The sequence below is a fragment of the Anarhichas minor genome, unplaced genomic scaffold, assembly GCF_050575085.1.
Source record: "Anarhichas minor isolate MPS153535 unplaced genomic scaffold, ASM5057508v1 ptg000027l, whole genome shotgun sequence".
NCBI classification, from domain to species: Eukaryota; Metazoa; Chordata; class Actinopteri; order Perciformes; family Anarhichadidae; genus Anarhichas; species Anarhichas minor.
This window is the reverse complement of record NW_027466473.1, coordinates 21,139,724-21,282,244: the sequence shown is the minus strand read 5'-3', so window position 1 is coordinate 21,282,244 and position 142,521 is coordinate 21,139,724. Positions and strand designations below refer to the sequence as shown.

General features: G+C 41.6%; 12 protein-coding genes across 19 annotated transcripts in view; 7 read left to right on the top strand and 5 right to left on the bottom strand.

Moving 5' to 3' along the window:
- The window catches only part of jade2 (jade family PHD finger 2), a 162,024-nt gene extending 141,550 nt beyond the window's left edge, over positions 1–20,474 (top strand). For all 4 annotated transcript variants that reach the window (XM_076101398.1, XM_076101400.1, XM_076101402.1 and 1 more), the window contains 2 exons: positions 6,174–6,319; positions 9,426–20,474. In XM_076101398.1, the coding sequence (XP_075957513.1) occupies positions 6,174–6,319; positions 9,426–10,235 (956 nt within the window). In that variant the 3' untranslated portion in view covers positions 10,236–20,474. The remainder of the gene's footprint in view (positions 1–6,173; positions 6,320–9,425) is intronic.
- Positions 20,475–30,309: 9,835 nt separating this feature from the next.
- Positions 30,310–38,298, bottom strand: sar1b (secretion associated, Ras related GTPase 1B). The gene is made up of 7 exons (XM_076101654.1): positions 38,124–38,298; positions 35,738–35,813; positions 33,837–33,956; positions 33,508–33,573; positions 33,143–33,246; positions 32,509–32,640; positions 30,310–32,014 (listed from the first exon to the last, which is right to left on the bottom strand). The coding sequence occupies exons 2-7, from the start codon at positions 35,793–35,795 to the stop codon at positions 31,898–31,900; spliced, it is 597 nt and encodes a 198-aa protein (XP_075957769.1). The 5' UTR covers positions 35,796–35,813; positions 38,124–38,298; the 3' UTR covers positions 30,310–31,897.
- Positions 38,299–38,922: 624 nt separating this feature from the next.
- sec24a (SEC24 homolog A, COPII coat complex component) lies at positions 38,923–54,937 on the top strand. 4 transcript variants are annotated; one of them, XM_076101664.1, is made up of 24 exons: positions 38,923–39,120; positions 41,614–42,216; positions 43,781–43,945; positions 44,571–44,648; positions 45,179–45,241; positions 45,369–45,520; positions 45,994–46,181; positions 46,360–46,462; positions 46,654–46,780; positions 47,309–47,418; positions 47,663–47,775; positions 47,859–47,977; positions 48,246–48,301; positions 48,514–48,720; positions 49,005–49,128; positions 49,525–49,683; positions 50,069–50,242; positions 50,332–50,442; positions 51,410–51,585; positions 51,732–51,869; positions 52,124–52,228; positions 52,636–52,728; positions 52,835–52,938; positions 53,761–54,937. In XM_076101664.1, the coding sequence occupies exons 2-24, from the start codon at positions 41,667–41,669 to the stop codon at positions 53,873–53,875; spliced, it is 3,330 nt and encodes a 1,109-aa protein (XP_075957779.1). In that variant the 5' UTR covers positions 38,923–39,120; positions 41,614–41,666; the 3' UTR covers positions 53,876–54,937. The 4 variants fall into 4 exon arrangements, with proteins under 4 accessions (XP_075957779.1, XP_075957777.1, XP_075957776.1 ...); XM_076101662.1 differs by having other exon boundaries at positions 38,923–39,277; positions 46,657–46,780; XM_076101661.1 differs by having other exon boundaries at positions 38,923–39,277.
- A 7,099-nt stretch (positions 54,938–62,036) lies between these two features.
- Positions 62,037–66,242, top strand: camlg (calcium modulating ligand). Its single transcript, XM_076102709.1, has 4 exons — positions 62,037–62,327; positions 63,132–63,595; positions 63,682–63,747; positions 64,416–66,242. Exons 1-4 carry the CDS (start codon positions 62,192–62,194, stop codon positions 64,632–64,634), a joined length of 885 nt encoding a protein of 294 aa, XP_075958824.1. The 5' UTR covers positions 62,037–62,191; the 3' UTR covers positions 64,635–66,242.
- An 860-nt stretch (positions 66,243–67,102) lies between these two features.
- ddx46 (DEAD (Asp-Glu-Ala-Asp) box polypeptide 46) lies at positions 67,103–77,384 on the top strand. Its single transcript, XM_076102708.1, has 23 exons — positions 67,103–67,262; positions 67,505–67,663; positions 67,960–68,082; positions 68,187–68,274; positions 68,366–68,534; positions 68,781–69,064; positions 69,194–69,304; positions 69,487–69,652; positions 70,332–70,452; positions 70,605–70,780; positions 71,179–71,300; positions 72,180–72,258; positions 73,348–73,430; positions 73,568–73,732; positions 73,861–74,023; positions 74,565–74,758; positions 74,858–74,995; positions 75,139–75,288; positions 75,548–75,775; positions 75,916–76,134; positions 76,337–76,481; positions 76,663–76,736; positions 76,888–77,384. Exons 1-23 carry the CDS (start codon positions 67,246–67,248, stop codon positions 76,933–76,935), a joined length of 3,222 nt encoding a protein of 1,073 aa, XP_075958823.1. The 5' UTR covers positions 67,103–67,245; the 3' UTR covers positions 76,936–77,384.
- A 1,534-nt stretch (positions 77,385–78,918) lies between these two features.
- Positions 78,919–81,432, top strand: cunh5orf24 (chromosome unknown C5orf24 homolog). Of its 2 annotated transcripts, none has more exons than XM_076102590.1 (2): positions 78,919–79,147; positions 80,764–81,432. In XM_076102590.1, the coding sequence occupies exon 2, from the start codon at positions 80,767–80,769 to the stop codon at positions 81,376–81,378; it is 612 nt and encodes a 203-aa protein (XP_075958705.1). In that variant the 5' UTR covers positions 78,919–79,147; positions 80,764–80,766; the 3' UTR covers positions 81,379–81,432. The 2 variants fall into 2 exon arrangements, with proteins under 2 accessions (XP_075958705.1, XP_075958703.1); XM_076102588.1 differs by having other exon boundaries at positions 80,761–81,432.
- A 3,722-nt stretch (positions 81,433–85,154) lies between these two features.
- Positions 85,155–87,283, bottom strand: LOC142959836 (tripartite motif-containing protein 16-like). The gene has a single exon (XM_076101325.1). It carries the CDS (start codon positions 87,175–87,177, stop codon positions 85,501–85,503), a length of 1,677 nt encoding a protein of 558 aa, XP_075957440.1. The 5' UTR covers positions 87,178–87,283; the 3' UTR covers positions 85,155–85,500.
- A 1,094-nt stretch (positions 87,284–88,377) lies between these two features.
- LOC142959835 (tripartite motif-containing protein 16-like) lies at positions 88,378–90,786 on the bottom strand. The gene has a single exon (XM_076101324.1). It carries the CDS (start codon positions 90,682–90,684, stop codon positions 89,008–89,010), a length of 1,677 nt encoding a protein of 558 aa, XP_075957439.1. The 5' UTR covers positions 90,685–90,786; the 3' UTR covers positions 88,378–89,007.
- A 2,015-nt stretch (positions 90,787–92,801) lies between these two features.
- LOC142959837 (E3 ubiquitin/ISG15 ligase TRIM25-like) lies at positions 92,802–94,096 on the bottom strand. Its single transcript, XM_076101326.1, has one exon. It carries the CDS (start codon positions 94,004–94,006, stop codon positions 92,954–92,956), a length of 1,053 nt encoding a protein of 350 aa, XP_075957441.1. The 5' UTR covers positions 94,007–94,096; the 3' UTR covers positions 92,802–92,953.
- Positions 94,097–95,173: 1,077 nt separating this feature from the next.
- Positions 95,174–98,987, top strand: txndc15 (thioredoxin domain containing 15). Its single transcript, XM_076102264.1, has 6 exons — positions 95,174–95,370; positions 96,174–96,493; positions 96,914–97,060; positions 97,552–97,715; positions 97,967–98,097; positions 98,620–98,987. Exons 1-6 carry the CDS (start codon positions 95,274–95,276, stop codon positions 98,814–98,816), a joined length of 1,056 nt encoding a protein of 351 aa, XP_075958379.1. The 5' UTR covers positions 95,174–95,273; the 3' UTR covers positions 98,817–98,987.
- A 506-nt stretch (positions 98,988–99,493) lies between these two features.
- On the top strand, positions 99,494–116,598 carry LOC142960429 (pterin-4-alpha-carbinolamine dehydratase 2). The gene is made up of 4 exons (XM_076102265.1): positions 99,494–99,657; positions 100,650–100,781; positions 114,708–114,788; positions 116,370–116,598. Exons 1-4 carry the CDS (start codon positions 99,535–99,537, stop codon positions 116,463–116,465), a joined length of 432 nt encoding a protein of 143 aa, XP_075958380.1. The 5' UTR covers positions 99,494–99,534; the 3' UTR covers positions 116,466–116,598.
- An 11,876-nt stretch (positions 116,599–128,474) lies between these two features.
- On the bottom strand, positions 128,475–139,632 carry pitx1 (paired-like homeodomain 1). Its single transcript, XM_076102179.1, is given in 6 exon segments — positions 128,475–129,074; positions 132,082–132,284; positions 133,429–133,578; positions 138,456–138,510; positions 139,569–139,607; positions 139,609–139,632. Coding segments are annotated over 6 exon segments (1,020 nt in total). The 3' UTR covers positions 128,475–128,525.
- Positions 139,633–142,521: the final 2,889 nt, after the last annotated feature.

The following is a 142,521-nucleotide window of genomic DNA, read 5'->3' as shown; positions in this document are numbered from 1 at the left end:
TTTAGTGGAAAACTTCCACAAATAATTAACTGGCGAACAACCTTTTTTAAAGTAGCCATTGTGTAAATCAAATGTAAATAATTCAAGGATTCATTGATTATTTATTGTCTTTATGCGACACAGGGCTTTCACAACAGAATGCAGTTGTAGCCTCGCCTGGGTGCAGACCTTTGAATCTGTCCGATTCAACGGGTTCGAGTGGACTGATTAGTCTGGCATTGTGACATGAAAGAATAGATTAAAAATAATCGACAAATAAGCGCAGCGGGGGGACTAACGATTGGCCAATCAGCACCAGAGGCGGGACTAACACCATTGTCAGGCTGTTGTCAGCTGTGCACCCAAACTGAGGAGTAACAATAACAACAACAAAGACCGCTACAGACGACACTGACGCTGCTATCGGGGCTGTTTTAAATCGATAAAAAGAAAATGTGTTATTAACGCCTGTCGTTCTGCTACTAGATGGTTGAGACTTTTTTCCAATCCCTGCGCTTCCTTCTCTGATGATGATGAGTGTCTCTCTGTCACATGCCATACACACTCCAGCAACAAACACCAAAAGACAACAAATTAAGACAAAAATGTAGCGAGGTTCATGGGAGTTACGTCCGCTGCATCTACGAGCGCCGCCCGTTGCCATTCGGAAAGGACAACCCAACTGAGATTAGGTTTTTGGATTAGATTGAACTTCATTGTCATTGTACAGAATACAAGTATTGAAACAATGCAGTTAAGCTTTTAAAGAGGAGTGCAAAATGTACTACAGTGCAGAGTAATGTGCATATGTATATTGGTAATAAATACAATAAACACTGAGGGGTAGATATGATTCAGTTAAAGTAGATCCCTGACCGCGAGCCAAATTCGGCCGCAATGGTGAGTCAACATTTACGAAATACACTTTAAAATGACAGTCTGAATTTCCTCTTACACGGTTCAGTGAGATTTGATGCATTTGTAGAGATATTTTGCATCAAAGGTAGTAATCTGCCAATTTGTTGGAACTCCCCTTCTTCAACTTGTCTGCCTGATGTTGACAGTAAAAGCTAAAGTGCCTTGAGTTCTTACCAACGGTAACAAATGTAAAAAGTGCCCCTCACTCAAAGCACGGAAAGTCTTGGCTGCAGAGCGTCCAGGTTGTTGTTGTTGTTGTTATTGTTGTTGTTCAGGAAATAGGTAACTTCGTGTGCAGCATGTTGGATTTGTCTCTGTATTATTGTTGAATTTGGGTGCAGTATAGCATCTCGTCTGCGTTCTTTCGTTCTGAATCAAACACAACGGGTTCAAAAATACAAAAGGTTGCATCGCAATAGCTTTTTAACTTGGTAGTATTAGGGTGGATTTTGAAGAAAAAATGTAACATTTCATTCAGTTGGCAGAAGATAATGAGTCCAAATTACTGAGAATAGTGGTAGATCATTTTGACAAATGATGGTGGGAGACAGGTAGAATAAAGGAAAACGTCCCTTTTGTGGTAGAGAGCAGCTCTAACAGGTTCATTTCTGTTGATTCATGCTGAGATTTGTATTCTGGTTGATCATTATTGTGTCAGACTGTGATTCTGCCCCTTTATTCAGGTATTTAGTTCACTCTTTTTCTGCCTGCTGCACTGCTTATCTCCCCTTCATCGCTCTGATGGGTCTTCAGATCGCTCTGTTACTCCTCATCCACCTTTACTCTGCTTCAGTTTCTCTGTTTCTATCTCCGTCTTTCTGGTTGAGTTTCCAGGCAGACGGTTGGCACCCGAGAACAATCATCAGACTGTAGTCAGACCTAGCAGCACTCTCTCTCTCTCTCTCTCTCTCTCTCTCTCTCTCTCTCTCTCTCTCTCTCTCTCTCTCTCTCTCTCTCTCTCTCTCTCATGCACAGGCCTGGTCTTGGCTCTGTCCTGCTGCTAGTGCATTCCTTACCCTGCACTGCTTTAGTAGCGCTGGCTAGCGAATCATTGCTACAACATCAGCTGTTCTGTAAAGCCACCCTGGGGCTTTTTGTAGCCGTGTCCCCAAACTGTTATTGTCCCGCAACAAAGCCTTGAACAAGGGCTTTATGTGGCTGTAATGGACCTAGACCCTTTGATACATAGCATTAGCTTACTCGAGCCCATTGATTCAACATGTTAGCTGTAGCTGAGTAAGGAGGAGGAGGAGAAGGAGGAGTCAGTGTCGCATGTTTAATTTAAAAGATACAGTAGGCTTCCTCCGGAAATACATTTATTTGGGTATGTACTCCAAAATAAAACTAACAAAGCAAAGATTAATAACATCAATGACATCTCATAATCTCCTAAAAGTGTAAACCAGAACTACTGGATTTTTAACATCATTAAATATGATGACAAACATGCAAAGCTTCATTCAAAGACCTCAATCAAAGCTTCGAATATAAAAAAGAAAAAAATCCCAATCCTTAACATGAACTGATGTTTTGGATCGAAGAGCAAAGTTGTGGTGAGCAGGCATGTGGACAACAGGGATGCGGGTTGTCAGATCCATCCAGATTGACGTGAAAGAGGCGGAAACGTCTCCGAATGCACAACAGGAAGCAGAATCTACAAATGATATTTATTACTTCTCGGTCTGATACTAAGTTAAAATCAGCTTGATGTAAGTGCAGCCTGTTGGCGTGCTAATGCTAGCTCAAAGTGCACCGAGCTGCTAGCATGGCTCTAGACTCTTGGCCTTGTGTCTATATTTTCCCAGTTGTAAAGCGTAGTAAAAACACAAGGTATGTGAGAATTTAAGCATATCTTATAAGACTAAAGAGTGCCATGTTTTAGGTTTCCCTCCCACCTTCACTCTCTCTGAACTCTTGCTACTCTTTCCTCTCCTCCATCATCCCCTTCCTGTCTACCTCACACTTCTTCACTGGCTCTTTTTTCTCCCCCTCTGTCACCTATTCCCTCCCTCGGAGATCTCTCGACTCCTGCAGAGACATGCTGCGTCATGGAAACGACCTGCTCGGTGTGTGTGTGTGTGTGTGTGTGTGTGTGTGTGTGTGTGTGTGTGTGGTATAGCTGGTGTTAAAGCCACTCTAACAGCACCTCCTGCCGTCCTGCTGGCAGATCATTATAGGCTCTGAAGATTTAGAGGGAGGCTGGAAAGATGGAGAAAAAGGAGAGAGAGGCTCAGACCAGAAAAATCTGCATGCACTTGTCTTTATTTTTTTTCATAATGTTCTCGTCAACTTTATCGGCATCTCTGCTTATATTTGTATGGTCCTATGGGTTTCTAGGAGACAGTTATTCCCCAAAGTGGTTGAGACAGACTCCCCGGTTAATGGTTGTTGTTCTGGAGTGTATTATCAGGAAAAGATCATTTTGATTTCTCCTCAGCACACAGTTCTGTTTGTGATCTGGTCTGAAGTTGTTAAAAGCTGATTTTCTTGGACACAAATAGAGGAAATAGCTCAGATTGCTCTCTGTGTACACGCTTGATTTAAGGAGTAGGGTTGGGCCGGTGTAATATATTTTAAACTGGTTTGATATGAAGCCAAACACCGGACCGTACCTGCACTTAACACCCGAGTGGATCATAATGAGTTTGAGAGAGACCGTGAATGCACCTCTGAGCTGGTTTACTAACAGCAAATAACCACTAAATAATAATAAGAAGAAGAAGAAGAAGAAGCAGAAAGTGAAGCAGCTGCACAATCAGCGGGACAACTAACACTTTGTGTTTTTATTTTACAAATTGCCTCATCTGTTTTTTGGCTCAACTCTTGTCGGCTCCAAATCCAAAATGTTGCCATATTGGTGCATTTTTACTTTTCTTTGAGACTAACTGCGACCTGTCAACCTCTTGTCATATTGCTTGTTACTAATGCAATATGCAATACAGGTTGGATTTTTTTAAATGCCCAACGCTCTTGGGTTATAAGACACCAAAGATACAGCTGCAGTGGTCAAATATTTCATTACATTTTCGTCCAATTACAAAATGTCAGGTTATTTCGTGCTCTAAAACAAAATACTCTGCGTTCTCTCCCAGGCTTGGCAAATAAAATCTGCTTTTCATCGTCGTCCAGCCAAAAGAAATCACATAAATGGATTTGCAAATTTAGCGCCGTGAAGCAATCAGCACATTTTGTTGGCTACTCGTTGAGTTGCCAGAACTTGTCATAATGAAAAATGGCGATTTAGCCGGTTTGTATAAAATTAAACCAGTTTAAGCTCGTTCACCAGAGAGAGCCGGCAAAACCAGAAATCCACCCAAGTCTAGTACGGAGCTTTGACAAGGTGTTATGGGTGATAGCTATTCATAAAAATAAGAGAGACTGCTGTTTTTAAAGTCCAAAACTGTTTACATGTGTGTGGAAGTCTCGCTGGTATCATCCAATTTTCTGTGAACCTCTTTGTAAGAAACTAAAAGCACAGATTCTTATCAAATCAGGGTCTCATGTGCATCTCACTGGGGTTCACACTAGAACACTTTTTGAGTGTTTTGTCATCTGTAGAAGAACAAAACGTGATAAACTCTTCTCAGTCAGTGTGTCTGTTACAAAGTTACAGTTGGTTTATTCCACTTCAGACTTGGGTCCAAATTTGTAAAAAATATCCATTTAATCTCTTTTTTTATCCGCAATGTGCAAAAACATTCAGGTGGCAATTTAGCTAAATGTCAAACTTGTAATCTATCCTACAAAATGTTATAACTTTTTTTAATTAATTTGACAGGGTTTCAGAAAAACCTCCAAAATGTGCATTTGAAACTGGATTCTGATTAATTTAAATGCCATCAACCCACCCCTCGCCCCAGCTCTGTTAGAGGGTCTGAAGATGTGAGGAATGAAAGCCAACATGTGGGCACCCACATCTGTTGGAGCAGGAGAGAAGAAGTTCACGAGCTATAATGGATCCCAACCCCCTTCCTCTGTTCTCCTTAAGCCTCGCGGTCGACACCGCATTGTGTGAATGTACGAGTTTGTGTGAAGACAGACAGACACGCAGTGCTTTGGCAGCATCTTCACAGCCCACAATGATAGAAGAGGAGCCATGGAAATCTCCTAATTATACACACAACAGTGTTGGGAAGGAGACAGGAAACAGGATTTCTTCTGAGAAATGGGTTTATATGTTCATTATTGATGAAGCAACAGAAACGTCTTGTTTGGATTTGGAGTTTATCGCTGCATACTGTAAATGTCACTGTGTCAAGTTGTTGTGTTTGTCTTCCTGACAGACAATCGGCTCTCTGTTCCTATTTAGAATTGTGATGAGGCCAAAGCTGGAATAACACTAGAGGTTCTTTGTGAGAGATTAACGTCAATTTGAAGATGTTACATTGCAGTTTTGATTATATTAATTTTGAGATGTTGGTATGATTAATATAATCTAACCAGAATATCACAGTTTACTTCAAATGTTGTGTTACGCCAACTCAACTTCCTTCATGGCACATCTAGAATACGCTGAGATATCTTTTTAGTTGATTCCTTTGACAGAGGTCTGTAGAAATGGAGGAGAGAGAGGGAGAGGGAGAGAGAGAGAGAGAGAGAGAGGGAGGGGGTATGACATACAACAAATATCCAAACGGCTGGAATCAAACCCGGGACATTTTGGTTTAATGACATGCGCTGTAACCACTTGGCTACCGAGGTTCTGCGATCACATAGAACTTTGTTTGCATCGCGCCGTCCTTACTGTCTGTGAGATCAGACGTGTCGTCTTTAATCCGTGCTTTGAATGTTAAACTATGGAAGAGTCATACAACTTGAGTCTTTATCTTTTGTCCATGTGTTCTTGTGGATCAAACGACTTCTTTCATTGCCAGCTAAGGAAAAGTATTCCAAGGCCGCTCTTCACTATTTGAATGGAAGTGTAACATTTAACTGTGTTTTACAGAATGGTGGAATTTAAGGTTTTGTATTGCAGTTGCTCTTTTCATGCTTTTTACTCTGGCAGCCTTCAACTCGACATTTTCTGTCTTTTTTTTTTTCTTTTTTTGAAAAATGTGCAGTACCCTTCACCTTGTCTACTTTGTCTTTCTCCCCCTCCTCTCCCTCTTTCTTCCCTTCCTCCCTACCAATTATGTCCCATCACTTTTCTCCCCCCTCCTTCGCCACCCCGGCTAACTGTCTCCCTCTCGCTCCCTCTGTCCTGATATCATCCATCTCTCCCTCCGTGCATCCTCCCTTTTCTCCCTGCTCATGTTCCTTTCCCCCCTTCCCCTCAGGTTTGTCAAAGTCTTTCCCGCTGGACAACTCTTTGTTCGACAGCTGGCTCGCCCAGACGGTTCAGATCACTGCTGACGACATGCTGAGCCAGTGGGCTCTGGGCGCCCAGCATCGGGACAAGAGCGGCAGCCTGCTCTCCGACCAGGTAGGCCTTCAGATGTAGAATTTCTCTTATTCAATACTACTAAAATAGGATAAAATAGGAAAAGGATCTGCAAGCTGAACATAATTTCAAGGCCACTACACTCATCAAACGAGGTTAAAGGAGGAGGATTACATTAGGCAGAGCTGCAGTTGGCTCTTGGCAGTGAACGGCAGCTCACATGGCAAAACTCAAAGAGTTGAAATCAGCAGCGGCGTCAAGCAGTCCATCACCTTTTGATCTCAGTCCCAGTCCACCTTACTGGTGGATAGAACTGGTGCTAGGGGCCCAATAAGGAACTGTTCCTCCTACAGACGTGATTGAGACGGACATCCAGAGTTACATAAAGTTCTTACTCGAAAGATGTGTCTTAGTCGAGGGAGAGGACTTGACTAAATGGATGTTCACAAAAGCAGAACAACTGTGTAGGCGGGTCGTCTTTTGTTTCAAACAAACTTAATAACTCATAATGCATTGTAACAGCTCATACCGCCTATTGTGTACAAAGAAGTAATACAGATATGTAGAGGTCGAGCAGCAAAAACCCCCAAACGATTCATCTGTCGATACCGCCTGAGCTGTTCTCTGAAATACAACTTGTCCACCAGGATTACTTCAGTTGTGCGTCCTGTTACTTTGGTAAATGCCACTCTTATAAACCATTGTTGGTGCATATTGAAACCGATCAGTTGAATGATTTAGTTTCCTTACTGGCTGCCTGTCTTGTAACCTGGACAAAGAGCTGAGAGTGTTGCATTATATATTCGCGAGGTTAAACTTTTGTGAGGAGAAAATAGGCTGAAGACGGGTCAGATATGCTGACAACTTGCTGTAAAATCAGTTATTCCCGCCGGACAACATCTCAAATATCTAGATAATACATATCTAAAATGTAATTTAAAGTCTGTCTTGCATTTATGGCTGGAGCTCTCCCCCAAACATCAGTTTCTACCAAAGAAATGGCATTTCTGTGAGGACATAAATATTAGTTTGACGTTTCCATTGACAGCCAGCAGAAGTCTAGTTGTTGAAATGTGCAGTTTTCCTGTGAGAGGATGAAAGAAGACGCGAGTGAGCTCTCCTGCTTTTCAATCAAGGCTCATTGATCCGGCTGACATTAAAGCTCATTGGCAAACTGTCCACAGAAGTAAGTGTTTCAATGATAATTACTGTGACACTGTGGTCTATGTCAACAGCCAGCGCAGTAGTGTTTCAGTTTTAGGTGTTTAAAGTTACTACAAGGAACTTTTAACTGGTTATGAAACAGTCTCAATTTAAAACTTAATCCTCGATATAACTTATATAAGCAAACTAATGATAATGGATGGATAAGGTCGATGGAGGTCCACCAGAAACTCAGACTCAAGCGGGGCCTCCGGCAGTGAACAATCTACCGAGGACAGACGCAGATCCGGCTCTGCTGCAGCCTTTGACCTGCAGGTGGAGCTTCAGTGGGAGGAGGAGAGCTCTGCTCCCGGCATCAGCATCTCCTCGCTGCTCTGCCGGCCCCCGCTGGGAGCCGACACCGACGCCACGCTGCTGGAGACCCAGGCCGTATCGCTGAGCCCGCTGGAGGAAAGGGAGGCAACGGGAGAACCAGAACCAGGACCGCACGGGGCAGACTGTCAGACCCTGCTGCAGTAAAATTAGAGTTTTTCTAAAGGGAGTCTGGTTCCCGGAAACACTACCGCTTTTGTCCACAGGGACCGCCTGCAGTTCTTCAGTTGCTCCCACTTGCTGCTCTAATTTAACAAGCCCTTTGAGGACAATTAGTGATCTGGGGCTGTTTAATTATTATTTCCTTGGCATAACTTGACGTAATCCATTTGCATTGTGGTTTTAAAAGCAGCATGTTTTACATGTATTTTACAGCATGTGTTTTCACTACAGTAACTCTGAAGAAAAGAAGTTAGTTTTTTAATGAAGTACGTTATTACAACTGGGGTTTATTTTTGGTGTTATTGGGGAAATAATCCATCAGAACCTTTCAGCATATTGTAATTCAGGTTCAACCTCAGTGTGTGAGGTTTAACCGTCTTTGTATCATTGCAATGTGGGTGGTATGTGTAAATGATCAATGTTCATTGGCTCCTCCTCCCCTGTTACTGATGCCCAAAGCTTGCCACACATTTACCGGCGAGGATTCACTGGATTATGCAAAATGCGTCATTTCGCTTAATGCCGGCAGTTGAGCAGAAAGCTCCGTGCAAATTTTCCAATTTCCAGCCTTTTGAATTGGATCTTTCTATAAATGGAGTTTTGAGTTGTGTGGGCTTTTGCTCACTTCACACTGTGGGTTGATCAGTTCGATGGTCAGAGCAGAGCTGCACTGTGGCTGACCTGCTGTTCTCCTCAGGAATGTGCTCTGTTTGTGTATTGATTGGCAGGGGGCTCCGACCAGAATGCATGATATAACTCCATTGTTTGGGGATGTGTTCAGGGACAAGAAACAAAACAGGAACACTGTGTTGTTTTTTTAAACAAAAGAGAACGAGATGTTAATATGAAAACCTGATATCAACAAAAAGAAAGATCTGCAAAGAAATAAACAGATTTCTGAAGTTGAAGTAATGACTTTTATCAAACAAACCGTCATTACAGCGGCCTGTTGTTGACATTAATAATAAACTCCTTTCTTTTGCAATACTGAAGAGGAAGAGATTAAACATCACAATGTAAAATGTTAGACTATGTCAGCTTTGTCACTTGATTTTTTTGCTTGACAACAAAATGTCTTGTGACATCAGTTACTCACGTCCTCCACTGTTGAGCGTTTGGAAATGTGGGTGGTGGTGGTGGTGGTGGTGGTGGGTGGGGAGTTTTTGTTCTAAAACATTACGGTCGAGTATGGGAGGTTTCCAAACCAGACACCCAAGAAACAGGCAAATAAACTGTCGTATTTGATCAACGAGCGAGAGTTCAGATTCATCATATACAGTGAGAGTAAAACGTGTATTTATTGCCCCTTGAGACATGAACTGATTCAGCAATTTTTTTTCTTTCTCTCCTGATTTACTCTCATCGGCTTTCCTTCTCATTCCTTCATCGGCTTTTACTCTCATTCCAATTCCTTTCCTCACCTCCTCTCTTCTTCTCTTCTGTCATCCAGCTCCTGCAAGGCGAGGAAAGTCTGCTGAACCTAAGGATGGAGAAGTCCATGCAGTCCGCTTGGAAAACGCCTCAGCTGGGCCGCAAACCGCGAGGGAGCAACAAGCTGCGCGCTCGCGGACACCCGCAACCCACCGCCCCCGCCTTGCCCCAGACGCCCCTGTCTGCGGCCTCCGCCGCCACCTCCGGCAGCCCCTCCGCCTCCGGCAGCCCCTCCGCCTCCGGCAGCCCCTCCACTGCAAAGCAGTGGGAAAGCGTGGTGGAGGAAAAGCCCGGCCACGTGGTCCGGAAAGGGGAAAGGTCCAGGGGCTCCTCAAAGGTATTGCACCACCACTACCTTCATCACCACCAGACAAGGAGCTCTGACCTAGACAGGGACCCGCCGCCGCAGCCGCCCATCTCCAAAATGGATTCCTGTCACATCTCGGAGGACCGCGGCCCGTGGGACAGCGTCTACGCGGGGAACGACGACACGTTCGGCTTCACTGCAAGCTCATCTCCGCGTCCGGCCTCCAGCCCCGGGGCCACGTTGCCCGACACAGGGGCGTTCATTCGCGGCAGGGTGCCGCGGCTCCGTCTGACCCGCCAGGTCAAATCCAGAGGCAGAGGCAGGGGCGTCGGTGCGCGCGTCCGGGGGCTGCAGCCCGTGGGCCTGCCGCTCACAGGAAAGGACACGTCCGAGACCGACGGGTACTTCTCCGACGGCGAGCAGAGTGATCCGGACACACGCTCTGGCGCACGCAACCTCTGCTTGCCGCAGTTGCATTCTGGGAACGAGGACCTGCTGAGAAGGAGGGCGCTGGCCTCATAAAGAACTGAGACACAGTGGTCCTAACTTGACTAACTGTTTCTCCATCTGTGCCCAATAAACAGTCCAGAAAACATGGCTGGATGGCGTCGTTCAACCAAATCCCTGTCACATTTACCCGAGGAAAATCTCTTCAGCTCTCACCTGATTTGTTTTTGGGAGAGGGGTTGGGGGGATTTGAATGTAGCGGTTTGCCTGTCGGACAGTAAAGCTTCTCCACCGGACCGTAGTTTCTTCGCTAGCTTTCCACAAGATGCGATACATTCAGCAAATAGGAAAGAAACATTACCCATAGTCTTCTTTTGTTTTGTATTTCAGATTCATTTTGTTTCTGGGCGTTGAAGTACCCATTTCTGCCAGACTTGGGAACAAACACTTCGGGGCATTATTATGATTATTATGATTATTATTCAAGCTGGTTTCAGGGTCTGCTTCGCTCTCGGTCCTCATGGCCTGAGATGCATCCAACGAGTCCCTGTTTTCTTGAATATGTTCAGTGGAAAGACAATTTCACACCAGAGCTGGTCTGAATATGTACAAAGAGCGACCTGGGATAACATGTATTCAGCCTTGAAAAGCACAACTAGCTAGTCATAAGAGCTGTAACGTAAGCACTCGTGTGTGTATAATAGATCATTCAGGGTTGGGTTCAATTCTCATCACGTCGACTCAAAATATAAACTAAAGCCCTTACTCTCAAATTTATCTTCACGGACGAAAAAGACAGATTTCAAGCTTCTCCAATTTTATTTTTTATAGCAAATAGATTGAGCCCAACCCTGGTGCTCATTCAGATTGTCACACAGAGACACAAACACACAGACATACTGACAAATCCCTTTGCTCACATCACAGCCGCTGTTGAGATATTTCATCTGACTTTCGTCAGCTGCTTTCAAATTCTTCCGAATTCTGAGTTACGTTATTTTTAATTTTTTTTTAAGCCTGAATCTTTGGAGAAAAATCATAGTAGAAACTCTGTGCCTTCTGTCGCTTTCCCTGTGCAACCTGCCTCCCCCCCCCACCAACCTTATATCAATCAACCAAACAATCAATAAGTAGATCAATCAGTCGTTTCTCAATCGGATTTGTAACAATCAAACCAAAAGGAAACCCCGTTGGATGGGTTACCGAGTGTAGCCGGCATTGGGCTCCTTGTCACCTTAACAATTGTCGAGTGCCTGAAACAAGGATGTAAATGCAGCGTTTGCCATTAATCAACGACGCATCTGCACGCAGTTAGCGAAGCAGAGCCACAAAGTACTATCAGCGCAAAGAGCTGCTTACTGTTCTGTGCCCCCCCACAACCCCCCAACCACAACCCACCCACCTAACTAGATCACTGCAGTCCAGAGCCGTCGATGAACAGGGTTTGGCCACGTTACACTGAGAACGCCGCGTCTCCTCGAGAGACACGACTTAAACAACAGATACACGTGGAGAAGATAATAGTCAAATAAACAGCCAGCTAGCAGGCTTAAGTTTTAAAATATAACTTAAACCTGCTAGCTGACTGTGTTTAATCTGTCAGTAATCAGTTCAGTGGTATGCTTCAAAAATGCTTAATTATTCAAGTTTAATGTGTAAAGATATGTCTAAATTTTGGCTTGAGCAGACTGTCCTCAACCCACAAAGGTCCATTAACTGATTTCTTTTAGCTTTCAACCCCCAACTCACAGTCTCGACCGACTCAGGTGTCGTCAGGTGAGAGTGAAGAAACAAGTTTCATGAGCATCTACATTACAAACGAAGTAGCTCGGTGCGCTAAGATGCACGACACTGATTCGTTCAGAGGACCGCTGGACGTTTGACGCGGCCAAGCTCTCGTTACGGACGGCTCTGCTGCACCTGTTCTCCTGTTAGATGAATGATGACGATGTAATAATCAGCTTCAGAGGCCTGAACGCTCTTGAGTTCTTGAATTGAGTTGTTTGTAAATTTGTTTAAGAAAAAAAGAAATACTTTTTGTTGTTTCTCTCAGAGAGTTGTATTTTGTACTTAAAGCAGTCCATGGTATTCTCAGGGGTTAAAGAAAATAACTTTAAAAAAAGAATCAAAGGTTTAAAAATGTATCGAAAAAGGGACGTAAAACAGAGATACATATATAAATAGATATATATATAGATATGTATATACATATTTTATAATGTATACAGTATATATATATATATATATATATATATATATAGTGATGTGTGTACGTCTAAAAACTTCCTTATTTGGCAAGCTCCACTGTTTTAACTCCTACACGACTACTACTAAGCATGTTCCTTCTCTCAGTATGACCATCAGCCCTGGGTTCAATAGTGTCAACCAATAATTCAACTTTATTTGAACTGGTTTCAGTTACCAGATGAGCGGGACAGGTCCGTTAATAATAGCTCTTTTTATTTTAAATTCTCATCCTCAAAAGCATCACAGGTGGGGTATTTCTTTAAGGGCTGCTTGACCCAGGCCTGATGAACAGACACTTACATAGAGGTGCAAGTCCAATCTACTTCCTCTGTTATACGGACAGCTTCTCACCTGTCTTCTGAAGTGACCACGCCAAAGAACGGATCTGTGTATCAAGGCAGCATATTTTACATCTTATCCACAGAAAGACACACGCCTCTCTCTCTCGGTTTTCAAGATGAAGAATGTTAGATAGGGATGTCAAACAGCTCGAAACACGATAAACCCCCACGAGGATTCTCCCACATTCACGTGGGGGGGGGTTCACATAGGAACAGCCTGTCGCCACAGTAATAGGCCGACGATGGTTGTTAAACGCAGACTATTAACCCCCCCTTCAGAAAAAGCCAAATGCTGCTGAACTGACCACACAATATACAGCTCTCTCTCTCTCTCTCTCTCACACACACACACACACACCAGAGCTGGTACAACAGGGTTATAATGTACAAGATGATTCGTTTTTTATGTCTACGTGGTCCTGACTGCATCAGGAAGTGACACGCCCTCTATCAGCAGGAGAGTATTATTACTTCAGGTGTAGCCATCGTGGAAGATTCACTGTCTGGAAAAACAATTAACAAAAACAACTCTTTTGAAATGGTTTTGACACGACAGGTGGAAGATTTTGGACTTCTACGTTGGCTACCGTTAGTACAACCCCCATAAACACTGACACAGCAGCAACACATACAACAACAATAACAACCGCAACAAAAGTTTGAGGACGCGGTGACGTATCGTCATTACGGCCCGCGGAGTCCTCCGACCGTGGTGGTTGTTATACCATTCACGGGTCGCTAAGACAGAAACACGTAATCTCGGTTTCAATATTTCAATGTTCAGAGTAGCTTGACTTTGTAGACAGTGGTATTAGAAAAAGGCCTCACATGTACGGCCCTTTAACATGTAGTAGCAAATGCTAAGGCTGCACAGCGCTAGCGGGGAAATAAACAAAAAGCTTTTTTTTTGGGCTGCATTTCCTCTCCAGAAGTTGTGGAGGTGGTTAGGTGAGTTACACTCGCTGTTTCAAAGATTCTCTCCTGTTGGTTAGTCAGATTTGGAGCAGCACTGTAGTCCCTTGTGAGGGATTGCAGTTTTTTTCCCTTGATACTGTGCAGCCTTGGCAAACTCAAACTGGTTATTATTCTATATTTACAGTGTGGCTTCCGTGCCATCTCCTTCCGCTTCATAGATACTGTAGACTGGACTCTTTTTGCTGGTTCTTTTTTTTATTTTTTACTATCAATATCCACTAGAATACAACTTCAAAGCATCACTGTCCTCTGTGTGGTACGCTGGTGTGGGTGTTGGCTCACAGCCCGAAATGTGCTCTGATGATCTTTAGAATTTTGCAACTCCTGTCAGGTCGGATATCCAGACTAGATTGTTCTTCTCTTCCCTGGGTTTCATCTGAAATGTCAGTCACGGCGTCAGTGTCGGCATCAGCTGAGGATCTGCAGAGGTCATGTTCTTCTGTGGGATCTCACCATTCACGGATAGATGTACAACTATACCGTTTTCTAAATGGTGAGCTGGTGCATGCGTGAGGGCAAAACAAAAAAACTCCAGGAGTTTGGCATCAATGCTTGCCCCACAGAAATGAGCCGGTGGGCTTCGTGCACATAATGGCGGGTCAGAAAACACACCCACGCACGGTGACGCACTCCACCTAGACTTCTGCTGAAAAGCTGGTTAAAGGCCAACGCCGATGGCTGCGGGCGATTGGAAGCTGGCCTGTGATTCACAGAGCTGCTGTCTTACTGTACCGACACTGTTGTAAAACTCCTTGGAAAGACATCACTGCACCAGCAGGGCTGGGTTCCTCAGAACTCCCTCAGCGGAGCAAAGATCATGTTTAGAGCTTTTCTTTTAATGATTAATATTAGTAGTAGGGAGGCAACAAAACGCTCGTAAATGCTGTTGTACAAACAGATTAATGCAACGAAACCATTCAAAAAGGGAAAAAAAATCTACTGAATGGGGGGGAAATGAATTCCAGGATTTTAAGGTGAAAAGTGATCGTTGCTCTGAGGTGGTTTTGTGGAACCAGAAGGGCACCACAATGCTTTTCATAAGTTGCTCCTTTAGCCAATAAGAAAGTGGTTTGAGGCTGTCCTCAGGTCAGTAAAGCCAGGATTTGCAAATGCTTTAGACTCCTTAAGTGATGATGAATTTAATTTGCTGCCTCGGCACATTGGGTTTGTTTGTTTTTTTGCACAAAGTGAGCATTCTGGTCTTTCTACTGAACAAGAGACTGTCACTGTTTAATCCTTTTGTGAATGCAGACTGACCCAATGAGCGCTTAGTGCTTCCTGTTCTCTGATCTAGTCTTTATTGTCCTACGCCAGCCATGCAAACCCACCCACCAACCTACCACTGGAGTGTATACACATTTACAATAATGTATAATACTGTTCAACTGCTACTACTAGACACATGTTCATTTTCCGTGTTTTGAAAAAGCCTTTGGAAGCTGTTGTTTCTCTCTCTCTCTCTCTCTTTCTCTTTTGTGACGCTTTAGCCGGCCGCCGTGGCTTTTATCAAATTTAGAAAGCTGACTCATTATCTGCTTACTCTGTTTTGTTTTTTTACTGGCGCTTTGCTCTCCTCTCCGTTGCGGCAAAGTTACGGCTTCAAGGTCTCAGCATCCTAAAAACCCAGACACACTGCACAGGTTGGAGGTTTAGTCGTACAGACTGAGCCGCCTCGGAGGCGGAAACGAGCTCGATTGTCAAGTCGAGCCTAGATTGGTGGAGTCGAAGAACCACAGAGATTTGAATCTTTTCTCACTCGTACAAACCAGATGACATTTTTAGAGCTGCAGCGATTCATTGATTAGTCGAACAACAGAAAATGAATTGGACACTATTTTTGATGATCCAATATTAGTCTTTGTCTGGCTTTTTTTTTTTTTTTTTTAAAGCAACAGTAGCAAACACTTTATGATTTTAGCTTCTCAAATGTAACTGTGCAACCAGTTTTTCAGTGAATATCTTTTGAGTGGCTGTTTGGACAGAACAAGCAATTTAATGGCAATTCAAAGGCGAACCAGATTGCTTTTTAGGTGCCCAAGGAGACATATTCAAATGCCGTGTTTTATCCAACCAACAGGCCAAAAACTTAAAGATGATCACTTTGGAATACAAAACACAGAAAAGCAGAGCATAGTATATGCTCCATCGTTGCTTGGGTAGACAACCGTAACCGATAAATCAAAGTAAAGTGTATTTTCATGTAAAGAAATAAACCAATTTTTGTTGGTGAGCTTCAGTCCAGCATCACTTAGACACAACCGGTCTTTGGCTCCACCCACTAAGGTTCAACACCAGCAGTGAGGTTACATCTGCCTCCAGAGCGGCTCCAAACCTAAAGCTCCAATCTGCACGAACTGCGCACCTTACTCCGTCTCTGCCATCCAACATCTTCCTCACTTTTCCTCCCCCCACCACCAGCAACCCCCCCCCCCCCCCCAAAAGAAAAACACACACAAAAAACACACCCGTCCTGTCGTGTTCCCTACTGCCCACAACTCCTCCTCTCTCTTCTCCTCTCCTGTCCGCTGATCAGCCTCTCAGGCCGGCACGTGGCTCTTTTTTTAATCGCTTTTGAAGCTTGAAAAGAAGAAAACAAATGAAAATGTCAAAGAAGAAAATAAAGGATGTCTGTGGCTTTAAGGACAAATAATGACAGGCACGTGTTGTGGAAGTACGTGTGAGGAGGAGAAAACGTTGCACTCTGCTTTGGCCTGGAGAAAGAGAGAGAGAGAGAAGAGAGATGGATGGAGAGAAAGAGAGGAGAGGAGGGAGACGTTTACTGAACCGGAGCCAGAGACGCAGACAGAGAGTACAACTTGTTCTTTCCCCTGCGTTCTGTTTGCAGGCTGTCCACACAGTCAAGTTAACAAGCAGCTAATATAAACAGCACCCTTTCCTTTTTCCTTGCCCTCTCGCCTCCTCTTCTCTCTCTCTCTCTCTCTCTCTCTCTCTCTCTCTCCGTTTATCTCGATGCAGCCAGGTCTCTCCATCCAAGTGTTTTCCTTTACAGACTGTAACAATCAAATCAGGAAAGCAGAACAGGAACCGGTGAAATTTCCATTACATAGCCTGACAAGCCCGGAAAACAATTCAGAATTTTACGACCATGACTTTCCATATAACCCTCTGTGGTTCAATTCAATTCAATGTGGCTTTATAGGCATGGAACAAAAATGTTGGAAGAATATAAAGTACACAATAATATTAATATGAATACAAACACAACGTTACAATTGTTATAGAATAATGATACAATGTTCTATATTTCTTTTACTGTCAACAAATCCCATGAAAAGACCCAAACCGACAATGTATTGATCTCACTAACGAGCGGGACCAAGTTTCATCCAAAGCCTTTGTCCTCTGCAGCATAGATCGCCAATGTTGAATTTGAATATTTGTTTGGATGGGTAAAATGTCAACGTTGTGAAAACGTTTATTGTCAGTTAAAAGGTAACGCTGGCTGCGATAACGTCCGTCGGCTCTGGCTAACTTGTGTTGAGTGTTGAAAAGACGGACTCACACATTGTTGGTTTTTGGTCTTTTCACTGGATTTGTTGAGTTGACAATAACAACAACATAAAACACCAGCTTTATTCTTTAAAGGGACGGGTCTTCCCAAAAAAGATACATATTCTCCTTCTCACCTGTAGTGCTATTCATCAATCTAGATTGTTTTGATGTTAGTTAGAAAGACAAATAGTTCCAACATAACGACCTCTGTTGGATTATCTTGAGTAACCAGCTCATGATTTCGGGAAAGAGACGTTGCTGTTGGGGTTTCAAAATGTTTATTTTTTGTTTTCTTTGTTGTTAGTTATTTTTTGGCGCTTTGAGCACCACAAGCCCCAGTGCCAAATGATCCGATTATATTGGAGAGAAAGCAGACAACTCTAGAAAACTCACACCCAAATAATCTAGATTAATAAGTAGCACTACGTGTGAGAGGGGAAATATGTATTTTTGATTTTGGGGTGAACTGTCCCTTTAAATGTCACAATCAGCCAGGTAAAAAGAAATGTAGTTTTAATGTAACTTATTTCTCCGTACTCACTGACCTATGGTTGTATGTGTTTCCATGGAGTTCAGACCAATAATAATCCAGTGTTCAAATCAAATCCCTTTTATGTAATTTTTGGCAATTTAACTGGAAACATGGCGAGAGTCCCTTTAATGGTTCCTCCCTCACATCTGGTTCTCCCATCAGGCTTCAGGGAGGTTCAGACCCACAAACATATCACTTATCAACGCGACCCAGACACACTGAAGATCCATTTGGCCCGAGCTCCCGGCTCCCACTGACGGTCAGAGCGATGTTCGGTAACATCAGATTTAGCTCGGAAGCGAAACACAAAGTGTAAATGTAACAAAAGGACGAATGTGATTTACGAGGAAAAGAGTAATTTCACCGGAAAAACTTTACTTCCAGGTGTAAAAGTAATCTGGATAAATCTCGTCTAGACTGAAATCAAGAAGCAGCTTTAGAGCGTTTTGTTAAGAGGCCCTGTGCGCCGTGTTTCTGTCTCACCGTCACTGTCTGTCTCTGCTTTATTTATTTCTCCTGATACCCGTTGTTTCATCTCGTTCCTCACTGTTCCTCTTCACTGCTTTTGTAATCTGTCTTCTTTTTCCTCTTTTCACACACACACACACAGAACCAATGTTTATCTTCTACCACTGAGCCAAATAAACCGCCTGATCTTTGATACATGCGGGGAAGGAAACTGATTTTGATCACATAAAGTGGGGAAAGTGCAGTGTGTGTGTGTGTGTGTGTGTGTGTGTGTGTGTGTGTGTGTGTGTGTGTGTGTGTGTGTGTGTGTGTGTGTGTGTGTGTGTGTGCGCGTGTAAGAAAGATACTCGACGTATAGTGAAAACTTTTTCAGCAGTTCTCCCGGTGAGATGACTGATCCTCCAGTCTCCCTTTGTTCTCCTCACCCTCCTCTTCTTCCTCCTCTGTTGGGAACCGGAGCGATCCGTCTCCCTGTTCGGCTACATCCACACAAAGATGGCTGAAAACACCGTGTGTGTGTGTGTGTGTGTGTGTGTATACACACTAGTGTTTTCGTAAAGAAACATCTCTTCTTCTTCGTCGTATTTTCACAATCTGGTCGCTCAGCTGGTTGAACATCTGTCCCCCTCCCCCCCACCCTGCTCTCTGTGACCCCCCATGTAAATAACATTTAAGTTTGTTTACATGCATTGAAGTGACTTTCTCCCGTGAACTGATTTCTTAAACATCACGTTTCCGTAGTCGGGGTCGGGGATTAGAGAAACCTGGTTCTTCCCAGTTACATTTCTCTCAGAGAAAGCCAATTTTAAGGTCTTGTAGACACATTGCAGCTTTTTTCTCATTAGCTTTACGTCAAGACAGAGAGAGTAGAGCGGCCGGAGGAGAAGGCGGGATCATTGCACCTGTAGCGATGCATCCTCTTGTGGTCTAGATAAGTCGGTTAACATCTGCAATGAGAGATCACAGAGAGGGTTTTCCTCATCTGCATTAATAACGCGAGGATGTTATTCATCCACTCTGGGGAACGCTGTTAGAAAGTTTTTGATTTAGACAAAGAGTCAGACTCATGTGGATGTGCTCTGAAACATTCTCTCTCTCTCTCTCGCTCTCTCTCTCGCTCTCTCTCTCGCTCTCTCTCTCTCTCTCTCTCTCTCTCTCTCTCTCTCCTCCGTATTCATCGTCACTCTCTCTTTAACTTTGTGTTGCTTTGGCATTTTCTGTCTCAGCTCCGCTTCACGTCTCCACCTTTACTTATTTTCTCCTCTTTTTTTCCTCAGTATCCCTCCTCAGTGCAGAGCAGGCAGTTTCTGACTCTCATTAATAACAAAACAACAACAACAACAAACAAAAAAACTCTGCTGACCTGCAATTGACATGTTTTCTCCCTCAGGTTTAAAACACAACTATTCAGTGGAGTTTTGTTTTGCAGCAACTCCTATAAAATCTTAATAATATCCAACATTAATGTTCGTTTAGCTGCTTCTTGTGTGAACAGTTTCTCTCCCTTTCTGAGATTGTTTTGCATCAAATTGGTCGTACTTTAGCACTATTTGAGTACAAATCAGCATCGTCCAATCAAAGCAGAGCTCCTCCTCCTCCTGTCTCATTTGTCGTCATAAAGGTGTTAAAATCTCTACTGTGGTGTCCAGTCCCCCCCCCCCCCCCCCCCCTGCATCAGTTCTTCAACACAATAATATGAATGTTGCAGGAGTTTAACCTTCTGTATTCTTTGTTTCAAAGAATGTTGTGCCATTTGTTAATAGCAAAGAGAACTATTGAACATATATGAAAAAGAAGAGCTATTTTAAATTATTTTTTGGCTTTTTTTGCTATATTTATTTTTCTTGTATTAGAATCTTCTTTGTAGGAGGGAAAAATCAAAAAATGTATTTTTCATTAGTGCGAAAAACCTATTTTCTTCCTTTTTGTACAATTTCGATGTTTTAAGCGAGACTTTGAAAAGCAATATGATGATGACGATGTTTCCTGTGACTGTATCTGCATGCTGTATGTGTTGCCTTAATGATGGCTGCATCCCACTACATCCCACCCACACCGCCCCCCCCCCCCCCCCCCCCCCCCTTCCCCTGTCTGGCCCCTCCCTCCCCCACCTCTGACCCCGCCCTCCCTCACTTCCCACCCTCATCCAATGGAGCCCCAATCCCATCTGATCCAGTCCAGACTAATCCAGTCCAGTCCAGTGCAGTCAATAAAGCAGTGCTTTCTGTGTACACGAAACTCTCTGCCTCTCTGTTCATCACACAAACAAACAAACTGAGGTCTCGCTGCTCTTTTCCATCTGATTTGCAAAGAAAGAAAAGTCCCTTAGAATGTTTATTTCACTCAAAACTTCAAATGTGAACCTCATAGTGAAGCTTCTTCTGAACGTACAAATGTAATGCCAATCCATCAAGTTGATAGTTGAACATTCCTCAGGATAAATAGTGGCGCTTGAGGAGATGTTGGGACCACTAAAGTCGGCGGGACATCTTCTGATTGTTTGTTTTGTCCGACCAACAGTCCTTAAAAAAAACCTTAAAGATATTCAATTTACTGTCGGAGAACAAAGAAAAACAGTAAATATTCTCATTTGACTTGTAGCACTGCCAAAATAAGTCAATTATGGTTGACTTTTCTTCAGATCAAATGATGTTTCAGCTCAATATTTAAATCAATATAGAGACACTGCACCTGTATGACATACTATACTATGACTTTTTTATGATTTATTTGTGATATTTTTTATAAATGTACTATAATAGGATTTTCATGAAATCATTTATTTTTAAAACATACTATACTCTGACATTTTCTGACATACTATACACTAGCATTTTTACATTACATACCTACTATAACTACTATACAGTGAAATAGTCAGATGCAGGCTGAAGAAGGGCGTCCTGTCTCAAATGTCTGTGTGGCAATATAAAAATATCAAGATGGTGTGCTGTCCTTTTCTTTCCTTTTACACTCTATATTGTGACTTTTCTTACGATATACTATATTATTATGAATATATTTTGTGTGGCAAACTTTGCTATGATATTTTTATGACATACTTAATAATTAATAATAATATTAGAATAACTGTCAGCACAGGCCCTTCAATAAATCCTGAAGTCAGCCTCTCCTCACAGAACAACTCACTGCAGCAGCCTGTAGTTTGTCAAACACGTGAAGGGCATCACGCAAAAGATTCTGTAGTCTGATGAAACATAATTCAAAATGCTTCAGCTGATGCAAAATGTCTGCTGGAACCTGGGCAGAGCTTATCACCTCTGTAACACCAGCCACACCTCGAAGCCTGATGATGCAGCTTCAGACTTGGACGGGGAGACTTTGCCAGAAGTCCATGGCAACAATACGGGGAATCCAAACACAGGCGAATCTCAAGGAGAGCAAGTTTCTGTGTGCCAAAGGCCTGAGAGTGCGGCCAACAGATTTCTCCTCCAACAGGACTCGAACAAGCTGCCAACTCAATGTCGGAGTGGCTTCACAACAAGAATGTGAAAGTCCTTCAGCTGCCCCAAAGCCCAGATTTGAATCCCAGAGAAAATCTGTGGAGTGACTCAAAGATCGAGCCGTGTCGGCAAAATCCAAACATGTCAAGCTGATGCAGATGTTTTCCAGGAGTTGAAGCAGACAAAGCGTCATCTCACACTTGAAATACTTTAAGGCTGCATTAATCATTTTTTAAAATAACAATGGATCCAATAACTGTAAAGTGAAAGGGGTCTCTTGTATCAACGGACCCACAAATAATGACCAGGTTTAGACCACAAAACCATTTAGGTTTAGGCAAAGAGCGTTGTTGATGTTAACTTGAATCACTAATGACTTCAAGTGACAAAATGTCAGCGTTTACTTTTAGTTTAACACGGGACACAAACAGCGGCCTCTGTGTTTGACCCATGTACCTCCCTTCATGGCCTATCACGTCCTAAACAAGCACTGGTATTTGCCGAGTTGGGAGTGAGACAGGGTTGAAATGACATAATAATTTGTGCTCTTGAATTAATGACTGGTGCAGACAAGTTACTAATTTGTGCTCTCAGTTTAATATATCATATAATTTGCCTCCTCCCCTCTTGTAGAGGACAGCAAACGTTCGTTGCATTCAGTCAGCCAGAGGTTTGACAAACACAAAGAGGAAGAAACGACGAAGCACTCCATAGCCCTGAAGCTACATTTTTATTAACTGGATGACATCCACAGCATCATCAAAGATTTACAGTGAGACTCAATGACTCTTTCGTGGTTCAGTATTTTTGTATTTTATTTCCCAAAAGATTTTTTGAATCACTGGATGTCTGAAGTAAGTATATTTAATTATCTGTTAGTTAATTCTGCAGCATCATAAACGACGGGGACTTTTGATACTTGAAGGCACAGTAAATGCAGACTCTGTCCTTGAGGGTTTATTTCAGGGAGAAACAAGAATTGATTATTAACTATTCGTGTGTTTTAGATTTCTTTTTTTATTGACTTGTTTCTCCTTCATAATATGACCATATCCTCCTCTATCTCACTGCTGTGTCATCCTTCTAATCTAAAACCTTCCATTTGATTCAGATATACCTCAACTCTCTCATCTATCTGATTCACACACACACACCTTGGAAACAAGCCAAACCAACGAACATATTCATAATAATGGAAATCAATTTAGCCGCACAAAGCAAAAGCACCTGGAGAGACTTCATGCACCTGGCTTTCCTCGCAAAGCTCTCATTTTCACTCTTCTCCCACGGGGCCCTTTTTGAAAATCATTTGTTTTTTGTTGTATATCAATGTTATTTTTCCAGCCAACTGTGAGGGCTTAACTGCATCTATCTGCTGTATTGTTATACTACCAAACCGTTATCCCACCTCGACATCAGGGACCTGAGAAAAAAGTAGAATTTTCTCTTGTATAAATTCAGGTTTGTGTTTCCTGTGTCTGCCATCCAGCCTCACGCCCTCACATGGTGTTTGGGAAACAGCAGGATGAAGTTTCAGAGCTGAGTGTGCCACGGGGGATTCAGGCCAACTTTTCCAAGCATCTGCAACGGTGCCTGGTGTTTTTACAAGCAGCACTTATTTAAGATGCAGTAGGCACATTTTTATGTAAAAATGCACCTGTGTTATCGCCACACACCTTGAAGTAAGGCTGCAGTACAGAATAACATTACATCTTCCACACTAGCTGTGATGCTACACGTCGTGTAGTCTCTTTAACATTTCTCCCCAAGTCAAACTAAAAAAAACAGAGGATTTCATGGCTGGATTTTTACCCAGTGAAATTGTCTCTATACCGGTTTAATAGTCCAAGACACACACATGAGCAGATAGCAGTTTCCTCCACCATGTGACAAGTTGCTGGCAAAGAAAGAAAAAAACCGACAGACGAAAAAAAAAAAAAATGCCACGGCATCCATTGAACAGCCTTTTCTGTGCTGGCAGCCAGATCATCTGACACATTGTTGAAAAATCAATAGAAAGCAGAAAACTGTTTAGATAAACAGTTGGCAGCTGACATGCACCACTGTGAAGCCGTGAAATCCACATTAGTTTCAGGACGTCCTGCAAACAACAGAGGAAGGAGGTGGGCGGCTCTGCTCGGGGGGGTTTGAACAATTCTATCTGTTACAATCTGTTATACTGTCCTACACACACACACACACACACACACACACACACACACACACACACACACACCAGCAGATCTTCATAGTCTTGGCACACGCACTTGATCTCTCCTTTTTCATTCCTTGCTCCCAGGAGATCCTTATCAACCACACTAACACATCCAGCCCACAGCGGTTTGTTTTCACATGGTAGGTGTTGAAACCATACGGTACAGCAGGCTGAAACGTCAAGAGGCCACTGGGGTTTAGTGTGTTCCTGATGAATTATAAGCCATCTAGTTCCTCTTAAAGCAACAAACATTGGACTCGGCGGAGGTCTTGACTTTAGAGAGAAGAAAGAAAACACTCCAGGCCCTGTGGACACGAAAGATAGTTTGTTTTTGATCGGGCGCTTCCCGTATGAGACCCTTTTGTAAATACTTACAAACTGACGTATGGAGTCAAAGGAGGTGGAGGTGGAGGTGGAGGGCTATGAAAGAATGGCGAGAGCAAAGACCAGCGTGTTTGCAGGTTTTAGTTCCTTAACCACAAATAGAAATACATTTATGAGTCCTATACCAATAATAATAGTTTCATTAATAACATGTTTCCTCTGTCATGGCGGTTCAAACTAAATATGTTTTAATCAAACTCCATGTGGGGAGGAGGTTGGGGTAGATGGATGCGTCAATCACTGGACTTTCAGGAGACCGGTGTCAACGTTGAGATATTTTAAATTACGTGGACGGGGAAAACCAGTCACGTTAACTTGGACCCGTGGCAGCATTTCATTTTAACGCATTCTGTGCTGTCAAGAGGTCGGAGGATGAAAAGAAAGTATTGAGGGGGGAGAAGGTATCATACATCATACAAACTGTGTTTCTGTGAACTTATTAAACATGCTGTATCTCAGTCCATGCCAGTCCTCTCCTTATGACTGTTCAAAGACTAGGACTGACTCTTCTCTTCAGTATGTCGCTTCACAAAAAGAAAAATAGCCAACAGAGCATTATTATAGAGAGGAAATATTATCCTCAGAGGAGTTTACACTGCAGGTACAGATACACAAGCATCGTCTGAAAAGTTGTTTACTACAATAATTACATATAAAAAAGACACGGGAGCAAAAAGCAAAACAGGTTTTCTTGTGTTTGTATGATTCAAACTTTATAATAAAATAAAGATGGAAAAATAAAAATGGTTATCGTTTCCTCCCACAGTCCTGGGGCAGTTAGGTGAACTGGACTGAAGACTAATGCATGCTGGGATATAGGCTCAAGCTCCCCAATAACCCTGAAGAGGTTGATGGACGGATGTGTTTGAGAGATCTACGCAGAGGAAGAAATAGCGGCGATCGAACCGGAGGACTCTCTAAATGTGTGTGACATTAAGTCATTTCATCCTCCATTATTTCTAATTCATTATTTATTGATCCACTGATTCAAATTACTGCTCTCACATAAATATCAGTGCCGTACATTTTTCCACACCGAATTCAAAACATACTTTTGTATAATTCCTGGTCTCAGTATTTAACGAGACTTTTCTTCCTGCACATAATACATGTAATTCTAGTATGTAGATAATAAATGTACTCATGCATCATGCTGTGGTTTGTGCAGGTGTTTCTTTCTATAGTGTACGACACATCAGTGAACGTGAAAGAAGAACCCAGTACATCTGCTCGCTGGTCTAGTTTCTTCTCTTTGTCCTTTGAAAGTGCACACCAGTGCTGAAGAAAGCTTTGCAGACAACGTGCAGGTTACTGTTGTGTTCAAGCAATCACGCCCTGAAGGACACTATCCGCTGTGATTATGATTCCTCACTTTCACGTTGCAGATATTGCCTCATCATAGTGGACAAAGCACAAAAGGTCCTCTCAGGTCCTCTCAGGTCCTCTCAGGTCCTCTTGCCATTTCCCCTCCTCTCAGAGAAGTAATCACCTTTTAAGAATAAAGGCAACGAGATGTTCTGCGCTGATTAAAGTACGGAAGTCTGTCATTAGACATCAGACGGTGTATTCTTACACCTGAGGAGGAGAAGGGCAGGTAAATATTATCATGAACCTCATTTGAAATCTGTTTGTTTTTTCGCTGGTAACAAATTCAACTGAATTTCATATTAAATTCACACATGTACTGTATATAAAATCGTTCTTTTCCTGCAGGCATCAACGTGCCTTCACTGCCCTTTGCAGCAAATATAATTAAAAACTGATTATGATCCCTTTTAATGTTAAAGCAAGAGTTAATAGCATGTGCAGAAATGATTCCAGACACAAAGTTCAACCAAACTGGAAACACGATGTATCAGTGGGGTTGAATTCTAAGAGTTTGTGAGAAGAAGATTATTATCATCAAGGTTAATGTTTGTGTGATTCGGCACATCGAGAAATCCCACGTGGTTAAATGTGATTAGTCTGTTTGCCTGAAGGCCGTCACAAACAAAGCAGTTGTTATCTCTGCACTGAGGGCTTTGTTCACTCATTCTACACGAGAAAAGGAAAAACGACAGCAAATCTAAAGCTTTAGATACAGATAGTGAATCATTTGGCTAAACCTGAGAGCCGGACTAGCTCTGTGTGTGATACATAAGTTCTGTTTTAAGTGTTTGAGATTTTAGGTAGACTGGCTCAGGTGACTCTGACAACATGATAATGAAGGAATTATTGAATTATTTTGATAATCAAACAATTGTTTTCAGGATGTATTATACAGAAACATGCCAAACATTTGCTGGTTCCAGCTTCTCAAATGTGACAATTTAACGCTTTTCTTTGTCGTGTTTGATAGTAAACTGAATATCTTGGGGTTTTAGACTTTTGGTCGCACAAAACAAGACACAAACATTTGCATTCTAGTTTAATCTGCCGATTATTTTTTATTAATGAAGAAAATAGTCACTTTATTAATAAAAATACATACTGAATTTCTTTTTAAAAGTCGGGAAATTTAGCTTGAAAAAATACCCAAACAATGAATGGATAAACAATGTAACAAGATGAGATGTGCAGTGATTGCTTGATCAGTCAAGTTCACTTCACAATAATTCATATTAAGTAATAATTAATTTAGAGCCGCTCATCAAGATGTTAGTTTAAAGTTGATATTGGCCCACTGGACGTGTCCTACAAGAGTCCAAGGGTCCTGCTATAATAACTTTAATCTGTACTTAAACAGTCCGTTATAAGCTAACTGAGTGAAATGACAGATGGACAGGTGGATAGATGGAGGTATGGCATGACATTAGTACCTGCTACCTTCCAAGTACAGGGTTAACGTTGGCAGGTAGAAATTAAAGGTCACCTGTCACCATGGCAGGTTTTCCTTTTCGTTTCTGAAAAGTGCATTCTACGACACTGTCTTCGCTAAACCTTCTCGCTGGAACCCCAAATGGTCCTCGCTCGTTACCCAAAGGTTTAAAAAAAACAAGTGTTGTAGAATGTAAACGTGAGTTCTGCTGAGTTGGAGTCAGAGCTCAGTCGGACCGTAGCAGGCTGCCAGTCCTCTAATGTTCATACTGCAACAGTGTGGAGGACTTGAACAGCTCAACGGCCAGGAACCGCCTGCTGTGCCGCTCGGTGGAACACCTTGGAGGTATGAGTTTTTAGCTGAAGATGTAACTACCCTTAATTTATGAATGTGGATTATCACAGTTTCTCATTTATTTTTCCTGTCCTATGTAACTTTTGCTTTGTACAACCAATGTTTTTATTTTTTAATTTGAATAATCAGTCACAGCAAAAAGGAACAGATTCAGAAGGACTTCAAAGATGGAGATGGTTGAGGAGACACTCTGCTGCCTTCCTGTACCGCCCTCTGGTGGCTTGAAGAAGAATTGCCTTTTCACCACAGAGCCACCAGCAAACACTTAAACTCCCAAATGCAAGAAAGGCAAAACCGTTTACCTATTCAACCCATTGGTGCAGACACTTTAACAGCTTACAATGTTTTGTAATACACACACAAACTAGAAGCACAAAGGACAACATTAGCCGTGCATTTATACATACAACTGCAAACAAGAAGCTACACTTTCCATGTTCCAACTGCAAAGGATTGTCCTGTGTAACGTCAACTCTTCAATCGGTATCCTAAGTGAGCAAAACGTTGTATTTGTTTACCAGAGTCATTACCTTTATACATGTTTTAAAGTAAAAAATGATTGACTTTAAGCAGCCATGTATTAGTTCCAGTAATTCAATGCCCTATGCCATGATACATGATATAATATTGTGGCAACGCTTTATTTCACAGGTTCCGAGGACATTTCTTGAAGAGAGCTATGCAAGTTGGTACTCCAGGAAGAATGTACAGTTAAATATTAGCTGCCTTCTAAATCAATAAGAAAGTATGAAATACATTTTTTTCCCATATTTCGTGTAAATAGACAAATCTGCTCCACAAAACTGCCAAACCTAGTCGCACATTGTGTCAAGATTGCTCAATTAAAAATACATGTTTTTTTGTTTTTTTTCACTTTGACGGAGAAAAAGCTACCAGGGACACATTTAGATGTTTACATTCTCATGATGCAAATTCAACCAACCTTTTGAATACTTGCAAGTATTCAAAAGGTTGGTTCAGGAGGTTCAGTAGCCACCCTGCCTTTCATACCTCAGCCCCTTCACCCTCTCTTTGATGTGTTTCAGCTGGTGGTGATGGGGGGGGGGGGGGGGGGGGGGGCTGGCAGGGAGACATTTATTTTCTCAGTGTGCATGCATAGCAGTTGTCTTGCCTTTCTGTGGGTGGTTTTCTATGTGTTTACTTGTAAACCAGCGTGTGTTCATTATATTCACGTAACTGTTAGTGTGCATGACACGCCTGCGTTTGAACATTGCATGTGTCTTCGTACGTCTGCCTGTATATTATTTGACACTAATTGAGGTCCCTGTTGGGCGTGGGCACACGGGCGTGTGTGTTTGTGAGTCTGGCAGGCAGCATTGTTCACAGTGGTGGTGAAGGACACATCTCCATGTGTACCTTTCCCCTCCGCCTGCCGCTATAAATAGCTTCCAATGTTTTGTGCAGTTTGTGTTTGCCACTTTTGCTTTCAGAGAAATGCTATTTTACCTCCTCACGTCGGAGTGAGGAGGTATATTTTGTCAAAAACGGAAGGCAAAGTCACCGGTGATGGGAAGTCACCTCCTCCGGCGGCTCATATCCTTAAATCCCTGTGAAGGAAGACAAACAGCATCAGTTTACTCGGCAGAGCCAAAGACAACCAATGCTGATATTAATTTAACTGCTATTTATTCATTTTCTTAATTTATTCATTTTGTGGATGATAACGGTTCTATACAAACCAATTCCAATTTGTTTAATGCTTTGCAATCTAATCTGAGACTCCACAAACTCCTTGCATCATGCAAAGACAGTCCCTCCCCCCCCCCCTCCCCCCCCCCCAAGCACCTCATCCAGACCAGCTCAGATCCATCTACTGAACGACCATAGTCCTCATGTCACACAGACAACACACCAAAGCCCCAATGGTACGCTCCATTCAGACAGAAGTACATGTGTGTAATGTAGTCACCCAGAGTGAAGTTTAATTGTTCAGCACTTTCCGTATCATGTGCACCACCTAGTGGTCTGATGGTATAGTGTTTGTAATAAAGCTGCCAACATTGTTTTATATAACCTCCAGTTAACCCTGCATGCTACTACGTAATCCCGCTCCACATACAAACTGTCTAATCTCTGTATTTCAACTCAGATTAAGAGAGTTAAATACATTTCACGAGTACCATGCTTGTGTACAATTTTGAGGTACTTATTTCCATTTTATGCTACGTTTTACTTCTACTCTAACACATTTTGAAGGGAAATATTTTACTTCTTCCTGCACTACATATACATTTGCCAGCTTCAGATTACATAATAATCATACAACGCATTAAGTATTACACCGAGGGTTTACAGCCTGGTTGGCTTGCGACCCCTTACAGAAGAAAGCAGCATATATTTTGGACCTTTCGTGATTTTCCCTCCGAACTTCTCAAATGGTTAGATTACTATTTGAGGCCTAAAGAGGTCAAACGCTGCAACAAAAGCCAAAGTTAATGAATAGTCCTAAACGTGAATACATATTTGTATAGCAGAGCTTCACATCATCTCTCAAATGGTCACATTTTGTGGCCCACTGGAGGGGTTCAACAAACTACCAAAATCTACATCAAATAATTAGACAGTTAAACAACGCGTATGTATTGATGCAATTATTTAAATATGTCAGATATGTATAATTACACATTAGTCACAGGGGGCATTTTTCTGCAGGAGTTTTACTTTTAATGGTTCAAGAACATTTTGCTGATAATTCTGTACTTTTACTTCTTGAATGCGGACTTCTTTTATACAGGTCTATTGGTACCTTTAAATACGCAAAAAGGAACCGAATATTTCTTCCACGGCTAATCTAACAAAAGAAAAGCGACAAAAAAAAAAAAGCATTGTGGATCGATGCCTGTTATTCATTGAAAACATTTATTACATTTTTATGATGCAAACAACAGCAAGTCCCACCCTTGTTGGGACAGCTCGTCATGAGGGAATGAAAGAGACACAAAGGGGACAGGGACAGAAAAAGTGAGTATTACGCGCAATTTCATCGTTTGTTAAAAAAAAACATGACAATCAGCTCTCCTCCCAAATTTTGGCATCTTTTTTCCCCTCCTGTTGTACTCTCTGGAATAATGATCATTAAAAATCAAAAGAACAAGGCATGCATAATAGTTTCTGGTAATGCACATAGATCAAAGGATACCAGCTACAAATACAAAATCCATGTACGGTGTTGATGTACATTTCATATATATTATATATGGTCCCTTTCTTAGAGGTGTTTCAGGCCTATCTGTTCCCACTGTGGGACTGTGCCCTCCATTATCTACACTTGGTCACTAGGTTCAACCTGTACAAAGGTCTGTGCCGGAAAATATATCTGTCAGTGGACTTCTAACATCGACGATTACTAGCTGTTACGACCATGTGTTACCTCCTCCCGTCATCTCTTACTGCATGTTATTATCACGCTATTTACCCCCAAGTTTCTTTTACTTAAATAGTTTTCTTTGCATCAACTGACCAATGTGCTATCTACACGATTTCTTCAAACTTCGCCCCGGGTTATAGCCCGTATTATCTTGAATTAAAATGATTCTCCCACCTGCTTTACTACCACCCCACGCTTCTCTTTTAAAAGGAGAGCACACAGCCTGCTTGGATCCACTCAATGCTACTGTGCCCACAAGATAGAAGTCTGGAACTAAAGTATTTTAACTTTTTAAGTAACCTAAAGAAATTAATCTAATTTCTGATACGCTAAGATAAATGCACTGGTCCATTTTAATAAATGGGTGAAACAGCCACACGACTATAGTGAGGGCTGTATACGCGGCCACACAGTTAACTTAACGAAATTATGTAAGAAAAAAAGAAAAGAGAACAAACCAAAACGTGTTGATTAAATACTACGTTGAATGAATGTCTTTACTGTTAAAAAAATGGTACTGCAATGTATACAACTATGTTGCTCTCTCTCATTGCTCAAAATTAGTTGACGAAGGGAGGGAGGGGGGGGTCATAAACCAATGGATTCATGTACAGATATAATGCATCTATCATCACACTCAACAGATGGCAGAAAGGGAGGGAGGGAGGGAGCGAGAGAGAGAGGGCAGCAAACGACAGACACGATATAGAAAAGATTCATCCGTTTGAATTTGAACACCTTTTGCTGTGGAACCAATGCTATGTTACTCTCTTAGAAAAAGACAGAGAGATGGAAACGAGAGAGAGTGTGTGTGTGAGCGCGCGCGTACAGGTATGAATTCTGTAAGTGCGGAACCAAATGTTCGACCAATAAAAGTCTATTGGGATCAAGTTGTACTGGTTTCTCTGACGGTGGAGGCAGACTTGTTTCTAACCAAACATGGGGCTGAGTATGATGGTACTGGTGGCAACGGTGGGCGTCTTGAGTGGCCGGGTTTAGCACCCCTCCCGATCGATGGTGGTGGTGGCGGCATCGGTGTGCTATGGGGTCGTGGCTGCTTTAGTCGATGTACTGGGAGAGCCAGCGGAAGCCCTCGCCGTAGCCCTGCCTCTTCAACACACTGCACATGAACACTTCCAGTGGTCTTGTGTTCAGCTCCTTCATGGCAATGGTGCCCTACGAGAAAAAAGCAGAAAAATAAAGTCACACTAAATCCACTTCTTTTAATTAGCAACATGTACGTTAAGTTATAACTATAAAAACAAAGACAACCTGTATTTGTCACTCAAACAGTGAGTTGTTATTTGCAAGATCTAGAGCTCACTCAGAGTTTAAATTAATATTTGAAATATGTAAATGTGTCGCGCTACTTTGCTCGTTTAACTTGGAAGAAAGGAATTCCTGCAAGACGATACTTAAATTTAATGTTTTCATAATTTTTTAAGCTGTCAAATGAACCTGCCAGCAATATTTTACTTCACCACGACTGCAGGGACTTGATTCTGCTTTGACACCATAAAGTGAACAACTTTTCAAAGTCAGTGTTTTAGGGTGAGAACCCATCTCTCCGTAGTCCACCGCTGGATCTTCATAAACTTCTTTTTCATGTCTTTGATAAAATGTCCACAGATAGAAGGTTTTGTCCCGACCGATTAGTGCCGTCTACTCACCTTTCCTGTCGTCTGTCCGTACAATCCAAAGAGTTCTCTCAGCTTCTCCTCGCTGATGGCCTCTGGTCTGTCGATCTTGTTGCCCAGGATCAGGATAGGCACGTTTCCGATAGTCTCATCTGTCATTAATGCCTGATAGGAAAGACTGAGTATTACTACGTGGCTTTCATATTTAAGTTGAACAATAAAAAACTACCCTCAGATTCTACTTTGTGACACATCATCGAACTGTTGTTTGAATATTTAAGACCTTCCAGAAGTGATTTTGTGAGCATTGAATTTACTTCCACTGTTCCTACACACCGGAATCTCACTTTGTACATCGCAGAGAACTGAAAGAAGTGGACTGAGCCGTGTGCCTCCTTATTCATCTGACAAAAATGCCACCAAACGGTGTTTTGTAGTTCATGAGAAGACATTTGTACCTCCTCTGTACACACCTACCTACAGTACGTCTGCTTTTAAAAGACATTGAATCCGATTGAAACAGGATGTAAAAAGGAAAAACCAGCCGCAGAGACAGTGGGGGGGGGAGAAACAGTTTGCTCTCTTTTAGTGTTTCAGACGGTGTGTTTGGCTTTAAGAACTATTATTACACACACTGCTGAGTACCCTGCAGGTACCCGGTACTCACATCAAGTTCTGTTTTTGATTCGGCCAATCTGACGAGGTCTGCACAATCCACAAGGAAGACAATACCGTTGATGGCCGGGAGGTAGTTTTTCCACACTCTGCGGGCTGTGTGAACCAACACAAAAACAAAGGTGAGTCTGAGTTCACTGACATCACAGGGATATAAATCGTATTGGACTTATGGAAGCAAGAGAACTGACAGGAGAGAATATCCTTTACCAGCTGCACAAATTGCATGCAAACTGCTAATATCTCAATCATTTCATTAAACCACCATACTGACAGTGTTCTATCGGAGCTTCACTAACACACCATGTGACCAACACAACCCGAAAACATCAGCATACACAACAAACACAAACATACCTTGTGCGTGGCCTCCCAGGTCGAAGGTGGTGAAAGTCATGCCAGCAATCGTCAGCTCCTCCGAGGCTGCAGGAAGAAAGAAATTATGTCAACAAACCTGAAAAATCAAGTGAATTTATACATGAATCTAACCAAACTCATTACACGTGGTTATAGTTACAGCTCATACCAACAGTGCTTTGTTTAAAAATAGTAAACATAATCGACTATGAATAATCTGGCTACATCTTTTTGGCATTGGTGGCTTTCAACACATAACTGAATGAGCACGTGTGTGGATATACGTGTGTGTGTGTGTGTGTGTGTGAGAGAGAGTAGCACCGACTCACTTGGATGTAAAGTTGGCACATGCTGTCCCAATCTGTCATCTTTGAGCATGTGCAGTAGCGTTGTTTTGCCAGCATTGTCCAGGCCAAGAAATACTAACTTGCCAGATTTCTTGTACAGTCCTGAAACAAAGCCAGATATGTTTTAGATGGGCTTCATTATATAACATACAAAATGTCATCACATGTGAACTCAGGTGATGAGTCAGCTGGTATTGAAGGTTTTGCACAAAGGGGACACTTGACAAAAGAGTTGTCATGTTAAGACTTGTTCTCAGGGATGCACTGGATATTCAATCCTACATAGTTTCTGTGCTCCACCTGTTGATTTTGCCGATCTCTAATCTTTATTTGACTTAAATGTAATAAAGAACATACGCCACCCTTGCTTAAGTTAAGCTATGCTCTTGCTCTCAGACAGAGGCACCGACTAACTGAATATGAAAGTGAAAATGTGCAAATAGAATCATTCCTCTACTTTCTTGTCGTTACTTTCCAAGGCTTTGTGTTTTTACCACTTGTCTGAGTCAGCGTAGGGACTCCCAGTGGCTTTGTGAAACTTCTGACTCAGTCAGGTCTACTAGACGACGTCGTCATTACTCACGGCGGCACTATGCTACCTGTCCGACCGGGAGAACAGGAACGACTGCATCACAGAAGCCGCTCGAACACAAAAACTAGTACAGAGCAATTTGGGGAGACGAGCAGCTGGTACACATAATAAGATTATCCAACAGATTTCAGATTAACACATACCATCACAAACACATTTTAAAAAGTGGTGGTGAAAAAAAAAGCCCGTCATGTTTCTGAGAGACATTTCCTTTGTGTGTCTTTTCATGGCCACATATCAGGAGGGTTTGTATTTCCATATTGTCATATTGTAATTATCAGTTATCGCCTCACCCGAAACAGGTCTTTCTCTATAATTAAACTCGCAAAACTAGTTTGCTGTATGTGTTCAGACAAAGTCATCTGTCAATTAACAAGCAAGTTTCACACTTTGGAGAAGCGAGTTGGTCCAGTAGAGATTGGCCCAGCGTGTAAGCCCGATGCTAAAGCTAATGGTGCACAGCGCAACGGTTTGGTGAGTTATGCACACGGAGAGCGGAGATGTGAAGTATTTTTTCAGATTGCAGAACACACCTGATATGACCTGAAAGTGACCGCAAACTGGTTGCTTTAATTAAAAAGAGCAGCGTCACTTGAGCTGATGAACAGTGATCACAGCACAAAGACTCGCCACTCCACTAGGGATTTAAGATTATTTTCATGATTGATTAATGTGCATTATATTGATTATTTTCTGGATTAATCATTTGCTCTGTTAAATGATTGTGAAATGTATTTAAGTGTCATGTTTTGTCAGTCCAAAATCCAAAGATATTCAGTTTAATATGATATAAAAACAGAGAAAAGCATTAAATCTCCATAATCAACAGGATGAAAACTGCATTTTTTAAAATATATTAAAACGGAGCATAATTAAATTAACCGGTCACGATACATTATAAGTAGAGACAAGTGTTATTTACACTGTTAGCTAGCTAATGTTCCCCATCATGGTATTTGTTTGTCAGATTATATGTTGAGCACAACGTAAACACACACTTGTAGAGAAACTCTGCTTCTACCACAACAGGGATGGATTTCTAGAAACAAAGCCCACCATGCACAACACTCTCAGCCCCAGTTTTCACTGAACACATCATAATTGCTTGTAGACATTAAATTAGTCTCTGCTCACACTAAATCTTGTCTCATATTAACTACTTCACAATGTTACATAGCATGTTTAACAACAGCTCAGTGGTTCACACTACGACGACACCATTTTAATACCAAAAGCAGTCAAAACCGTTTGCAGTAACCTTTTCATTGTGTGTCCGATCGCCAGTACTTACCTAACATCTGTAGTACGCTATTGACCCCGCTATAAATCCAATCTAATATGAATGCCATATCCGGAGCTCTTAAATCCTGAAACACAACAAATGGGGGAAAAAGGCAGGCATGAATGCACACAGAAGGAGAAACAAAACAGCTGGGATATGTTAACATCCACCATTATCATACAACAAGTGAGCAAATAACGAACCAAAACGGTGCGATTACGTCCTAATATACAAGTCGTCTAATCTTTGTGTCTTTTTGCATTACTTTCCCACGTACAATTCATCAGTATCTAAAGTTGTATTTGTTTTTGTACGTAGGTTGTCACTGATGTTATCCAGAGTCCCCGTGACTACCCATGAACACAATGCTTAATAAACGAGTATCAGCATTAAGAAACAAGCGTCAGCATTAAGAAACAAGCGTCAGCAATAAACTGTCGTGAAAGGAAAACTTTGTAGGGGATTTGGACAGCTGCGTTAAGACAGTATCCTTCATCCCCAGCATGGACAGAATACAGATATATATATATATAGATATAGATATATATATATATATATACATATATATCTATCTATATATATATATATCTATATACATATATATCTATATATCTATATATATATCTATCTATATATATATATCTATATATATATATATATATATATATATATCTATATATATTTCAATCCAAACAAAATGCATCTGGGATAAGACCTGCTGTAACTGAAGTCAACTGCTCCGTGACAGACTACAACAACAGCTTGTTGCTTCAGTGTAAGCAAAACTCTTGTTTTGTTCATTTGTCATTCTAGTTCACACAAGCTCTTCTTCTCTTTTGTGACGTGTTCTCACACTCACACACACACACACACACACTCCGTTCTCCAACTTAATCTCTTTTCCTCTCCTTTTCTGTGTGACAGTTACAGAGGCATGACAGCGGGGTAAGCCGGTGCCGACCTCTAGCACCCAGTTACGTAACATGCAAACAACTCCAGGGCTAAAGTATAAGGTAGCCAAAGGTGAAGACCACGCGCACACACACAGCTGAACTACACGTCAGCTGCTGCTCCTCTTCAGTCCCATATGGTCCCATGCCGGCTAGGACGCTGTGGGCTGGTGTTAAGAGACTGATGCTGCCACGTGTGGCGAGATGCAGCTGTAAAGGTGAAACAGTTTGACACAAACTGAGAACAACCGCCGCCAAATATGGCCACGTACAAGACATGCAAGTTTTAATGAAAGAGGTTGCCTGGAGGCAGCAGCCTTGACTTGTTTCAAGGGATCTGGGGTTGTTTTTTTAATGTTTTATAGTTACAAAATGATCAACAAGCACGACCAACCACATTAAAGTTAGGTAATAGAACAATTTCTGGTTGAAACATTCAGCTCTATTGAACATGCAGAGGAGGAATTTAACAATAATATGCCCCTGAACGTTTCATCAACAACACATCTGTTACGAATTAAATCTATCCGGAGAGGAATGTTTATGTCTTAATAGGAATATAAATTACTCAAAATTCCCCAAAGCTACACGTATTAACAGTTTGCAATTATTATCCACCTCAATTCTTCAATGTCTTCTTCCTTCAAACAACAGCAAATGTTTCCTCACACAATAACACACTTGAAAACACGTTACTTGTGTAAACATAAGCGACATTTTAGAAGACCATTACTTCTTCAGAAGGTATATTTTTTTAATCAATTCCTATCCAAAGTGTCTTAAGATTTCAGGCAGGTGTTCTGACACAAAGAAATATGTCACGAGACCATTTTCAATCCAGAAAACAGTGAAAGACACCAACGTTAATGTGGTTTTGGGCAGTCAAACCAGTCCAGCTATCACAATCACTGTCAACCTAGCAGCGAGGCTAGCTAACGTTACATTTATTATTATACACATGTGTATATGTATATACACACCCTAAAACACACACACAAATATGTCAGTGTTACAAGAAGTCATATCAAAGTAAGACACATACGTTGAGTTTAACTTTAGAAAGGTTGGGTGAGGCCGGCTGGCTAGCAGGAAGCCACTAGCTAACTACGTGTCATATAGCAGGCGACGTTGCATCACGGCTACGTTAGCTAACCAGTTAGCCGTTAGCTGTAACAGTAATACTTATTATTAGTACCAACACCGGGTACTTATAACAGTTGGAATGTTTCCCCTTTAAAAATATAAATAAGACTGTTGAAATACGTAAAAACAGCGGGTCAACTTTGCCCAGCTCTTCGATGTATAAGCGAGTTTAGCCAACTTGGTGTTAGCAATGCTGATGTAGCATCGTTAGCATTGCCGGGATAATTTGCTAGCAAGAGATGCCGAACGCTCACATCAAGTAATTTTAATTTAATTAATACTTATTTTATTTAAACACTTACCCGTTTCTAGGTGTAGAATAATTTACCGAGAGCGTTCAGTCTTTTATAATCATGTAAATTTGGTCTCCCGGTCCAAAAAAAAAAGAGAAATGCCAGGTCTTCCTCTCCTTTTTTCGTGTTTTGTTACTGAGCCACGACACTGCAATGGCTGTCCAGCAACTCCCCAAAAAACTCTGACCAGCCGCTTCCTGTTTGTGTTTCACAATCACATTTCCGGTAGGGAACTGAAGTAAGCCTCAGTGTTCCGTTTTTTCGCTATTATGGTACAGGTAAATAAAATAACAGTAGAAATATTAAATATCAAATGAAAATATCAAATGCACAGTAAGAATAACAGTGTAAAATATTAGATATAAAAGTGTATACAATGAAATAGAATAAAACTAAATTAACTAACTAAACAATAGTGCAAATATTTAACCAAACAACAAACAAACAACAGAGTAACGGTGTTATCGTTTTGTGATTGTACAGATTGTACAGTGTTATTGCAGTGAATTAGATTGTAAAGTAATTTATAGTAATTAAAATGATCCGTTAGGCACTCTAATGTTACTTCACCTATTGGTGGAAATTACTCTGGTAAGTGTTTGAATTATATATGACCAGATTATAGGATATTTGATTTTTTAAATGCATAAAAAAGGGCGATTGTACAAACAAGAAAACATATTTTTACCCTCTGCTGTCTCTCCTCTTGTTTCCAGTCGACTTAAAAACCAAGAGCACAGGCGGAAATGCCACGTGTCCATACTGCGCATGCCCGACGAGTTTTACGTTGATCCTGGGTGATCCCAACTTCCGGTGAAAGAGGAGAAGTGTCTCACACGATTACTCCGACTAGGCCTATCGGTACTCACCTGTTGGTAGTTGAACGGGGGTTTTAGGTGATAGCCATGGCCCTGTGATTACCAATTAGTCAGCTAATTAACTTTTTAAAGAAATAAGGAGACGTCACCATATACGCCGCTTTGAGTCACATCGTCACGAGCCACAGGTTTGAACGTTATAGCTAGTTAGCTAGCTTAAAGACGCAGCTAGCTATTAGCCAACCAAAGCACCTCTAAATTAGGTCCCGGTGTCTATTTTCAAGATGTCAACTGCGGGGTTTAACTCTCAGAATGGTACAGGGACAGGACAGTCTTATGCGAATGGTAAGTAACATTCATATAAAGTGAGGTCAAGGAAAAGTAGCTAACAAGCGCTATAAGAAGCTAACTACTAGCAGCACTTCTTGAATCTTGAGGCTATTGCTAACTGGTTGGCTAACGTAACTGCCTTGCTGTAACTTAAGGGAACGTCAATCAGCTGTCACATATAGTTACGTCTTGCCTCACTGACTAGCTATGTAGACTAACTGTACCTGACATGCTAGTGCTAGTTGTGGTTTATCAAGTTAAGAACAGGTCGACAGACTGAGTGGTCAACCGGCATCATAACTTCTAAGACAGATGTTGGGTTTTCACATCGTCTCTCTAATATGATCACACCGTCAACCTTTCACTTGTTCTTGTCCTGTCAAGCTGCTCAGTTTCTCTCTCTCTCTCTCTCTCTCTCTCTCTCTCTGTCTCTGTCTCTGTTTCTCTCTGTCTCTGTCAAAACTTTGCTGCTCAGTTAGTTTGGCTTGTTCCTGTCACAATAAAACACCCAACTTGTCTCTTTAAAGGGTTTTTCCTGTACAGTTACACTGCTAGTGAATGATCCCATCTACAGGAGTATTTGTACCCTCACTGTTGTGCAGTACAGATGTGTAACAGGCTAGATAGCTTGTGCATTTTTGTTTTTCCACGTTGTACATGTGGCAGATTGGGGATGATCCAGATTTGTTGCTGCAGAGCTTTCTCCACACTCATCCAGTTGTCTACTTCAGTTTGAGTTTACTCGCATATTTCTCTCTGGTTTTCATGTGAAGGGAGCTCTCTTCTACTGCTTGAGTTTATAATAGTGCAGGTGGTTTTTCTAATTGTTTATTACTCCCCCCCCAATTGTATTCTCTCCTTTTGAATCAGATGGGTCAATTAAGGATGCTATTCGCTATATTTTCCACAGCTGATGTGTATACAGTAATATCATAGTATGGCCATAAGCTTCACGTAGTATGCTCGTAGTTGTATTCTCTTGACTAATTCATATTTCTTGCATATTCTTATCTAAACCCACTAATGGTGCTATTTTTTTAAATTAACTTCCTTTATGTTTTATCTTTCAGTGGGTTGATTTGTGATCGACAAAGAGTTCTGATTCCACATCAGGGTTTTTCTGAAGCAACAAGAGCTGTGACTGACTGGGAATTTTAGTTCTTAAATGTTCCCGTGTCTCAGAAATGACAAAGCTTTGAGGTGGATTATGCGTCTTTAGTTATCTTTGCTCATTGAGAAGAGCTGTTTTCTAATCCCTTCTCACTCTGACACTCGCTTAGCTCTGCTTCCAGTTAAGTTGTGCAGTGCTAAGTGGATAGTATTGAATCTAATTACATAATGGCCTCGATTTAAGGTGCAAACAGCTATACACTGGTGCTGCAATTTAAGCATTTGAGACGGTTTGTGCTGTTAAGTTCTTGCATCTATTTAAAAAAGAGTGGATCCTGTTTTAACATTGGCATGACACCATGGTTCTTGGTATTGGTATTTAACATTCAGGAAGTTGAGAAACAAATACCACATTCTGGTTTTGGTATCGGCACACTATACAATCAAAGTATTCTTAATTGTGCTCAAGTCTCTGTGGTGGTTTACACTACTGTATTCTGTCGAGTAAGGTTAGAGTTTAGAGCCCCACACTCACTGCCACTGAGCAGATCATGGTAAAGAGATTAGACCCTCGGCTGTCAGTTCAATTGGTCATTTGGTGGATGTGAGTGGTTTTCACTTGGTGTGTCGTCACTACCAGTACAGTGCCATCTGTCTTACTTTTGCCTTTTTGAACTGTGTTTCAGATTAAAACCCGAAGGACTAGCTTGGATTTACGACACTTGAATCACAAACAAAAGCCCTTTTCAGACATGGAATCTGTTGCATTGCTGGCTTTGTCTGTCCGGGAAGCTAGTGGCTTGACTTTTGAGCTTTTTAAATGTGAGGATATGAAACACAAGCGTTCCATAATGGCTCTGGTCAATGGTGGAAAGAACATAATTTATGTAATCTGGCACACAAGAGGGAGTCCAACAGGCCCACAGTGGCAGCGTTGCTGGAGAACAGTTTGTAAATGAGAGGCTCATCCTCTTCACGGAGTCCGCCATGTTGCACTGCCATCTTTCTACAGTAGCCCAGAATGGACAAATCTTAACACTGGCTCTAGATAGGGGCCATTCACGTTTTCCGCGTCAGCCACTGTAGTTGTCCAACACCCTTGGCACATGGGAGAAGTTTCAGTTGGTTGCAACCTCACCCCCTAGATGCAGCCAGATCCTACGAACTGCATCTTTTTTAAGGGGTGAAGTGTTTGCTTTTTCATAGATTTTCTAACATCCCTGTATTTTTCTTTTCTCCAGGTCCGTCACAGAATCCAGTTGCCCCGCAGCAGCTGCCAGGGGTCGGCTACGGCATGACTCACCAACCGACGTACAATCCAATGCAGGCCAAAGCTCCCCCACCACCTGGCCCACCTGGACTCTACCCCTCTGGGCCATACCAACCTGTTACCCCAGTCTGTTCCTACCAGCCCGGCCCGCCGCTCACTTCCTACCCATCTCCTTCAGGCCAGTCGCTGTTGACGAGGCCTCTAATGGGAGGTCCTCTATCCCATACCCCTCCTCAGTCTGCCAGCCCCGGTCCTAGGCTGCCCCCTGCACAGGCCACACCGCCTCCTCCCGCTGTGTCTTCTACTAGCTACTACACAAACCCCCAGCAGCCACAGCCCATGGCTCCAGCATGGCAGTACAACACAGCTCCCCCACCGATGGGGCAACCCACTTCCATCAACACACATCCCCGCGGCCCAGTGGCGAGTCATGTGAACCCAGCTGCAAGCTCGACACCACCGTTATCAACAGCTTACAGCCCTGCACCACCACCACCCCATGTGTCCCATAGTGTCCCCCAGCCACCAGGCCCAGGGATGCCCCGAAGCCCTCTGCACGGATATACCCAGCCAGGTAGGAACACAACGGCTCTACTAGAGTCTGAACTGTACCATTCATACATACGCACAATACAATTTGCAAATTAGGAACTATAAGACTACACAGAGAAGTTGGGAGCAAATGAGACTCCTTGGGTCATATTAATAAAAAGATGACTCATCCTTCCAAGTATCAACAAATCAGACCAGTGAACTTTAGGCCATTCATTCCAGGATCCCTGTTTCTTAACCACTGGAATGTGTGCTTTTGTGCTTTTAAGATAGCCACCACTATCCCCCGCTAATACCCTTTCTGTAGCACTATTACTGTGTCTTGTCTCGGCGTCATTGTCTTCTTTCACTGACACGTGCAGCAGATATTCATATCAAGAATGCTGTTGTGTTGGCGCTGGACCTTGTCCTCTGTTCATACTTTGAACATGTTGGCTGCCTCTGACTCCCTCCCAGGCACAGGGACTCAATTACTCTGAAGTTGTACAAAGTTCAGGTCAGATCTTTATCGTTTCCGATGTGACTCTTACGTAGCAGCATGACGTGGCTTTTTAAGACTAATCAAAATTTTTATTTCAGTTTCTGGTACAGGTTTTATTGCTAAAATATTTGCTTTCTTCTGGGGATAATAGCCGGATGCACACAAGTGTATCTTTTGATAGATTCAGGAAGTAATTTGATTTATTTTTGTGAGACTTTAAGGGTTTCCCCCACAGAGTCTTGAGTACATTTTTATGCAAACTAGTCATTAACATTGTCTGTGGAGGAAGTGGTTTTAAGGGATGTGAGCATGAAGGTGGTTGTGTAATCCGTGGCCACAGTGCCTGGATGATTCGTTATAACATTTTGTAAATTAACCTTGAATTTTTAATAAGCGATCTTTTGTGCAGTGCTTCTGCACAGAAGCAGAGGTCTCATGATCGCCTCGGTCTCTCTTTTACCCCGCATAGCTCCCGGTCTTATGGTCATAGTGGCTTGAAAATGGCTGTTCACATTCACTCCCCCAACAAGAAGAGTCTGCATGATTTTAGTGACCTTTCCCACAGCAGCACCATCAGGGCGTATCTCCCCAGTACAATGGTGACAGTGAAAGAAAGCATCAGCCAGCTGGAGCAATTTTTTAGCTCTTTGTGGAGATGTGTACTCTGTTGACTGCTTTCTTGCTTTAAAACGTCACACATTTCACCACCAGCCCAAAAATAATCTGGAACAGTTTTGGCTCGATTGAGCTGCTGAAAGTGTCATCGGCTCCAGTATCAACAGTCACAGTATTTTGTCAGTAAAATGTCACACTGCGGATATGAAATGCAAAAAAATGAAGGTCCAGAATGTAAGTAAAGAGGATTATCATTTCAGTCGTTATCCTGCAGCTTCCTCTCAGTATGATCTCTAATCTAATTAAGTCTTTACATTCTTGATGGCCTTTGTCCCTGAAATGATAGTCTTCCCTGTAGATAAGTAATCATTTGTCATAATTGGCTCTTAACTTTTTCTTTCAGTGCTGTAAAACTGTGCATGGTGATACACCATGTCCTTAGTAAACGGTGTGTCATTTATAGATGATGGTGTATATTCCTTTCCACCAGGTACTGCACCCCCACCAATGACTCCCATGGCTCCCCACACATACCAACCAAACAGAGCTCCCTATGGCCCCCCACCTACAGGCCCACCACCAACCATGAAACCAGCACCGCCTCCCATTGGACCCCCAATGGCCAATGCCACACCTCCACCCCCCATGGCGGATGGTGAGCTCGTCTTTAAATCTGCGCATATTTGTGCTTTGTCCTCGGGTATGACGACCTACAAAGACATTAACTGTTTTATGTCTGATTTATTTCGTGTGGTCTCAAAGGTGCGAACGGCCTGGTGTGAACTCAGCAAGCCGAGACTCGCAATTAAATTTTGAAAATCGTTTGAATCAACTCTGCAGAACAAAAACAAACAAACGAGGAAATAGAGCCGATTTTTTTTCCACAGACATTTCACCACAGACACCGAGTTCATAACACTGCAAATACAAGAGCCTTCGTCGGTCGGCCATAGTCTCAATCCCCATTATGTTACCTTATTGTGACTTAACAGACATTTATGCAAATGAAAATCTTCGACGTTAGCACTTTAAGTAGAGTATTTCACAGCGTGGTCTGTTTTAAGTTGCTTAGCAAGCTTGTGGGAACATTGAAGTTCAAAGTCAAGACATCTCCCCCACAAATTAAGCAAATATAGTGAGGCGTTAATGTCGTGTTTGAGCCACAATGTTTGTGGGTCTGTGTCAAATCTGAACGCTGTCGGTGATGCTGTCTGTAACTGTGTCCTTTAATTTTTATTCTGATTACCTTCCGTTGTTTCCCTCCTTCCTCCACATGCCAGCTCAGTGTGGGGGTGCCGTTAACAGCACTCTGCCCCCCACTGAGCACGACTGCCAGGAGGGTGATATTGAATGTCCAGGTGTGGCCAAATGTTTCAGTAGCTATTAGTGTCCGTGCTCTGGTGCCCATCCTGTCCTCTCTGTGTCGTTCAATGTATCTAGGGATGCACAAATTCGTTTTTTTCTTCCTTTTAAATTGAAACTCTGCAACATCAGCTAATATGGTGCATCATTCTGTTTAGAAAGCTACGCATAAAATGAGCTTATGTAGCTGAGTGTTAGTGCGGCTTTAGCACAGCATTCTCTTAGTACCGGTGCATCCCTGGTAACATGTTTCCTATCCGTAGTCTGCTTGCCTCTAGCCGTCATCCATTCCCACCTCTTAAAAAGCATCTTAGAAGCACCAACGTTATTCATCACTTCCCATCATCGGCATCCATATTGTTGTTTTGGCTTCAGTGCTCTTTTGTGTCCGTCTTGTGTGAATATCTTACCGTAGATCATATCTTCTTATTCCATATCCATCGCCTGTGGTTAGCAACCTGGGATAGAAATAGCGGAAAGTGTCACTAGAATTATTCTCATCACATCTGTGCTTGTTTTTAAACAGGGAATGTGGCTGGCAATGGCCCACAAGCACCAAACAGCTATAATCATGTTGACAACAAAATGGGTAAGGCCATTTTCTACCACATATTATGTTCTTGTCACACGTACAGTCTAGCTTTAGAGGGTTTCATAGCTGCTGCACACAAATGGTCCTCAAACTGAACTCATTTCTGTTCCCTTCTCCTCCACAGCTGGCCCACATCAGCCGGGACCACCTGGTCGGCACCTGGGCCACTACCCCTCCCTCCCTCCAGGGTACCAGACCACCTCGGCTCCGGCCATGCACCCTGCGATCCAGGCCGCCACGCAGCCTTACACTCAAGCACCTCAGCCATACCAGCAGGTGAGTCCCAGCCGTGTGCTGACTGACTACTGTTGGAGCATTTCATCGTTTGTTTGCTCATTGCTGTCATCGATGTATACAACGTCTGAACATTAGGGAGGAGCAGTTCAATTAACAGTATCACAGATTCTTCATACAGTTTATTTGTTATGTGATATACTTGTATCGCACTTTTTAAAAATGTATGCCAGCAAATGACTTTAGGGATGCTGCAAACACGTGGTTTTGCTGATATATCGGACTGATTGTTTCTATGTTGCACAACCATGTCATCCCATAACCGTGAACAATTTGTTAATATCAAATTTTATTTCGGTTGTGCTTTAACTGCGCAATGACGAGACAGAAAATGTTGGATAAAAGACAAAATCTTTGTTCTGCTTTGGCATGGGTGGCCCTCCATGCTAACCGATTTGTCGTAGGATTTGGATAAATAGACTAACTGAATAGCTTGTTCTTCTCCCTTCTCTCAGCCACTTGGTGGCCCAGGGCCAGCCCAACTGAGCCCGTCCCTGGCAGCCATGAGCCTCCAGTCCAGCACCCCGGAGGCCCTGAGGGTGGTCAACCTGCTGCAGGAGAGGAACCTGCTGCCACCGATCCCCATCCCCGCCCCGACACCCTGCCTCCAACAGGACCTGCAGAAGATCAACTGCAACCCAGAGTAAGCCTCGGACAACTGTTGACCGCACGCGTTGATATTTATTCCCTTTCACTTCAGTTATTATCCTTTTTAAACTGATATTACTGTGATGTTATGTGTTTTTTAAAATATAATTATTTTGTGAAAAGATGCACTTCAAGTACGATGAACTCTTGTGTGTTTGTTTCTGTCTCTTCAGGGTTTTTCGTAGTACGCTGACCAGCATCCCTCAGACTCAGTCGCTGCTCAATAAAGCCAAGATGCCGCTGGGCTTGCTGCTGCACCCCTTCAAAGACCTCTCGGTAACACTTCACTTCAATATTCATTGTGCGCACACATCAGTCAGTGCATTTACATCAACGTAAATAATTATCCGTGTGCATGTGATGCTCTAAACGACTTTTAACGACCCCATGTAAAGGAAAATGAGTTTAACTTGCCCCGGAGGCACTTCTCACTCCGTTTGCTTTTTATTCTCTGGATTTCCTTGCAGCAGCTTCCTGTGGTGACATCCAGCACCATCGTCAGGTGTCGCTCATGCAGAACCTACATCAACCCATTCGTCTCTTTCCTGGACCAGAGGAGGTGGAAGTGCAACCTTTGCCACCGGGTCAATGACGGTAAGAAAAGGGTCGAGAGGTGATGCAAGAGATACGATCATCTCAAAGAGCTGAAATAATAGAGCCTACCTACAGTACAATGACGAGGCTGAATTCTCACAATTTTTAAGAAGCATTATGAAGCTACAATGTCTGTTAGCTTGGAATTTGACTTGGTGAGCTCACTTCTGCTTCTAATTTATTGTTTTTACTTTATTTAAGATGGTTTTGGAAACATATACATGCCTTTGCATCTTAGATAGAACCTGGATATTGTTTATATTCAGTTGTAGCGAGTGAAGGTTACATCTACTTTTGTTATATGATGATTTATTAGTGATTATATAAAGGTATACTTTTTTTAATTTCAGTTTGCATACATGTGCTGCTCTAATACACATTCCCACCTTTCAGACTGTTGAACATTAAATGTAAATAGCTTTAGTAATGATTCACCCCCTTTACTTTCTTTTTATGATTAAAAAGGACATCATTTAGGACAGGATTTAAGAACTATAACCTCACTAGATGTCGTGTCTCTGTGTGTAGTTCCGGAGGAGTTTATGTACAACCCAGTCAGCAGATCGTACGGAGAGCCACATAAAAGACCCGAGGTCCAGAACGCCACCATCGAGTTCATCGCTCCCTCAGAATACATGGTAGGTTTCAACGGCTTCGTTGACATTGGTCTCGTTCAGGATCTGAACATTTATCTGCAGGCTCAGTTTATTATAACTGATTACGTAATTCATCCAATTGGATTCTAATCCCTAACCAGGACACAAACTAAATCAGACAATTACTCGCTAAATAACGTGTGCAAAGGGTACCGAAATCTTGTGTGTGATTGTGATGGTGGTCTTCACTGACCTTCCCTGCATGTGTCCGTCCTGATTTACCCAGCTGAGGCCACCACAGCCTGCCGTTTACCTCTTCATTCTTGACGTATCCCACAATGCAGTGGAGACGGGCTACCTGAGTGTGTTCTGCCAGTCACTGCTGGACAACATCGATGCGTATGTATAGCATTTGATTTTCCAGTTATTAGAGATGTTGGTAAAGGCGGCACAGCATTTTTAAGTGTGCGTCTGTGTCTCAGGCTTCCTGGAGACTCTCGGACAAAGGTGGGCTTCGTCACCTTCGACAGCACCATCCACTTCTACAACCTCCAGGAGGGACTTTCTCAGCCTCAGATGCTCATCGTGTCCGACATCGAAGGTGAGACCCCACGCTCATTACTGCAGCAACGGGACACGTGATGTGTGCAAACTTACTAATAAATATATAAGCAAATGTTAGAGATATTTGAGAAAAATCATTAATCAAAGATTATTTTCAGTTTTTCTGAGCTTTTTAATCATTGATGTCCGTTTAACTGCTCCACAAATATTGTCTCCTCTTAGCTGCACTTGTCATCACTAGCATGATATCAGTGTGACTGTATTATGCATGTTTAAATAATAATAATAACTTTTGTGCTCCTCAGATATCTTTTTACCAACACCAGACAGCCTTCTAGTAAACCTCAATGAATGCAAAGAAGTAAGAAAATGTACCTTGATTACAGCTACAAAACCTCGTTTAAGCTTAGTCGTGTGTTTTTATTTATTTGTGTAGGACTTAACATTCATAACTACTGCACAGTGGCCACACACTCTGGGTTCTGACCTCCTTGTCGATGGAAGAAAAAGATGAAATATGATCAATAACGTGTGTCTCAAAAGTGAAACTCACTCCCTATGTTTGTCTTTCAGCTTGTGCAGGATCTGCTGAAGAGCCTGCCAACGTTGTTCGAGAAGACCATGGAGACTCAGTCTGCCCTGGGTTCAGCTCTGCAGGCAGCCTACAAGCTGCTGTTGCCCACCGGAGGGCGCATGTCCGTCTTTCAGACCCAGCTGCCTAACCTCGGTGTGGGGACGCTCCAGTCCAGAGAAGACCCCAACCAACGGGCGAATGCCAAGGTGAGAGTTGTGTGTCGTACATCATACAGATGGATTAAAGAGCTGTATTATGATATTTAAAAACGGGTGATATCACAGTAGAATATTCATGAAGCAGAACAACAAATGTTGACGATGCTCATTATAGTAGTAGCGTGTCAGTGTGATGTGTTGCTGGTCCCCGATTAGCAAGAGAACGGCTCAAGAGTGTTTTTTTAATTCAGAGTGGAATCTTAAAGCTTGCATTCAGAACAAATCTGTATTTCTGACTCTTCAACGATCATTTTATGTTGTTTCCCCTTCAGGACGTCCAGCACTTATCCCCAGCGACTGACTTCTACAAGAAGCTGGCTCTGGACTGCTCCGGTCAGCAGGTGGCGGTTGACCTGTTCCTGCTCAGCTCCCAGTACTGCGACCTGGCATCGCTCGGTAAGGAAGGGATTATTGGCACTTTTTATCTTTACACGTCTAGTGCTCAATACAGAATACTGCGAGCTGATATTGCTAATTCTGGATTTGCCATAAGAGTATTTTTTTATGTTGTGTGCTTATTAAACAGGGGGGAAATGCTTTTAAAACTTATGGGGCAACCCCCCCCAAGGGCAAAAAATACAGATAATCAGTCGGTATAATGGGTGAAAAACACATAAATACGTCCTCGGCAAAGGCTGGATACAGAAACAAGTTTTTCATAATAGCATTTGCAGATGACTATATATATATATATATATATATATATATATATATATATATATATATTTTTTTTTTTAATCATGTTAATAATAAGACGATCAGCATCTTCTCCCTCTTGTGTCTCTCTTCCAGGCTGCATATCCAGATACTCGGCAGGGAGCGTTTACTACTACCCCTCCTACCACCACCAGCATAACCCCGCTCAGGTGGAGTGCTTCCAGAAGGATCTCAAGAGATACTTAACCAGGAAGATCGGCTTCGAGGCCGTCATGAGGATACGCTGCACCAAAGGTCCGTTTGAAACCAGAGCTGCAGCTTGAGCTCGAGCTTTGACCTGGAGAGGCACTTTTAGCTTTTATTCATTTCTAAAATACATTTGAAAACAGAAAAGTCTCTTTCCAGAAGTCATGACCCGGTTACTCAAGTTAATCCACAGACCTTGTTGTGAGAAACGGTTCTTGTGTTTTCTTTCAACCATAGATTTTAGATTTCTGGGGTGAGCGGTCCCTTATTAAAGTCTGATTTACAGTCAACATTTTTCTTGTTGTTGTGGCTCATTTTTTGTGTTTATAGTTAATAAGAACAACTTTATTTATATAGCACATTTAAAAACGTTGACAAAGGTGTGTGCGCCATCTGTCCAGCTTGATTAATCTTTGTCTCTGTCTCTCTGCAGGTCTGTCCATCCACACGTTCCACGGGAACTTCTTTGTGCGCTCCACAGATCTGTTGTCCCTCCCCAACGTGAACCCAGACGCTGGCTTTGCGGTTCAGATGTCCATCGAGGAAAACCTGGACGACATGCAAGTCGTCTCTTTCCAGGCCGCGCTGCTTTATACGTCCAGCAAAGGTACACACACACACACACACACACACGTTGATTTTTTCAAAGCCATTGTGAGAATTCTTTGTTTAAATAACATTTGTTTTGTCTTACAGGAGAGAGGAGGATCCGTGTCCACACCTTGTGTCTCCCCGTGGTCAATTCTCTGTCGGACATCTTTGCTGGTGCTGATGTTCAGGCTATCACTGGACTGCTGGCTTGCATGGGTATGTACTAAACACCTCATGCAAGCCATGTATGTATCTAACACCTCTTTAGAAGATCCCCTCCAAACATTTAGGACATGTTCAAATTCTGAAAATTGCATCTTCCCCTTCTCCCTAATTCAAAAGTTTAGAATCTATCAATATGCCAACAATATTCTACCAATAGACACAAGATGTCTTCTACTGGAGGTTTCAAGTTTCTACATCACACTAAGTTGTACGTTGGACCTCGATTTGTTTAAAAATTTATTTTACAAAACCGTGCTCATACGTGCACATGTTTAAAATCAGATTTAATGCGAGCACAGAGAAACTTTCCTCCTTCAACAGAATATGAAAACAAATAGAGAAACGAGATGTTCTGGTCCTGTGAGTAATTTTTAAATCAAGTTTTTAATCCCCTTCACTCTTATTAACACTGACAGATGGCGACGAGTGGCGACAGCTGCGGTTCTGTAGCGACCGTTGCAAACTGAGCAGTCGGATCACTGCAAGAACAGATGAAGAAATATCAGAAATATGGCACATGTTTGTTCCTTCTTACTTTTAAAGAATCCCACTTTAGCAACTTTACAAGTTTGTACACAAAGCAGTATTCTTCTTTGTGAACTCCTCCTGACCTCCCATTAAATACATGGATTGAGACGCCACTGAAATGATGTTTCAGTCTCACCTCAATTAGGGTTGTTACCACTGCTTGTATCTGCCAAAGTCCGATTTTAAGTCCACAGAGAGATGCGGCACGAGTGTTTGGCCAATTTGGTTTGATTGGAACATGCCAAGGAATAGACAACGGCTGTATTGTGTTGATTTCTTCTATTTTATTTTTCTGGCAGTCTATGCACAGGAAGTGCTTTGCTGCATCACGCTGATTTAAAAACAATAGATGAAGTGAGAGGTGATCACAAGGGGTCACTGGCACCTCATTTGGAGACGTTTTCTAATGCCTCTCTCTCTCTCTCTCCAGCTGTGGACCGCTCGGCGACGGCCAGTATGGGCGATGCCAGAGATGCGATGACCAACGCTGCCATCGACTCGCTGACGTCGTTCCGGCAGTCTGTGTTGACCATCCAGCAGCCCGGCCTGCTGGCCCCGGCCTGCCTCAGACTCTTCCCCCTCTTCATCCTCGCGCTGCTCAAACAGGTCGGACAGACGCTACACACTTACAACTACTGACAATAAACCTGAATGTGTTTTAGACTCGGAGGAAAAGTCTTCTCTGTTTGCTTTCCTGCTCCGTCGAGCCTTTACTGATCCAGTTTCACGCGTCTGCATGTGCACCCCTGCAGAAAGCCTTCAGGACGGGCACCAGCACCAGACTAGATGACCGGTTGTTTGCCATGTGTCAGCTGAAGTACCAGCCACTGGTCTACTCCATGCTCATGATCCACCCTGCTCTGTACCGCGTCGACGATCTCACCGATGAGGTGAGGAGGATAACAATCGCGTCTCAAAGATTTCGTGTGTAAACAAGTTGTCAGTTTTGAATGGGATGTTGAGTCATGTTTCAGCTGTTAAGGACCGTTATTTAGTCCTTAACAGCCTGATGCTAGGTGTTTGTTCATATTAAGCCCACTGCTAGAAAAACAACCCCAGTCATCCCAATATTTTCCACTGTTACTTGCTGTGTCACCTTGTCACTGAGCGATCGTCTCTTATCTCCTGTTTCCTGCCTCCTCAGGGAGCTTTGAACATCAACGAGCGGACCATCCCTCAGCCCAGAGTGCTGCAGCTGTCTGTGGAGAAGCTCAGCAGGGAGGCAGCGTTCCTCATGGATGCTGGAACGGTGAGAAGCTTTAAGCCGGGTTTTTTTTTTTTAATTGGCAAACATAACAGGCTTACAGAAATACAAGGCTGATGTGTCAAACCTGGCTGAATCCTGAGGAAAGATCCAACTTTGAATGTCACTCTGTCTCATTTGATGATTCGCTACATTCTCTCTCATTACTTTTGTCAAAGATGCTTTTGGATAAAGCTTCTCTCCGGGTTTTAGTCTGTGGATAGAGTGGTAATAATAGCGTCTTGTTCAGAATGACTGTCTGTATGACGGTGCAGAGTGGAAGCTCTGTGATGAAGCCTTGGTGATACTGATGGACCGTGACATTAACTATGACATAAATCTTTCTGCAACACTGGAGAAGAGAGCATAAATAACATGCATACATTTAATAAATGTCTTTTATGTTCCCAAAGGTGATGTATCTGTGGATCGGACGGAACTGCCACCCCAACTTCCTCACACAAGTCCTGGGAGTTCCCAGCTACGCTGCCGTGCCCGACAACCTGGTAGGAGATTTCCCAACCAAGTTGTCTTGAGGACGGTCGCATCGGTAGAAACCGTACAACTACAGTTTCACTCACTGCATCCTCCTCCGCTCTCTCCTCCTCACAGTATCTGCTCCCAGAGCTGGACACCGCCGAGTCGCAGAGAACCAGAGCCTTCATCGGGTGGCTGAGGGATCAGAGGCCGTTCTTCCCCTCCCTGCATGTCATCAGGTGGGCAACATCCCGTATATAAGAGAGTAAAGAGTGCTGGGGAAATTTAAACCAGCCGACAGCTGCTGGTAGACTTTAACTTTGGCAGGTACTCCACTGTCATCTCACGCTCACCTTCTGTTCCACTGAGTGAACCCGTCGGAACCCAGATGGCTGATAAAGTCCTGATAGAATCTGAAAACTGAGCAGCTCCTTTAGGAGAGCTTCCAGCGATAGCAGCACCGCTAACGTACGATGGTTCCATTCGGTTCCATTATGATGCGTTCAGGCTGTATTCAGTATAAATGAGTATTGGGCGAATGTAATCTTGGAAATGAGAGACATTTTAATGAATATAGTTGTTTGAGGGAGATGTTTTTACAGCAAAACCAAATGGATATGAGAGAGTGAATTATGACACTAGCTCTCATCAACTAATAAAACATAATTAAAACAGCTTATTCCAAGATTGTTTTTATCAATAATAATACTATCTTTTATTCCCTGATCATTTAAATTGTGTGTTTTTATGCAAATAACCGCTATAGATGATTTTAACAAAGTGAAAGGATAACATTTAGAATTTAATATTTTACACTTGACTTCATAGCGCTTTAAATGATTTTTGGGACAGTGGTGATAGAAAATAGTCTGGAGCCTGGTGGACTAGCTGCTGTAACAAAACAAAACGACAAAATTACAAAAATTAAGGTTAGTGGGAAAATTAGAAGCTCTTCTACATTTTCATAATAAAAAACGATGCCTGAATTCCCTTCGTCTGCACTTTGAAATGAAAGAACTTAAACTGACGACTTCTCTCTCTTTGCCCTTTGACCCTCTCAGGGACGAGAGCCAGCTGAAACCGACCTTCATGCAGAACATGATCGAGGACCGGACAGAGTCGGCCCTTTCATACTACGAGTTCCTGCTCCACCTCCAACAGCAAATCTCCAAATAATCTTCAGTGGGACTGTGGAGACGAGGAAACACTGAAGGAAGGATGCTCATCTGTGTGTGTGTGTGTGTGTGCGTGTGCGTGTGTGTGTGCGTGTGCGTGTGCATGTATTTGGTGTTTGTGTGAAAGCGGTGCGAGTCAGACTCGAGGATGCCTCTTGCTCCATCTCCAGCTGTGGTCTCTCACCATCGCTCTGAAGAAAATGCTGAACCGTCGTGAACTCTTATCGTCACACAAATCAAACCGATGCGGCGGACAGTGCGAGGACGGAGAGTGAATCCAAGATGATGATGATGGGGTGATTATGTATGTCAATGATTGAATGAATCAGTGTTTATTCTCATAGAACAATGCTGTCTTACTGAGGTATCGTTCAGATACAGTCCAGGCAAACTGAAGTGTTTTTGTTCAAAAGGCACGGTCGTCTTTGAAGCGTGTGTATGCGTCAGACTAGGTTCATGGGGAAGGTTGGTATGCCTGCACTTAAAGACTGTTATAGAGCGTCCCCGGGACTATTTGTTCGGAGGACGCCTGAGCTCTAACAACACTCTTCATATCCTACCTGAAGGACGGAACGTGTGCTTATTTTTTACAAATTTCTCAGTCATTATAATTGTGTGTGTGTGTGTGTGTCAAACATCTGTAGACGGTGTTCGCTGCGTTGAATGTGTGGACTCGGCAGCGGGAAGTCGTTTGTCATTGGTCTGATCTGTCCTTCAGAAGCTCTTTGTCATCTTTATTTTCTCTCTCTGGTCATTCACAGCACCTCTGTGACGACAGCGCTGTTCTATTGGTTCATTTCAGCATTTCTGTTTCCGATGTTCTAATAATTTATGAGACTCCCGATCTGATTGAATTCTATAATTGCCTTGTATGGGAAGTCACTTTTTATTATTAAACCTCTGTTTAAATACGGACTCTATATATGAAATATTTTAATATAATAGGATATGGGAAATTCTTTAACACAGACATAATAAAGCCATTGTGATCTTTTATTCATGCTTATTGATACTTGTATATTGAAAAAGGCTGCATTAAATAAAGTTGAAGAAATGCTGGTGATTTTAGTATAATTATTAAGGTGAAATGACACTACGGAAATAAAATGTTTGGGACTTTTCAGATGTAGTTTTGAGTGTTGGTGGGTGAGCAGTGTTTATTCAGTCAAAGAGAAGACTACAAAACAGAATATGGACCAATCATAGTCAGGGTTTCTCTTGACCGAGTGTGAATTGAAGGTTTTTTTTGTTTTTTTTTATTTGGTCTGATTTCATACAATTTGTAATTTATGTATTATTTAAGCAAAAGTGTATTTAGGAACAGACATGTTTTGGCCTTCATGCACAAAATTGTCTTTAATAAAAAATAAAATAAAAATAGCCTGTTTGTACAGAGTAAATTTCAGGTGTGGACAAAATGATGTTAGTGTGCAGGTGATCAACTCTGATTTTGAATCTATTTGCGTGCGCTGAATGGAAAGATACTTTCACCTCACACATCTAATTATCTCACAGGGAATAACTGACCACGACACACCTGATCATTTTGCATTGAAAGCTATAAATACACATTTTAAATTGTATTAATTGTCTCTCTAAATTAACTAAATGTTGCTCTGGTAAAAAGCTGGGCCATCGATATTGATAATGTAGGGACTTAGTCTTTTTTTTTAGATGATTTATGGCAACTTGAACTTCTAAAGTGATTGGTGAATCACACATTAACTCTTCTGGCTAATTGAGTTTACACTGTCCAAATATTTAGAAAAAGCTGTCGAGGCATCCCCATTGAACTTAGTTTTGTATAAAATAGAATAATATAACAAAACTTTGAGATATCCCTATTCTCACTAACAGTCCCCTCAATATTCAACTGCAGGATATAATTTTATTTGGCTTATGACCTTTCTTAAAGAAATGGGTAGACGTCTGCTCACCTTGCTCTAACCATTTCTGCCTTGATCTTACAAAGGCTGGTGTTTCATACATGTCATCTGAATCAACACATGCTCACTCTTCCACATAGGAATGTTTGGTTCTTAAATGACACATGTATAACAAGTAAATACACGATGTATACAACTAGTGTAAATTAACCATAAACATCAAATATCAGATGAAATAATCAACATTAAATACATCTGTATAACCTAGATAATTAACGAAGGCACAGGTAAATATGACTAAATCTATGGTTTAAATACACTTATGCTGCCATCTAGTGGTAGAAAGGGTGAACACTTACTTTGCGTGTCCTTACAGGCTACACTGCAAACAATGCACCGGTTAATCAAAAAGTTGATTCTTGATGTGTACATGGATACATTAATATTAAACTGCATGTAGTCAACTAACTACTGCTGCTAACCCACTCCCATCGGCCCAGGTTTATTTATTTATATTCATTCATTCATTCATTCATTTTCTTCTAATGTTACTCTGGTATGTACTTGCATTGCATCACAGAATAAGAATTTCTTGCATACGGTCATTCTATTGCCTTGACTTTTATTTTGAAATATTATTACTTCCGGGTTACCCGCAAAAAACAAATTCGGACCCCGATCATTTTCAACCGCCGACAATCGCCTTTTGTACGTCAGCTGTAGCCAATCGGTTGCCTAGCAACGGTTGCTGGGCTGCGGAACTTGTTTGGCTTCAGCTGTGTTCTAATTGGCTTTCCCTGTGATGTTATGGCTTTGTGACGTCATGGCTGTGTTGTTGCGATCCAGTGGGCTTTGATCCCTTGAAGGTGGGCAGTTGCTGAAGTCTGGGTAGGCAGCAAACGTTTCTACTTCTTGTCAGTTTTAACTTCAGCTCTGATAAAACAACAAGCACCATGTCTTCAACAATGGATTTCCGATTGACAATTCAGCCACTGATTGAGTCCTTCTTTATTAGGATGACATCAAAACAGTGGGCACTGTTGAAATCCAACATCCCGCATAACACCACCAACGTTCTGATGGCAGAACTGCTTTTGGACATTATAACAACCTTGTCCAAAGCCATCGTGAACCACAATGCGGCAAAGCCTGAAGAAAAAGGCGAGACCGCTCTGTGTGACACAGTCATCCAGGTTTTTAAAACAGTTCTGGGCATCACAGGCCAAGTCCATTGTGAAAGCTCAGAACACTTATTAGACCTGATCAATGAAGAGGTTGCACTCAGTATCAATTCCATCCTCTCCAACCCTATTAGGCCTTGTGTCCTACAGCACATCACTTCCCTCGGGAGACTCGACACAATGGTTTGTCACGCCTTAAAAATGACAAAAACATTCACAGCGGAGAAGAAAAGGATCTTCCCACCTCGACCGCAAAGGGAGAAAAGAGGTTTGGCCCAAGACCTAGTGATAATCGACCTGGACTTGCCACTTGAGGAGTCTTCAAAAGAATCTTTAGACAGTGATGATTCTTTTCAGGAAACAAATCAAAGGGAGGTGGATAAGATCATTGACCCTTTCTTGGAAGAATTGTCACACTCTGATTTTGAGAGGTTGCAATTTGACAGCTCTCTGGAAATAAATGTTGATGAAGACCTTTGTCACGAACTCCAGGAATCGGAGGAGACCGATGACGAACAGAAGAGCGAGTCGGCCAAGAAAAATACATGCAGCAAACTCAAGAGCTTTATTACAAAGCGCTTTGCCAAAATGTGGCTGAATCGCATAACGGAACAACTGAAGACCAAATTCCAGCTAGATTCCACGGTTAATCACGACTCTGTTTTGCTATTCGACATAGAGAAAATCATATCCACCTGTATGATATTGGATGATGAAGATCCACAGGCTGGACAGCAGGTTTCTGTGTTTCCAATGTCCAGGAGTCTTGCAAGGGATGAACGCCTGCTGATCACACAGCAGCTGAGTAAATTCCTCTTCAAGCACATGACGGCACCCGCGTACAACCCACGACTACCTAGAGGGAGTGAGTCTGAGTCTGACAAGAACTCTAAATGGACCGTGAACTTTCCTCTAAAATATATTGTCTTGTATGATGAGCTATGGGACAAAATTTGGAACTTCCTGGGACTGTTTGAGTGGTGGCAGGACACTCAGGCTGACATGCTCGCTGAAAGGATTAGGCGAGCTTTAAAAGGCGAGTCACTGACCCCATCACCAACACCTACACCTACACCAACACCATCACCAATAATACCAACAGTAACATATGCACCAACATGGTTCCCGGACGTCGACCACCAGAACAGAGCTCCTTCAGCGATTCCTGTGCAGGAAGATAAGAGGAAAATGTTCTTTAAGGTTTTCCTGGAGAAGCTGGTTTCACGGGCATTCACGAAACTTAAGTTGAGCTTTACCTTCGAGGAACACAAGGCCATCTGTCAGCCTCTGTTTGAAAGGATATGGCCCGAAGTCGAGGGTGTCGACTTTGAGGTCACTTCAGAAACTTTCGAGGGCCTCGAGAAGACCATTTTCAAGGACCTGTGCCAGAAGATGGGCGGTACACTTATGGTGATGGTCTTTTTGAAGTTAGGGGACCCAAGACTTGAAGACTACATCGTCTCGTCTGTCAAACTTCGCTTGATAGCACCAACAAAGAAGACCTCCCACTTCTCCAAGTTATTCTCGTCTGTGGGCCGAGCCAGCGGCAACTTCCGCAGGCGCGGAGCAAGGGTCGGTCCCTTGTAGGTGAAGGTAACGTTAGGATTTTCTCCGGGTGATCCGGTTTAGTCCGCATTCATTGAATGTGAAATTCTCTGAATTTCCACATTCAATGAATGGGTTACCTTCACCCACACGGTGTCGTGTGGGTGAAGGTAGCGTGAGGATTTTATCCGGGTGATCCGGTTTAGTCCACATTCTGAATGTAACGTTAGGATTTCTCCGGGTGATCCGGTTTAGTCCACATTCACCCACACGGTGTCGTGTGGGTGAAGGTAACGTGAGGATTTTATCCGGGTGATCCGGTTTAGTCCGCATTCATTGAATGTGAAATTCTCTGAAAAAGAAAAAAATGTAATGTGCTTTTCATCTTGAGGGACCAAAGAGATGTTTCTTTCTTCCTTCAAAATTAATCCAACAAAGAGCTTTACAATAAAATCAAAAAAAAATCTGAATATCTCACTTATCATTTTTTGTAAGAGCTGTAATCATTTAAGTCGGTCTAAAGTTCTGATGACTCTGATGAACTTCACATTTCTATTAAGTACAATAAAAAGGACAAAACAAGTTAAATAAAAACCAGTGTCTTCTTTTACAACAGTGTTTTTTATTAGTGTTAGTGAAGCAGATAAGCTCATATTTGGAATGTATTGTGCATTTAATGGCTAAACCATGAAACTTTCTTCAAGTGTTCCTATCAACCATTATGTCCATACTCCAAATATCTCCAGATCTTAGAGTATCACTGCTAACAAAGCTAATTCAGTGAAAAATACATTCTTGGAAAAATGATTTACAGGTGAAACCTGCAATCAAAATGATTGATGTGTTTTCAAAAGCTTCAGGTCTCTGTCTGAATTGAAAGAAATGTGAATTATTTGCCTTAAAAAGTAGTGATATATCTTATATTAATTATGTACCAAAGTTACCAAAGAACAAGACGGATGTCTTCATAATTTTAGGCTGACGGCATCTCTAGGTTTGTTTATGTTGCATCCTCTATTTCTATGATCCCACGCTCTGCTAGTCGCATGTCAATGTGTCGTTGGGCAAGACACTTAACCCCATCCCGTAGCTGTGCCTAAGGTGTTTAAATGTTAGTTAGTCCTGATGAGCAGGTGGCATGGTAGCCCCTTCCATCAGTGTGTGAATGGGTGAATGATGACACATACTGTGTCGCGTGGGTTTCCTCCGGGTTCTCCGGTTTCATCCCACAGTCTAAATACATGCAGATTAGGTTAATATACAGCTTTAAAGTGTACACATGGGACACTGCAAAGGATCACAAAAAATTGAAATACAAAAATGATTTAAATAAAAAACCTTGAGTTTTGTCAATACTGAAAGAAAATAATTAGTTCCTATCATTAATGATACGTCATTAAACGTAAATCTAAGTGTCATTTGGTGCTGTATTTGTTCTGGAAATTACATAGATTTTCTCAATGGTTGGCTGTTGCGTCTCTTCTCTTCTGGTCGTACAGAAACAATGGTTTGTTATGGGTTATCGGTCCGTGCACATAGTACAATTAATTTGCCATTGTTCACATTGTACAATGGACATTGTCAGTTCAGGGGTATTGCTTAATCTCATTAGTCTACTTTTGCAAATGCAAATGTATTCTGCTATGTGTGAGTTCGTTGTTCGATGGCCGATGCTCCCTAAACGCGGTCACAGCTTTGTCTGTGTTATTGTTGCATTGAATGAACACGTGCAATGCAATTCCACGCACCAAGATGACAGCTTGTTCCATCATTGTGGTGGAAAATGATTTTACCCGCTGTTGAGTCTTTTTAAGCTGAAATGAAGAATATTGTCAAACAGAACTTGTGTTTTAAAATAATTTATTCTCTGCTCAGAGAAGAGGCACAGTTATACAGAGTCACTCAGAGTCTGTAGAAGTGTGCACTACAGAAGTAAAATTCATACAGAGTTATATAGAGAGTGATCAAGGGTGGGGGTCCGTGCATTGGAACATCCTGTTTCAGGCCGTGCAGGCCATGGTAGTTAAAGTATAAGAGGTGCTTTATCTGCGTAACTACAGACACAGAGATATGTACGTTTTATCCTTAATGTATAGAACATGTGAATATACAATAGGTACTTGTTTTCCATCTAACAGAAGAAGAGGATATGTGTGCAGGCAGTCAGTTGCTGCATGGATCAAGTCTCATGATGCAAGCATATGATAGACAGTTCTACTTATAAGAATATAGGATACCCATAAGAATATCAAGTTTCCGTAAAGTAACAATAATGTCAGGAAGTAAAGTGACATTTTTTTATCAACCTGACAAAATTACGTTCTTGTGGGAAGAAAAGAAAAGGCAACACTGTAACTTCTTTACATTCTATTAGAATGTAACTTCTTTACATTCTAATAGAATGTAAAGAAGCTACAGTGTATAGAATGATTCTATTGAAGTTATTCCTTTTTAAAATGTTTTAAATGAGTCACTAATCACTTTAAAATAGTGATTATAGCTGATTTAACTTACAGACATGAGATTGATCTTTTGCTGTCATTGAAAATAAAATGATTAAATAACAATGTATGTATAGGCTACTTGTATTGTTGAAAATAATGTCAGCAGGTACTGTTGGCCCTCGGGCATTTTCACATTATCAAATCTGGCCCTCTTTGAAAAAAGTTTGGACACCCCTGCATTAAACAAACAGCAAGATACATTTGAGCACGTATGTTAACACAGATGGTGAAGATCTACTGAGTTCAGAGCAAAAGTACAAGCACTTAAGCATTTACACAATATACTAAGTAGAAATTATCCATTACATTATCCAATTTGAAAAATGAAAATTGAGTCAAGGAAGTCGAGAGTCGGAAACAGAGACAGCTCGCCTTCAAAGTAAAAGTTGCGCGTTTTCAAACGTCTTTGCTCCAGCCATCAATTTAAGGAGAGCTAAATTAAATAAATAGACAAATAGCCTAAATAATGAACATCATATATAACTGTGGTAAAGTCATATTTCTGCCACTTTTCCCACAACTGAACGTGAATAAACTGCCAATGGGCGCAAACACTGAATTATTTGTAAGTAATGATTCATTATATTATCTATTTATTTATTTAAATAAAGGCTTTTTAAACTATTTGGGGGAATTCTTCAGGCTATAGTGTTGATACTTGTGATGAGTCCGACTGTAGAAAAAGTTGATTTACATTGAACTTTATAGCTGGGTCTGTTGTCACCACAATGACGTCACTAAGCTATTCAATACATGTAAAATCCCTCAAGTGCATTTACTGTTTCCAATTTGAACTATTCTACATAAAATAAAATAAATGAATAATAATAATCGTGCAAAAGGATTTTGCACGATTATTATAATCCTCACAAGTCCACGAGAACACAAGTACAGACAAATATATTTATATTTATTTATTTATATATATATTGTCAATACAGACAAGAACGCATAATGAGAAAGGCCCTTAAGACCCATCATGTTTCCTGCAAGTCAGCGTCAAGTTTTTATTTTTTATTTTTTTAGAGCTGTTGGTGACGTCATCACTGTGCGTCCTCTGTCCTCAAACAACGCTCGCACTCATTCCGTGTAATTCAGTGATCCTGATCAGGGGGTTGCGGTTTATGTTGTTGCCGTTGAATCTCTATCTTTTTCAGTGAATATACTTTGTAGTTGATTGCCAGTTTATTATATTTCAAACATGGAGTCCGCAGAGTCTGGCGTTCTGTCGGCGGCGCAGAGGAGGGCAGAGATCCGGAGGAGGAAGCTGCTCATGAACTCAGAGGACAGGATGAACAGGATCGTGGGCTTCACCAAAAACGAGTCTGAAAGCAACGGTATGACGTCATGACCGATCCCGGTTTCACACCGCATCGATGTTCAAAAAGAGTATTTTTCTTCTGCTTGAGACACGTGGTCGTGACTGTCACACGCCTCGTCTTACTGCTGTTGTTATTTTGAGCTACTTGTCAGCACATTACCATCGTGCACATTTCAGTATTCATGTTCAGAATGAACACTGGTGTAACGTAACGCAACCAATGCTCCATATTCAGGTCTATACTTTACTTGATTTTATTCTATTTTTATGCAGCTTTACATTTATACTCACTCTACTACACATCAGAGTCAAATATTTGATGCTACTTTTCTTTTTTACTCCACTACGTTTGTCTGACAGCTGCAGTTACTTTTCAGTTTACAATTTTCACCTTCCTGTCCAGTGAAAAACACGCATCTCTACGTCTGGGTAGAATATGACCACATCTGGGTAGAATATGATCACATCTGGGTAGAATAGGATCAGATCTGGGTAGAATATGATCACATCTGGGTAGAATAGGATCACATCTGGGTAGAATAGGATCAGATCTGGGTAGAATATGATCACATCTGGGTAGAATAGGATCAGATCTGGGTAGAAGATCTGGTAAGAATAAGACCACATAACAAAACAAACAATTTGGATACACCATCAGCTGACTTTTATTTTTTTTTAAATAAAAGATCAATAAAAATAAGAAAGAACAAATGGCTATAGATAACATCTGTCCATTCAAGTTCTCAATGTAACCAATCAATATTTAACAATGAATGGACTTTCAGCTCTAGTTGAATCTGCTGTTGTCCTGCACCCTCAGCCGGGGCGCTCCTGCGTCCAGCAGAACCCCACTTCCACCTCGATCTCGACCGGACGGAGCCGTGGTCGTCGTCCTCATCCTCCCAGAGACCGTCTCCCTTCCCGCCAGAGGCCTCGGGCCTCGGCAGCCGCTCCCACGGTGCCACGCCAGAGAGGAGGGGCTCACCGCTGCTGGGCTGCAGCGAGCCACCGGGAGCCTCCCTGGAAGACGACACCGGGGGGATCCGACAGAGGCCGAGAGGGGAGCGGGCGCCGGACGACCTCGGCGGCTCCCCGCGCCTAGGCCTCCAGAAGTACCTGTCCCGTTTTGATGATGCCATGAAACTGCGGGGTCAGCTGGCCAACGAGAAGCCGGCCGAGGACGGAGCGTCCGAGGCCGAGGAGTTTGATCCCTTCAGAATCTTCCGGATCATCGGCAGCGTCCTCCTCGCGGTTTTCGTCCGGGGTTTTGTCTGCAGGTTTCTTGTGAGTCTCATATCAACCCATATTCATTAATAATGCATCTGACTACCAGAAACATGATTTTCTTCTGTGTAATTCTTTCATTCCAGTCAATATTTGCTCCGTTCCTGACCCTCGAACTGGCCTACATGGGGCTGTCCAAATACTTTCCAAAGGTGAGTTTGTATTAGATATTTTATGAGCCCTCTCCCAGTGTTAGACTCACATTTAACCTGTATGCAGAGAGATTCTTATATTTTATCCATGATTTACGATGATCAATGTGAAGTTGGAGGTGTTGCTGTGGAAAACATGTGACATGCATGATTTTGATAAAAGGTAAAAGTTACTGTGAGGCACTTTTAACTGGTTATGAAACAGTCTCAATTGAATAACCCACCGGGTCGGATTCAGCGCAAAATCAGCTGAAATCATGCAGGTTCACCAGAAACTCCTTCGGCTCAGACTCCAGCAGAGACCAGCCCACCGTGGACAGACCCAGTAAAAGGGATGGGGAACCAAAACCAGGACTGCGAGTAGCAGACTGTCAGACCTGTGCTGCAGTAAAATGAGAGGTTTTCTAAAGGGACTCTGGTGCTCGGAAACACTACCAGTTTCGTCCACAGGGACCAACAAAATCTACACAAAATTAAACTTTAAGTATGGTTTTGTCGTAATTACGGTTGGCTAATGTTGCACTTTTTATCTTGGCCAGTTCACAGTTTCTCACAAGACTTGGCATTAGTTTTGACAATGTTTGGGTCCCATCTACACATGACTTAATGTTGTCGCTCTGACTTGCCATGCGTCCTCGTGTCTTTGCATTGTGCTCCTCTTCCTCCAGGTAGAGAAGAAGGCTCAGACCACCGTGCTGACAGCGGCCCTGTTGCTGTCCGGCATCCCGGCCGAGGTCATCAACCGCTCCATGGACACCTACAGGAGGATGGGCGACGTCTTCGCCGACCTCTGCGTTTACTTCTTCACCTTCATCCTCTCGCACGAGATCCTGCTGCTCGTTGGCTCGGAGACCCCCTCCCCTGATGGACTGCCAGGATCTCAGTAAAACCCCCTCCCCCCTGTCTTGTCGTCCCCCTCCCTCTGTCTGCCAACGAGTCCTTGCTGCCTTACGATCAGGGTCGTGCGTCCAGGATTCCACTAATGCTAAGCTACATGTGACCAGAGATTCTAGAGAACAACAGCATGTGTTTGCTTGTGCGAAACAATGTATAGTGGCATTTATCGTATTTTTCGGGTGTAACAAATAGAAATAAATGTCATACTCACGGAGTGAACACAAGTACAGTTCATCATCGGTCTGGCAACCGCAGATTCAATTTAACTTACGAGCGATATTTCGGAAGCATTAAAAATATTCTGATATTGATGCATATGCTAATGTAGCCAATCAAACTGGTGTTCAATGCAATGAGCTGTCTTTCAGTAACATGCATTACATCAGAGAAACACACATGCGTAAAAACAGGGACTTTGAGGAGTCACTTAACACCAGGCTGAAAGTGTTCTTCCGTCCTCTCTCTCTCTCTCTCTGATTGGACGTTGTTGCCCCTGCAAACACGCCCAGCAGTGATGTCACGATGTACCGACACATCCTTGAGTACGCTTCTACATCACTGCAGCACGGTGAGAAGTTAAACCAAGAGAGGGTGGACGATATGCCGCATGCATACAGCACACACTGAGGAGTTTTATCGCTTCAGCCGACAACATTTACCAACAACACTGATTGGACATTCACATAAAAGGGGACGTTGTTCCTTTTTAAAATCTCAAGATGATGTAACTTTTGCTAACCTGCTACAAGCAGCCGTTACAGGAGCATGGTAACAGGCGAAGATGTATATTGCAACAGTAGCACAGGTTAGATCAATAAGTCAACCGGTTGACTAAAACATTAGCCACCATAAGACTCGCTGCAAAGTCTCTGGTTGTATTAAATTGCTGTTTTACTGTTTATGAAGTCAGCTTTTCATTTGTATGAAAAATGTTATTTATTCTTTAAAATGACAGTCTTGCTTTAAAAACCAGGTTACCTAAAAGCAGATATAGAATAACATCGATGTTGCGTTAGCTTAGCAGCTAACAGGACGCAGACTCAGCTGGCGTCTGACTTTGAGCTTCGGGGCGTAACGTTCACATAACTCTGATGATGATAACCTGATGGATAACGGCAACCTTTAAAGACGCAGTAAACTTCATACGGTATATGTAATGAAAAGTGTGACTTAGCGGGAGTGTTTTGGGGTTTTCACCGGGAAGTGCTGTCGCTGCAAATAAATGCGGGGCCGTGGTTAGTTTGTTAGTTTGTGTTGAGTAATTCTGGTAATGTGTCCTGCTTTGCTTGGTTCGAGCCTCGTTCATATACATATGTCATATATATACTCTCTTCTTCTGTGGTGTTCTCTCTCCATGCTTTTGATTTCATCCAAATTAATTTATTAATGTGAATTTCTTTTTTTTCATGTAGGTGAATTGATGTGATTTATCCTGAGACTTGTCTGACCTACTTGATTGTTTTTGATAATGTTCACAGTATCTTACTTCAGTAACAAATTCAGTGTTGACATGATGTAAACAGTCTCTGATTAAAAACATACAAATATACAAATAACCGGACAATTCATACCAAATAAATACTACTACTTGTGTGACATCCTCTGTTTTGACTCTCACTTTACTTAGAGACTTGAGATGATGAAGGATTTGATTTGCTTAGTTTTGTAGCTCTTTATTTGCTTAGTATTGTTGTTGAACATGTTGTAGCATTTTGTCTGATGAAATGCAGATCGGAAAAACATCAATTTTATTATTATATACAGGATGATTTTACGTATCGAGATATATTTCATAAATTAAGGATATTTTATGGAGTGTTTCACTGTAATCAGTATTCTTTCTTTTAATTGAGGGAAGAGATGATAAAGAAAAACACTATGCAAACAATAAACATTTTGAGTTTTTCCAAATACGAATTGAGGGTCTAAGGACTTTGTGTGTCATATGTAGCGTAAACCCCCTTAAGGCAAATTTGTGATATTGGCTCATGCATGAAATTGACTTGACTTAAAAGCAATAATAAAATAAGGTAAGAATAATTATTGAGTTTGTATATTAATGCATAACATAGAACACCATGGTAATAGACCAAGCTGTCTTCAAACTTCTTACTCCTCACTATTTTCTCGTCAATGTAGCAAAAGTATTAATAATAAAACTAATATAAACACCGTATATAAGTGTAAGAAAATATTGCAGTGACCTCCAAGATCCTATGAACGTTTCACTTTTCCAAACGTTTTTTTTTTTACCCGAAATTAAAATGTCTTCAGAGTTCAGATTTTTCATCATAATATTAAAGATTTAATTTACAGGTCTGTGGTTCTAACGTGTTTCTGTTCCTCCTCTAAGTGAACATATTTCGCGACACCTATATGTCACTCAGGCTTCCGTACGAGCTCTTGTAGTTCTGACCTCCCACCACTTGGTGGCGCGCTACGCTGTTCAACCCGCACGAGTTCGTGGACTTTTAGCTGTCGCAGTTTTCTAACGTGCGGGTTCACAGACACACAAACAACCCTCCATTCGCACTAGAGTCGTTGTTATCCGTGAACTATTTCTTTTTATTTATTTACAAGAAACAGCCTTGTTGAGTAACAATGGGACGTGAGTCGAGGTATGTCTGAATTATCGAGTTAATTTAAACTCCTGTGACTGCTAAACTTAAGCTAATCCTTGTAATGTTCAATTAGCATGCTAGCTAAAAACGTACAGACGTTAGCACGTAAATAAACCAACAGTTCATCGTCGTATATCGGCGGAATATATGAATTAAAACGTGTTTTTTACGAGTGTAGTTCACCATCAGCAGTTTATCGGTTGACGTGGTTTATTTTTGTGCTGTTTTGGGTTCCTCAGACACTACAGGAAGCGGTCCGCGTCTCGGGGTCGGTCAGGCAGCCGATCAAAGAGTCGATCACCGGACAAACGATCCAAGAAAGAAGACCGGACCAGGAGGGAGCGCTCGCGGAGCAGGGACCGCCGCAGGTCCCGGTCCAGAGACAGGAAACGAGTCAGGTGGGTTGTTTTTATGTTAACTCGAGATTGTTAAAGAGAGAGACTGCAGCTGTTTAGAGCGTGGAGCTCTGTGTACCTGTCATGTTTGTGTTCAGTCCAGTTTTAAATTGTAAAGGCAAACTCTGTTGTAATAAACAACTAGCAGGGTCTGAATTAGTTTGCATTCGCTCTAAAAGAAATGTAGGCTTTGAGTCATCGTTTGACCAAGTGTGAAAATATTCTTTGAAGTGACAAGTGACCAGAATTTTTCTCCCTCTTGTGTTTTCATGTCACGTGTTTTGCCTTTTGCTGTCCAGGCGCTCCAGGAGCAGAGAGAGGAGGAGGTCCAGAAGCCGAGACAGGAGGAGGTCTGGCAGCAGGAACCGAGCACGGAGGTCCAGGTCTGGGAGCCCCAGCAAGAGCAGGAGGCCGGATGAAAAGTGAGACTTACAATCAAACATCTCAAGACACAACTGACAACTCTGGTAACCAAAATCATGCTACTGTTTTATCTTTATTCTATTGCGTGTCATCTCCCCTACAGGTCCAGGAGCAAAGAGAAGGACAACGTTGATCCTTTATCCGAAAAGAAAAAGATTAAAGAGGAGAAAGAGGATGAGAAGGTTGAGGATGTAAGTACCACATATTCAGTTCTTGCTAACCTCTTAAAAAAAGGAGTAGATGGGAGCAATGTTTCCGATCTTTCTCTCTGTGCCCGTGCAGCAAGACTTTGACCAGAACAAGCTGGAGGAGGAGATGAGGAAGAGGAAGGAGCGCGTGGAGAAGTGGAGGGAAGAGCAGAGGAAGAAGGCCATCGAAAACATCGGAGAGATCAAGAGGGAGCTGGAGGAGATGAAGCAGGGCAAGAAGTGGAGCCTGGAGGATGACGAAGGTGAGAAAGCACCGGCAAATTCTCTTTACTCGCAAAAATGTACCAAAACTACTATTACTTTATTATTTTAACTGTCTTAACATTGATTATTATTTCCAATCACAATTTGATGGGATGTCTTATTGTCGTTTACTTGGTTAGCATCAAGTTTTAGCATTGTTTGCATTGTGAAAATGTAAATATAGTTTGATCGGCTAACCGATCACTTGACCAGTAACATACCTTATAATTGACTCCTCATTTCAGACGACGACGAGGACACTTCCGCTCCGATGGAGGGAGACGATGACGAAGACGGAGAAGGGAAGCCGGAGAGTGAAGAGAAGGAGATAAAGGAGGAGAAGAAAGAAGAGGAGGAGGAGGAGGAAGAGGAGGAGAAGGAGAAGGAGAAGGAGAAGGAGGAGGAGAGCGAGATCCCAATAGAGCAAGTGCCAGAGGAGGACGACGTGGACCCTCTGGACGCCTACATGGAGGAGGTGAAACAGGAGGTGAAGAAGTTCAACATGGGAGCCATGAAAGGAAATGATAAGGTGAGTTTGAGGGGGAAAACGACCACCTTCCATCTGTTCTTATCAGTTTATCTTCTAGTGTTGGACTTGATGTTGTGGATGTTTTTCTTCCTCTGATGACCTGCATGTTTGTTTTTCTCTCTTTAACAGAAAGGAGCAATGATGGTTACCAAAGTGATGACAGTTGTTAAAACCAAGAAAGGACCCAACACTCACAAGAAGAAGGGCGAGCTGATGGAGAACGACCAGGACGCGATGGAAGTGAGTTGTCTTTACCCCAAGCAATACCGCTCTTCTCTCAGTTACCCGTTATACAATATTTCAAATTTCCCGGTGAATTAAACCTGATTTAGACTCATCGGGCCAAAATGACAATATCGTCAAGTTCCTCTCGATGGAACACGCTGCTAACGATCCCAAATGTAACCGACGTGTTTTGACAGTACTCGTCGGAGGAGGAGGAGGTGGATCTGCAGACGGCTCTGACGGGCTTTCAGACCAAACAAAGGAAGGTCCTGGAGCCCGTTGACCACGGCAAGATCCAGTACGAGTCGTACCGCAGAAACTTCTACGTGGAGGTCCCTGAGCTCGCCAGGATGACTCCAGAAGGTCAGTCAACCGAACGTGGGAGATTTAGGTTTCAGTCACGATTAGCTCTTATCCCACAACACTCACACACACTAATGATTTGAATAGAAAGGCTGCATCTGTGTTGTACTATTGTGATTTTCGCTGTACACATCCAAATATTTATGAGGCTGATATTCTTTTTATTGTTTGGGCTGAGTATGAAACCTCAATACCTTTCTAAAAGCGAGGGACACAAAACGTCTTTTGGTTTAATTAAAGGCATTCATTTTTAAAGATCCTATTAGAGTATTGTTATCAAATGAGAAACATTTTCCAAGAGGTTTGGTGTGTTTTTGTGTTTGTAATCCTAATATTTGAACACCAAAATTAAAAAAATTAATACCTACTCACTAAATCACATCTTCATATAATATCCGTTATTAGTGTCAATCACTCAATATAAGGTCTTCTCCCTAATGTGCAACACAAACTGAAACCAAACGGTAGGAAAGACAACAAATTAAAACAAAAAAGTAGCAAAGTAAAGGCGGGCTACCAGCCGCCGTCGCCAATTTAACTTAATTCAATAATTTAGTTTTTACAGCAGATTTATATTCCCCAGAGAAACTTCCATTACTGCCATTCAGAATGTGTGTGTTTGTAAACCTTCACTACCCATCTAACGTCTTTCTGCTCGGACGGTTCTGAATCAACACAGATGTGAACGCGTACAGGCTGGAACTGGAAGGCATTACTGTCAAAGGGAAGGGCTGTCCCAAACCCATCAAGACCTGGGTGCAGTGTGGCGTGTCTATGAAGATCCTCGCCGCTATGAAGAGGTGAGTCTGACCAACGTTGACCGCAGATGTGATGGACTCGGCAACTTTTTGAGGGCAACAAAGATAACCTTTTAAAAAAGACATGACGCTTGATTCTTTTCTGACCAAACACTTCGTATTCGTGTTCATTTCTTCCTCACAAATGTACTCAGGCACGGCTACGATAAGCCCACCCCGATCCAGGCCCAGGCCATCCCCGCCGTCATGACGGGCCGAGACCTCATCGGCATCGCTAAGACCGGCAGCGGGAAAACCATCGCCTTCCTGCTGCCCATGTTCCGACACATCATGGACCAGAGGCCCCTGGAGGAGTCCGAGGGACCGATCTGTAAGGAATAGATAACTTTATACTTCCTCTAGCCAGCAGTAATATTAACAGACATATTTCCTGTTTTAATTGAGTACATTCAAATAGAAAAATATGAATAAACGAATAAAAAGTGTCAGGTGAAGTTGTGACTTCCTACTCTTGTTCTTTTCAAAGACTTGGTTCAAATGTAGGTCAGAGGAAGACTAAAATAGAATCTACTTCCACTGATAATAACCCACTGGCAGTTATTCTTCAACAGCAGTTCTAATCTTCTTTATTAGCCACCGTCATTAAAGTCAGTGTTATGCTGATGGACTCAAATCTTATTTAGATCATATTGTGGAAACTTAAGTGCTCAAAATGGTAAAAGATGGAAGCCTATTTTCTCTCTTCTCATCCTGATTTTTCTCCCACAGCTGTAATCATGACTCCGACCAGAGAGTTGGCTCTGCAGATCACCAAGGAGTGTAAGAAGTTCTCTAAACAGCTGGGACTCAGGGTGGTGTGTGTTTACGGAGGCACGGGCATCAGCGAACAGGTGAACACACACTAATGTCTTTTTTATTTCCCCAAAGGCTTCAATTTACTTGATTTTTCAATCAAAGTCCATTTAACACAGCAGCAAAGTGCACAATAATACCTAACGGTGCAGGACAGTCCTCGATCAAAGATCTAACCAGAAGGACTTAGCAGAACATTATGTTTTCACACAATTGGACATCATGTCCCGTTTGTTCTCCTCCTGCTCACTTATAGGTTCATTATCTGTGCTAAAGAGACACTCCACTCTTAGCCGAAATATTAAACTCGGAGAAGTCGGTCTTATTTTTTTTGTTCCTCTCTCTCCTTTACTGAAGATAGTTTTAAAAATCTCTTCAATAATTTCTTTGGCTGTGACCTGAGAGCGGCAAATATCTGTAAGCGAACAATCTTTCTTGCAGAGAGTTAAATGAATAGATCGAGACCCCTCTCATGCCTGGTAAAGTAAAAATGAAGCTAACCTAATTTAGTTAGGTTACTAATCCATTCATCAAGAAAAGCCCCTACTGATTCATATGATGAAAAGGATAATTGGTTGCAGCCCTAGTTTGGGAAAAGGGAATTAAATTTTGAGCTACAAAGCATCGGTGATATTGATGACAAGAGGTGCCTGCGTAAAACCTGAGCCGCCAGATGGTTTGTTACACGGAACCATCTGAGAAGCCGTCATTGGGGCGGGCACTTTAAAATAATACATGGCAGGTGATTGGATGAACCATCTGTCAAACACTTACAGAGTCAGGAGGAGAAAAAAACGCATCTTTTCCATCGAGAAAAGCCTTTATGTAGCATATGAGGCTACAAACTGTGCAATCCTGTGTTGCACGATGACGATAAACAAACCTTGTAGCTTTAAGTTGATGTTGTTGGCTTACAGATCGCTGAGCTGAAGAGGGGAGCTGAGATCATCGTGTGCACACCGGGAAGAATGATTGACATGTTGGGGGCCAACAGCGGTGAGTTAATCCACTTTGACCCTCTCACTTCTTCGTTCTTGTAGGGTTTCTATGCGTTGTGGGGCTTTTTTTGTTAGTTACCTTGCATGGAATGAATGTTACAATATGACAAAGTACATAATGAACCCAGTCAGTACCACTTACTAAACTGTTGACATTATTTGACCGCCCTTGGGATCAGTCATTTCTCTGCAAGGCTGTGGTGCGTTTCCTGAAGATCGGGGCGAGTACAGGTAGGTGGACCTGGTGCTGCCTCCGTGCTTCTTCAGACTCCAAGCCTGAGACGATCAAAACGTTTGATAGGCGCACTGAAAAGTGGGTGTATCAGGATGTGTAATTATGTTATATTAAGTAAGAGTAGCCCGAATGCTCAACCGGGGTTCTACAGTATTATTATAGCGCTCTCATGAAGACATTTAAAATGCACACATGTGCATCTTGATATTCAAAGCACGCATTCCTAATATCTCACCTGTCTCCCTTTTATTGTTTTTTTAATTTGGAGCTCATGTGGCTTCTGGGAATAAATATGACTGTAGAGCCCTGTACTGTACTGAGCATTTGCATACAAATGTGAAGAAATACTGGAAATGTGTTGAGAAAGAAGCAGTAGTTGTTTATATTTGCTGACACTTTCATTGTGTAAATCTGTTATTATAATGTATGGGTTTTTATTGTTTCCACACATGCGAGGTAATCTGTAATATGTTTCCCTTGTAGGTGGGAAGGCGCTTGGTCAGATAATGCTTGATGGGGCGCCATCTCTTGTATTGTATCTTGAGGATGTTTTCTGACTTTTACAGGTCCCTCATTCCCCTGAGATGGTACGAAAGACCAGAGACAACCAAAAAAACACTATAAAATATAGTTAAATTAAAACCCTGGCCACTTGAAACTAGTCCACAAAAGAATGTTATGAAGTAACGATGCCTTGTTTTGTTGTCGAGTAATGTCAAGTAGTCTAATGCCCCGAAAAAGGTTCTCTGTGTTTTGATTCATGTTTGTTTGAAGAAGGCAGAGTGCGTATGAGGACTGGCTCTTCTTGAAGTTAACAGTCTCCCCTCATGCTCCTTCTCCTTTGGTGTGTAGGTCGAGTCACCAACCTGCGCAGAGCTACATATCTGGTGTTGGACGAAGCAGACAGGATGTTCGACATGGGCTTCGAGCCACAGGTGGGTGTCGCCCGGATTTATACGTTACAACCAGGGCTTGTCCTCAACCAAATAAATCTTGAGTCGACTAACATAAGATGGAAGAATGAGTAGACAGAATTCCTTAACCTCCGGTTGTGGTCTGGTTCTTCCACCAGGTGATGCGCATCGTGGACAACGTGCGTCCAGACCGTCAGACGGTCATGTTCTCGGCCACCTTCCCCAGAGCCATGGAGGCGCTGGCTCGTAGGATCCTGGGCAAGCCCATCGAGGTCCAGGTGGGAGGCCGCAGTGTCGTCTGCTCCGATGTGGAACAACACGTGGTAAATCATCCACGTTTCATCTCCGTCTCACTGAAAAATGATTCATGTGCTTTTGCCCGGTATCTACACAGACTCATCTCTCACCGTCTCCTTTCTCCCTTTTTACTTTTTGCCCTTTGTTTCTGCAGCTGGTGATTGAAGAGGACAAAAAGTTCCTGAAGCTGCTGGAGATCCTGGGTCACTACCAGGAGAAGGGCTCGGTCATCATCTTTGTGGACAAACAGGAGCACGCAGACATACTGCTGAAGGACCTGATGAAGGCCTCGTACCCCTGCATGTCACTGCACGGAGGTATGGAACCACATTTAAGATGCACCGATTACAACTCGGTGGTAGATGGATTTTGCTACAATTCGAATGTCCTTAAGTAATCCAGAATTCCAGGTTTGTTATGATAAACTCCACAGAAATGACAACATTAACATTTCAACGTGAGGAGTTAAGAAAAAGCTTGTAAAGACAGCTAGATTATCTGCTGGAGCAGCAGCTGAATCCGAAACAATTGATTCCTGAGCTCGATAAGATTATCTTAAAGAAGTATACAAAACAAAAATAAGAAATACATCAGGTATTTTGGGGGTATTGTTTTATGTCGTTTAATCACATTCACCAAATCACATCACGCTCTAAAAAGAATATAAGATGAACTGCAATCAAATATGACATTTTGCAACTTAATATTGTGATATTAAAAAGTATGTACACTATATAGAGGTAATATATATTCCACTTTCAGGTCAGTTTGTCTCACACAGCTTCCTGATTCCTGCCGTACCGTAACTCGTGTCTAGTATTTGTTCTTTTAATATTCCTTTTACTGCCGTCCTCCTAGGAATCGACCAGTACGACAGAGACAGCGTCATAAACGACTTTAAGAATGGAGCATGTCGTCTGATGGTGGCCACCTCCGTGGCAGCCAGAGGGCTGGACGTCAAGCAGCTGATCCTGGTGGTCAACTACAACTGTCCCAACCACTACGAGGACTACGTCCACAGGGCCGGACGCACAGGCCGAGCAGGCAACAAGGTCACTTACTTAAAACTGAATTTGCGTTGTGTCGAGTGTGTTTTCTTGGTGCTTGTTTTCTCAGTCAAAGGTTTTAAAATGTCTTGTTTCTTCTTCTAGGGCTTCGCCTACACCTTCATCACGGACGATCAGGTTCGCTATGCTGGAGATATCATCAAAGCTTTGGAGCTGTCCGGCTCTCCTGTCCCGCCTGAACTGGAGCAGCTTTGGGCCTCCTTCAAAGACCAACAGAAAGCGGTGAGATGAGGGGAAAACCGGGGAGAGTGTGTCGTGTCACAATTAGCAAGTAAACCCAATTAGGTACTCTAGAAAGTTAGTGTACCGCTTTAAAAAAATGTGCGAATTAAATGTATTTTTTATTTATTTTTTTCTCCCTACAGGAGGGTAAGACCATTAAGAGCAGCAGCGGATTCTCAGGGAAAGGCTTCAAGTTTGACGAGACCGAACATCATTTGGCCAATGAGAGAAAGAAGTTGCAGAAAGCTGCTCTTGGACTGCAGGACTCTGACGACGAGGACGGAGCCCTGGATGTGAGTAACATTTGATATCAAATATGTTGACGTCACTTCTTACGTGCTCTTACCGTAATGCCTTGTACATACACGTAGCCCAAAACAACGTGGGGGCTAGTTTTGAAAGTCTTTTTCAAAAGTGGAAGCTGGCATCTCCCACACACAAGCACCTCATACATCACACGCACTCGCCCACTTCTTTTTGTGTCTGTGAGAGAGCAAGGAAGTAAAATGCCAAAGCGAGTCTCATGCCGTACTTTTCCGTTACCTTCCTCAGATCGAGGAGCAAATCGAGAGCATGTTCAACTCCAAGAAGAGGGTGAAGGATCTGTCCGCTCCCGGATCGTCCTCCGGTCCTGCAGGAGCATCCGCCTCCTCATCAGCGGTCCCCGGAGGGATGCCAGGCGTCGGACCCCCATCTGCTGGAAACATCCAGAAACTGGAGATGGCCAAGAGGCTGGCGCTCAAGATCAACGCTCAGAAGAACCTGGGTGCCGAGGCTCAGGTACGTTAAACAGAGAGGAAAATGTTACGTCTGTAAATTATCCCTTATTGTAATTAATTAATCGAATAATACCATAAGTTCTTAGTTATTCCTCTTACTTTCTTAATTTTCTACCATTCATTTTGTATTCTTTATGGCAGGACGTGATGCAGCAGGCCACCAACGCCATCCTCCGGGGCGGCACCATCATGACGCCCTCGGTGTCGGCGAAGACCATCGCGGAGCAGCTGGCGGAGAAGATCAACGCCAAGCTGAACTACACCCCCGTGGAGAAGCTGGAGGAGGAGCGGCAGGCGGCTGAACAGGCCGAGACCGTCAAGAGATACGAGGAGGAGCTGGAGATCAACGACTTCCCTCAGGTCAGTGACGCAACGATATGCAGCAGATTCTTGTTTTAATTTAACTATAATATCTTTAATATAACTAATCTGAATCCACATTTGATTAACAAAAGTGGCAACACAAGCAACGAACCTCACAGCCATCATCAGACGGGTGTAAATAATGAAAGAATCTAGCAGGAAGTCTTACAAAGTGTTTCATCATTTGGTTCCTCCCCAGACGGCCAGGTGGAAGGTGACGTCTAAAGAAGCTCTGCAGAGGATCGGTGAATACTCTGAAGCCGCCATCACCATCAGAGGAACCTATTTCCCTCCCGGCAAAGAGCCCAAGGAGGGAGAACGCAAGATCTACCTGGCTATTGAAAGTAGGTGTCGCGAAATTATTATTGTGTTAACTTTAAGAGATTTTACTCATTCAAAATGCGACTCCCACTCTTTCTTTTATCATCTTTTTAAACTACCTCTGGGCTCTGAATTCACTCCTATTTTCGTGTGTTTGCTAGAACTTTAAATACTGTTTTATAAATGTTGTGCTTGTTTTTTTAGGTGCAAATGAACTGGCTGTGCAGAAAGCCAAAACGGAGATTACGCGGTTAATCAAGGAAGAGCTCATCAGATTAGTAAGTACCTTCTTCCTCTTGAAATCAATAACCAGTACTGGATCTCATGCGGATATCTATTTTAGAGCAGGATACATAAGACATCGCAGGTTGTTATTCAGCAAATGTCTATAAAAGATGTCGCTTATTGTCTCTCTTTGTTTTTTTCCAGCAAAATTCGTACCAGCCGACGAGCAAAGGCCGTTACAAAGTCTTGTAGAGGCGGAACAAAGACTCGCTGGAGGAGTTTTCCTCTCTCAACGGTCCCCTGTCATCTCTACAGTTTCATCAAAGTGGTTGAGGAATATTTTAGTCTATATTTTTAATAATGTTCCATTCAATTACCTCAGTTTAGCGTCTGGTTTTGTTTATATTCGTCATCCTTTCCCCCCTTAGTTTCCTCTGTGCTTCACTTGAGTTACCTTCATTTTTATACCTACAGACTATAAATACCAAAATGTCTGCAGTTTTGACCTCCGATGTCAATGAACCATCACTATCTGCAATATGTCTTTTAAATGTAAGACACAATTTCTTTTCATTGGGTTTTTTTGGTCAGATTTCACCCTGTTGTATGTACAAGCAACATCCCAGCCATAGTCTTTATGAGGAAATAGTCAGATGAAAGATGTTTTTACTTTTCCGCACAATAAAATAATGAATGAATAAGTTTGTCCTGCTGTTTTATTCAACAAATCTGGTGGATACTGTTTACTCATGTTAGAATGCCATCTAATTCAATTATATATATATATATATATATATATATATATATATATATATATATATATATACATACATATACACACACACACACACACACACACAAATAAGTGTAAATATAGTTAAATAAATACACAGGTTTTTTTTTGTGTTAAAAACATGTTTTTCAGGTCAATTTTGTTTCCTAATTTTACATTAATTTCCCATCTCTTTATTACCTCCATTTGTATTCAAATGTTTGAGGCGTGGTTGTCTGACGGATTCAGACCAAAGCAACGGCACAAGAATTAACTAGCTAGCTAGCGCCCCCCTGTGGCCTCTCCGCTAACTGAAGGTCCGCTCTGCTGCCAGCGAACTTGTCTACTAGAGGTGGGATGTGACCCTTCAGTTAGCGGCTTGTAGTGACTCAAATTCAAGTTCAAAGCTAACTTTGTTTTGCTGCAGTCACACATGTTGGACGCGGCGCTGCCACTGGCTAGCTAGGGCCCCCCTGTAGTCCCTCCGCTAACTGAAGGTCCATCTTCATAGCTGCTGTCTAGGCAAAGTAGTTTCCTAGCTGTGGCGGAGCACTAGCTAGCTAATTCTTGTCTCATTTGTGGTCTGATAAACGTTAAGTTCCCCAAATCCAGTGCCCCGTATCGCTATTGTCCGAGCTACTGTAGCCGTCATTGCATTGAGTTGCTACAGCCGCTAACTGAGGGGTCACTCCTGGCGCTAGTAGACTTTTGTTTTCACCATATAAAGTGCCTTTAAGTACCTTTTTTAAAGTGCTATACAAAATAAATAAACTATTTAATTATTATAAATGTGTTATTACTAGCTCGCTGGGAGGAGAGCGGGCTGAGGGACCACAGGGGGCGCAAGCTAATTCTTGTTCTGTTGCTTTGGTCTGAATTGGTGAGACAATCTGCCCCATACATTCATATGAATATAACAGATGGGAATAAAAAGAAGTGGGAAATAAATGTGTTATTGGGAAATAAAATAAATGTTATTTTTTTTTAAATAGACCTTTAAATATGAACTTCCTTTCTAAAATAGAAACCTATTCCTCTTTTTAAAGAACTATTGACTCATTTATATATTTATATTTACATGTATTTGCCTCATTTATGAGGATTTATTTCATATGCATATTTGTATTTGTATTTATTTATTTAATATGGTATTCAATATATTCTTGCCTACAGTTTTAATTATTCAGTAGCCTCTCCTTTGTATATTATTCATCATCGTTGGAGGGCTGTTTTTGGTAAGCGTTGTAAAACTGGTTTAAGGCTTGATTTCAGGACAACAACACAACATTTTAAACAATAATTTTGCACCTGTATTGAATACAAATAAACAATGTTGTGTATTTAAAAGTGAAAACGTTTGGATGTGGAAGTGGTTCAGGAGGGGAAGGAGAAAAAAAACAACCTCCAATGGTGCTCTGCGCATGCTCAGACTGCGCTCCAGTCTTATTCAATTTTAATGGAAAATGGCTGCGTTTCTCATCCAAACCTCTGGAGCTGGGAAATAACACACACACACACACACACACACAAAAACCCCACGTCTAAACCGTTAACGTGCACACCGAAGCAAACCCGATGTACCGACGACCTGTGGTGCGAAAAAATATCTTTGGGAAGATGGATCGACTCACGCTTTAAGGGATGAAAGATAATTTTTAACCCTTTCTGGACCGAGATCTGCGAACAATCGAGGTACAGTAAACCATAGAGCTAATGTTGGTGTATTTAGGTTAATATATATATATGTATATGTCCTAAATGTAAGCATGCATGTCGGATATCTGCTCGCTTTCCTTCTCTTTTGTTACTATTTCAAACCCTTTTCCTGGAAACCGTTATTCGGGCCAAAACGAGGCTGTAACGTTACACTGTAGCAAAGTGACATGCAGGGGATTTGGGAAGGGGGGGGGTGGGCTTTTGTCGTCAAAAATGCGGAATCCATGTGCATTATTTTTTTTGTGAATGAATATTACTACAAACTGTGTTGTGTTTGTGATAGTAAATAAAAGTCCACACCTACAGAAGACAACAACAACAACAAAAATCTCATCAGCAGCACAGTTTTTATTTATAGCCTCATAATTAAGTTGTGATTGTATTGCTGGAATTTAAAGAGCAGTTATGTGTGTAAGCGGTCAGAATAGTGACTTTGATTGTGATTACAGGGTTTGTTGTGTGTGATCCGAGTAATGAAACCCAACACAACGAGGTCAGAGGTCAGCTGCAGACCATCAGCATGTTGCTCATGGGCACTTCAGCATCACTTTAATGAGGTTTATACTTGTTCTCAAGGTGTTTAACCCAGGCCCCTTTTCTTAATCTCCGTAATCATTATCACTATAATACAATATATACAGCGGGGTAGTTTAACAGACATGTTTTAAGGGTTCAGACACTCCGACACAGAAAAGAAATCAGCACAACGCAACAAACCTGGAAGATGAAAGCATCTTCACGACACAGGGACACGGCAAGCATCGATAAAGTTACAAGAACTGGATTCACAATTGCTTTGACTCTTTTTCGACGCCAAGAGTCATCAGTTAACAAGACGCGCAAATGCCAAACCAACCAGTTAGTCTCCATCCTTGAGGTCTTTTCTCTTGTAAAACCGAAAAACACAGCTTAAGAACACTTCAGACCTGCAGAAATCTCACCGTTATTTGTCGCTTGTTGACGTTTTATTTTGCGACAGGCTCATTGTTGCCCCTAGTGGCTGTTGGGTGTTATGGCCTGAGTCTTTAGTCAAGTTAACGTAAACCACGCTCTTTTCCTAAAACTAAGTGGTTTTGTTGCCTAAACCTAACTTCCTGTAAAGTTTAATTTGCAAAGACCCTACGCATGTAACGAGTTGAAACTCGATGCTATTGGGGTACGTAGAGCGTCACAGTTTGAAGCGTAGGGCCACTGACCAAGCGTCGGTATTTGACGAACACACAAAGTCGAGATTTATGCTTCATGAGAAGTGTTTTTAAAAGTGTATTATTAGGTTTTTCAAGAGAAAAGACTTCAATGATAAAGACTACCAAGTTGGTTTGGCAAAAACACGAAGGTCAGCTCTTGGCTTTCTTTAGACTAGGTCTTAGTTTAGCCTCAAAGCTAAGAAACATGAGTGTCTGAAGCCCTAAATGTGTCCGGGTATCTTTTCTTTATGCGGAGGAATTGAAGCTGTTTTGGTGTTTGTCTTCAGTGTAAACTTTCCACCTGGCATTGTACTAGCCAGACAACATTACTGACTCAACATAGAGACAAGTTATTTTTATCTGTGATAATAACACAGTTGCAACTTATTTCCGACCCTCCAGCAGAAGATGATGCGCCAGGTGACAAGCAGCGACTTCTGCATGAACAGCAGGCCGTCGTGCCTCGCGGAGGACGGCCACCACCCGGCCTCCCACTTTGACCTGTGCACCCAGGCCAACAAGTTCTACCCTCCTCCGCCTCCGTCCGCCCTCCAGATGACGCTGGCTCCCATGGTCTTACCCGCCCAGAGCCACAAGCCCATGGTGTGCCAGAGACAGGAAGTGCTCGTGGGCTCGCCCGGAAAAATCCCCGACATCAAAAGCGCCAATAAGGCGCCGGACGACGGCAAGAAGAAGAACAAGGCCGCCGGGAAGTCGGGCCGACGCGGGAGGCCTTTGGGGACCACCAAGCTGGCCGGGTACAGGACCAGCACGGGGCGACCGCTCGGCACCACCAGAGCTGCCGGGTTCAAGACGAGCCCGGGGAGGCCGCTGGGTACGACCAGAGCGGCGGGATACAAGGTCAGCCCGGGACGACCCCCTGGCAGCATCAAGGGCCTCTCTCGCCTCAACAAACTGGCTTATGGTAGCACCTGCAGCGGAGCGGCTTTCCCCTATCCGCTACCACACAAGGAAATCCTCTGTGAACCCTCCTGCAAAGAGAAGACGGCTAATGAGTGAAGGTTTCCACTCGCCTTCCGTCAGTCGGATAAGAGACGCATGTGCACAGGTTTCCTGCCAGATACTGGGGGGTGGGGGGGTGGGTGGGTGGTGGTGGTGGTGGGGGGGGGGGGGGTGTTGTTGTAATCGTTCCCTGTCCGCTGTGAGGATGAGAGGAGGAGATTTTCTATTATTCGTGTTGGTGTCATCTGTGTGCCTGCCACCAAATGTAATACCGTTAGGTTTTCAGTGGTCCTGCTGGAGATCTACAGTGTGTGGAGGGTAACACTACACATCGCCCTGTCCGAAAACAACAATATCATATGTTCGTTGAGGAAGGGGCTTTTAACTCTCTCTTTTTAGTGTGCTTTATGTAGCATTTTAACACCACTGAAGGATCGAATCATCCATTTAAAAATGTAAACAAAGGAGACCGTTATGAGAAGATCGATTGCCACAACTGTGTGAAATCTGCTTTCCAGCACAGGATGAATTTAACTTCGTACGTTCGTCACACTACAGTTTGAATCCCATATTAGCTGGATTTTCACTCTTGTTTTTTGCTTTCTAAACAAATACATGAGATGCAAAAAGAGAGGGACAAGTAGCAGCACTGTTCTTCTTTAAATTTGAAAAGCAAATTGTTACGTGTAGCACCTTTATATGTGTCACATTTGTAAAATGGGAGGCTTGTCAGTCTGGATTCAAACAGTTGGGGGTCAAGTGCCTTGCTCAGTGGCACTTCATTTATAGATGTACAGATGATCCTTTTCGGCCAACAGCACCCCAAGAGCTGGAATCCAACTTTCTCCACTCGGCTCCAGAACACTAAAAAAACCGGACTCCTGCTACCGATGTCTCACTCTTCACTGTCTCAAAGTCACCTCACCAAAAGTCAACGTATTATTTGCATGCAAAATGTCATCAAAGCGACTGAGTCAACGTACAGATTGTTGTGATAAATAACACTGTTACCCAAGTCCGAAGTAGTGTTTGTTTTTGTTTGTTTACTAAAAGTGAATGCGTAAAGATTGACAGCAACTCGGCAACCCTTACTGTTCTCAACCTGCTAATAATTGACCGATGTGGACCGCTGTCTGCTGGTTTGGATGAATGGTGTTTGCAGGCTGTGCTCGTCATTAAAACTTGGTTCTTCTCGTCCACTAGACGGTTCCCTCTCACTGGTGGTCTCGCTGCAGCTTACTGCTACAGATGGTTTCTCTTTACACTGATTCCTGGCTGGGTGTCATTTATGACTTCTGCTACAGATACCAACATTTTAATTTTACAACTCACTTTGTTTTTCTACCAAACCTCATTTTGTTCTCAAATTTCCCCTCAAACCTGAATGTATAATTTTGTCTCAGCTGAAGAAGAAGATACAGTCTTGAATTATTATAAGTTTGATTTAATCAGAAAATATATGATGAAAGATTAAGTCAACAGAAATCCGAGCGGGTTTTATTTGATGTGATATTTGTGTGATAGACATTTACCCCCAAACTAAAGCCTCACATATCTTATTTGTATTCTTGCTCAGAGGTCAAACAAACACTTACAAATATTATATTGACTTGCCCTGTGATGCTGAATCATGAACAAATGAGACCATCAATGGCGTTTTTTACACTGCGTGTTGGTGCAACATCTGCAGACAGGTGGCGCTGTTTCTCCAGAGCAAACAGCCAAAGCTGTAGGAGTTCCATCAGAAGAACAGAGGCGAACAGAGAATCACTTCCATTACATCCACTGCCTTTAATAGATATGAGGAGAAAAGAAAGATTAATAACCACATGTGTTGAACATCATGATAAACAGACTACAAGTCTCATTTGTTTACGATGATCACACTGAAGTATAAGATTTTAAATAGTATGTATTGATGTTTCCGTTTTTTTACTATTTATTTTGTTGTTTAAGGAACATTAACGTAGTATTTCCCTTTTAATCTGACTGTTGGGGAAGCTGGTGTTTTTGTGAAATTCTATTGTTAAATAATTTAGTGCAAACAGGCTTGAGACAGACTTTAAAAAGATGATGTAGTTGGTTTTAATATTTGTCATTTCACAACATGCTTAGTGCACCGTGAATACAGTAGATCCCTTGGGGTCAAATATGTATTGTATTCAAGTTCACATCATTTCAAATCTTCAAACTTTTCCTGATGAACGTTCAGGTTTTCGGTATTATTCATATACAAGCGTTTCAAACTCCTGAGAGTGAAGGAGTAGTGTAGCTCTCATGGGGAAATATAAAATAGTTCAATTTGGTGCAATAATCTGTTGTATGTACGTATGTATTGTACTGTGGACACTTTGATACTATCACTTTTTATTATGGTTGTATTTTTATACTTGTGTACAAGGCCTTCTCTCACTCGTTCTGTTGATGTGCCGAAGTGTAACCTCGTTACCGAAATGTCCCGTACAAACATCCCCTTCACCCTCCTTTACCAAAGAATAAGACGTTATCTTAACTGTAGGCATTCATGCTATTTGATTTTAAAAAAACTATTCCAACTCCTCACTAACGAACCTGAGCATGACAGTTACTGTGTACAGTGTAAATGAAAAAGCACTTAGAGACCACTATCCCAATTAAAGAGTGTATGATTGTTTGAATTGGTAAAGAACCTTTCAATTGTCGCATAAAATGCCAGTTTCTTGAATGCATTGTAAATTGCTATACATTGACGATGTAAACTTAGCTCCTTGCATCTTATCGTGTTTATATCATCTGTTATCTAACTCTGGAAGTAGTTGTCTTTTTAAATATAATTCTGATGTAGCCATGTTTAATATTTAACCAATATTTTCTTTTTTTGTTTAAAGTTTATGGCTGACACGATGCTGTTTCACATCTTAAAGTGTGTTTTTTATTTACAGTGTTTACGTTGGAATGGGTTTCACTCATTTATTTAGGCTTCTATAGATGCGTATGACGAGGTGAAGCCTGATGAACACGCTGGTAGGATGCAGACATTTTGACACGGTATGATGAACACTGTCATGGCTGACTGAGACATATAGACGCTTACTGTTAACACCTGTCCTCCTTCTATGACGAGTCAAATACGTGTCTGTCCCGCTCCATCTTTTAGGTTTGTTCCCCACAAACTTCTGCAACTTTAAGGGTGTTTTCTTACTGAAAAGCTGAAGCATGTTTTGGGGATTTCATGTCCAAAATGCTGTTTCTGTCTTGGATTTTGTTTACTTGTTGTGAGGCAGTGACCCTCCAAGGAGGAGAGAAGGGAGAAGAGATTAAGGGATGATTTTGGGATGTGGATTACCTAAAATGGACTCAATAATATGGCTCATTTATTGATACTTCAAGTTAAATCCGTGCACATGATTTGATAGTTTATTTTATAATTGAATGATTATCTTCCGTCACCATAATCAGCATTAAATCAACACACGGTCTGTTGATGATGATTTCAAAAACATGACCTCACATTCTGAGTGTTTCTGAGACGACGTGAAGCCAAGTTATTCCTAAAGTGTGATTGGTGAAGCCTGTAAAGATTTCCATAATTCCCAATTTATTCCTGCATGCTTGTTGTGGAATGTTCAAAAGTTGTGTAATAAATCTGAAAGTAACACATTCTGCTGAAATGTTGTCTTGAAATGTTTTCCTTTGCAAAAGAGTCACAATTTTACACGAGGGGTTTATTTGATTGTCTTTTAGTTTTAGTCTCTCAACAAAATATCTTTAAAAAAAACGCATTCAATGGAAATCAATTATGTAGGAAACAGACAGATGTTTGTGACACTCTGACAGTGAAAGGAAGAACACAGTTTTTTAAAGAATACCAGTTTATTGATAAAATGCTGACATGTCACAATTTATTTATTTGCAGGATTTTGAACATTGACTTTTCATAAATGTTTCCAAAAACAGTTGACTTCACTCTAAGAAAGATGATTAACTAACTGTTATTCTGAATGTTACATGTAAGATTATGTCATTTAAAGAAACAATGTGATGTTTTTCACAATTTCAGTGAATTGCTCTGATGAAAACAAAACAACGTAAATCCTATGAAACAAATCACCACAGTCCCACCCACTATGTTTGATTGCTGCAGTGCAGACACACCTCTACATTTACTGTCTAGAGGTGAATCATGTTTTAAACTCTTGTCTACTTGAGCTCACACAACTCAGCACTGCCCCCGGTTAATGTTGGAAGCCAAATTCCAGCATAGAGAGGCTGAGTGAACGTGGTCTGGACTCTGTGGAGGAGAGTCATGGTTGTAGACACGCTGTAGTAAGACAGAGTACCTGCCCTGTGATACAGATAAACTCCTATTCTGGAGGACTGAGGGCCTGAGACTGAAGTAAGAGTATTGTTATGTCTGAATACATAACCACCACTGGAACATTCCAATGACCAAGATTTGTCATTAAATCCAAATCCACATTCATCCTTGCTCCCTGTTCTGCTAATATCCTTGTATGCAACTGCTATAAAAACTCTCCCACTCCACTCCACCTCCCAGTAGCAGCGTCCAGTCAGACCCTCTCTACTCAGGACCTGCCACCTTTCAAAAAATCTGTCTGGGTGACTCAAATATAACTGTTTTTCTTCCATTAATGTTGCTTTTCTGTTCCTGTCACACAATGACAAACGTTTATGTGCTGTGTTTGGATCCAGTGTGATTTGACTAGAATGTTTCATGAACTCAGCTCTGGTTCTGGGCTCTGCTTGAGGCAGTAAAACATCTACTTCAGTCACTGCCAGAGAGATCTTTCCCCACTCCTCACTCAGAACAGCCTTCAGTTTATCTCTGGCCTCCGACACCGCCGCTGCCACATCCTTAAAGGAGCACAGAGGATGGATATCAACGCTGGGTAGGTCTTCAGACTCACTCAGACGGGACAGTGAGGGGTAGTTGTTCAGGAAATGGAGGTGATCCTCTGTGCGTGACAGCAGCTCCAGCTCAGCGTCTTTCCTCCGCAGCTCATTGATCTCCTGCTGCAGCTTCGCCTCAAGCGCTTCAGCTTGACTCACTTGAGTTTTCTGCTGGGATCTGATCTGCTGCTTCACCTCAGAACTTCTTTTCTCAATCAGACGACTCAACTCAGTGAACATCTTCTCACTGTCCCTCACAGCGTCATCGGCCGAAAGGTTGATAGTCCCCACCTTCTGTCGAAGCACCTTGACGTCTTTCTCTCTGTCCTGGACTCTCTGCTGGATCTTTTGCCGACTCGCCCCGAGCTCCGTCTGCCTCTCAGCCCTCTCTGCTGCAGCGGAGACGGTGTCGTGGCCTTTATGATCATCCATTGTGCAGAGATAACAGATGCACTGCTGATCAGTGCGGCAGAAGATCTTCATCACCTCGTCGTGGCGAGAGCAGATGCTCTCCTGGAGCTTTAAAGTGGCTTCAACCAGCTTGTGTTTCTTTAATGGAGCAACATCATAGTGAGGCTGGAGGTGTTGCTCACAGTAAGAGGCCATACACACCAGGCAGGACTTGAAGGCTTTCAGCTTCATCCCAGAGCAGAAATCACAGGCCACGTCTCCAGGTCCTGCATAGGAACGATCAGATGAAGCAGCTTGAAGTCCTTCTTCGTTCACTTCCTCCACTAACTCTGCTAACATAGTACTTTTCATCAGGACAGGCCTCGATGTGAAGCTCCGCCTGCACTGAGGGCAGCTGTGCGTGTTCTTGTTCTTGTTCTCCTCATCCCAGCAGTCTTTAATACAGCTCATGCAGTAGCTGTGCCCACATGGGATGGTCACCGGATCCTTTAGGAGATCCAGACAGATTGAACAGCTCCGTTTTTCTCGATCCAGCCGAATCCCTTGCTGTGCCATTTCTTCTCTAGACGACAGCGAGTGTCTGTAAGTTTCACTCTCTGTTTCCAGATAAAAGCTGTGCTCATTTCCTCAATGTGTGTCCACTGATCTGCAGTGTGTGGGCTTTTCAGCTCTTACAGTTGATCACATGGTGTTTACACCCATCTTTTAACTGGCAGATCTGTGAAAGGGGAGGGAACGACAAATAGACTACAAATAGACTTTGAGCAGGAGGAAACTCCCCTACAGCAGTAAATAGAGTCGGTGTGGGGCTATCAAGCTGTGCTTCATTCCAGGAAGAGGAGCTGTTTGAGAGTTGCAATGTTTCTTTAGTCGTCAGTTACATTCTTTCTTTTAGATAAATACAGATTTTATAATAGAATACAGGCTCTGAGAACCAGTGTTCCCAATGAAACATGATACTACTACTATTGTTACTGCTTCCACTAATACAATGTAGAGTACTAATAGGTAAACATTAAATTAAGCAAATTATGTCCATTTAGATATGGTATAACTAGAATGAACTACTTTTAAAAACTTTATATGACATTAATTTGGCCGATGCTTAAAAATCCAAATACATTTATACATTTTTACATACATGACTCTTTCATTTATTTTGCATTTTTTTAACATAATAAAGCCCATTCATCGAATAACACAATTCTGTTTTAAGTTGGACAAAAACAGATTTTTAATTCAACATTTTGCATTCATACAATATATTACATGCACAGTATGTTATGAAAATGGCCTTAAATATAACATTAGAATCATGTTTAAAATGTTATTAAATTAATAAAATGTCAATATAGAGCATTTGTTTTTAGTGCACCTTTTTAAAGAATAGATGTAAAAGTGCTCATTTACTTGATGTTTATTCACGGATCTGCAGTGAATGAGCTTTTCAACTCATACATTTAATCACATGTGTTTTATGAAAGAGGAGGGAACAACAAATATTGGAACCAAATAGACTCTGAGAGTTTGTCAGAGCAGGAGGAGCGGGTTGTTGCTCCCAAATGCTTAGGATCGTTTTAATACTGAATTTCATGTATGTACTACATGTGACAATTAAAATACGTTTTTTGTGCTTCATTCCCAAGAAGAGTTTATTGATAAAATGCTGACATGTCACAATTTATTAATTTGCAGGATTTTGAACATTGACTTTTCATAAATGTTTCCAAAAACAATTGACTTCACTCTAAGAAAGATGATCAACAAACTTTTATTGTGAGGGTTACATGTAAGATTATATCAGAACATTTTACTGTTATTTTCCTTTAATGTGATTGTTTTATATCAGTACAGTTGCAGCACACAGACAGCAGTATGTAGAGTACTAAAAAGTCAACGTTAAATTATACAACATGTTTAGGAAGATATGGTACAACTTAAAATAACTATTTTTTATGTTTTATATTACATAAATTTGGCAGATGCTCGAAAATGTCAATTTAAATCAATTAATTTAGATTTTTACATACATGACTCTTGATTATTGTTATTTTTTTTTACATATAAGACCATTTAAATGAAAAACAAATTCAATTTTAAGTTGAACAAAAAATAATCAGCAGACATTTTGCATATGCACTATTTTCAATGCACAGAATATAATGAAAATGTTTAGTATATTTAACATCGAGTTTTTAAAAGTTAAATTCCTGTCAAGCAACAAAAAAGACATTTTCACAATTTCAGTGAATTGCTCTGATGAAAACAAAACAACTTAAATCCTGAAACAAATCACCACAGTCCCACCCACTATGTTTGATTGCTGCAGTGCAGACACACCTCTACATTTACTGTCTAGAGGTGAATCATTATTTAAACTCTTGTCTACTTGAGCTCACACAACTCAGCAGAGCCTCCAGAAGATACTTGAAGCCAAAATCCAGCATAGAGAGGCTGAGTGAACGTGGTCTGGACTCTGTGGAGGAGAGTCATGGTTTTAGACACGCTGTAGTAAGACAGAGTACCTGCCCTGTGATCCAGATAAACTCCTATTCTGGAGGACTGAGGGCCTGAGACTGAAGTAAGAGTATTGTTATGTCTGAATACATAACGACCTCTGTAACATTCTAATGACCAAGATTTGTCATTATATCCGAATCCACATTCCTCCCTGCTCCCTGTTCTGCTAATATCCTTGTATGCAACTGAAATAATAACTCTCTTGCTCCACTCCACCTCCCAGTAGCAGCGTCCAGTCAGACCCTCTCTACTCAGGACCTGCCACAACTCAAGAAATCTGTCTGGGTGACTCAAATATAACTGTTCTTCTTCCATTAATGTTGCTTTTCTGTTCCTGTCACACAATGACAAACATTTATGTGCTGTGTTTGGATCCAGTGTGATTTGACTAGAATGTTTCATGAACTCAGCTCTGGTTCTGGGCTCTGCTTGAGGCAGTAAAACATCTACTTCAGTCACTGCCAGAGAGATCTTTCCCCACTCCTCACTCAGAACAGCCTTCAGTTTATCTCTGGCCTCCGACACCGCCGCTGCCACATCCTTAAAGGAGCACAGAGGATGGATATCAACGCTGGGTAGGTCTTCAGACTCACTCAGACGGGACAGTGAGGGGTAGTTGTTCAGGAAATGGAGGTGATCCTCTGTGCGTGACAGCAGCTCCAGCTCAGCGTCTTTCCTCCGCAGCTCATTGATCTCCTGCTGCAGCTTCACCTCAAGCGCTTCAGCTTGACTCACTTGAGTTTTCTGCTGGGATCTGATCTGCTGCTTCACCTCAGAACTTCTTTTCTCAATCAGACGACTCAACTCAGTGAACATCTTCTCACTGTCCCTCACAGCGTCATCGGCCGAAAGGTTGATAGTCCCCACCTTCTGTCGAAGCACCTTGACGTCTTTCTCTCTGTCCTGGACTCTCTGCTGGATCTTTTGCCGACTCGCCCCGAGCTCCGTCTGCCTCTCAGCCCTCTCTACTGCAGCGGAGACGGTGTCGTGGCCTTTATGATCATCCATTGTGCAGAGATAACAGATGCACTGCTGATCAGTGCGGCAGAAGATCTTCATCACCTCGTCGTGGCGAGAGCAGATGCTCTCCTGGAGCTTTAAAGTGGCTTCAACCAGCTTGTGTTTCTTTAATGGAGCAACATCATAGTGAGGCTGGAGGTGTTGCTCACAGTAAGAGGCCATACACACCAGGCAGGACTTGAAGGCTTTCAGCTTCATCCCAGAGCAGAAATCACAGGCCACGTCTCCAGGTCCTGCATAGGAACGATCAGATGAAGCAGCTTGAAGTCCTTCTTCGTTCACTTCCTCCACTAACTCTGCTAACATAGTACTTTTCATCAGGACAGGCCTCGATGTGAAGCTCCGCCTGCACTGAGGGCAGCTGTGCGTGTTCTTGTTCTTGTTCTCCTCATCCCAGCAGTCTTTAATACAGCTCATGCAGTAGCTGTGCCCACATGGGATGGTCACCGGATCCTTTAGGAGATCCAGACAGATTGAACAGCTCCGTTTTTCTCGATCCAGCCGAATCCCTTGCTGTGCCATTTCTTCTCTAGACGACAGCGAGTGTCTGTAAGTTTCACTCTCTGTTTCCAGATAAAAGCTGTGCTCATTTCCTCAATGTGTGTCCACTGATCTGCAGTGTGTGGGCTTTTCAGCTCTTACAGTTGATCACATGGTGTTTACACCCATCTTTTAACTGGCAGATCTGTGAAAGGGGAGGGAACGACAAATAGACTACAAATAGACTTTGAGCAGGAGGAAACTCCCCTACAGCAGTAAATAGAGTCGGTGTGGGGCTATCAAGCTGTGCTTCATTCCAGGAAGAGGAGCTGTTTGAGAGTTGCAATGTTTCTTTAGTCGTCAGTTACATTCTTTCTTTTAGATAAATACAGATTTTATAATAGAATACAGGCTCTGAGAACCAGTGTTCCCAATGAAACATGATACTACTACTATTGTTACTGCTTCCACTAATACAATGTAGAGTACTAATAGGTAAACATTATCTTCCGTCACCATATTCAGCATTAAATCAACACACGGTCTGTTGATGATGATTTCAAAACATGACCTCACATTCTTAGTGTTTCTGAGACGACGTGAAGCCAAGTTATTCCTAAAGTGTGATTGGTGAAGCCTGTAAAGATTTCCATAATTCCCAATTTATTCCTGCATGCTTGTTGTGGAATGTTCAAAAGTTGTGTAATAAATCTGAAAGTAACACATTCTGCTGAAATGTTGTCTTGAAATATTTTCCTTTGAAAAAGAGTCACAATTTTACACGAGGGGTTTATTTGATTGTCTTTTAGTTTTAGTCTCTTAACAAAATATCTTTAAAAAAAACACATTCAATGGAAATCAATTAAGTAGGAAACAGACAGATGTTTGTGACACTCTGACAGTGAAAGGAAGAACACAGTTTTTTAAAGAAGAGCAGTTTATTGATAAAATGTCACAATTTATTAATTTGCAGGATTTTGAACATTGACTTTTCATAAATGTTTCCAAAAACAATTGACTTCACTCTAAGAAAGATGATTAACACACTTTTATTGTGAGGGTTACATGTAAGATTATGTCAGAACATTTTACTGTTATTTGTCTTTGCATACATTTAAAACATTTAAAGAAGCAATGTGATTGTTTTATATCAGTACAGTTGCAGCACACAGACAGCAGTATGTAGAGTACTAAAAAGTCAACGTTAAATTATACAACATGTTCATGAAGATATGGTACAACTTAAAATAACTATTTTTTTGTTTTATATTACATTCATCTGGCAGATGCTCAAAAATGTAAATTTTAATTAATTAATTTAGATTTTTACACACATGACTCGTAATGTTATTATTTGTTTTACAAATAGGACCATTTAAATGAAAAACAAATTCAATTTTAAATTGAACAAAAATAATCAGCAGACATTTTGCATATGCACTATTTTCAATGCACAGAATATAATGAAAATGTTTAGAAAATTTACCATAAGAATCCAATTTCAAATAGTTAAATTCATGTGAAGCAAAAAAAAAGACATTTTCTCAATTTCAGTGAATTGCTCTGATGAAAACAAAATAACGTAAATCCTATGAAACAAATCACCACAGTCCCACCCACTATGTTTGATTGCTGCAGTGCAGACACACCTCTACATTTACTGTCTAGAGGTGAATCATTATTTAAACTCTTGTCTACTTGAGCTCACACAACTCAGCAGAGCCTCCAGAAGATGCTGAAAGCCACAATCCAGCATAGAGAGGCTGAGTGAACGTGGTCTGGACTCTGTGGAGGAGAGTCATGGTTGTAGACACGCTGTAGTAAGACAGAGTACCTGCCCTGTGATCCAGATAAACTCCTATTCTGGAGGACTGAGGGCCTGAGACTGAAGTATAAGTATTGTTATGTCTGAATATATAATGATTACGGTCACATTCTAATGACCAAGATTTGTAATTATTTCCAAAGCCACATTCCTCCATGGTCCCTGTTCTGCCAATATCCTTGTATGCAACTGCTATAAAAACTGTCCCGCTCCACTCCACCTCCCAGTAGCAGCGTCCAGTCAGACCCTCTCTACTCAGGACCTGCCACAACTCAACAAATCTGTCTGGGTGACTCAAATATAACTGTTCTGCTGCCATTAATGTTGCTTTTCTGTTCCTGTCACACAATGACAAACGTTTATGTGCTGTGTTTGGATCCAGTGTGATTTGACTAGAATGTTTCATGAACTCAGCTCTGGTTCTGGGCTCTGCATGAGGCAGTAAAACATCAGTCACTGCCAGAGAGATCTTTCCCCACTCCTCACTCAGAACAGCCTTAGTTTATCTCTGGCCTCCGACACCGCTGCTGCCACATCCTTAAAGGAGCACAGAGGATGGATATCAACGCTGGGTAGGTCTTCAGACTCACTCAGACGGGACAGTGAGGGGTAGTTGTTCAGGAAATGGAGGTGATCCTCTGTGCGTGACAGCAGCTCCAGCTCAGCGTCTTTCCTCCGCAGCTCATTGATCTCCTGCTGCAGCTTCGCCTCAAGCGCTTCAGCTTGACTCACTTGAGTTTTCTGCAGGGATCTGATCTGCTGCTTCACCTCAGAACTTCTTTTCTCAATCAGACGCATCAACTCAGTGAACATCTTCTCACTGTCCCTCACAGCGTCATCGGCCGAAAGATCAAAAGCCCCCACCTTCTGTCGAAGCACCTTGACGTCTTTCTCTCTGTCCTGGACTCTCTGTTGGATCTTTTGCCGACTCGCCCCGAGCTCCGTCTGCCTCTCAGCCCTCTCTACTGCAGCGGAGACGGTGTCGTGGCCTTTATGATCATCCATGGAGCAGAGATAACAGATGCACTGCTGATCAGTGCGGCAGAAGATCTTCATCACCTCGTCGTGGCGAGAGCAGATGCTCTCCTGGAGCTTTAAAGTGGCTTCAACCAGCTTGTGTTTCTTTAATGGAGCAACATCATAGTGAGGCTGGAGGTGTTGCTCACAGTAAGAGGCCATACACACCAGGCAGGACTTGAAGGCTTTCAGCTTCATCCCAGAGCAGAAATCACAGGCCACGTCTCCAGGTCCTGCATAGGAACGATCAGATGAAGCAGCTTGAAGTCCTTCTTCCTTCACTTCCTCCACTAACTCTGCTAACATAGTACTTTTCATCAGGACAGGCCTCGATGTGAAGCTCCGCCTGCACTGAGGGCAGCTGTGCGTGTTCTTGTTCTTGTTCTCCTCATCCCAGCAGTCTTTAATACAGCTCATGCAGTAGCTGTGCCCACATGGGATGGTCACCGGATCCTTTAGGAGATCCAGACAGATTGAACAGCTCAGTTTTTCTCGATCCAGCTGAATCCGTTGCTGTGCCATTTCTTCTCTAGATGACAGCGAGTGTCTGTAAGTTTCACTCTCTGTTTATAAAAGCTGTGCTCATTTCCTCAATGTGTGTCCACTGATCTGCAGTGTGTGGGCTTTTCAGCTCTTACAGTTGATCACATGGTGTTTACACCCATCTTTTAACTGGCAGATCTGTGAAAGGGGAGGGAACGACAAATAGACTACAAATAGACTTTGAGCAGGAGGAAACTCCCCTCCAGCAGTAAATAGAGTCGGTGTGGGGCTATCAAGCTGTGCTTCATTCCAGGAAGAGGAGCTGTTTGAGAGTTGCAGTGTTTCTTTAGTCGTCAGTTACATTCTTTCTTTTAGATAAATACAGATTTTATAATGGAATACATCCTCTGAGAACCAGTGTTCCCAATGCAACATGATACTACTACTACTACTTCCACTAATACAAAATACAAAATATACAATATAAAAACTTTTTATGACATTAATTTGGCCGATGCTCAAAAATCCAAATCCATTTCTACATTTTTACATACATGACTCTTTTTTATCGTATTTTTTTAACATAATAAACCCATTCATCTAATAAAACAATTCTGTTTTAAGTTGGACAAAAACAGATTTTTAATTCAAAATGCATATATTGCATATATGCATTATATTACAATCATAAGTATGTAATGAAAATGACAGTAAATATACCAACAACACCAAATAGTCTATTTAAATAAATACAGATACTTATATATATATATTATTCAACACACAGGAATGAATTAAATTACACAAATCAGTACCATTTTAGCCTTAAAATCTATATAGGTGATTTGACATTATGCTGTGCGAATCATTTAATTAATATTCATTTAATCACTTGAGCTAAGGGAATTCCTTTTGATACAATCTACTCATTCGTCTTGAAAATAAACCAGTTATACTGTGTATTTCAGCGGTTAAATCAGGATTACCCTTCTGTATAGACACAAGACAACCATATCTTTAGTTATTTATTTCTATCTTGTTGTACTACAGAGAAACACGCCACATACAGGCGTGTATTTCAAGCGTAAATCAAAAGATATAACATCAATCTTTTTTGTTGTTGTTGCAAATAGTCACTCCGGAAGTCGTCTATATGCCCGGAAGTAGAATTTGGTGGTGCAACATGTATTTTCTTCCGCCACCGCTCGGAAACATTCTTTTCCTATGAGACGAAAACCATCATGTCACATCTCAACATGTCGTGATAGCCGTTCATTTTTGCATCTAGCTAAATAAAAAAAGAAATATGACGGTGATTTTAAATAAACTTCACATCCCGTATGTTTTCTTTTTTATGTTCTATTATTCTGATGTTTTGAAGTATTCGGCTGTGACCGCACAAGGTAAGAGATTGTCAGCAGCTTTTTTTTTTAAGCTAGCAAAACACTGCAAACTGGCCGTTAACGCTAACTAACGGCTAACTTGTTATCATACTGCTAATTGCATTTTTATGCCAAGAAGCTAGTTCGTTGTCTCAATTATGTGTTCACGATTTAACAAGACATCAAACGAACCCTGTCCATGAAACTAGTGGATGTTATCATACATTATTAGAGATGGTGTAACGTTAATTACACTCCTAATCAAACGTTTATAGTCACATTAACGTTACACTTTTTAATATCTGGATTTTAGCATTAACTAGCTGAAAAGCTAGTGATGCTCTCTTTAGGAAATTGTATGACTTGACCTTATTGGGCAGGACCTAGCAAGAGCTAATTCGACCTTTACTTCATGTTCACCTCTTTAAAACATCACCATTACCTTCATGGACACATTTTTGTGTGTGTATAAGATAGCATTAGTTTTAGCTAGGTGTACCTTATTAACTGGCAACTTGACCTCCTCCAGCCGGACTGAATTGCCATTTTATATCACTTCCATCTGTCACTGAACACATCAGAGATGTGGGTTGTGATTTAGAGGTCTGGAAACCTTCCTTTACTCAGTAATCTTCCTGGGACATAACTTACGGCCAACAAATTAGAGCCTGTTTTTATAAATAAGAGATCATCTTTAGAGAAACCTTGAAAAAAAGGCGCATCTTTAGCATCGTCATACACGTTCAAAAGGAAAACAAGAAAGATAGCTGTGAGAGAAATGTCTTCTGTACTGAATTTGATCAATTATTGCTTCTTTTTTTCAGAAAATGATGATTCCCTGGAGCTCATGCTGTCAGAGGACGCAGTGTCCGATATGGAAAACAGCCCCAAATTTGTGGAGTTAAAAGACCTGGACTCTCTGCCGAAGAGGCAGTTCAAGACGGCTGAGATGGCAGATGCTGTGATGGGAACCGAAGCCCCCATCGACCCGTCTGACATCAAGTCCCTGTTCCCCAAAAATGTGAAAGACTACCAGTCAGGCTTCTCCCCGCCTTGCGATGAGAACAGTGCCCAGTGTGATTCACCTGCTCTGGCTGCTAAAGGAGCGTCGATGGAGGACATGAGCGACAACTCATCGCAGCAGGTAACTCACTACGAGCACTACAACATGAATGGGAGTTGTTGTGTTTTCTTTTCTTTATACATATATTTCTAATTTAGTTGACAGCTGATAATTAATTAATTCATTACCTGTTAATCCTGCCCTCACCCCCCCAAAAAACATAAAAAAACAACTCCAAAACAGAAAGTAATAAGCTAAAATCATGCAGAAGATTTCCTTAAGCTTTGTCTGGGTTTAGATTAGAGCTGAAACGATTCGTCAATCAATTAGTTGAGCATCAGAAAATGCATCTGCTCTGCTATATTGATAATCGATGAATGATTTCCGTATTTATTTGAAGCCGCAACACCAATAGAAATAAGTCCGTTGTAGTTTAGATGTTATATATTTGGTGTCATTCTGAAGCCCGATGTGGACTTCTCTCTGGATGTTTACCCCCAGATCACTCTCGACATAGTGCACGCCGACATCCTGCCGTCCGAGGAGCAGAACGCCACAGAGACCGCCAAGACGTACAAGGTGACCTGCGATAAGAGGAACATCACAGGAATTGACGATTTCACCGTGCAGGTCCTCAACGCTTCACAGGTATTCATGCTGCCATCAGCACTGCCGACATCTGAACGCATTTCCTGAATTTGGTCGTACGTTTAACTTAAGACAACTTAGAGCTTAACATGTGTTATCATGTTTAGTGAACCCTTACACATGTTATTCATTTAGCTTCATTATTATAGACCAAAGACTGTAGGTGGTAAGCTAATAATGGACCGTTTTACTTCCTACCAGGCTTATGGGTTCATCAACAGAAACCTGTTAGTAAGTGTTTGATCTGCTTTTGACAAAACACACAAACTGCTTAACAGGCAACAGACAACTACCTGAGCAGAGGTAATCATATGTATTTGTCAAGCGCTATATTAATGCTAACAAACCAGAGCTTGCAGACTCATTTGCAAATAAAATGCGGACAAGAGAGAAAAGGGATGCATGTTCTGGGAAAGCTGCTTTAAGAATAAACACAGTCGTATTTAAGAATCCATCCCTCAGTCTGCGTCTTTGTTCCTCTTTTCTCTCAGGACCTGATGGACTTCCTGAACGCTAACGGCACAGAGTGCTCCGTAGTGCTGTTCTTCACCGCCTGGTGCCAGTTCTCAGCCAGCCTGGCACCTCACTTCAACGCCCTGCCCCGAGTCTTTCCCAGCATGCACTTCCTGGCACTGGATGCCTCGCAGCACAGCAGGTGAACGGTCATGACTTCTGGTATTAATGTGTATCATCGTGTCTGGTAGAAATATCGCTCACAGTTTTATTAGCAAATAGTAAACTAGCTAATTTCAATAACTTTTCACAGAGTCTCAACCAAAACTGAACATTTTTATGTCTATTAAGAACATTTTAAATTATTTAAATCAATGTCAATAATGTTAGACCAGATCAGCAACTGAATATCTAAAACAGAGCCGTGTGTTGTTCGTCTCCATCTTCCACCAGCCTCTCCACGAGGTTCGGGACCGTGGCAGTGCCCAACATCCTGCTGTTCCAGGGGGCCAAACCCATGGCTCGCTTCAACCACACCGACAGAACGCTGGAGACGCTCACCTCCTTCATCGGCAACCAGACAGGTACAAACTGAGTGGAAGAAGTCCGTAATAATGCAGATTTTAGGTTTCAGCATAGACTAGACTGTGTATAAGAAGTGGACGTAGTCACCTCGACGTCACCCATTGGTTCATGGACTGATGCTTTAGTCTTGAGGACTCGAGTTCGGCATTTTGTCCGTTCCCATCTTGGCTTTTTTGCAACTATTTGACTCTAAATGGACCATAGTTTACTAAATGAACATCATGCTGTATTGAAGAAGACTTGAAACTAGAGATTGAGACCATGAACTCATGTTTACAATGTTTACTGAGGTAATAAATCAAGAGAGAAGTAGAGTCATTTTCTCATAGACTTCTATACAACCAGAGGAGTTGCACATTTTAAGACACTTCTGCATTGGAAAACAGTCTGGATCATAAAAATATATACAGGAAATATCAGGGATATAGATTTGTGTATACAGTATCAGATCAGTATACAGATCAGAAGTCTTCGAGTAGTTTGTCATGTTTTTCTCCACCTGCACTGTTCATGTGTTTCAGGGTTTGAAGTCGGCCTCGACCAAAACGTGACTGAGACCGACCGCCTCGGCCCCCTCCTCAGCGTCCCGGTGAAGAGCATCGACTGGCTGCTGGTCTTCTCCATCCTCTTCATCACAGGCTTCACTACGTACGCCATCCTGCGGACAGACAGCATCCGCTGGCTCATACCGGGACAGGAGCACGAGCACCAGGACTGAAAACACAGCCGGACCGCAAGACACTGGACGTAAACGATTATTTGAAGAACGATTTAATTTTGTTAATTAAAATTAACAGTTGCTAATTTGCTTACATTTCAAGTGTGTGATGAACGAAATAAATGTGTGTGAGCCATTGGGATTCATATTAAAGAATGTAGTGATTTGTAACTGTTGTCTTTCAGGTCTTTTGTCTTGTGTGTGAGTCAGCAGGCTTGTGTTTGTTTATAGTCTCGTCTGTGCTTTTTATTAGATATTCTCTTTCAGCCATAGCCTTTAAGGGCAAAGTGCAAAAAGCTGCAACTTTACTATAAGGAGGAGGTAAGGAGCAGGATCACATAAAGTAAACGCTGCAGTGACGTGTCATCCACTAATGTTATTAAATAAAATTTAACGAAATTAAGAATGAATCCACCTTTTAAAGCTGATTTAGATGGTATACTTCAAATATATAAACACATACTTAAAGGTTGTTTTAAGTATGATTATATGTTTTAATACGCCACTGGAAATATATTAATTTTATAAAAATGTTGTCATGATCACTGATGTTTGCAAGACCTGCATGAAACACACTTTCGAGTTGTCACATTACTGGCACAACCAGACTCCTAGTAGAAAATGAGGAATTTTAATCAGGCAGTAAACTGACCAGCCATGTCAGTGTGTGAGAGGACTGTAGGGCAGAGTGCAGAATGAGCGGTAGTGGAGAGGGATAATGTCGGTTATGTCTGGGTTAATGTTTAGCGTGAGGACGAGCTGCTCATGGCCCTGCAACCGTGTGTTCAGGCTGAGCAGTCTGCTGCTGCCTGCGCTCTCCAAGAACCAGTCGTCTAAAATGGTGAGTGCCGCAGTGACAGCCGGACCATTAGCATTTGCACGTGTATGCATCTTATTCCATATGATTTAAACTGGAGTTATGCACGTGTGAATGTGATCTCACGAGACGAGCAAGGACTGTACACACTTGTAAGACCTCTGAAGTAGCAAGTGGCGTAAAACGCGTGAGATTGTCGTAAAAAAAAAAGACGTAAACCAAACTCCATTCGAAACGCACTGAATTAAATGTCTACATGCACACCTGTAGAAATGATACAAGTATTAAGGACATTTGTAGCATTTTTTAATAGCTTCGGAGCTATTCTATAATTCGGCACAAATGATTCGGTTGATTTAACTCATGAGACGATATAAGTTATGATGTGCGGTTTAAAAGGGTTAATGACAAGTCCGACACGATTTATATTCTTATTACTGTGAGTGTGAGTTTGCACATAAACACGCCAATATCAAACTGATTTATAATTAATAATAGAGTTTGTTGTGTGTGTTTTTTTTTTGAAATGTAGGCTGCAGATGGAGAATTCACGCCCAGTAATTATATTGTTAAATGTGAATATTTTCGCTGCTTGGCTGCCACCTTGTGGACGCAGCACTAATAGTACTCAGGTAACAGAGAATGTGACATCTGAATATATAACGAGGCACATCTCAAACTTTGCTTAAACCGTGTTTCCACAGTGGCAGTAAAGGATGAATTAGCACGTCTGGATCAAAGGGATCTTGGGTTAGAAGAAGTCTTAAAAACAAATACAAGAACAACTGATAATAGTTTAAATTTCAGTTAAACAGTCGTTTTACAGATGTAAAGTTGTTGAATAGGAATTAATTTCATGATATACATCTGAAACATAAATATGGCCGATAGAGCAAACCACAGCAGACTGAGAAAAGAGAATAAACACGGAGTAAGCGCTTGTTCTAATGTAATTACGACAGGAACAACAACAATAAGGTGTACACATTCTGAGTTTTGTGTGCGTTTGTTTCCAGTCGTCAGACTCCCACTGGCTCCCCCCCGCCGACCGGGATCAGCAGGTGATGGACCTCAGGGCCACAGGGTGGGTGGAGGTGGACGACCGCGATGCCATCTTCAAAGAGCTCCAATTTAAAACCTTCAATCAGGTGTGTGTGTGTGTGTGTGTGTTTATTTATGTTGATCTTGAGTTCAGAATATTTTTGTAAAGTGACGTTATTTTGTTCTTTGGTTTAGTTTAGGGTTCAGACTTGGATTTAAGGCCAAGATTAAGTTTAGACCAGGCTGAACGTTCACTACGTAACATAGTTTATAGCAGCAGGTCATCATTTCAAATAGCTGCGTCGATGATTTAATATGATGGAATTGTATTGTGATGACATCATATATATTGAGATATCGTGACACACAGTTATGTCATCTAAATAGACAACGACAAGCTCACACCAAGTCAAATTTCTCAGAAAATCGGATTATTTCACACTAAAGTTTTTTTAAATATATGAGAAAATACTCAGTGGTTTTCATTTGTCAAGTATTTAACTCCCACAAGAGTATGAAATGGTTATTTAATATATATTTATTTATTTTTGTTTATTTGTTGAGTCAACAGAAAACATGCTATATTGTCGCATATATCGTCATCGATCATGATTGAAGATTTTGGCCTCATCGCCCAGCCCAGCCCAGTAGCAACGAGTTCAAACAGAACTGCACACACTGTAGTTTTCTGTGTTTAAAAATATTAGATTATTGCCATATTGACAGCACTGAAACACCTGAGTCCACCGCTGGATCAGTCAAGAGCTGGATCGCTAAAAGTGTAAGTTAAAAAAAATAAAAGGTTCCTCAAGTTATTGACATTAACAGTCATAACTAATCACTGGGATCACAATATTGATCGAAATCTGCGTTATTGTTTAGCTGGTTAGAGTGTGTATTGGGCTTTTATTCAATTTATCATGACAGGAAGAACACACACACACACACACACACACAGGCAGATGACATCTGCGTCAGTCTTTGTAGTTTTTTTTATTCCAGGTGGCCAATAATTCTTGTCATTTTTTTGTAGTTTATAAATTATATTTTCACTCTGACAGCCTCCGCGTTGTGCTGAGGTCTTCAGGGGGCTTTTGTAAACTGGCTGGAGGTCTGTTTGATGGAGATCAGGACGCAGACCGCCAGACGCACGTCCATCTCGCTAACCATCGGAAACGCACACATTCATCTGTGTTTATGCGCTGATTGCTTGCAGGTGCAGCAGAGGGCAGGTTCCTCTCTGCTTTCTTTTGACTTTTTTTTTTTTGTTCCTACCTGCAAAGAAAAGCACTGATGACTCTTGAAAGGTTGAAGTAGAGCTGCAACGATTAATCGTTTTATTGATTAGTTGTCAACTGTCGAATCAATCGACAGCTATTTGGACAATTGAATCAGTTTGAGTCATTTAAAAAAAAATAAAATAAAAAATTCTCTGATTCTAGCTTCTTAAATGTGAATATTTTCTCGTTTCTTTACTCTCCAGTGGACAAAACAAGACATTTGAGGACTAAATAATCGTTGGAGCAGCCATGATTTGAAGCTTTATATTGCTATGAGAAAAAATATTCATGTAGTTGTTATTTAAAATATTTTATATTAAAAACATTATGAAACAGAAGCTGAGATCTTTATATATTTGATCAAATAAGCTAGCAAGTGAACCTTTGAGATTAGTATAATTTACCCACAGACTGTATATAACAAGTGGACGGAGTCACAATGATGTCACTCATTGGTTTGTGGACTATGGTTTGGAAGCCTTGAGTTCGGCATTTTGGCCGTCGTCCTCTTGGTTTTTTGCAACCAGAAGTGACACGAAAGGATGGATTTAAGTACAACTGAACGTTGAATAAGACATTTTTCGGCGACCAAAATGTTATAATAAACTTTCATGAATTGAAAACACACTGTGAAAAGGTTCAAGTTTGAAGACGAAAAACACAGACAACTCCCAGACCGGACAACGGCGTGGTAGGGATCTGTCAGGTAGCCCCGCTACCTGACAGATCCTGACAGATTGTAGTATTCTTTTGTTGTGAAAAGTATTTTCCTGAGTACGTTCTTCGTGTTTTATCTCTTCTGTGTAATAATCTTGCCTCAAGTAGTAGTGCAAACAACTTGAAGTGTTAAATTGAACTTTCCTGTTTCCCGGTTTATCAATGGCACAGGAAATACACACCACAGAAATGTATTACTTGCAATTTCAAGCGACTGACTCAACAATATTGTGACCTATGTGGTAGATCGTCTACTTCTGGGTGTAAAAGAGCCCCTAAAAGTCATATATAAATGTTTTTTTGGCAGAGAATTGGGAGGCCTCAGCCCTGTATCGGGCGAAGTAAACTGCAACATCTCAAGGCCACTTAGCGGACTTCCTCTAATCCTGTCGTTAGTTGTTTTAGCCCCTAAAATAGTCTGTTTTTACACTTCCCCGTGTTTGAAGTCGGGGGGCGAGCGCTGACCTCCCCCATCTGCTCCTCCTGGCTCGAAAGCCTCTCCTCTTACCCCGACACGTCAGGCTGCATTACCCTGAGACGCGCCAGGCGGCCAGTTGGCAGCAATTGGGGTTTCGATCAGAATGATTTCTTTCACAAACAATCAAATTGGTTAAAATGTCTCATCTGGTTCACAAACCACTAACAACCCCATCATTCCTTCTGGTAGATCTGCATTTCTTTCATTACCACCCTCCTTTCCCCATCTCCGTCGTTGTCTGTCTCTCATTCCCACCCCGTGCCCCATGTTATTGGGGAATGAGCTCATGTTGTTCCAATTTTACATGTTGGCAACTCTCTCCATCTGTCTTTCTTTTTCCCTCTCTTTCTTTTTTGATTCTCTCTCCAGCCTTCCCTCCAGTCCTTTCGATGCATTTTCACAAACTCTCTAGCTCCTTTTCTTTGTCATGGCTGTTCTTAAAGGGCTTTTACCAGAGGGGAGAATGGAGATGAGGAGCGACACGCTGGCTGATTTCCATTCACCACTTATCTGCGAGTGATGGGCTTGAGGAAATCAGATCCCCGAGAGTTTATAATGACAATAACAAATCCCCTCTGTGCGAGTTGGAACACTTCCTCTTGTGGTCTCTAGGCGGCGGTAAAGGTTTATAAATCTACACAGAGCCACTCATAGCTGCAAATTAAAATTAAAGAACATGACAGCTGGATTTGCTTTCTTTTTACTTTCTTTTTCTTTTATTACTGCAAGTGGAAATGCTGCTGCAGCTCAGTAATTCATCTGCAGCATGTGGGTAAACTTTGCGTCGATAGCGGCAGTAGTCTGAGAAGTAAACGCAAGTTATTTTTTTCTCATCAAGTCCAGTGATGTTTAATAAGGTTTGAGAGGTGAAATCCTCTGTCTGGAGTCGCTTTGGTCAGTGAGAATCCCTGCAATCATATGTGGAAACATCTGTGTGTGTCTTTAATACTGTAACTTTTGATTGGAATCATGCTCTTTTTTATTTAAGTTGCAGTCACTGATATTGTTTACGCATCAAGCTTTATGTTGTGTTTGTTTACAGATGACCATCTGCTTTACGTTTCGGTGGATGGAGTGGAAACATTCATGTGACCCAAGTGAAGTAGCCTTATAAGATGCCATTTGTGTAGGAGAGGTGAGCTGTGCATGCTCAACTGTTATGTTAGCTCAAGTTGACAACGATGGCATTCGGTCTTTACCCACAAATACTCAGTCATACAGTGATGGAGGGAAAAAAATCCATCAAAAGCTGCATTTTGGGTGGAAAAATGATTGTGGTTATTATCTGGAGTCTCTCCTGCAAAGTGAACAAGCTACTAAGGGAGAGAAACTTTAGAACAGGTAAATGACTTTGAGTGCTACTTAACTTAAGTGCAAAATAATCAGATTTTCCGAGAAACTAGAGTTGGTATGTGCCTGTTATTATCAATTTAGACGACATAAATGTGTATCACTAGGGTTGCAACTAACACTTATTTTCATTGTCCTCCAATGTCTTGTTAATTTTCCAATGTCTATTCAGTTTACTGGAGTAAAGAAACCAGAAAGTATTTAAATTTAAGAAGCTGGAATCAGAATATTTTTGATTGACTTTGTCAACTGAACTCGTCTAGTTGATTTAAGTGAAATAGCACAAATCGTCAGCTAAAGGGTTGAGTTTAAATGCAGGGTCGGTAATCATCAAAAACATTTTATTTTTTTTGTTGAAATTCTCGTTACATCCCGACAGCAATCAATGAACGCATCGTCATCACTAAAGTCTTCCACAAGCTACTAGCTTAAGAGCTGTGAGTACTGTTTACGTTTATTAATATCATTTTGGGGGAGTGGCTTTGGAGAGAGGCCGACGTTTTTTGCTGGATTTAGCGACTTTTGGAGCTAGTGCTGCTACTTTCAGTGGAGAAGAGTTGGCAACACTGGACTGGGTTTTTTGGTTAGATAATGTTTGAAATCCAGCGTACTGTTGCTATAGTACTCAAGATAACCAACCCCATCTCTAAATATGCAGCAAGGGAACAATGTCTGAAATGGCACAGCCACTATTCTACCAAAAAAGGTAGAAATGAGCCAAATTAGCATTTTCACAAACAAAAATATCAAATTTTGGCCTCATGTATAGGACATTTTAAATATACATAATAAAATCAAGTATTTCCTTGCATGTCCAAGTAAAATTAGCATTCATGAAATGTATTTGAAACAAAGGGGATGTAAGGATTAATGAAAGTCATGGTCTTATTGGATATATTGCTAATATTGTTAACCAATATGAAGCATACATGTTTTACATTCTGAGGGTGTTTTTGCAGTATTCACTCAGTGTTATTGGGGCTGTATTGCTGCATTAATGTTCTCCTCACCTCTCAATGACTACCTCACGTATTATCTATTTAAAGATGAAAGACATATATTGAAAATCGGTTTGAAAGCATCAGCAATCTGGCTTCCAGATATCTAAAAGACAGGGATGTGTGTTCGGTGGCCACATTAGAAACGGGTTTGAGGTCATACAAGAAAGCTATTCCGTGTCAATGCTGTGCTAGAATAAATAAATAAAATAGAAGTTCACAACATTTGCAGTCATATTCGTGCAAAACATACTGCAGCAAAACCCGAATGAATATGACGCAAACTTCGAGACAAACAACACGCCAAAGTTGTGGCTAACCACCGACGGTAAACGCATAACAAGCACCGGAAAAGAATCTGCAGCGTCCACACGGCTTCTGGACTTGAGTTCCAATTTTGAGGCTGAGGAGAGCACTGCTGTGTTTCGACAGCTCGCTCCGCTCCGCTCTCGCAAGGCTGATCCCCCTTTTTATATTCAGTCGGGGGGCTCCCTCTCCACCAAATCTCCCGCAAGCCTCTGCCTCTCGTTACGGGCCTCGCTCTGCTTGTGTTGAATAAAGTTGTCCTTCGACTAAAACTGAGCCCCTGGGTGAGCCAAACTCTCAGAGGCATCCCCGTCCCAGCACAGAGAGAGGGAGAGAGAATCTGTTACTGTGTCAAAGAAGAACCTCCTTCTCTTCAAGAGCATCTGTCGCCTCTCACCCTTCAGTTAGTAAGAGAAACAGATCTCAGATCAACAGCTGATTAGTGGCAGGTTCTTGGAGTAAAAGAAAGAACAACCAGCAATCTTTTAGCCAGGAGACAGCTGTTCTTTCTTTGTCATATAACTTGCGTAATGTACGGATTAAGAAGATCACACAGCTTTTTAATCAGTGAGCTATAGAGTTGACTTTGTTCAAAGTATTTATCTAAATGGTTTACTTTTATAATCTTGTCAATTATGTAAAACAAAGTTCTTAAGAATGGTCCTAAACTTTACATAATGGTGAAAAAACTTAAGTATGACTAATGAGCTTGCTTTGTGTAAGTCTGAACATTCAGACAGGATATATTTATTTTGGGGAGGTGCAGTTATTTGGGCTGAACGGGGGGTGTGGTGGCTAGCACTCTCGCCTCACAGCGAGAGGGGCCCAGGCTGAACGGCCCTTCTGTGTGGAGTTTTCATGTTCTCCCCGTGTCGGTGTGGGTTCTCTCCGGGTTCTCCGTCCTCCTCCCACAGGCAATAGACATGCTGCCCTGCCTTCGCCCAATGTCAGCTGGGATCGGCTCTAGCCAACACCCCCAAACAATTTCATTTATACTGTATATATTTATTCAGAGAGGCAGACACATATAACTTTATTTGACTGTTTATTTGACTTTAAATGATGTTGTTATTTGTTTGTTGTTTGTCCAATTAACAGAAAGTGTATATCTTTGGATTGTTGGAGAAACCTGAGCAGCAGGAGAAAACCCTTACATAAATGTGATTGATTGAAGTAGATCATTTCGAGTTTCCAATTAGCCTAAAGTGCATCGTTTTTGATTTTGGATTGTGGGAGGTAACATGAGCACCAGGAGAAAAGCCAACGCAGACACAGGGAGAATATACCCGACACAGCCGGTCAGGTGGAGGTGTCTCTGTGAGGCCACAGTGCTGAGCCACTGAGCCACGTTGTCACCGTGAATATAACGGGATGATGAGGGTGGACAGGTGGAGGGGGGAGGAAAGGGGAGCTACTGTAGTCCAACCCGAGCTGAACAACCAGGAGCCTCCTCTACCTTACTCGTTCTTGTTGTGCGTCTGGCTTAAAAAACGTCTTCTTCTTCTCAGCTTTCTTCTTCTTCTCTTTCTGCTCCATCCCCTTCTCATACATTCTGCTTTTCATTTTCTGCAATTCACTCTGTCTTTCCTCAGTCCTCTTCTTGTGGGACAAGAAGCCTCTCCTCTTCTTCTTCATTTTCAGACAGAGCTCCTCCAGGTCCTTGTTCTCGTCCTCCATCTGTTTGACTTTTGTTTCCCAGCTCAGTTCTTTGTTGGCCAGGTCTTCCTCCTTCTGTTTTACATAGGTGTTCATCAGTTTGACTTCTGTCTCCAAGCTCGGTTGTTTCTCGACCAGGTCCTTCGTCTTGTCTTCCACCTGTTTCAATTTGGTCTCCCACAGTTTGTTCTCGGTCAGCTCCTTCTTGAACTTCCCATCCCGAGCTTTGTGATTTGCCTGCCAAGCTTTTACTTTGGTCTCCCAGCTCTGTTCTTTCAAGGCCATTTCCTTTGTGAACTTCTCCTCCCGAGCATTGTATTTAGCTTGCCAAGCTTTCTCGCTCTGGAGGAGTTCAGCTCGTTTAGTCAACAGCTGGTTTTTGGTCTCTGTGAGCTTCTGACAGAGACCCTCTTTCTCCTTGCAGAGATCCATGATTTAAGTATCCCTCTGGTGGATCTGCTCCTCCACCTGGTTCACCTTCCTCTGGTATTCCTTCTGCAGCATGTCCCAGCTGTAGTGTGTCTGGGCGAGGTCCTTTGTGAACTTAACCACCAGTTTCTTCCTCTCGTCCTTCATCTGGTTTGCTTTTGTCTCCATCAGTTCAATCATGACGAAGACTTTTTTGCAGGTCAAAAGACTTTTTTTGTTGGTCGAAGACTTTGGTTGTCTGTTGAAGACTTTGGTTGCTGGTTGAAGACTTTGGTTGTTGGCCAAAGACTTTGGTTGCTGTTTGAAGGCATTGGTTGCTGGTTGAAGACTTTGGTTGTTGGCCAAAGACTTTGGTTGTCTGTCAAAGACTTTGGTTGCTGTTTGAAGACTTTGGCTGCTGTTTGAAGGCATTGGTTGTTGGCCAAAGACTTGGGTTGTTGGTTGAAGACTTTAGCTGTCTGTCGAAGACTATGTGGGGCTCCTCCCCTGGTTCCAGAAATTCATTCATTTTTCTCATACACAATGTCCAAACATATTTAGCATTTGGATCCGATTTACATCTTTAGAAGGAGGAGAAAATATCGAAATATGCCTCATTTGAATAATATTAATAATCCAGTAGTAGGTGGGTGATGAAATATTCAACCAGCTCCTCTGGAACGACTGTAAACTTCTCAATGAATACAATAATATTATACAATATAAAACTAATTGTGTGTGCAGAAATTCCTTGATATCACTTCCTTGTGCTCCCTACTTCTGACAAAAATTCTTCTCTGACATATAATTTAGGAAATTGACAATGCAATTGTATCTTTTTTCACATTCAAACAATATATTCCTGGTTATGGTTATACAGTTATTATTTTGGTCAATTATTAAGTCAAAATGCTTAACATTCTTTACTCTATCATGGCATTCTTTGTGTTGTATTATTATAAAATGATTACTTTTGAATACAGATGGATGGAAAAACGAATGGATGGATTTGTCAGTTTTGGAAAAAATCAACCCTAACTCAATTGATTGTTAAATTAAAGTTTTAGTATGTTGTTCCCAGAGTATTCCCGAGTCAAATTGCTTTTGAAGAGATGGTAACTCTCAAAGAGTTTTTGTGTCATAAATAAACAGTTTCAGCTACTTGACCATCCTGACAAAAATCTAATTGTAGGGGTAAAAAACAAAAACTAGTAATTTTGTGGAATGTGAATGTTTAAAATAGTTTAAAAGTCCTTAAAACTCCATATCTAAACCCTAGTATTTACACCCGCATGCAAACATAATCACCCTACACAAGTGCTCACACCATATCCTTTACTCACAGCGAGAGACCGGTTAATCAGCTCAGTGGTGTTCAGGTCCCACGTCCGTCTCCAAAATGGAACTTTCCCTGTGAACTGGAGGCATCGCGCATTCATCTCATCTTGTGAAAAATGGCTGCAGGGAAGCAGCGAGGTGTGGCGCCCATGCAGAGGTGGTTAGATAATCCGGCTACCAGTCCTTGGGTAAGCTAAGATGGCCCTGACGTCTGCTGTCTTTTGACGAGCCCAATGTCTTTTTAAGCCCTTGCTGGTAACCCTGCAGTTAATGAGGGGGTTTGCATAAGTTGGCCATAATGCCACGCCTGAGCGTTACAGGACATGACACTCGTTACATAAATGGGAGCTGACCGTGGCGTGAACGTTTGTTACACAGGATAATAGTCACTTAATGAGTGTTCACAGCGCGCATCACCTTCAGGGTATCAAATTGAAGCTCTTCTCTGTGTTTCTTAACTTTAAGAACGTTCATTCAAGAAGATTATGATGTTACACATGACCCAGCAGAGATCTCTCTGCTGCATGAAAGAACTTCAGCGCTTTGCAGCTGTGCTTCCAAATTATTCAATATTTTTGCTTTAGGTTACATGTCAACTTAGCGGGCCGTCCTGTCCAGGCCAGCTGGAAGCTTGTGAAGGAGAGAAATGAGACATAAGAGGTGTGGTCGTCATCATCATCATCCTCATCCTCATGACCACCACCGTGCAATTCACAGCGTTCTTGCCTTTCACTGTGGAGGAGTGAAGGTTTTCCAGGGGGCTGACGCTGACGCGGGCGCTGATGGGGCTTGTGGGGTAATCATCGGGTAGTCATGGCGGTGTGTAATGGAGGAGAGCGGCTTGTCTTCATGTGTGTCGACACATACTCGCGTGTATGCCGAGGAGGCTTTGCATATGTGCATTCGCACATGCTTCAGCGTGCACGTGTGTGTCTGTCAGGGGCTAGCAAGAGCAGGCACAATCTGCATGCACTTAGTCCTGGCAAGACAGAGCAGGCGTTTCTAAGCCCTTGGACCGCGCGGCGGTGGAAAACCGATCTGTAAATAACAGACACATGTGTTTGAAACCGAGTCCTGTATTCCAGCCCACGGCCGCAGTGAGAGAGAGAACACCACTCTGCTCCAACGTCAAACTGTCTCATCCAGTGTTGTATGACAATCATGCTGTAATAGCACCAAATCGGCTCCTCAAAAGGGGGCGCGTGGGGAAAAGGGGGCATAGCGGGGGTCTGCCGTCGGTGTGTTTCTGATTATTTGAGACGAGGGGCCTGCATAATGTCATGTCAAATTATCTGACTCTTGACAGCTGCAGCTTGTCGGGCCGGTTGGAGAGAACGGATGGCTGGCTGGATGGCTGGATAGCCGACCTGTCGACTCAAGAAGTGTGGCCCGCATAATACAAATGGGGTAAACAAAGCACTTTGAGAGGGAGAGTCCTTGACCTCTGTTGACATAAGACCTCAGCAGCGTGTTGAGGGTTGGTTTTATTTCCTTGTTTGGCCCAAGTGGAGGGCGTTGAGATGACCTACAGGTGACAGACCGCCACTTTGGCAGTATTGTGTCCTGCTGCTCTCCTTACCACCCCCAAGGGACCACCAGCTTCAGGCCTTTTCAGGATTTCAGGCTATTTGGACATTCAGCTCTGATTCATTTGCAGTGGGAGATTACTGCTTTTTCTCCTCATTTTTGTCTTCCTGGGACATTCAGGGCTCATGTTGCATACACGCTGAACTTGTCGTCTTGTGTTTCACATTCCGCCTTCCTCCAAATTACATTTTGAGTAAACGTAGACGTGTAACTTTTCGGGAAGCGTGACACTTGGCTTGATAAAAGCAGCGCGGCCCGCGTTTTGTGCAGCACTTTGAAGTTTGGATAATGAGTTTAAGCTCTGGTTGGATTGGTTCACTGTCAATTCAATGGATTCAAAATGCAAATAAAAAACACACTTATAATACAGCATTTGTTCTTAATCATTGGCAAACGTCTTCATGCCATGAGCTGGCTTTTGAAGAAAAATATATTTCTTGAATTAAAACTGAATCCAAGTGAATTATTCGTCCAGACTACAAGTTCCCTCTTCTGCCAAGTTTGGAAATATGTGGAAACGTATCATACAGATGTGACTGCAGATGTTTGCAGTTGCAGACCCACCGTAATGTCAGTGAATTGACAACTGTTTTATTGTGATAATGTTGCTTTAAAGTGGTGTGACCCAGTTGGCAGACATATAGTGTTAAAAGGGATCCACCCTCTATTAAATAAGGAAGTTCACCTATTAGTCACACATGCTGGTCAATTAAGCCTGAAAAGAGTTATTCTCCAGTGGGATAAAGTACAAAACTGTTTCAGTCAAATTCAACCTCATGTTCTTACAGTCATGTGTAGATGGCTACAATCGGCATACAGCATTTGGACTACTGACCAAAATAATCCAAATTCAGTCAGGAAATTAAACAGGCATCAAGTAGAGCCTGATTGGATTTTTTTAGGCTGATATTGATATTTTAACAATAACAATGACTCTGATCACAGTTTATCAGCTAATAAACAGTCAAATGGATTCGTCAAATTTGGGTATTCAATTAAATAGAATATTCTACAGTTTGAAAATAAAGACTTTCTAAACTACTTAAAATATATTTTTTGGTATTTCTGTACTGCAATTCACAATTGTTACTAATCAGCTAACATATACGCCAATAAAATATATATGTGATAAATCAAACTTGGCCATTGATTAATCTGACTCTGACATAAGTAATTTATGATGCATAAATTACCTAAAATAGCTTTTTGCATCAGAGATACAACAGTGTCCTTTTAAGAGGGGGTAATGTAGTTGTTGCAATAAGAAGTCAGATTGTATAGAAGTCTATGAGAAAATGACTCTACTTCTCTCTTGATTTATTACCTCAGTAAACATTGTAAACATGAGTTTATGGTCTCAATCTCTAGTTTCAAGTCTTCTTCAATACAGCATGATGTTCATTTAGTAAACGATGGTCCATTTAGAGTCAAACAGACCATAAAGTGGAGTATGCTTTAGGGCGGGGCTACCTTGTGATTGACAGGTTGCTACCACAGCGTTGTCCGGTCTGGGAGTTGTCCATGTTTACATTTTACAACTTGAACCCTTTCACAGTTTTTTTTTCCAGTTCATGAATATTTTTGGTTGCCTTAAATTGTCTTATTTTGCGGTTGGTTGTACTAAGCTCCACCCTCTCGTGTCACTTCTGGTTGCAAAAACACAAGATGGCGACGGCTAAAATATCAAACTGGAGGCTTCAAAATGGTTGACGTCACGGTGACTACTTCCACTTCTTATATACCTGGTGCCAATGATAATAAGAATAAGAAAATGATTGATTTAAACATTAAAAAAACCCTCTTTACACATATTCTTAGTCCAAGCTTTGACCAATAAGGAGTATGTTGAACTGCCAGGGCGATGCGTTTGTGTTCCATAACAGTCGAGGCTGGAAAGTGAGTTTTTTTAAAGGAACGTGGTGTTTTGAAACGGGACAATGTGCAGGAAGCTTTAAGTGTTCACACAGAATCCTTTTACCTGTCACTCAATGTTCCTCAGCAGCAGATTAGCCTGAGCTCGACCCTGAGAGAGAGCAAGAGAGAGAGAGAGACGACATGTTTGGACAACACCTGACATGACAGGCTGCTTAGCCATCTCCATTAGAGTCAATGGGAACTGAGAAAAGGCAGACCGCCTCGGTCTCCAAATTGGTGCCAGTGGGGTCAAGTTGCAGGAATATGCCAATTACTTAAATTGATCAGGAGACGGTTTTCCTTGATAACCAATTTGATCAAGCTGCCGATCGCGTTACACACGTCGCGCTGCTCGAGCACTGAACAGGACGTCTCAGAAATTGGTTACAACGCACTAATTTCTTCGGCGAGAGTAATTCTGTTTCGTCATGTCAGGTGGTGGACGGGGCCGCAGACATGGCCGGTAAACAATGGCGTTTCAGTTGATTTAATTAGGCGGGGAGGAAGTATTTAGGGGCTTAATTGAGATTGCAGTGGGAAATTGCTCTGAAATAGGTCTACCTGATTTTTTTTTTTCCTCCTCTCTTCACAGTGGGCATGACGAGGGATTTCACTCTCCTCTTTGTAGATAATTAGAATAACCATAATCACTCCCTGGATGGCCTGTGATTGAGAGAGCCACATGCCGAACTTGAAATATGAAGAGTGTGTATGTCTCCTGAGTGTGTGCCTGCATGCCGTCTGCTAACTTGCGAGGGTGTGGAAGTACGCGCATACATGCCTTCATGAGGGTTTCCTGCATGCGCAGAATATTGTGCTTCTCTGCGCCTCAGAGGGCAGCATTGCTCCTTGTGCTGCATCCGTCTGCAGCTACATGCTTTGATCATTTCCTTTACGGCTGCGACAATTAGTCGATTAATCAATTAGTCAAAAGACAGAAGATTCATCAGCTCGAGTCAGAACAAATGCCAAAATTATTTGGATACAGCTTCTCAAATCTGAAACTGATCTGGTTTATTTAGTGTTCTATGATTTTAAATTTAATTTCTCTTGTTTTTTTTTCTTTTTCAAAGCAAGACATTTGAAGACGCCACCATGGGCTTTTGGGAGATTGTACCATTCTTCACTATTTTCTGCCATTTGGTTGACCAAATCACGAATCGATTATTCATTAAAACCTCCGACTGAATGATGACATTTCATATTTGTTGCGAGGGAGCATTATGATTTTGTAAGATATCAACGGGAGGATTTATTTGTGTTTTTCTCACTAAATTATTACATTTTTTTGTTGTTGAGCAATTTTTTTAGGAATTGCATTTTTGTTTTTGTTTGTAATAATAAATTTCAACTATATACGCTCTGTTTTGGAGGCTGTAGTTTAACTGTTTTGCATCAAGTGTTTCTTATATTTTGCCCACCCCATTCATATCAATAAAGGTAGTTTTAAAAACTCACTATTACGCAAAGGACCGCTGCAGGAGGTTCTTCCTGCCAACTGCCATCTTTCGGTCCAAAAAGTCTCTGTCAGGAGAGGGGGGGCGACCTCACGCTTCCTTCTACCGGACTAAAGACGACAAACATTCTCATCTTTCATCCCCATGAATTGATCTGACCCATATCTGCACAAATTAATTTTAACGTTTATTTTTGCACTACTACACACTGTTGTCCACCTCACAGCAATACACATGTTTATATGCACAGTAAAAAAAAGCTATTGTTGACAAAATGTTGTATACTGCTAAGTTTTGGTATTGATGCGTATTGTATAGTAAAATGTACTTTTTGCTGTAACAGGCACATTTCCCTCTATCTAAGTCTCTGTCTGTCTGTCTCCACTGACGACCACAAAAAAATACTTGATTCTCGGCAATTATTATTTTTTTGTATTAATAAGTAATGTATATTATATATTTTTTTGTACTTGCTATGCAGTTTTTTGGAGTATAATTTCCTGAATTGCTTTTGATTGACAGTTGATTGTTTCTCTCTAAACAGGCATTTGGCTTCATGTCTCGAGTGGCTCTGCAGGCAGAGAAGATGAACCATCACCCAGAATGGTTCAATGTTTATAATAAGGTAATAACGTTCTCCACATTATGGCCCAAATCACAATTTGTAATAGTGATTGAGGAGTCACTTACAGTGCTGCATTTGTTTAGTTCCCATTACAGAGCATCTCGGCTCGCAGAATCAAACAGTCTTACCGCGGCTACGTGTTTGAGTCACTGCCATATTTGCAATGCTACGGTTGGTTTATGACAAATTACAGGCACACTGAGATCAATCAACCCGGGATAAAGTCAGATGTTTTTCATGTCAAACAATCCTCACTGGTTCTGGAGAGCTCTCCCCTCAAAGCCCGAAACACACTCCGTTAGTCACAACGACGAAAAAACGCAGTAGCTTCACACTCTAATCCCATCGTTTCTCTTGCGAAAAGCTCTGCAAGTATCTCTACCTCCCCCTCGGCGACCCCAACGCTCACGCACACTCTCACTTTTCTCCGCCCTCAGAAATAAAGTAGCGGTTGATATGACAAACCCAGTCCCTGAAAATCTCACAGCATTAGTCTGTAGCCACTGAGTTACAGTGTGGCGGACCGGGACACTCTGACAGGAATGCTGCTCCTAATCCACTCTTTATTAAAGTGGCTGCAGAATGGTGCTGCAGGTCTCTGGGCCCCCACAGCACTTTCCACCAGGCACTTGCACATAAATCCCACTCTGACTGAGCTTCAGCCTCGACGAAATAGATGCTGTATTCTGCGCTACTGCTAATATTCTATTAATATTCATTCAAGCATTTTTTTTTTCATCAAAATCTCAATGGGTGGGGCCAAATGCAGCCTGCTGACAGTTCCTGCCAAATATCTTATGTGGATCAAGGCTTAAAGGAAATGTGCTGATTCACGTTCTTTTTCAAATTTAGCTATCTAGCTTAGCATCAAGACTGGAAATGGGAGAACCAGCTAGCCTGGCTCCGTCCAAATGATCAGGTCAAGGTGTAAAAATCCAATAAATTCCCATTCTTTCATCAGACATACGATATATTCAGAGTCTTGCACATAAAAGGAATAGTTTGACATTTTCTGAGGTTATTCAATGTCTCGCTGAGATTTACAGTCTCCTTGGTGAAAGCTGTGTGTTTTTGGATCCGTCCAACTCCCAGAACTCTTCCCTACGCAGACTTTCGCGCAATTTGAAATTTATTTGTGATTCGTCAAAGGCAAACGTAATCCAGGACAAAATATGTTTTCCTCGAAAACGTGATTCACAATGCAGTTTTGTCGTATGGGAACGTAAGTTTCAGGAGACAGGTTCGTTACAGTACATATGAAGTTAAGGCTAGCAGGCAGTTAGCTTAGCTTAGCTCAAAGATTGGAAGCGGGGAGAAACGGCTCTGTCCAGAGATAACAAAATCCGTCTTTGAGCGCCTGTAAAGCTCACTAATTAACACTTTGTATCTAGTCTGTTTAATTTGTACCAAAAAAAAAGAGTATAGAAATAACATGCGGTGGTTTCACTGGGGTTAAAGCTGGACTGTTGGCCTGCCAGGCAGCCAGCAGAGACTCGAGGAAGTTACCCTAAACTTACCCTTAACTCTAAGCAGTTATGTTCTTGCTTTGTGATTGCAAACAATGTGTATCTTTCCTCACAGGTCCAGATTACATTGACGACACACGACTGTGGAGGACTGTCGAAACGGGACATCAAAATGGCCAAGTTTATCGACAAAATTGCACTTTCCATGTAATATATTTGCTCTTCAATCAGAAAGTTTCTCTGCTTTCAGTCACAACTCTCCAGTATTCTTCATAAAAATCATTAAACAACTTTGAAATTTTGTAAGAAGCTTTCGCTAAAAATAAAACTTTGATTTTGTGAAACGGTGTTGTCTCTGTTTTTAACGTTTTTGTAGCGCTGCACTGAATTGATTGAAAACCTTGCTCTGTGGTTCAGATTCAGGATTTCATGAGTAAGTGATCCAAACTGATTTAATTACGTTGTGTGTGTCACTGTGTGGTGTTTTCTCGTTTTCAGCACTGTGGTAATTGCTTCGCGGTAGGCCGACTCTGTCCGCTACATGCCAACGATCCAGAGGATGCCTTTCCCCGTCAGTCCTCCACCAGCCCACATGTTCTCCTTTTGGCCATGGAGAGTGGAACACAGTGAGGAAGGGGTCAAAGTCAGTAGGAGGCGGATTTATGTGATTTACGGTTTGGTAGGGGATGAGTCAGACGGAGCTGCTGTGTTTCCCTGGACTGGATCGCCATCAGGAGAAGATCAGCAAAGAGAAAAGAGGGTAATAAAAGCCAAATCAGTGGAACTATGTTCATGCTGACAACCTATGTAGCAAAACAATTTCTTTTCATCCTCTTGTGTGCTCAGTAACTTTACCCTGGTTAAGGGAAGCTAATGTATGAAGGACAGAGTGTATGCCTGAGGCAAGGTTAACACCTGCTGGATGATGGCGGTTGCTCCAAATCATTGAGTTGTTAACAATGAGTAATTATACTTGGTCGGCCTTTCCTGATCAGGTCAAGGTGTAAAAATCCAACAAATTCACATTATATCCTTTGGTTTGCAGTTTTACACACTTTGAAACACGTGCTTAAAGTTCTAAATTGAAACATAACAAAACAAAAATGCAACAAAACAACTTAGTTAGGTTTCGGTAAAAGTAAATAAGTATATTTAGCATGTATTTAAGCATCAAAAGTAAACTTGGTTGCTCTCCAGAAAATGCTCTCTGTGTCTGATAAACTGAATATATATATCACACTTTATTGCATGTAAGTAGTATTTTACTGTTGTAACTGTTTGAGGTGGAGCTAGTTTTAAATACTGTATATACAGTATTATATTAAGTATGTTTTCTAGTGTATCATCTGAAAATAAGAATAAATATGTTGTTGTTACCTTAGAATGAGCGGTTTATAGTTGCATACAGAGCAGGTTCTCTTCAGGAAGCTGGCCGCAATGTTTCTACAGAAGCCCAGAACGGACAAACCAAACACTGGCTCTGTTGCATTTTCATGTTTTGGCATCTTCCACCGTAGTTCTCCGACAAGGTTGTCACGGGGGTGAAGGTTCAGTTGGTTGCAATCTGCAACCTCACCACTATAGATGCCTCCAAATCCTACACACTGCACCTTTAACGGACAGATATGAGAGAGGAATCGATCTTTTCATCTAACTCTTTGGTGGAAAGTGTCTTTCCCAAACTATTCTTGTAAATCCCAAACAAGAATTATCAGAAATTAGGATTTTTGATGGATGACTCAAGACCTTTTATTAAGGAAAAAATAATAACATCTACTGGATTCATTAGAACAGAAGACACAATATTCTCTCTACATACAGTAAACACTCAAGCTGACTTATAAAGATCTCAGCTTTATTACATAATGTAGTATAAAGCTTAGGACTCTAGTGTCTTACTTGGTGCTGGTCAGCTGAGGCTGCACATTTGAACCACTGACTTTTCTTTTCATGGTTGCGAGGAACAATTATTTTCCCTCATCAAATTATCTGATCATTTTGTTTCCAATTTATTGTTGAGTCCACAAAATGCCCATTGCCATTTGTCAATGAACAATCCATTCCTCACATCTGAGAAGCTGGGAGCATGCAGTGAATGTTGAAAAACGTTCCTTGAAACATTAATTATAAATGATTAATTTGTTTCTGTCAATCAACTAGTTTAATTGACTGATTGTTTCAGCCCTGAACGCCTCTCTGCTAGGCCACCATCATCTGTCCTCTGAGGAAGAGGAGGAGGAGGAGGAGGGAGACTTTTGAGTGACCAGACAGCAGTTCCTACAAGGCCAAGCCAGACCGGGCCACATGTGGCCCCTTCACATAATTGGCCTCAGCTGATGGCCAGAAGCAGCAGGCAGCCAAGCCAGCGCTCCCATTAGTGAACCCCTTGGATTCTGGCTCCTTAGTCCGTTTTTTTCAGCTTCATCTACTAATTCTGCACCGCCAGCAGTCCAGAGAAGCAGAGGGAGACAGAAAGACAGCGAGGGGAAGGAAGAGGCAGAGAACGTGGGGAGGTTCAGTTGAAATTGCAGAGGTGGAGGGGAGTAAAAGACAGACGGAGAGAGAGAAGAGTGGAAAAGGAATAGAGTTGAGAATAGATGAGTGGGACAGACCAGGTGGGCTTTTTTTTTTTTTGTGCAGACCTTGAGATGGAAAAATAATAATTCTCCCCAGCATAAAGCGTCAGAAGGGTAAAGAGAGAGATGGAGTGGGAGCAGGAGAGAGGCTTTCTGGGCTTTTTCCAAGTAGCGGCCCATATTTCTCCTCTGGTGTGTGAATCGCAGCTTCACTCTGTGGCCATGTGGGGGAAGGGTTTGGGGGGTGGGGGGGGGGGCCCAGTAGTTGCAATCTGAATAAAGATAACAAGGTCATAGACAGTCAATCTTGACTTAAGTCTGCTTCTTTTGGAGTCTCCGTGGGGGAGTGCACAGGCCAGCGTTTAGCATGTGGGCTCGTCTGTGGGATTCGTACACACCGCTGATACTAATCACAGTGTTCGCTTGTTGCCAGAAAGAAAACCGAGAGCTTAACATTTGTACGCCATTTGTTATTTTGATCAAATGCACCCCGTTTGTATTACTGGACGGCCACTGACTGTTCTCATCTGCCTGAACAGAAACATATTGTTGTCTGATTTGCTGATAAATGGCAGTTTCACGCTGTCTTCTTCCATTTAAAATACAAGTTGTCAGTAGTCTTTCTTTTCTTTTTGTGAAAAGGAAAAACACATTTTCTCTGGGATGTGAAGGATTTCTGTCTGATTTGAGAGTGATGTAAAAGATCAGCAACAGGGGAGCTCCCTAATACAGACATCCATTACGATCGTCAACTTTTCACGAGCTGAGAAACACACAGTCTTTAGCTTTGTGGCAATGCATTTTTAAGATGCAGTAGTCCAATGAAAAGGTTTATCTGAAAGAAGTAGGAGAATTTCCTCAGCCCATACAGGGACGTTTATTTATTCAGTTTAGGAGAAAAAATGTTTAAAAAAAAATGGTGATACATGGTTTTTACTAGAAAGCAACAATCTGTAATGTCTAATGTGACTGTATAGTTGTGTATTTGTTTTTTGTACAGTGTAAACCAATCTAAATATCTGAGTGTATACAGACATTAGAGCGGCTCTCTGAGGCTTTATACTTTGAGGTAAATGCTAACATCAGAACGCTATTATGCAGATGTTACACGAGTATTTGGTTTAACATGTTTACAATCTATTAACATGCAAATATTTGCTAATTAGCACTAAATATAAAGTACAGCTGAGGCTCATGGGAATGTCATTCGTATTGCAAGTATTTATATTAGACAAAATTAAAACCGGACCTGATGATGGGATCACCAGATTCCAATTCATCTGAACATCTGAACCGTGAGAATCCGTCCAATAGAAAATAAATGTCAACCTCATGGTGGCGCTTGGGTAAAACTCAGGGGATCATCAAAGTCAGTAGGCTACAATGATATGAGACGACAGGATTGTTTCAGAGTAGCCAGTTTACAAGATAATTTAAAATTAATAAAAAGCGAAATCATCGTCAGACGATAGCAAATGGTTTCCCAGATTGTATTTATTCCGCCTCTTTTGCTCTCCACACAAACAGTTTCAGCTAAAGCCTGCTTGGATGTGATTGGTCAATTGGACTTCTAACGTTTCCAATACCAAAATATTGCAGACAGATTTTACATATGAATGCAGAATCTGTTGTCTCAACCCCATCAAAGGCAAAGAACTGGAACAAGCAAGTCCTTGTCGCCCAACATCATTTGCCGGCCTCACTAATGCAAATCAGATAATCAGTCAGATAATAAATAAAGTATGGTGAACCAGATCCTTCATAGGCTTCTTTCTTTACTCAGCCACCCACAGGTCTGTAGTGTGTTTTAAACGCACACACACACACACACACACACACACACACACACACACACACACACACACACACACACAACACTTGGCCGTGAAGTCACTGCAGTTCGAGTCAGCACGGTCACTAATCTCAAAATGACTGTCATGTATCAGCTTTGTCAGAGTTACTGCGGTACTGAGACAGAGACTTGCCGGTAATTACATCATTTTCTCAAGACACGTATACTTACAGTAATTCATGTTGTTGTACGTTGGCTTGCAACAGCATACAGCAATTGGCCAAATGCTCTTTTGACTATGTGATCCAGTATTTTGCAATAAATCTTCAGCTCCATAAATCAAAGCGTTAAAATCATCAGGTTGGCTTTAGGCCGATTAAATTAGGCCGATTAAATTAAAGTACATTCATAAAGATGACATAATTAACTCAGGGTGCATGCTCAACATGGATATATACAGCTCATCGGATTTAGGTGATATTGTAATTCAAAGAGGAGGAGGAAGGAAGTAAAATGAGCAGCCATTGGGCCGTTTGAGACATTTTGCTGATGCTCCTACAGCATCCAGGAAGATTTTGAGCAGAGTGGTGTTTATTGGGGGACTATTTTAAGAGGTGGATTAATACACACTTCTATGGGTATTTCTGGCAGCAGGACAGTAAATGTGGAAGTGACTCAGTGCAAAGTGTTCATGGTAATGAGGGAACATGTGAACATGTGTTCGCTTGATTCACTTTTCTGGAACTGGTGAACAAGATTTCATAACTATGATTATTGGATACACTCGTATCTTAATCCTTGTGATTGCTAACACATACTTTTCCCAAATGCTTTTTTCTTCAGGTCTTATTGGTGGTTGCTAGACCAGCTTATAGATGCATTACTGCCCACCACTGGACTGGAGTATGGATCCTCCAACACCTCACACAACCACCCTTTATATACCCTCCAAGTAAATTGGAGTGGACTGCACCACTAGTAGGGGAGCTCAGCTTAAACACACACGGGCAATAGACAGACAAGTTGGCCACTTGATGTTTACAAGTTTTGTTCACAAGTCACCAATAAATCACAGCGCCACCTGTATATGTAACAAGCATCAGCAGCTTCAGAAAAACACAACAACAAAAATAGACATACCCCCCCCCCCCCCCCCCCCCCCCCCCCCTCCCTTTCTTCAAACATGGTAAAACCAGGAAGTATAAATAGATATGAGTCCTGAGGCTCCTTTTGCCTGAGGACCAGAAAGAAGATCACTAAGAAAGGTAAGACACGAGTCCTGATATTGGAAGTATGCTAGCAGTACTTAGCTTACTATCAAACATTTACAGCAAACATGCCTTTTTGTGCCACTGGCCTGGTTTGTGTAGCGCTGACTTCCATTACTAGAAGACTGCACGCTCACGACTCTTTCTATGTCGCACAAACATTAAAACACACAATGCATGAAATGTTACACCTGGAATTCGAGGGATTATCTCCATCGGCCCTCGTCTGCAATAAAACAATCAAATGATATAAAGTGATATTAGCAGGATAGCAGGCCAATCCATTTTCTTTAATTAATATGTATTGCTGGTAAGTCATGTGGTGTTTTCCCTCCTATTTTTTGTCAATTGTATCAAAATGCTCCCCTCTTGTGCCTATCATGTGATATATAGTGATAATGATGCTTATATGCTGAAAATGAGTGTTATGGGAAATATAAGGGTTTAGCCCTCACACATGACACATGAGGGCAACATGAGGCCCTTCCATTTTGTCTGAAAGCATCATAACACACCTATTCTAAAAGTAGAGATTTGAGTAAATTAAGAAATGCTTTGTGGATTTGATTGATGCTGAAGTGAAAAAAAGTCTGACTTACAGGGGATGTGTGTCTGTTAATAAAGTTGGCCATAGTAAATTGATGCATTTCAAGTCACATCTCATCTGCAGTGGTGTTCCTGTACTACTGTGTTTGTATTGCAAAATGTTGTCTTAAGCATATGCACCTTATTCACAACACATTTTTTTATTGAGGCATTTATATTAGTAACAAATGTATCCAGAGGCATGAGACTTATGGTAGATGGGGCTGGCATTTCAACATTCAAGTCGAGATCGGTCAGTCATGCAATGTGCAACAACTTCAGTTGCTGTTTGTGATGCGAGTTTCATGGCAACATTGATCGAAAAGCAATTAAATGTGAGCAGTGATTCAGGATCCAGCCACCTTCTTGTCAAGGCACTTTTTTTATTCTCTTAGTTTGAGATTTTGAAAACGTGATTGTAAAACAGAGGAGATTTGTCCTCCTGGTTTACATTGTGCAGATGTAAAGCACCATACAGCACGTTTTACAACATATTCTACATCAGTGTCACTGAATGCTTATTTTCCCTCCACTCCCTGCAGTCATAACTGACTATAGATAAGTCTCTTATCACAGTGAGTGTTCGCTTCTATCGAGTGATTGGAAGGTCTGCACTGCGTCTCGTGCACTTTTCAGGTCTTGGTAATTTGATTTTCATACCATTTGAAAATTAAAGGAAGCCAATGGCTTCCTAGAAGACTTAAAACCCAAATATTATGCTGCAGAATATGGTCAGCGGTGATGTAAAGTACATACACCTGTTTTGTGTGGTCTTGTTTTTGGGGTGCAGCAGCTGCTTTTACACCCAGAGAGATAACCGTCACCCTGGTGCCGTCCTAATGGACCTCTGCTGCTGCTGTTTGATTGCAGGGTCAGTATTGTTGTATTATAGAGTCTAGGTAGTGCTTCTGAATAAACTACAGGTCTGGATCTAAACGGGGACTTGGTGTGTTTATAGGATGCAGCAGCTGTAGTGCAGGTTTCAGGATCAGACGAGCCGCTGCAGAGAGTTGGCAGGAGAAAACTAACAGAAGCTGAGCAGCATTGTAGTCATAGCTGAGGGGAGGCCTCGGTTTTAGGAGAGTTTGTTTTGTTAATTAGGGTACACCAGATGGCCGGGGTATTTAGATATCAGCCGCAGAAGTGTAGTGACATTCAAATAATGGCTTCAAATACAAGCTGCTTCCTTTCTTATGATGTCGTGGTGATATTTGCCAAGATTGTGCTGTGTCACCCAAATGAAGACATCTTTAATTTGTCATAAGGAGGTTGGGACACCTCAACACCCTCATGGCAGCTGAGTTGGTTTTCTGTAATTTTATTAATTAAAACAACTTTATTAAGGAATATGCACCATGTGAGATAAAGTCTTGAGACTAGATGATGAAAACAAGGCACAAGACAAAAGTCAGTAGCTCAACAACATACTAATAATAATAGTAATAATAATAATGATGCAAGACCTGGCGCTAACATTTTGTTGCCTGATCAGACCATCGACTGTATATTACAAGTGAATTTAGTCACCGTGACGTCACCGCTTTATTCTTGGCCTGCCGTTTTGAAGCCTCGATTTTAGTATTTTGGCAGTTGCCATCTTGCTTTTTTGCAACCAGGGGGAGGAGTTGTAAGACGAAAACACGGACAACTCCCAGATTGGACAAAGCCGTGGTAGCGACCTGTCAATCACTAGGTAGCCCCTCCCTAAAGCATACCCTGCTTTATGGTCTGTTTGACTCTAGATGGACCATAATTTACTAAATGAACATCATGCTGTATTGAAGAAGACTTGAAACTAGAGATTGAGACCATAAACTCATGTTTACAATGTTTACTGAGGTAATAAATCAAGAGAGAAGTAGTCATTTTCTCATAGACTTCTATACAATCAGAGGAGTCGCCCCCTGATGGACACTAGAGAGAATGCAGGTTTTTGCTGCGTCTTTGTTGCTAGGCCACCACCAAATGAGTGCGAACGTTAGCTTAACACAAACCGTAAGCTAATAGTTAATAGTACAGTTGTAATTCGTGAAAACAACTTGTAATTCAAAACTGGTACTTCAGACCAATGTGGTCGGTAGGAGCACAGTTGACTTCTAAAGGGGCCTCGTGGAAAGCCGGTATTATTTACGCATTCAAAGTTTTGTAAGTTTGCTGGTTGAGTTCTTCTTGAGTAATGCGACTCATCAGAAAAGGTCTGTTATGACAGTTCAGTTTGGCTGCAGCCTTCATCTTGATGCTGTGACTTTAAGTTGGTATTTTCATTCTTGATTAATCAGCCGATTATTTCCTTACTGAAACCGATTCATCGTTTTTTTTAATCGAATATCATGAAACCATGAAAAAATCCCATCATATCTCAGTTGTGACGTCTTGAAATGTCCAGAAAAGTAAAAATTGAGATCGGTTGACCCTTTTTTTTTATCTTCAATTACTCACAACAACTTTTGTGATTTATTTCTTGCCTAACTTATTCTCATCTTTTCACTCTGAATCATTTGTTCTTGAGAGAGGAAGGAAACACATCTGATATTATGATTGTGTATTGTTTTCTTCTGTTCCATAGCAGTATCTCTCATAATTAAGGAGAAGTGGGGACTCCCTCACCAGAGAAACACGAGTTCAAATATTTACAGCTATAAAGCGGCGTGTTGAACTCTGCCCTCTTGGTTCAGGGGCGTTCACGGTGCCGCGTGGTCTTATTTATACCCGGAAACAAGTATTATGGGTAACATTTACGACAGCATGCGCGCTTTGTTTTTGTTACAAATCATTATGAGCCTCGAGTGCGCTTTGTCCACTCGTTAAACATTTCCAAATCAAAGCGGATAGTTGCAATCACAGCCAGTGCGCATGCCCACCCAAACGCTCTGCCATTAGCTCCATGCGCGCGGGCACGCCCCAGGAAAGAATTTGTATGAACCGCGTGCGCTGCTTTTAAGTTACTGTTATGACTTATGAATGGTGGACCTCAGCGACAAGAGAGCTTCAGTAACCTGCGACAGTTAGACTTACAGAAATAGTAACAGCAGTGTGTTTGACAGAAGTTATGAGACACTATTATATGTTTTCGTCTGCTACAGAAGATCAAATCACCGAAACTCACCTAGGTTTATAAACTCACCAGACGATAAGGTCAAATATTATATAAGAGATAAATTCACCAGTAAAACACCCAAATTACATTTAACTAACGTTTGAGCGTCAGAAACTCTGTGGTAAAATAACAAATGTATTCTAGAGGTAAGTGATTCATAAACTTGCTTTTGATTATCACAGACACGCTACAGGTTAAGATAAAATATTATAGGAATATTATTTATTTATAACAGGAAAAGGGCGCCATAAAGTCAATAAACCAGACAGACTGCTAAAAAATATAATGGCTAGATCCAATATAGGAGTTTTTTTTTTATAGAACCTCAAGTTCAATAATCTAGTTTTAAAAAAATATTAAAGGAATATTTTAGGCTTATCATAGGAGATAAACGCTAAATGTTATGGTGAAATATTGAATTAGAGTCCCTATAGGAGAGATTTTCCAAAAAGGCACAGAGGTCAACATCACTTTTGAGTACAGACACTGTAAACTATGGGTTACATAATATTAATAGAATATTAAAGAAAAACTAGAACAATTACCAAAAATCAGACTTTTGAGTGTCAGGAATAATATAATACATTTTTCAAAAAGGTATTTCAGGTTAACATTAACTCAATTTTTTAATATCACGGACACATTACAAGTCAATATTGAATATTACATTTAATTAATAGAAAAAGGCCTACTAGAGTTCCCACATTAAGTCAATATAAACTCACTTTTGAGTGTCAGACATGTTTCAAGTTATTATGAGACTATTATACTTTAGTTTAGAGACACAGTGATATCTGAATTTATGTTGGTGTTGTGGTCCCTTTTTTTTTATTCAGTTATTGTAAAATATTTTAGGACTACATTTCCCCAAAAGACACTTTAAACTCAACAAACTCCCTTTTGTTAGTTAAGCTAGAGCAAGAATAATTACTAAAAAGCCACTAGGAGATCTTAAACAAATCACACTATGAATATAAACTCACCTTTAATTGGTTAATATTATAGAAAATGAAAGTTAGAAACTCACTATCATACCTATAGAAACCGGTTTAAATGAGTTTGCTGACTTTCAGCATCATTTAATTCCTCAGGAGTCGCAGGCTGTTTTTATTAGACATTAGAAGCCTGCATTACATTTGATGGTTTATTCAAGTGTTGCCTCTAATCCTAACATCCTCCCCTCACACAGCACTATCAGTTTAAGCACACAGTCATTACTGCTGCATTTGTGCATGCGCGCTAATATCAGTCTAATGGTGAGTAATATAGATATGGGGATTTCTGCAGGTGTCAGAAAACGAGATATGGTATTGATTGAATCCATTTTGATTGACAAACTTGGCATTGTTGACCAAAGAAGTAAGCTGCATTAAATTTTTCTAGAAGGTGTTTTAGGCAATTTAAACACAAGTCTGTTTGAGAGTTTCGTATTTTTGCAGCTAATTAAATAAATAAATAAATGGCTTCAACTCGCTTAAAAGCAACTTTTTTTTTTTTTTAAATCCTCTGATTATATGATTATAACTCCTTAAAATGGGAGTCTGTTATGTCCATATAGAAAGTATCCTGAGTGACTCCAACTTCAACCAAGTGTGCTCTTATAGTGTAAATAAAGAGAGCAAGGCTCAAGTACAACTCATAAATCTAGATTTGGATATGCATGTTATAAAATAAAAGGGCTATTTTCTGCACCGAGCCGTGATTTTCATATTCTCACCAAATAAAATGACCCATAATATTAAATAAGGCTTTAGAGAATGATCCATATAGTTCCTAGAAATTTAAATATTAAAGTTTGAGAGTTTCCAAGATGCGTTTGAACTCCATTGGATTTATTTCCCTCCACAGAAAAAAAGTGATGTTCAATAAAGTAAAAGAAAATGCTTGAATACGCTTTAAATTAGCAAAGGAATCAAATTAAAATATCGTGGTCAAAGCCCAGATAACTACGGTTTAGTCCCATTAATCCTTAAAAAAAGCTTCATATTTCTGAGATAATCCCAGTGGATCAATGTGTCTGCGGATATATAGCCAATTATTCATTTTGCTCCTCGTTGGAGTAAAAGAACTGTCCCGCTGCGGTTTGTCTCGTTAAACGAAGTCTCCTCTAAAACATACTTGAAATAAATCTCTTTTCCTGGAGTTTATTCAAACAAACATGTTACCATAAACACACGAGGACTTTGAATCACCTTTTTTTGTATACAGTTTAGGCTAATGAACTTACTTCTGCAAAGTATTACATTATAGTACAAAACACGTTGCACTCAAGTTTATTAAACATGCGGGGCTTTTTTTTTTTTCTATTTCAGCAAACAAAATGAGAAGAAAAACATTTCAAAGTACAGTCACTGGACGGGAGGCGTCGCGGGTCAAACGGGCCGGTGGCACCCCTGCAAGACGGCAAATAGAAAGCACACAGAAGCAGTATAAAATATGTATATTATGAACTGGATTTCTTTTCTCTTATCGAGTCTGGAGTATTGATAAGCTCCACACTTTATTTAATTTAGTTTTTACTTGTAAATCCTTTTTTGGTCAGGACCCCCCCCCCCCCTCTTCCCCCTTCTTCCCCCTTCTGCCAGTCTCCAAAAGCAAGCAAGCACAAAAGAAAAATCCCATCGTGTGTTTCATATGTTAAGCCTGTATATATTTACATTTATATATGTACAATGCAGCAATGTAACACGTCTTCATCATTTAAAAAAAAAAATCCTGGACATTTCAACTGCTGTGCAAGTTCATTGGTAAACACATAAAACCCGCATAATCCAAGTTTTCTTTTTTTTTTCTTTTTTGAAAAATGATTGCAACTAATCCAGTTTAGTTGTCTTTGACGCCCCCCCCCCCTCCTCCCCCCGAATCCGCAGGTATCCTGTAAGCTCTGACACCGTGTCCGTTTATCACATATATTTCTTAATTTTTTGTAACATTTACGCGCGCTTTGGTCCCGTCAGCTGTTGTACTGACACGCGTTCAGGCTCGACCCGGGGCTCTGCAGGCTGCTGTATCCGAAAGTTGGATGCTGTTTGGATTTGAGTCTGAGCGTGGCCAGGCTGGAGTTGCAAGTGTCCCGGTAAACGCTGTACGGAGAGCCGGGTGGCCCGTACGGACACGCGGACGGAGACATGGCCGAGTTAATGCCGGACGTGCCGATCCCGTTCAGGTTGCTGATGTTGTTGAGGCCCGGGGTGGGCATGCCCGGCACGGCGGAGTGGCCCATCCCGGAGGCCATGGTCATGGAGGAGATGGAGTTGGGCGCAGAGAACATGGACTGCGAGGTGAGCGGGCTCATGGAGTTGAAGAAGGTGAAGTTCTTGGTGGACAGCGGCGCCGGGGTGAGGCCCTTGTTCGTCCAGTTGTTGTAGGTGTACGCCGGGTACATGTCCTCGTAAGGCTGCATGAGGCCGCTGAACTGCGGCAGGTAGCTGTTCTTACACAGGTCCATCTGCTGGTTGCGCTCCCGCTTCCTCCACTTGGCCCGGCGGTTTTTGAACCACACCTGGAGGACAGACACACACACACGGTTATAGGCCCACTGCGGGAACGTTGAGGAGCAGAATGGTCACCTGAGTAGTCCCAAATAGTCTAAATCTGGAACCTACAATATTTGATTTTGGCATAGAATGTAGTCCACTTTATTTAACGTATCGTCTTATAGGACAAAATCAAGTCACAATTATGTGGCAGTATCTTGTTTTGTATCAATCAACAAGCTGTATGAGCCTTCAGTTTGTTTTTTGTTAATTCTCATAAATTGTATTGATGGAATAATAGTTCTGTGCACGTTTGAGTCCCCAAAAGTGCTGCTGGCTTCATGGTTTACCATACAAAAAGAAATGATCTAAAAACAAAAATCTTTCTTGTGGTTATATATATATATATATATATATATATATATATATTTACACTAAATAGCCCTACAGCTAAATTCCAAATGTGAAGCTGCAGTCCCACGTTGATGATACAGCTGTTTAATGTCCTCAGTTGCCTAAAGATTTGTTTACAACAGTTTGTAAACACAGCATAAAAGGACCAGACTGTAGTTTCAATCGTACACACACACACACACACACACACACACACACACACACACACACACACACACACACACACACACACACACACACACACACACACACACACGTATTTACTCCGTGGTCAACGTTTTCAGTTAGGCTCTGTACATTTATATTTAATCATATATGACCACAAAAATCAGTTATAATTTTAGAAAAATGCACTTTCGTCAAGTGAAAGTCAATCTTCTGTTTTTTGAGTGCTCAAGTCCTGACTGTGGATTTGTGTTCTGGTCCCTCCAGTGAACACGTCAAACCTGGTCCTATTTGTCTTCCCACATAACAATCCTGACTCACTCCAGTTGTTCTGCACATTTACCAGCTCGGCGTTTAAATTACAGGAGAAGCTGCTCTAGAGTCCAGTAGAAACTTAAACTTTAAATGAATCCAGTAAATGTCCCCTTTAATTTGCTCGAAAGTGAATATATAGGGCGGAGGGCGAAACTGTGAAAGTCTTATTCTTCCAAACAAACGCTTTGCACGTGTTTTTAATTGTCTATTTATTAAAGCCTTTGTTTAAAGCAACATATTTAAGTCATTTGCGCAGGAAGTGTTGAGCTCCAAGCGTGCAAAGAAACATAATTAAATTACCAACTTTTCTCTTCAATCATCGCACGTTTTTTCTTTAAATAATTATTCTTTGTGAGAAATGTATCTTCAAATATTAATATTTTCTGCGATGAAATTTGATGACTTAAATCAAATAAAAGAGTTACATTTCAACATAAATGTGTTTTAACTATGGAGCCAAAGATGTGTTGAAGGTAACTATTCAGTATTTAAATTTGCATCACTTCATGTCTAGTGATGAAATAATTTTCTGCGTAGCACACGTGAGGCCTACGTCGGCGTGTGTGTGCAGCATAGGTCAGACATCCCAAAAATAAAACAAGTTTACAGCATGAATCAAACTGTAACTGCATGGATCAGACGCGCGCCCCTCTGGATCTCCTCACGCATTATCGAAGCCTGCCAAAATATCCGTCACTTTGCACTCTGCGAGTCATTTTTTAATACACAGTAGAAACAGTTTACAAGTGGAACCATCGGACGGGCTATTTATAGCCGCGCAGGGGACAGGGTGCTGCCGACAAATTGTCCACAAAGACGAGAGCGATGTGACGGAGAGCTGCGGAGGAAACGCTGCGTTTCTCTGCACCACCTGTTCTGTTTCCTGTACCGAGCCAAATAAATAAACAAATACAAATTCAATAATATATTTAATTTAATAATAATGCTTTGGGTTTTAATGGCATTTTATGCAGAACAATCATTAGTTAAGCTATTCTACGATGGTAACATTCAAAATAAATGAGCCACAAATCTCATTCAATCTCAATATATAATCTGTCAAACTCGACTAAACACCGATGACCTTAAAAGGTCAAGTCCAACCACTTTGAAATGTCAAAACATTTTTCATAAATGTTGAGATATGAATCAGAAATATTCAGGCTGCTTGATGTCACGCCACGTATACCTTTTTTAAAACTGTTTTATTTTTCTTCCGCCAAAATAAAAGGCTGCACTGTTTGAACTTCACACTCATTGACTCCAGAAATGAAATGTAATTTCCAGTAGATCCAAATAGTTAGACGGCTTCCATTTCTGCTTACGTTTCAACATGAAATGTGTTGACGCCAACTTGTCGTTTTAGTGCTGCTCGTGTCAGAAATGCGCGTGGTGTTGAGAATTACGCACGTGTTTTATAATAATGGAAGACCTATTTTTTTGGATGCACCGTAGCTGATAGTCATGGATGACTGCAACTTGATATCTGTTAACGCTGCAGTTTATAAATCCCCCAGTTATTTTTTTTTGTCAAAGGATTTACTTAAGTGTCTCTGAATCATAACACGTTTAGAACCATGACACGTTTAGTTTCTAACAAAGTCACTGCAGTAATTTACATGGATTCTGTGAAAAGGCTGGATATTCACTCTTTCATTCAGTTGGCAGCAAGCGAAAAGCAACACTATAAATACCTCAATACCACAAAGAAAAAAGCAATGTTGTCTCTTGTCCTGATATGAAATTCAAATGCTGGAAGAGGAAATGAGCAACAAAATCATGGAGATTCATCTGCAATATCTTTCAAAAAAGCTTTGGTTTGGGCAAGTTGATGGTCAATTTTGCATCAAAATGTTAGTTGGAACAATAAGTTGTATAAATTCGGAGCAGCAATCATACACAGTGTGACTCTCGTATTAAAATGGTAATTCCAAGTTTTTTTGTTGTCAGAATTACTTTTTTGCTTTAATATTCTTAGAATTATTTATTTATTTCCCTAAACATTTTGTTGATTATTTGGTTCATGTGTGTTGGAGTTATTCCATATATTTAGGTAAGATTTTTCCCACCCAATAACGTTGAGATTTATCTCCCAAATTGTCTTTTACGCACGCATTACGCACGGCCCTGGCCTCTTACCCGGACTCTGGCCTCGGTCAGGTTGGTCCACACGGCGATCTCCTCCCTGGTGCTCATGTCCGGGTATCGGTTCCTCTGGAAAGTGGACTCCAGCTCCTGCAGCTGCTGGCTGGTGAAGTGAGTCCGCTGCCGCCGCTGCTTCTTCTTCTTGGGATCGTCCGCGTTCCCGTCATCGCTCCTGTGTTCAGCGCTCCTCTCCTTTTCTGCGGATCATAAATCGGGATGAAACGATTGCATGCTGCCGCTGTTGTATTGTACTATTACCATTTTCTTTTCATTTAAAAGTTAACCGTTTCAGACTGAAAGTAAGGGCACCAACGTGCAACTATAACAAAAAAGTTCTGCCAGCATGAAATAAGCAACTTCAAAGCTATAAATAAATGATTTACAAAATAAAGCTCCAGGTGAGAAGTGCCATATTAAAGCCAAATATTTACAAAGTTTTGTATCGATTCTCTCAAACACACTTGGATCAATATTACTTTCTTTACGAAGAGGTCTGCCCACTCCTCTTATCTCCCGACTGCTATCTTGTATTCGTGTTCTCACAAGATTACCTCATTAAACTGAAGGGTCAACACGTGCAAAGGTTAATTACAAAAAGGGAATACTCTTGAATGTTTGCCAAAAATAAAAATCAACTTAAAACTTAAAGCCACAACATTATTCTTGTTTCATTTAAGCCCCATAAATAATTCAAACAAAGGAAATTATAAATAAACATTCCTCCATATTTGCCATCTTCCTCATATGGAGTGAGACAGAAGAACAAGTAGGTTTTGCTAAAACAAATGTGGTCAAGTCAAAGAACAAAAAGCTTCTCCAAGAATTGTTAATAGCCTGCAGACTTTCTGGCTTTTAGTTTAGATTGGTGGATGGCCCCAATATTTATAGTTGGTTTTAATGCATTTACTGACAGCAGGCCAGGCTGTTCTGCACATTTTTCCCTGACAGACTCCGAGATCCTGCCAAGACGTTTGCTTCAGCCAGCGCAATAAACAAAAAACACGCAAAAAACATGGACTATTCTCCCCGTTCTGTTGTATTTATGCGCATTCAACTTTGGAGCAGAAATGGACCAAATTAAGATTTAATGCAAATGGATTTTGATGCACTTTATCCAAGTGATTGTTGCGCCGTAACACGCGGAAATAAATCGTCATCGCAGTGAGAATAAACAAACACCGAGACACAAGTTAACTAAAAGAGTGTCTGCTTTTCCGCAGCATCAAAGTGTCGAGATGTCTCTGACAGCCCACCGTAAACGTGCGTATGGAGACGTAAAATAAACTGTTATTGCACTCAGAAGAAGGAATAGAGTTGCTAAAAGCACTCTTGACTGTGTACCTGCCAACTCTGTGTCCGAGGACTCGCTGCTTGAGTTCTCTAAAGTTTCCCGACTGCTGTTTGAAGTTCTCGGTAAATGAAACGCGGGGGCCGCATCGCGGGCCGGCGGTGCTCTCGCTGCCTCTGCGTTTCTGTCCAAATTCATCCCACCTTGAAGAGAAGGATGCGTACAAGAGGGGAAACGGGGGAGGAGGGTGAATCCTGGGGGTGCACAAAGCTTTCCTCAACAGCTTAAAAAATCCACCCGCTGCCAGACACCACACTGCGACATGAGAGGAGGAATCACACGGGGAAGGATTTCCACCAAAGTGTAGTTCTTCCACGAAGAAAAGGACTTCGAAGAAAAGAAAAAAACCCTCCTCTACAGCAGTGACGGCCCAGTGCGCTCTCCTTCTCTCCGCTGCAAGGGGAAAATAGCTTCTGCCCGCTGCGATTGAGAGGAAGCTCGGCTCTCCAACCCACACGCAAGACCCAGCCCATCTGCTGCGTATAACCTCCCTAAAATGAGCGAGTCCCACCCACTACGCCAGCCCGCTGCAAGAAAAAAAGAAAAGCCACATCCATCCAAACAAGTCTGACGTCAAGAGGAAACAAGTGGAAAAATGATGCCATTAATTTACAGGACGTTTTTTTTTTTATCACATGCAAATCTCTTCAGTCTAAGGTGGAGTGGAACGTAACAAGCGTCCTATTGGAGCAAAACAAGTTTGTTCACTTGCTAAAAGACATTTTTTACAGCGTTCATTTTTTCTCTATTCGTCGGGAGCGCGCAATGCAAGGCTTTGCTCTTTAGGAGTAGAATGGGCCTTTTATTCTTGCAGGCATGTTTGAATTGTGTCCAGCGCAACGTAGCTGGGTGCGCTTCTACACACACACGCAGCCACACAATGTACTGTATATCTCGGATATGTACCGAGCTGAGTAAACATTTGCCTTCCAACGCGGGCCTGCCCAGTTACTGTTTCCTCACTATGAAAAGCGCACGATATGAAGATTATTGTATGTGTTTGTTTGTGAGTAATGACTCGCACTGTAAACTGACAAGTGTCGCTCTATCAGCGTTTCACTTTGACAAATAAACAATCGGGACTAATGGAAGCCCGGCAGAGCAGAGACAAACATCAGTGATTTATCCACAAATAAGTTGCTGAATAATAATCTGTTAACAGCAGCGGATCTGCTGTTACACTTACAACATAATTAATAAATAACATTTATTAAAAGTGTTTAAACTTTGACGTTAGCTACACTCATGTGGTCTGACTATACTGATGGATCCAGAACATGTCAGAACGAAACCCCTTTATGGTTGATGGTCCGCTAATATGATCTGATTACAGACCTGAATGGCTCCTGATGGTGACCCAGCGGTCATCATTGAACAGGCTGCTTTACGCGTTATAGCTGGTTTACCACCGTGGAGACTCAAAGTATTCACGCAAACTCGGAATCCAAGCCAAATCATGTATAGAGGGCTATTTTGGTTAAAATTGTGAAAGAGTTGAATTTGAAAACTCAGATGTTGGAAAGTCTGTATGTGTTTTCTGGTGTAATTTATGTCTCTGATCCCTCACTGACTCACAACGCGGTCAAAGTGAGATGTAACCTTCACTCAGTGTGGAGAATAGAGCTCCGTCCGGATGCCGACTTTCTGGAGCGTGTGTGTGTGTGTGTGTGTGTGTGTGTGTGTGTGTGTGTGTGTGTGTGTGTGTGTGTGTGTGTGTGTGTGTGTGTGTGTGTGTGTGTGTGTGTGTGTGTGTGTGTGTGTGTGTGTGTGTGTGTGTGTGTGTGTGTGTGTGTGTGTGTGTGTGTGTGTGTAAAACTTCAGCAGTTGCAGTAGAAACAAACTCCTCTTTGTTAGCAAACGCGCATGCTCACAAAACACGGAGGCCAAACAATTCAATATCAATTAGTTTAAAGTCAGGTTGGCTCCAGGTGAGGCCTTGTTGTAATCACTCAAGGTATAGATCTGGTGCATCATGGGTAGTTTTTATTTTCAGTCATTTACTTTGTTTCTTACATAACATTCCCAAATATCTACGTATTGTGTTTATAATTAAGCTATTTTAGTATGATTGCGCATGTGTAGACCAACAGCAACATTTCAGGATGGAATCGATTTCTTTCACTAAAATAAAGGGAAACATTTGCCAATGAAGTCAGAAACTTGTTTCCATAACCAATGTGGTTTTTTTTCTGGAATGAAGTTGCCTTCTGAATAATGAAACAATCCAAACCTCCCACACACAACCGCAAAAAACAATCTATTGAGGAGACTAAATGACCAACCAGGAACACATTTTGTTGTGTCTCTGCATAATTTAACAGAAAACGAAGTGCAAAACACAAATTACGTCAATTTACACACTTTTTAAACCACAGACTGAAAGCTGTAAGTTTCTCCTGCAACGTGAGAACGGCTGACCTGCTGACTTGCAGTGGCTCAGTTTGTGTCGAGTAAATGCGCACCGGCTCACGCCTTGCCGTCTGGGACTCGGACTCTCACCGGCGCCAGTCTCGAGCATGTTCGGCCATTGTATGACAGCGACGTATGACACGAGATCCCCGTCCGACCGGAAAACTCCCCCGAAGGCCTTTTCTTAGAAGACAATTGCGCAAGCTCTCAACAATCATTTGGCTTTTTCCATCTGTTCGACCTCAGCATGTTCTTGAGAGATTTGGGGCTCACATAAGGGCCTGTATTATATTTACACATTACAGGCCTTCCATAGTAATTCATAGTTAGGAAGTCTGAATATCCAGAAACTGATTCAGCCAATCTAGTTAGTGGTTTTGATTTAAATAGCAGATCCTCATTATCTCCAGCGTGCGTCACTATGGCCTGTTGTGTGCAGTAAAATGCTTGTAAGAAGTTCGCCCCTTACTTACTGAAGTGCCATTGGTCAGAAAACCAGCATCCCCTACCTGTGCACTTATATTCTGAGCTGCAGAAAGGTGCGCAAAATGGCAAAAAAACAACTGAATTCAGCTGCAGTGGGTGAACCACACACAGATGCATTTTTGTTAAATGTGACCTCGAGGACCTGGTCATCCCATCGTGTCAGCAGGTGGTATTTACTATGCAGGTTGTGGAGAAGGAATAGACTGAAAATCTAAATTGGTGCGTGTTAGTACGGGATTAGTGGGTGCATTGCGTGCACTTGGATCAATAGACTGTGATTATTATCATTACAAAAAACTGAGGTCTTTCTGTAATAAGTTTAGGAAAGCAACTGAATAACACATTGTAACATCACATTGGCTTGTTGCAGGGGAATCAGAATGTATACTGTTCAAAAAGTAATTTTTCTAATATTCTATAGTAGAACAAAAGTCCCAATAAACCCGCTGACCCTTAAAGTCCCCATAGAGATATTAAAGGATTTACAGCACATGGAGATTCCCCTCTGTCCTCCAGCAGATATTACAGGCTGATGGATGGAGGTAATCTAAATATCCAGCCTCCTCGGCCTGCATCCCTGCCCGCGTCCCGCTCCTCCTCTGCTCTGGAGGGCACTTGCGTGTGATGGATGAGTTAAAAAGCCTTTCCATCCGGCAGGACAGGTTAAAGGCCAGTGGAAATGCAAACACTCATATTTTGCCTCCAAGAAATGAAAATAAACTCCGCGACCGCCGTTAATCACACACCAAACACACATAATAATGGTCTATTTTTTTCTCTCTTAAGGCAACCAAACAAAGTAAACCTATAGAGCCACGGGGGCCAAAAAACAAAGCATGGCCTATAGAAAACTAAAGCTGGCGAGCAGATTCAAAGGCAGGACAGCAGTGGATATGTAACTGGACACGCTGGGTAACTGGAGAAGGACAGAGCTGATTATTTCCTTGGTGATGGTTTCCCTGCTTGGTCCAAGGCCTGTTTGACAACCAATAAACAACCTGACAAGAAGGGACGCGGGTGTAAATAAAACAATAACCTCTAATGACCATCATACTAAGGAAAAGCTATAAAAATGCTGTAAAATGTCGGATTATTTTGTGCATATTGGTGTATGGGGGAAAAAGGTTGCCTTGAGATGGAATTATCCCTCAAAAAATACACATTTGTTGCTCACAAAAATTATTTCTTTCATGTTTTTTTTATGGATATTAGCCTCCAAAACCCAATTAAAACGCATATGTTTATTAGCAACAGCATTCCACTGTACCTCTAATGAAGGTCCATTTGGTCTGATTTCCTGCCTCAGTTAATACAAACATGCTCAGCATTCCAAACGTCTTTCTTTGTCTTTACAATAATTATGTTTCCAATTTGAGTCGTGACCTTATGTTGAAGCTGCTTCCATTATTAAAATGACGATTTCCTGAAAGAACATGTAAAAATGAAAATGATTGTATACGACCAGTCTCACGTGCGTGTCTGGCGTTTAAATATCTTGGAAAAACCGCAGATATTTTCTAAAGTTCTCACGTCTCCATTTGGCGGTCTTTCTCTGGTCTGTGATTAAATCCAGCTTTACTGGAAAACTCCTTTTAAATACAATAAACATTTTTATAATTTGTCGTAATGGTAAAAAAATATAACTTCTGCTGCTTTTTTTTTTGCTTTCCGTCTATTCTTATTGGATTTTGTTTTTAAAAGGTAAAACGACTCGCCAGGAAATCATTATCATCATAAACCAGACACACCAATTAATAAAGAAGAAGAAAATAGATGGTGAAAATAAAACTCAATCATTGTTGCAAATGCTGTTGCTCTCATTTGATTTTCGCACGCTCACATTTGCATCTCATAATGTGATCTGTCGTCATGTCGTAAATGCGCTGTGTGCATTAATACCTCGCATATCAAACATATTGCGTCTGAAAGCAGCTGCCTGTGAACACGAACAGCTTGTGTGCTGCGAGATTTGCCAACAAGTTCTGACCTTGCGCCAAAACCGAGAGGTACAGTAGGTCCTCACTTGTAGACTACATCATCCTTCTGCTTTACATGCTAGCTTGTCTTGTAACTCTAATGAGGCATATATGATTTATTGTATAGTCATGAAAAGAAGAAGTCATACCTGCGTCCCCGCAAGAAATCACATCCTTCGACAGATTCAGTTCCATTCCAGTTACCTGAAAAAAAGAATATCCTGCATATCAGACTTACAAAGATAATAAATACAGTTATAAATATATACAAATACATTTATTGTCCCCTCTCAAACCCAATAACGTTATATATAACGTATTATAAAACAATATCATCACATTTTAGCCACTGCACTTAAAGAATTAAAAGAATCCTGTAAAACTTCATATTTTTGTTGAAGTCTTTTTGCATCTGAATCCTCACTTATTTTTTTTTTAGAAAATATAATTATCATATATGGACAATTCCAAGGCAATACAGCAAAAACACAAATAAATAAATAAAAGTACTTTACTTAACACCTACTCCAAAACTTTCACCAAGGCCTTCACACATTTAGCCTCACTCTGTATCATTATGAAACGTTTCCACACACATCTTTATGTTTCTTATGCTTAGTTTCGTCCCTTACCCAGCATCCCAAAGTTTACCTTGCCATTATAACACACACACACACACACACACACACACACACACACACACACACACACACAGAGCCCCTCTTATCTACAGGAATCCATTTGCTGCTCTATGTCCTCGGTAAATCTTCGCTCAGCTCCCTTCTGTCCCTCCGTGTTCACACGCTTCACTGGCGCGCCCCCGCCTGCATTTTATATTTATTTGGTTAATTTAAGGCGTCAGTCAGATATTATAGGGCAATGATGAATACGTCGACATACAATATCTAGCTAACAATGATGCTCAGGCACTCTGAACAGCACAGACTCTATTTTAGCTTCCAATGATATTTTCTGCTGTCAATCGTTCCTGTGCGTAAAGATGCATCCAGTAAGCCTCCGGCCTCTCTACGGTCACTACAGCCTCTTTGACCCCAACAAGCCGACAACATGCACTGCTTAATGAGGTCAGCACTTGTCAACTTTTAATTTTCTCCATCACGCTCAACGCGGACTCGTGTGTGACTCATATTTGTAACATCCAAAGCGTAAAACGGTCAAAATGGAGAAGCCAGCCAACCGTCTGACCGATTCCCTGAGCTGAAATTCAACAACCGGACAGACGAGGTGTTTGTTGTACTCACCAGTTGGTGCCCAATGGAGGCAGACGACAGAAAAAAATTAATAAAGCCTCAGAGTTTCCCCCATGCAGGTGTTCGATAAATCCACTTTATGCGTCGGCTGCGCGTAAACGCTGCGTCCGCGATATTCAGGTCTTTGGTTGAGTCTCTGCGGTGCTGGTTTGGTTTTCTTCGCCAGCGGTCTGCAGCACGCCTTGCGGTGACGTCACGATACCGCAACCGACAGCCCCCCCCCTCCAGCCACTATACCTCCCCGTTGTCATCCTCTTTATCCCATGCACCCTCAATCATCTCCTCATACCAGTGCTTTTTCTTTTTTTAATCATTTTTTCTTTTTGCAACAAATTCCACAACTTTATCATCCTCAGCTGACGCCCCCTTCATCTTCGTCCTCATTGTTTTACCAAAGTGTATCGTTATTCTCAGTTTCTGATCTTCATCTTAAAATGTATTTTCATCCTCATCCTTATTTCTCAACCCTCAATATGTTAGCAACGAGCAGAGAAAAAATAAGGTATAATTATTTCACATTAAATATGATGATGGTGATGTTAGTGTTAATGGTAATTACGATAATAATAATAATAATAATGATGATACTAATAATTATACTAACTAAAAAATTAAAAAAAATGATGGTACAACAACAGCAATGATGCCGTTTTTATTTTATTGTTTAAAAAAAATCTGCTGCTCATATTTCCCTCTCTCTATTATTAAATGTGTGAGCAGTGACAGCGACTATGAGGAAAAACAGTTTCGGTGTGAAAAGTTGACACTTTATGAGCTTATTTGTCTGCAATCAATTACATTTATTTTGTATAGTCCAATCCACTTTTAAAACAGCTTTACTGTAAACCTGCACATGTCCCGTTGTACTTGGATACACTTTAATAATAGTCTGTTCTCACGTATTCTGGTCTAATGTCTCACTCCTGTAGAATAATGAAACACACACGTCTGCTTCATTTTTTTGTACTGCTCTAGATTCAATATATTTATTAATTTAACCAGAATCTGTTGCATTTTGTTACTTTGCTTGTCACACACGATATATTCCTCATACAGTTGGCAGCAGTTCATTTTTATATAAATAGACTAATTATTTTGACCTACAGCCGACAACAGGCTTTACAGATTGTTTGTGTTCGGGCACTAAATATGTTTGTCTTCTCGACAATTAATTGATTCGGCAAACAATATTCCGCCTGAACATCAGTCTAAAGCCATTCGCCTTTGTTAACGGATGATTATTTAAACAATTGTTCATATCCCAATATTTACATGCAGGTTTAAAGCAATATTTTGTTCTGCTGTTGGTTTGACATGAATCAAAACAATTTAAATGTGCCAATACTTTATTTTTTCTTCTGTGGCCTAAATGCTGCATGGGAATATGGCTGAATTACAGTTTTTGCCTGGAATGAATAATAAAAAGAGTAATTGATATTTTCAGAAAAAAACAACAGAAGATGCTCGGAGGAACCTTCAGGCCTTTGTGCGTGTTTGAGCTGCAGCGGCGCAGAGACGCAACACGCGACGAAAGCAAACACTTATGTAAATATTTAAGCTGAAGCAATTACACTGATTATTCGGGACACTTATTTAGCTGTGCAGTACGATTGTAATAATGAATAAAATGACCCCAAAAGCTAATTATAGGGCCTAACATAGGCTACAAGTAGCCGAGAGCAAAGTATAGGTTTAGACTGTAAACTTTTAATTAATACAGCCGTGAAAGATCAAACAAACAATACTGTATGAATATAATATATTTAAATTGAACATATAGGCTTTTCTGAAAAGCATCAAATGTGTTTTTAGCTCTCAAAATTTTAAACGTCCACAGCCTGAGAAGTGCAGCCCACGCACGGCCAGTCCCACCAGTTAACCACCACAGCAAATATTTCCAGCTCCACATACTTGGTTTACAACCTCCTTCTTTTGGCCTGAGACATGGGAGAAAGTGTGAAATTCGTCCCACCCTTACACTTTCCTTTTTAACTCGGCCAAGAGCTGCACACGAGGCAAAGCCCGGCTCTGAGAGAAGGATCCTGGAGGGATTAAAGGCGAGCTGCGGGCCTCCCTCCAGGTCTCGGACGGACCTCCTTCCCATGGTGCCTCTCGGAGACACCCAAACATCTCTCACCTATCCTCACGTCAGCTGTTTTGTGGGTGTTGTTTTTTGTACTCCTTTATTGAAACGGACATGTTGCTGCACACAGGTGAGATGCACTTTTAGCCAGGAGCAGCTTTTGCTTGATTTTTGTGCCAAACAAAAAAAAGAATGGACATTCATTTTCTTATTCTACCACAAAACGGCTCATAGCACCAGGTTAACCGATGCATTTGATTAAAATGTGTTCATTGCTTCAACTCAGTCTGCAGCTCAAACATTCAGGTGGAGCAACAAGCGTGTTCTTGTGACTCCCATTAAAGGCTGCAATATTGACCCCAGCTCCTTAGCATGCAACTCTATCCACAAGATAGTATATTATGCAAAATCAGCCTGCGTAATTGTCTACCTGTGAGGCCTGCATTGCTAAATAATGAGTCCGACACACACTCTCTCTCTATAATTAGGCAGGCAGGTAGGAGAATGCTGTGATTACTCAACGAGTGACTCGAGGAGTTAAGTAGTGCCCTGAAGGTGAGGCCGTGGCCTCATCTCTCCTGTGCAAATAGGTGGAGGGATTATTTAGCCAGTTTGGAGTGTGTGTGAAGGGGGAGGAGGTGTGTGTCTGTGGCCGGGGCCTGTCTGATGGTCACCCCCGCAGCGTAAATAGTTATTCCTAAATAACAGAGGGGCTGATGCACACTGGAAAGGGTGGAAAACAAGCTCACGCCCTATCAGGAGAAAAGTTTGAAGCGGGTTGTGAAGTGTGTGTGTTTAGGATACATGTAAGCATCACACACACTTGCAGAGTCGTGTGTGTTTTTAATCTGGTCTCTTCAT

Coding starts and splice junctions, on each gene's coding strand:
- sar1b (XM_076101654.1), bottom strand. CDS start 35,795: ATGGCATTCATATTAGATTGGATTTATAGCGGGGTCAATAGCGTACTA. Junction 33,957..35,737: donor TAGCGTACTACAGATGTTAG/GTAAGTACTGGC, acceptor GCTTTGTTTCAG/GACTGTACAAGAAATCTGGC. Junction 32,641..33,142: donor AATCAAAAACAGAACTTGAT/GTGAGTACCGGG, acceptor CTTTCCTATCAG/GCATTAATGACAGATGAGAC.
- sec24a (XM_076101661.1), top strand. CDS start 39,217: ATGTCAACTGCGGGGTTTAACTCTCAGAATGGTACAGGGACAGGACAG. Junction 48,721..49,004: donor ACCAACGGGCGAATGCCAAG/GTGAGAGTTGTG, acceptor TTTCCCCTTCAG/GACGTCCAGCACTTATCCCC. Junction 52,939..53,760: donor CCCTCCCTGCATGTCATCAG/GTGGGCAACATC, acceptor TGACCCTCTCAG/GGACGAGAGCCAGCTGAAAC.
- camlg (XM_076102709.1), top strand. CDS start 62,192: ATGGAGTCCGCAGAGTCTGGCGTTCTGTCGGCGGCGCAGAGGAGGGCA. Junction 63,596..63,681: donor GTTTTGTCTGCAGGTTTCTT/GTGAGTCTCATA, acceptor CTTTCATTCCAG/TCAATATTTGCTCCGTTCCT. Junction 63,748..64,415: donor TGTCCAAATACTTTCCAAAG/GTGAGTTTGTAT, acceptor CTCTTCCTCCAG/GTAGAGAAGAAGGCTCAGAC.
- ddx46 (XM_076102708.1), top strand. Junction 68,083..68,186: donor AGCAGGAGGCCGGATGAAAA/GTGAGACTTACA, acceptor TCTCCCCTACAG/GTCCAGGAGCAAAGAGAAGG. Junction 76,135..76,336: donor AGATCAACGACTTCCCTCAG/GTCAGTGACGCA, acceptor GTTCCTCCCCAG/ACGGCCAGGTGGAAGGTGAC.
- cunh5orf24 (XM_076102590.1), top strand. CDS start 80,767: ATGATGCGCCAGGTGACAAGCAGCGACTTCTGCATGAACAGCAGGCCG.
- LOC142959836 (XM_076101325.1), bottom strand. CDS start 87,177: ATGGCACAGCAAGGGATTCGGCTGGATCGAGAAAAACGGAGCTGTTCA.
- LOC142959835 (XM_076101324.1), bottom strand. CDS start 90,684: ATGGCACAGCAAGGGATTCGGCTGGATCGAGAAAAACGGAGCTGTTCA.
- LOC142959837 (XM_076101326.1), bottom strand. CDS start 94,006: ATGGCACAGCAACGGATTCAGCTGGATCGAGAAAAACTGAGCTGTTCA.
- txndc15 (XM_076102264.1), top strand. CDS start 95,274: ATGACGGTGATTTTAAATAAACTTCACATCCCGTATGTTTTCTTTTTT. Junction 96,494..96,913: donor GCGACAACTCATCGCAGCAG/GTAACTCACTAC, acceptor GTTTACCCCCAG/ATCACTCTCGACATAGTGCA. Junction 97,061..97,551: donor AGGTCCTCAACGCTTCACAG/GTATTCATGCTG, acceptor CTTTTCTCTCAG/GACCTGATGGACTTCCTGAA.
- LOC142960429 (XM_076102265.1), top strand. CDS start 99,535: ATGTCGGTTATGTCTGGGTTAATGTTTAGCGTGAGGACGAGCTGCTCA. Junction 99,658..100,649: donor AGAACCAGTCGTCTAAAATG/GTGAGTGCCGCA, acceptor GTTTGTTTCCAG/TCGTCAGACTCCCACTGGCT. Junction 114,789..116,369: donor GGTTCAATGTTTATAATAAG/GTAATAACGTTC, acceptor CTTTCCTCACAG/GTCCAGATTACATTGACGAC.